Genomic DNA, 144,179 nt, shown 5'->3' on the forward strand with positions numbered 1-144,179 from the left:
TATCTCTTTTGAGAATCTGGGCCAGTGTGTCAACATGTGCTATCTGCCATCACAGGATATCTATATGTCTGTGCTTTGTGGGTGCAACCCCATTTTGAAATATTTTCTAGAATAGAAAACCACAAACATATAAACACTAGGTCAGATTTTACATCGAAAGAATCTAAGCACAATCTTTTGACCTTGAAACACAGTGTCTCCTGCTGCCACTAAAATGCTGCCCAGCTCTGCCCCATTGTTGTGTAAAATTATGATTTACCTGCAGACCCTGTGTTTACATTTCACTAAATAAGTGGCATAAAAACATGCAAAAGTAATGAGAGCATTTATCAAGGCACCATTCATGTGTATATATCATGCTCCTCAGCATTGATGAGATGATACACTGCTTAATTTCCTCTGTCCAACAATCACATTCGTTGCCTGATCTGATACACAGTAAAATAAAGAGGTTTTTCAGTCTCACATATATATATATTGGAGATGTCTCCGAGCAGATGGAGAGCAAAATTGCATGGGGGGCCCCAAGATTAAAAATTGCTCAAGGGTCCAATCAACATATACACCCCCCATCCCATGACTTCAGTCTATAGGCCTCTGCTAGGCCCATTTTTTTAGATTTACCCTCGTTTCTGCCGGTCGTCCCTTCTGCTCGTCCAGACTCTGCATAACCAATGTAGTCACGTCGTTCTCCTTATATACCCCGCACATGCATGAAACACTGCCCTCTTGGCCCGCCCATGACGGACCTTTTCCTCTATTCCACGCCCCCTAATCAGTGTGAAACAAAAATATGGCGGTGTCACAGATGCGTGGTATACCCTGTCCCGACGAGGAAAGCCCGGAGGCGGGAACATCACGATCCAGACGCTACAAAGCCACAAATATGTCACTTGAAGAGATGGTGGAGATGGTGGACATACTATGGAGGAAAGATTATGATGGAGATCATGGCCCATACCACACCCCTAATCGGAGGAAGGCCCAGATAATGGACAAAGTGTCGAGGAGACTTTATGAGTATTTTGGGGTCAGGAGGTCCAAGGAGCAGCTCCGAAAAAGGTGGTCTGACTTGAAATTGCGGGAGCCAGAGCAATATAAGAAGATCAAGAAAATTATTGACAAAAGTAGGTAATTTTCATGTGTTTGGTGCAATTGTCTTTATTATTTTTGGCTATGTTTTTCTCCATGTGCTTGTTTGGCCTGGTTGTACTTTTGAACATGGCAAATTTCTGTTTAGAAGTTGGCAAAGTGTAGTATTTTCCATTCGTAGTAAACATCGTTCCTCCAAAATCCGATGTTTTCCGCAGATCCAGGAAAAGCACACGTGGTCATGCCTATTTGGCATAAACCAACGTTTATAAACATTGTTGTCAAGATGATGTGTTTGTTCAACCTTACTAGAATGTGAAAGGCAAACCGGATTCATTCACACAGTGATAATAAACAGCTGTTTACACATCTGGACTCAGGAGCACCTGTGTGTCCCCCATAACTAGCATTTTTATTAGGGTATCCCACAAATGATACTTTGGGGGTGCATCCATGTGTGTCACTTTTCCAAAAAGCGTCAGTAGTCCAGCTTGGGGTAACGCAGAAAAACAAAGGTGATGTTTTTAGGAAGGATCCAAAACAGACAATTGTACCCCACTTCTAAGCAATGTTTGCTATTTCTGCCCTCCAATATCTGTGTGCTGAGTATACCTTTTGTTTAATTTTATTAGGGGAAAGAAGAGGACACCATTCTGAGGAGGCAAGGAGGCACAGACCAGAAAAAGCCCACCAACCTCAGCATGTGGAGGAGGTGGATGTGGAAGAAGGAGTTGTGGAAGAAAGAGAGGTAGAAGAAAGAGAGGTGGAAGAAAGAGAGGTGGAAGAAAGAGAGGTGAAAGAGAAGTGGAAGGAGGTGTGGAAGATGGAGAGGTGGAGATAATCAGCACAACAGGTCAGTGTCTGTCACCCCAGCTTCACAGGGAAAAAGAGATGTAGGTAGGCCTGCACATTTCTAATAAACCCTTTTGTATTTTTTTAGGGGATGAACATAGTGGTATCAGAGCATCTGCTAGGACACCTTTCTCCAGTGCTAGTGCTAAAATCGTGATCCAAGAAATCATGGAATGCAGTAGTGAAATGGACATTATGAGGAAGAGGATGAATGTCATAGAACAAAAATATAGAACATCATTGACATGATGGGCCGTATAGTAGACTGACCCCCCCCCAATAAAAAGTTTTGGAGGTTGTGTGTTGCGCCAAGTTTGGATTTGGGTAATCCACAAGCCAATTTGAAGATGCACACAGTGGCCCAGATTCACAGAGATCGGCGTATCTCTGTGCGGGCGTAACGTATCTCATTTACGTTACGCTGCCGCAAGTTTTTCAGGCAAGTGCTTTATTCACAAAGCACTTGCGTGTAAAGTTGCGGCGGCGTAACGTAAATCACCCAGCGGAATTCAAATTCGGCGGATAGGGGCCGAACGAACTGCACATGCGCCGTCCCTAAAATTTCCCGGCGTGCATTGCTCTAAATGACGTCGCAAGGACGTCATTGGTTTTGACGTGGACGTCCAGCACCATTCACGGACGACTAAGGCCTCGTACAGACGAGGGGATCTCCGCTGGAAACGGTCCGCCGGACCGTTTCCAGCGGAGATTCCTCCTCCGGATTTTGATCCGATGGCTTGTACACACCATCGGATCAAAATCCGCGTGGAATACATCCGCGGTGACGTGTCGCGCCTTCGCCGCGACGATGACGCGGCGACGTGCGCGACACTGGAAGGTAAGTACTTCCACGCATGCGTCGAATCATTACGACGCATGCGAGGGAGGGGAGCGGACGGATTGATCCGGTGAGTCTGTACAGACGACCGGATCAATCCGCTGGACACGATTCAAGCGGATAGATTTCTTAGCATGCTAAGAAATTTCTATCTGCTTGAAATCGATCGGCCGGACGAATCTCCACGGATAAATATCCGCTAGGCCATACAGACGACCGGATTTGTCCGCTGGAAGTGATCCGCGGATCAATCCCAGCGGATAGATCCGGTCGTGTGTACGAGGCCTAACGCAAAATTTTTTACAGTTTCGACGCGGGAACGACGGCCATACTTAACATTGGCTGCGCCTCATAGACCCAGGGGCAACTTTACGCCGGGAAAAGCCTAACGTATACGTCGTAACTTTACTACGTCGGCCGCGCGTACGTTCGAGAATTCGCGTATCTAGCTAATTTGCATAGTTAACAGGGAAAACGACGGAAGCGCCACCTAGCGGGCAAAAAAAATTGCAGTTAAGATCCAACGGCGTAAGAGACTTACGCCTGTCGGATCTATTGAATATCTATGCGTAACTGATTCTAAGAATCAGTCGCATAGATACGACGGTGCTAGGCAGAGATATGATGGCGTATCTGGAGATGCGCCGTCGTATCTCTTTTGAGAATCTGGGCCAGTGTGTCAACATGTGCTATCTGCCATCACAGGATATCTATATGTCTGTGCTTTGTGGGTGCAACCCCTTCCTCGCTACTCAAGTAGGTGAGAGGAAGGGTTTGCACCCCCAAAACACACCCATGATGGCAGATAGCACATGTTGACATTTGGCATGGGATCAGGATATAAATCCCCATTTTGCCGCTAAAAATGTGTGCATCCTCAAATTTTGGCTTGTTCTGGGGTGACATCACCCCATCACATGTGTTTCTAATAAGGTTGAACTTTGTAAGTTCCATTGTTTGTAGATATTTGTTCGTTTAAAAAAAGCCTGGTTTTCGTACTAACAAAATTTAACAGAAAAAAACAAAAACACACAAGTTGTGAAAAAAATAATAATTTGGAGGATACATGAAAATGAAAAAAAAAACACACAAGTTGTGCACAGAATAAAACCCCCCAAAAAAATTATTTGTGTGGCTTCTTCTTTCTATGCTCAATACCAGTTTGTACATTTAAAAAAGGGAGTGATTACTGTGCAATTGTGGTTATTTACTAAAACAGAGAAATACATTTGGCACTACAAGTATACTAGTTGGAGAACCAGGGAGACAGATAAAAGAAACCAAAGCAAGAATGACAAACAACTGTAATTCCAATGGTCAAATAATTTTTTAATAAATATTTCTTTCTTTTGTGGGCCGAATTAGAAACAAATATGGTCTGGCATAGCAATGGCCCCCCTACCCACGAAGTACTCAACATATTTGTTGCATGCATCACAAGAAGATTGGGGGGCCAAGCCAGTTCGCCCAGTGTCCAGGCCAACAAAGGTATCTAAGGGTAGTCCTGCCTCAGGACCAATGTTGGTTAGGTACATCTGGGAGTGCCTGAGTACAAATTTGTGCAAAATGCAACAGGCAAAACCAACAGTGTTCAGTTTATATTGCACCAGGTGAATGGCTGTCTGGAACAGGCGGAACCGGCTGGCGAGTATCCCAAAGGCATTCTCGACTACCCTCCTCTGGGCTCTGGCCAGCCGAAAAAATTGAAAACCCTTCACTCCTGGGTTAGGGCTCTCTGGGGAAACGGCCGCATGAGGTGAGGTCCAAGCCCGAAAGCTTCATCCGTGAGAAAAACAAACGGAAGTCCCTCCAAATTGTTTTCATCCTGTGGCAGTGCAAGACCACCAATCTGTAGGCGCTTGGCAAACTTCGTCTGCGCGAACACTCCCACATCAGACAGCCGGCCGTTCTTCCCCATGTCCACATACAAAAATTCGTACTGTGCCAACACCACCGCCATCAGCACGATACTATGAAAACCTTTGTAGTTGTAAAAGTACGACTCCGAACGGGGTGGCGGCACTATGCGGACGTGTTTCCCGTCTATTGTCCCTCCGCAGTTCGGGAAGTCACACCGCTGGGCAAATTGGGAAGCCACAGTCTGCCATTCCTGTGGCATGGAGGGAAACTGTGGGGACAAACAAAAACAAAAAAATTGTACTTTGGCACATAAACATTGCAATCACAATACAAAACACATCCTTGTCCAACATCAGTATAACATTTATTATTGGAGTGAGTATTTCATGGCAAAAAATATAGGCCCACTTATCAGACTCCTCACGCCTCTGATGGGCCATTAAACCTTTTTAGGGGGGGGGGGGTTCTAGCTGAGTTTAGGTAACAGGTAGCACTCTGCCTAAATTGAATGAGAAAAAATACTTTGGCACACATTTTAAGGGGGGGGGGGAACTACAATGGAGCAGACAAAAATCAGGTTGGAAACAGACTAGGCTAGGTGTGTTTGGGCCTAGGATAGCATGCTAAACAGGTTAGTGAAGGGAAAAAGATGCATGTAGGCCAAAAAAGGAGCATTCAAACCTTACAACATGCATTGGGACAAAGGGACAGCATATTACAATCATGGTAATTAGGGAATAATGCAAGAAATACAAGACATTAGCATACATTAAAAACATAGATTGTGATCTGAAAGGAGGAAACTTACCTTAATATACTCCTCCTGAATCACTTGTATGATGGCAGAACACGTCTCCGGTATGATGATCCCAAGCGCCTGGGGGGAGATGCCTGTCGAGAACTTGAGGTCCTGCAGGCTCCTCCCAGTCACCAGGTACCGCAATGTGGCAATAAGCCTTTGCTCGGCCGTGATGGCTTGGCACATCACTGTGTCCTGCCTTGTGATATAGGGGTACAGAAGATCCAATAGATGGTGGAAAACAGGGTCCGTCATACGGAGAAAGTTCCTGAAGTCCTCAGAATTATTCTCCTGGATTTCCATAAGCAGAGGCATGAGAGAGAATTGATCACACTGGCGCAACCAATTCTTGGTCCATGAACTCCTCCTCACCCTGTTCCTGGCCACAGATCGAGCAACATTATGAACTGCAGAAGACAGCCCATACGCAGCACGAACTCAAGCATGAGAACGCACCTCCAACATGGCTTCAAACTGGTCGGCTGGTCAGATTGCACATGAAACAGAAAGCACCCCAAACACAGAAAGACCTGTAAAGAATGCACTTGAAAAAACAGATACGAGCGGACAGGAAGGCTCTGCAAAACAGAAACGACCTGACCACAAGCACTGAATGCCAAATAGGAACCCACAAGAACAAACTGAACCCGAGAATACGATCTGCAAAGCACGGAGACTGAAAAGCGCGAATCAGCTTTAACCAAACTTTCACTAACACGCGGTAACACGGAATCAGCAAAAGCAGAGGCAAGGGTGGTGCCCAAGGCTTTGGCCTTCCTCTTTATAGTGACGTTGTACGTGGTTTACGTGTCCGCGTTCTGACACGATCAGTTATTTAACCTATGGTGTGTAGGCGCATGTGTACGCGACCTTATACTATTGCAAGCCAATCCAAACATCTGGCTTTTACCCTGCAAGTTACTAAAGAAATTTCCCAAACAAATTGGAATTATAGGCCAGATTCACAGAGGAAATACGCCGGAGTATCTACTGATACTCTGGAGTATTTTCAAATTTGCTGCGTCGTATCTTTATTTGTAATTCACAAAAAAGATACAGTGGATTTTGGCCAAGATCCGACAGGCGTACGGCTTCATACGCCTTCGGATCCTAGGTGTAATTTTCCGGCGGCCGCTGGGTGGAGTTTGCATCGTTTTCCAGCGTTGGGTATGCAAATTAGCTGATTACGGCGATCCACTAAGATACGCTCGTTCGTCGCAATCTCTTACGTCGTTGCTAGTCGTTTTTTCCCGTCGCAAACTTAGGCCTGCTTTTTCATGGCTTATCTTTAGAACAGCCATGTAAAAGTATGGCCGTCGTTCCCACGTCGAATACATTTTTTTTTTTTTGCGTAAGACGTCTGGGAATACGAAACGACATAACGCACGTCGCCGTTCAAAAAAAACGTTGAGGTGCTGTAATTTTGCGCAAAGCACATCGGGAAATTCCTAACGGAGAATGCGCAGAACGTTCGGCGCGGGAATGCGCCTAATTTAAATGGTACACGCCCCATTTGAATTAGGCGGTCTTGCGCCGGACGGCTTTACGTTACACCGCCGTAAGTTTACACGCAAGTGCTTGGTGAATCAGGCACTTGCGCTGAAAACTTGCGGCGGTGTAACGTAAAGGGGATACGTTACGCCGCCGCATTTGTACCTGAATCTGGCCCCATAGACCTACAGTATGTCCAACTTAGCATTTGCCCTCAAATCAGCTCTATGCGACTTAAAAAATAATGATGACATAATCATTAAGCCGGATGACAAAGGCGGCAACTTAGTAGTAATGGATAGGATGCAATATAGGGCCATGGTTATGGATAAACATCATTGGTACAGATGTACCTATAGTGGCTATTTGGATCAGGTAGTAATTAAATACAAAAGTCTCATTGGAAATGCATTCAATGACGGTGTGAAAGACCAGAATGAGTTTTTAACTGTAAAAACTCCTAAAACACCAACACTATATGCTTTATCCAAAATACACAACAGTATGGATCGCTTTTCAGGGCAGCCCATAGTTTCAGGAAATCGGTGCTTAACCAAACCAGTGAGTTAATTGGTGGATGACTATTTAGGCCATCATGTGAGGTCATTGAGTTCACACATTCAGGATATTATGAATTTGTTTACGGGCTCTTGATGGGATCAGTATCCCAAAGGAAGCCTGGCTAATGGCCATAGACATAGAGGCTCTCTACAACTCTATCCCCCATCATTTGGGTGTTTGAATCATCAAAACCTTTATTTCTGAGAGCGGTTTAGCAGCAGGTCGGTATACTCAATTTGTTTTGAATTTACTGAGATTCATCCTAAGCAACAATATTTTCATGTTTCATGTTTGGTCGCTCCAGGTATAGGGTTTTTAATGAAAACTCACTGTGTCCCTTCCTATGCAAACCTGTACCTGGGGGGGTGGGAGTGTGTCTTTTTTTTTTCTTATGATGACAAACAACAGTACACTAGTAAATGCTAGTATGGTGCTGATTTATAGACAATGTAATCACTATTTGGACTGGTTCTAGGGATAAGTTTGATTTTTTTTTAAGATTTTGGAGACTATTAGCTGGATTCACATAGGGGCTGATTTACCAAGCCTTTACTCCATGACTCATGGAGTAAAAGCAGGAGTAGCAGCTGTTTTGACATTTACTAAAGAAATACGCTGCTAGTGCAGTGTATTTCCCTAGTTACTAATGTGCTCCGTGCGCCCAGGAGAGGGTGCATTGTGCACCAGTACAGACCTGGCGCACGGCACATTGAAATGTAAATATCGGGGATTCGGGCGGGAGTTTATTAGGGGGGGAGGTGGGGGGATGCAGGGGAAGTGATGTGACATGTGTTTGAATGTGTTTGGCGGGCCGAATTGAAAGGGAAAGTGTTTTTTGAAAACAGATCCCCGTACGCTTGCACAGTGCGCCTGAACCTCGGGAGGTTCATTTGCATACTGGACATGTGCAGAGAGAAATTTTGGCGCTTCCCGTGCGCCTTGTCAGTACGCCGTGAAAATCTTGGTAAATACCAAGCGGCGTACCCGTGAAAGCGCTGCGTGACACGGCGCACGGGAATCTCCGAGCTGTTTTCAGCCATAAAGGGGAACTCCGCGCCAAATTTCAAACTTGAAATCGGCGCGGGTCCCCCTTCAGGGCTACATTAGGCTCTTAGGCTTGGTCCGGAACGTGAGGGGTTAAACCCGCGCAGATTCGGCGCGGGGGTCCCCCCCAGATCCAAACCAAGCCCTCATCCCAAGCACGCAGTCTGGCCCGGACAGGAATGGGGGTGGGGACGAGCGGGGTGGGGGAGGGGGGCACTGCCCCCCCCACCCCACAGCACTCTTGCCCCCATGTCGATAGGGACAAGAGCCTCTTCCCGACAACCCTTGCCATTGGTTGTCGGGGTATGCGGGTGGGGCTATTCGGAATCTGCGAGCTCCCTTTAATAAGGGGGCCCCCAGATGCCGGCCCCCCACCCTATGTGAATGAGTATGGGGTACATCGTACCTCTACCCATTCACCTGGGGGAAAGTGTAAAGTAAAATAAAACACCACACAATAAAATAATTTATTAATCTGCTCCGGAGCCCCCCCTTTCTTCTTTAGCTCTCTTACAAGGGGGGGTTTCCTCTCTCCCGATCTTCTGCCGGGACCCTGGGCTTCGGTGATTTCTGCCGGGGGAGGGCGCCATCCCTCGGTCCTCTCCGGAGCCTTCCGCCGGATGCCCCCACCCCATTTAAGCTCTTTTACATTAGGGGGGGCATCCGGACTTCGGGGTCTTCTGCCGGGGGATGGCGCCTATCCCCTGGTCTTTCCGGTGCCTTCCGCCAGGGTTCCGGTCTTCCTGGTCTTCTGCCGGGGGTGCGCCAACTCCCCGGTCTTTTCTCTTCTGTCTTCTCTGCTCCCTCTTCTGCCTGGCTCCCCCGCGGAGCCAGGGCTTTCTTCCGTCTTCTTTCTTCTCTCTTCCTTCTTCTGCCTGTCTCCTCCGGGAGCACAGGGCTTGTCTGCGCTGTCTTCTTCCTTCTCTTCCATAGGATGTTGACACGACGAGGTTCCGCGCTGACATGCCGTGTCAGCGGCGGGCATGGACTTATATAGGGCAATGCCACCATGTGACCTCAACCCATGTGACATCACATTCCCTGGGCATGATGGGAATGTGATGTCACATGGGTTGAGGTCACATGGTGGCATTGCCCTATATAAGTCCATGCCCGCTGCTCAGACGGCATTCCAGCGCCGGACCTCGTCGTGTCAACATCGAATGGAAGAGAAGGGAGAAGACAGCGGAGACAAGCCCTGTGCTCCGCGGAGGAGACAGGCAGAAGCGGAAGGCATCGCAGAAGCCCGCAGGTGTCGCCCCCCGGCGGAAAACACCGTAGAAGCCTGAAGACGGGGGTGGGGTGCAAGTGCACCCTCCCCGCAGAAACCTACGAAGCCCGGGACCCTCCCCCAAAGGCAGGAGCCTCACTGGTGAAGGGGGTCCTGGTGAATTACGGCGCTGAAGACGGGGGTGGGGTGCAAGTGCACCCTCCCCGCAGAAACCGACGAAGCCCGGGACCCTCCCCCAAAGGCAGGAGCCTCACTGGTGAAGGGGTCCCGGTGAATTACGGCGCTGAAGACGGGGGTGGGGTGCAAGTGCACCCCCTCCGCAGAAACCGACGAAGCCCGGGACCCTCCCCCAAAGGCAAGGACCCTCACTGGTGAAAGGGGTTCCGGCAGAAGATGGCGAAGCCCGGGGCCTAATGGGGTGGTGGTGGGGGGCCCCGGCAGAAGACCCCCGGCTGACTAATAAATCAATTTTTAAATGTGTGTGGTGTATTATTTTTTTCCATTTTTTTTCCCCCAGGTGAATGGGTAGGGGTACAATGTACACCATACTCATTCACATAGGGTGGGGGGCCGGAATCTGGGGGCCCCTTTATTAAAGGGGCCTCTCAGATTCTGATAAGCCCTCCGCCCGCATACCCCGACAACCAACGGCCAGGGTTGTTGGGAAGAGGCTCTTGTCCCTATCGACAAGGGGACAAGAGTGCTTTGGGGTGGGGGGGCAGTGCCCCCCTCCCCCACAGCACACACTCCCCCATGTTGAGGGCATGTGGTCTGGTACGGCTCAGGAGGGGGGGCGCTCGCTTGTCCCCACCCCCATTCCTGTCTGGCCAGACTGCGTGCCTGGGATAAGAGCTTGGTCTGGATCTTGGGGGGGACCCCACGCTGTTTTTTTTGCGCGGGTTTAACCCCTTATGTTCCAGACCAAGCCTAAGAGCCTGGTATGCACCTGGAGGGAACCCACGTTATTTTTTTGGGGGGTCTGGAGTTCCCCTTCATGAACAGCATCAGATCAATCAGATGTTATAAGATGCATCAAATCAATCACAGACACGAGTATCAAACTGGATGCTGCCACCTGCCTTATCCACGCCAACCACCTTTCGATCAGTAGTTACAAAAAGTCCCTTACAAGACACCTGTTGACGGCTGCGAAAACTTTAATCCCATTACACTGGAAATCCTCCAAATGCCCATCCATTAAAGATTGGTTAGACAGAGTGCAATATATGCACAAAATGGACGAATTAATAGCCATGAAGAGAGAAAACTCTACAAATTTCCACAAAATCTGGCAACCCTGGGTGTTATTTAGGTATACCAATGACTACCAACTGTTGTTAGCATGAATAAATAGAACGTTACTCTTATCACACAATGATATGACTATACTTGTACCTGTATCTAAATCCCGACAGATATAATATCTACCCTCCTGACAAACCAATGTACTGTTTAATATGTAAACCGCTTTCCAACCTGATAAAATGATATATTCCCCCCTTCTTCCCCCTCCCTCATCTTTTTTTTTTCCTTCTTTTTCTCCCACCCCTCCCTTCCTCCCCTCCCCAACCTCCAACCCCTCTACCCTTCTCCAACCTCATATTCTGAAATGCATATATACGAATAGAATAATTACTACTAAATTTTGTCCGAAATCCCATTGCTAATACAATGTTTTTTTTGTATAATGTTTTGTTATTCTGGACGTCTAACTCCAATACTTTGTAAGATGTAATTTGCAATTTTTTACATTAATAAACTTGATTGTGAAAAAAAAAAAAAAAAAAAAAAAAACGTGCATCGATCAGTCCTCAGCTGCCCTCATAGGGGCAGGCAGAAATGCTGTTGCGGAACACAAATGTGGTTTGTTCAATGGGTTTTTATTTTGCCAATGGTTTTTGTTTATTTTTAAATGATGTTCACTTTGATGTATTTGTCTCTGCTGCCTTATTTTATGAAAAAATTGTGAAGATGTTGCGACTTTAAATCTGTTTATTTTGAGTTTTGAAATGTATTTTTGTTTGTGTGTGTTTGTTTGTTTTTTTGCTTTCCTTGTTTTGTTGACCAATAAAAATTACTTTAAAATTTTGAAGTTTGTTTTTTGTTACTTTTTCATGCAACATATTTTGACAGCTGCAGCTGAAATAGGTTTGGGCCTAACAAATTAGGTGTGATTTTTGTCTAAGCTTCTTTCCTGGTGTGCAATCATGAAATGTTTGCCATGTTTATTCCCCATGACTTTAAAGACAAACTGGTAAGTATTTTCTTTTAACTGTAGTGGTCCTCAGCCCTCAAGTACCCCCGACAGGACATGTTTTGTGGATTTCTCTTATCAAGAATTGCTGTCCAGACTGTCTTTTAAAGCACATGTGCAAGATGAAGGAAAACCTGCAAACATGGCCTGTGGGGGTTGCTATTGGTGGACAGGCTTGAAGTGCTGATTTACAGCACTGTGCTTAAATCTAGGGCAAGGCAATCCTATTCTAATTGTGGGTGTTTGAGGGAAGCCAAGTGAGTGTTAGAACCCCTGCTTGTGTTTTTTTTTGGGGGGGTTGAGCTTTGTGTCCCTTTTCTTAAAATTGGCTTCACTTCCTGTCACACAGCTGAACAGGAAGTCAGGTTAAAACCCTACCAGTGTCTTTTCTTGGGGACACAGGTCAATCTAACTAGTGTCCCCATTAAGCAAATTGCACTCCAGCACTGCTGTGTACACCCCAAATCATGGGTCTTCAAACTACGGCCCTCCAGTTGTTCAGGAACTACAGGAATTACAAGGCCTCACGGGATGTGTAGTTCTACAACAGCTGGAGGGCCGTAGTTTGAGGATCCCTGCCCCAAATGATTATTTAGTTTGGGGTTTAGTAAAGGCAAAGCCACCCTGCAGTACAAGCATAGTTGCTGAAAATGAGAGAGGAAGCACTGATGGTTTTAACATCCAATCCTGTAGAAGCAAAGTTGTTTTGTTTTCTTCCTTGCTTTGCACTTGTAGTGCAAAGTGGATTTGCCTTTAGTAAATGGACCCCAAAGTCCAAGATCCCTAATAATTTGGGGGTGTACACAGCAAAATGCTAGAGTGCAATTTACATAATGGGAAACTATTTAGATTGATCTCTGTGTCCCCAAGAAAAGATATTAGTAAGGTTTTACCCTCACTTCCTGTTTGGCTATGTTACAGGAAGTGAATGAATTTGAATTAGAAAGGGTGAAGACACCTCACAAATGTTCTCACTATCAGGGGTGCAGACATCCCCAAAAAATGAGCAGATAATACTTATTTGCAAATTAATAATTTTTTAGTTAACATTGGGTGGGGTGCTCTAACACACACATTCATAAATATTAGCCACGCTGTATCCTGGCCTATTGGCATGGTTATATTTTCTTAGGCCTCTCAATAAAACTCTATGAAATTTGTGCTTAAACTAGAACCAGGGGCGGACTGACAACTCATGGGGCCCCCGGGCAATAGAAGATTATGGGGCCCCTCTGGCTTACAGATGGCCACCACGCCAGGAGGCAGTGCAGAGGCAGGGCAGCTAAAATCTTGGGATATTCACATTAAAAGCATGTCAGTTTCGGACATATCAGGGACAGATCTAAAAAAAACACAGATTTTTACATACTGTCCCTGGTTTTACTGAGCCTGGCAACCCGAATGGGGCCCCCTAGTGGCATGGGGCCCAAGGGCAGTGCCCGAGTGACTCAATGGTCAGTCCGCCCCTGACTAGAACTATAATCAACACGTTTTATTTTCTTTAATTTTGGATAGAGTGAGGGAGGGTTATAGGCCCTGTCAGTTTATTTTGTATTATCTGTGTCCAATTGGGGAGATTTGCCTTCACTTCGTGCCCCATAGCCAAACAGGAAGTGAGAGAAAAACTATGCAAATTAACCACTTCCCGCCCAGCCTATGGCCGATTTACGTCCGGGAAGTGGTTACACAATCCTGACAGGACGTCCTGCAGGATTTCATGCCGCGCGCGCCTGTGGGGGCACGCAGCGCGGCGATCGGTGATGCGGGGTGTCAGTCTGACACCCTGCATCTCCGATCTCGGTAAAGAGTTTCTCACGGAGACGGAGACTCTTTACCACGTGATCAGCCGTGTCCAATCACGGCTGATCACAATGTAAACAGGAAGAGCCATCGATGGCTCTTCCTCACTCGCGTCTGACAGACGCGAGTATAGGAGAGCCGATCGGCGGCTCTCCTGACAGGGGGCGTTCGCGCTGATTGTTTATCAGCGCAGCCCCCCCTCGGATCACCACACTGGACCACCAGGGATGCCCACCCTGGACCACCAGGGTGGGCAAAAAAAAAAAAATATGGAAAAAAAAAAAAAAGCATTAAAAAAAAGAAAAAAGATGCCAATCAGTGCCCACAAATGGGCACTGACTGGCAACCTGGGAAAATCAGTGCCACCCCACAGTGTCCATCAGTGCCACCCCACAGTGTCCATCACTGCCACCCCACAGTGCCCATCCATGCACAGTGCCCACCTATCAGTGCCCACCTGTGCCACCCATAAGTATCCATCAGTGCCACCCATAAGTGCCGCCCATGAGTGCCCATCTGTGCCGCCCATGAGTGCCCATCAGTGCCGCCTATGAGTGCCCATCAGTGCCGCATACCAGCGCCGCCAATCAATGCCACCTCATCTGTGCCCGTCAGTACTACCTCATCGATGTCCATCAGTGCCATCTCATCGGTGCCCATCAGTGCCGCCATATCAGTGCCCGTAATTGAAAGAGAAAAACGTATTTACAAAAAAATTAACAGAAAAAAATAAAAACGTTTTTTTTTTTTCAAAATTTGCAGTCTTTTTTTTAGTTGTTGCGCAAAAAAAAATCGCAGAGGTGATCAAATACCAACAAAAGAAAGCTCTATTTGTGGGGGAAAAAGGACGCCAATTTTGTTTGGGTACAGTGTTGTATGACCGCGCAATTGCCATTCAAAGTGCGACAGTGCTGAAAGCTGAAAATTGGCTTGGGCGGGAAGGTGCGTAAGTGCCTGGTATGGAAGTGGTTAAGGGAATCCAGTGCCCCCCTCCCCCCCAGAACTAGTGTGTGGGTCCCCTGAAAATTCCTGGGCGGGTCATACAAAAACAGGGTGTGACCTTGACAGGAAGGGGTGGGTCTTTTTTCTATTAGGAGGTGCAGAAATGTAGTCAGGCCTAGGGCAGCACAAAACCTAAATATACTACTGCATATTATGGCTTATTTAGACCGGATCCGATTTACAGCGTGTTTTTATACTGTGGGAGGAAACCCACGCAGGCACAGGGAGAACATGCAAACTCCATGCAGATGGTGTCACAGGCTATATTCGAACCAGCGGCCCTTTTGCTGCTAGGTCAAAGTGCTATACACTACACCACTGTGCTGAACGAACATGATTGCAGCTGAAAGCATGAGATCTTTTTTTTTTTTTCAATACCATGCTTTCCAGCCTTATTGACCCCGCCTCTCTCCATAAAGAGGACCTGTCACACACTAGTCCTATTACAAGGGATGTTTACATTCCTTGTAATAGGAAGAAAAGTGATCCAAAATCAAAAAAAGTGACAAAAAAATGCAAGAAGAAAAATATGAGGTAAAAAAAACAAACAAAAAAATAAAATAACGCCCCTGTCCCTAGAAGCTCGCACTCAGAAGCGAATATGCATGTAAGTCCCGCCCACATATGTAAACACCATTCAAACCACACATGTGAGGTATTGACGCGTGCGTTAGAGCGAGAGCAATAATTCTAGCCCTAGACCTCCTCTGTAACTCTGAACTGGTCACCTGTAAAAAAAACAAGCATCGCCTATGGATATTTTTATGTCCCGAAGTTTGGCGCCATTCCATGAGTGTGTGCAATATTAAAGCGTGACAAGTTAGGTATCTATTATCCATAAAAATTGGGCTAACTTTACTGTTTTTTTTTTTTAATTCATAAACCGTGTTTTTTTTTTGGGCCCAAAAAAAAAAGGCGTTAGAAAAATTATTGCGCAAATACCGTAGGAAATCAAATGAAAAATGACGGCCACTTAATTCCCTAGGGTGTCTGCTAAAAAATTATATATAATGTTTGGGGGTCCTGATTAATTTCCCAGGAACAAAATATAATTTTTACATGAAGGAGAGAAGTGCCAGAATAGGCGCGGTATGGAAGTGGTTAAAGTGAAATAATAAAAGTGAAATATTCCTTTAAATTTCATACAGGGGGGAGGGGGTTTACACGCATGTTTCCCGTGCTTAGAACTGTCCCTGTACAAGATGTCATTTCTGAAGTGAAACAAAAAAAAGGAAGTTTAAAGTACTCATGGCTATAAAGAATACAGTCATTGCTCATTAAAAATAATAACAAAAAATAACAAAAAAATGGGGGTCCCTCCAAATTAAATTACCAGGCCCAAATATCCATACCAGGCCCTTCAGGTCTGGTGTGGATTTTAAGGGGAACTCCACCCCAAATTGAAAAAAAATGGCGTGGAGTCCCCCTAAAAATCCACACCAGACCCTTATCCGAGCACGCTGACCTGGCCGGCCGCAGAAAAGAGGGGGAGACAGAGTGCGCCCCCCCCTCTCCTGAACCGCACCAGGCCACATGCCCTCAACATGGGGAGGATGTCCCCATGTTGATGGGGACAAGGGCCTCATCCCCACAACCCTTGCCCGGTGGTTGTGGGGGTCTGCGGGCGGGGGGCTTATCAGAATCTGGAAGACCCCTTTAACAAAGGGGTCCCCCAGATCCTGGCCCCCCCCTGTGTGAAATGGTAATGGGGTACATTGTACCTCTACCATTTCACCCCCAAAAAAATGTCAAAAGTGTTAAAAAGACAGTAGCCGGTTTTTGACAAATCTTTTAATAAAATCTTCTTTTCTTCTTTCCTTCGGGTTTCTTCCGCTGCTTCTTTCTTGGGTCTTCTCATCCACATCTTGCCCGACGTGTTCTTCTATCTTCTCCGTCCGTCCTTCAGCCTTCTGGTCCCGCATCTTGCCCGTTGTCTTCTCCTGTCTTCTTCTCCGTCCGTCCGCCAGCCTTCTCGTCCACCTCTTTTTCTTCCCCGGACCCAGCGCTTGAATTTGATTTGGCCGCCGTGTTCCCGCTCCTGGGACCCGCCCCCCTCTGACGCCACAGGTAAACTCATATGAAAGTCCGCGTGTGGCATATGTGCGTCAGAGGGGGGCGGGGTCACATGAGTGTGACACGGTGGAAACTTCAATTGGAAGCAGCGGCATCTTCTTCTCCGGGCGGCGCGCTTGAAATTGAATTCCCCCGCCGTGTGACGCTCTGTGACCCCGCCCCCCTCTGACGCACATGACCTTCTAAGGAGTTTACTTGTGGCGTCAGAGGGGGCGGGTCCCAGGAGCGGAACAGGGCGGCCAATTCAAATTCAAGCGCGCCGTCCGGGGAAGAAAAAGATGTGGAGGAGAAGGCTGGCGGACCGAGAAGAAGACCGGAGAAGACACAAGATGCGGACGAGGAGGCCGACGGAAGGAGAAGAAGATAGGAGAAGACACCGGGCAGACGAGGAGGCTGAAGGACGGAGAAGACAGGAGAAGACACCGGGCAGACGAGAAGGCTGAAGGACGGACGGAGAAGATAGAAGAAGACGTCGGGCAAGATGTGGACGAGAAGACCCAAGAAAGAAGCAACGGAAGAAACCCGAATGGAAGAAGAAAAGAAGATTTTATTAAAAGATTTGTCAAAAACCGGCTACTGTCATTTTTAACACTTTTGACATTTTTTGGGGGTGAAATGGTAGAGGTACAATGTACCCCATTACCATTTCACATAGGGGGGGGGCAGGATCTGGGGGTCCCCTTTGTTAAAGGGGTCTTCCAGATTCTGATAATCCCCCCACCCGCATACCCCCACAACCACCGGGCAAGGGTTGTGGGGATGAGGCCCTTGTCCCCATCAACATGGGGACATCCTCCCCATGTTGAGGGCATGTGGCCTGGTGCGGTTCAGGAGAGGGGGGGCCGCACTCTGTCCCCCCCTCTTTTCTGCGGCCGGCCAGGTTAACGTGCTCGGATAAGGGTCTGGTGTGGATTTTTAGGGGGACTCCACGCCATTTTTTTTTTAAATTTGGGGTGGAGTTCCCCTTAAAATCCACACCAGACCTGAAGGGCCTGGTATGGATATTTGCCGGGAACCGCACGTCTTTTTTTTTTATTTTTTTACGGCGGGGTTCCCCTTAATATCCATATCAGACCTGAAGGGCCTGGTAATTTAATTTGGGGGAACCCCTACACATTTTTTTTTTGTTTTATGAATTAATCCTGTCAGAATTGTCAGAGCCGACAATTCATTATAGCCGCGTGTGAATTTTAAATGGCTTTTTTTCCTTCTGAATGTCACTTTGTGCAGGGGCAGTTCTAAGTGCGGGAAAAATGCGCTATTTCACATGCTGACATTACACCCCCCCTAGGTACGAAATTTAAAGGAATATTTCACTTTTATTGTTTCACTTTAAGAATTATTAATTTCACTGCTCCCGAAAAAACAGCCGTTTAAAAAAAAAAAAAAATCATTGATACATGTCCCCTGGGGCAGGACTGAGGTCCCCAAACACTTTTTAGGACAAAACTTGCAGATTAGCCTTTAATATGAACACTTTTGATTTCTCCCATAGACTTCTATAGGGAGAACGGCGCGGCTTTACATATTACTTTTAATGCGCCGGCTGCTACGCTGGTTCATGCGCCTAATTAAGGCTTCACCCGGCGCACTAATTAAGGCATGAACCAGCGCAGCGCACAGAGCATAGTAAATCAGCCCCATAGTGTGGCATATGTTTCAGCCGGCGTAGCGTATCGTATTTAAGCTACACCGCTGTAAGTCAGAGAGGCAAGTGCTGTATTCACAAAGCACTTACCTCCTAAGTTATGGCGGCGTAGCGTAAATGGGCCGGCGTAAGCCTGCCTAATTCAAATTGTGAAGAGGTGGGCGTGTTTCTTGTAAATAAACCATGACCCCACGTAAATGACATTTTGAACAAACGGCGCATGCGCCGCCCGTGGACGTATCCCAGTGCGCATGCTCCAAATTACGCCGCAAGGACCTATTGGTTTCGACGTGAACGTAAATTACGTCCAGCCCCATTCACGGACAACTTACGCAAACAACGTGAAAATTTCAAAATTCAACGCGGGACCGACGTCCATACTTAACATTGGCTAGGCCAGCTTTTTGTTCGACTAACTTTACGCCTGAAAACGCCTTATGTAAACGGCGTATCTTTACTGCGACGGGCAAGCGTACGTTCGTGAATAGGCGTATCTCGCTGATTTACGCATTCTAGGCATAAATCAGCGTTCATGCCCCTAGCGGCCGGCCTAAGTAGAAAGCTAAGATACGACGGCACAGGCGAGAATACACTTAAAGATACGATGGCTTAGATTCAGAGTTACGACGGTGTATCTACTGATACGCCGGCTTAACTCTTTCTGAATCTGGCTCTAAATGATTTCAAGTTGAAATTTACCATGTCATGTCATGTCATGCTGCTAGTTTCCATCCAACTCCCCTAGTTACCAGTATACCTTATAGACCATACCTACAGCTAAAAAGAAACAGCAGACTCCAAGAGGACATTGAGACTGAAGCCAAAGCCCTCCAAAGTCAACTACTTATATTATAGGGTGTTATTGTTAGGGTTATAGTTGATCCTGTCTCAAAAAGGCCTATCATAGAGATTGTAATCAAGACAGACAGGTTACTGCACATTACCAGATCTTAAATTCCTGAACAAATATGTAAGATTAATCACTAGATACTCTGGTCATCACAAACAGGTATGTGACATTTGTGAAAAATATTGGCACCTTCTGGTGACTGATGAAACTGTCTCCAAATATGTTATAGTACAACCTCAAATCACTTTCAGAAGATCCTCTTCATTGAAGGACCAACTGGTTCAGAGCCACTACTCAAATAAACCTAGATCTCCATTGCCTAACTCACTGTAACTAAACCTAGAGATGTACAGAACTGTTCGCCGGCGAATAATTCGTGGCGATTTTCGCTTGTTCGCGTTCGCCGCCGCGGGCGAACATATGCAATGTTCGATCCGCCTCCTATTAATTAACATTGAGCAAACTTTGACCCTCAACCTCACAGTCAGCAGACACATTCCAGCCAATCAGCAGCATACCCTCCCTCCCTGACCCTCTCACCCCTCGGGCAGCATCTATTTTAGATTCATTCTGAACTTGCATTCTTAGTGAGAGGAGTTGCTGCTGCAGATTTCATAGGGAAAGCGCTAGATAGGGCATTGTACTCCAGTCCTGAAAGACTCATCTGATCTCTGCTGTTAGAACAGCACCCCAAACAGCCCTTGTTAGGGCTAATCAATCAGTCTGCTTTTTTTTTCTCTGTAATCTGTGCTGCGTGGTTTACAGGGAGAGACAGAGAGAGAGAGAGAGAGAGAGAGAGAGAGAGTGTCATTTTTTTGGAGTTAGATAGAGCAGGCAGGCTAGTCAGTTAATGTTACAGTGTGTAGAGGATATATACACATCAACAGGAGTTGTACATATATTTATACACTGTATAGTTTAGTTAGATTAGTGGTGCAGTGCTGTGTAATGTAAAGGGGTCCAGTGGTGCAGTGCTGTGTAATGTAAAGGGGTCCAGAGGTGCAAGGGGCTGTGTAATCTAAGGGGCCCAGTGGTGCAGGGGACTGTGTAATGTAAAGGGGTCCAGAGGTGCAGGGTGCTGTGTAATGTAAAGGGGTCCAGAGTTGAAGTGCTGTGTAATCTAAAGGGGTCCAGTGGTGCAGTGCTGTGTAATGTAAAGGGGTCCAGAGGTGCAAGGGGCTGTGTAATGTAAGGGGCCCAGTGGTGCAGGGGGCTGTGTAATGTAAAGGGGTCCAGAGGTGCAGGGTGCTGTGTAATGTAATGGGGTCCAGTGATGCAGGGTGCTATGTAAAGGGGTCCAGAGCTGTGGGGTGCTGTGTAATGTAATGGGCCCAGTGGTGCAAGCTGCTGTGTAATATAAAGGGGTCCAGTGGTGCAGTGCTGTGTAATATAAAGGGGTCCAGTGGTGCAGTGCTGTGTAATGTAAGGGGCCCAGTGGTGCAAGCTGCTGTGTAATATAAAGGGGTCCAGTGGTGCAGTGCTTTGTAATGTAAGGGGCCAGTGGTGCAAGATGCTGTGTAATATAAAGGGGTCCAGTGGTGCAGTGCTGTGTAATGTAAAGGGGTCCAGAGGTGCAAGGGGCTGTGTAATGTAAGGGGCCCAGTGGTGCAGGGGGCTGTGTAATGTAAAGGGGTCCAGAGGTGAAGGGTGCTGTGTAATGTAAAGGGGTCCAGTGGTGCAGGGTGCTGTGTAATATAAAGGGGCCAAGTGGTGCAAGCTGCTGTGTAATATAAAGGGGTCCAGTGGTGCAGGGTGCTATGTAAAGGGGTCCAGAGCTGTGGGGTGCTGTGTAATGTAAGGGGCCCAGGCTCACAGCGTAAACTGTGCCCACCTGTCCAGTGCCACATCTCATCTATATTGTGTTGGCACAGTTGATAAGATATAAAAACAAAATTCACTGCAATACATAATAGTAGTCATAAATAAACAGAAAAAAAGACGCGTCAAAAAACAGTCAATTGAAATACACAGTCTCTGAGCTTGTGATTTGGTTCCGTAATTGATTAAAAAACAGTTGTATGTTCACAAGGTAGGCAGATTGGACCCTGGCGAAAATACTTCATACGTTTTCACACCACCAAGTGACACATAAACAAAAGTGACCCTCCACCGGAAAGAAGAGCCGCTTACCAGAAGGCAAGCAGTTAAGGCAGATGGCTATAACCCAGCCGAGGCCTTTAATCCTTGGACGTTATCCACCAGGAAGCCCCCTGTCCTTTCAGTGTGATGGATGTCAGCTCCAACGTTTCAGATATAAACAAAAAAAGAGGCGCACATAGCGTAACTCTATAACCATACACTTTTATTTGAAAAAAAGAAGGTAAAACATACTCACAAACGAGCGTATAAAAAACAGCATATGTATAAATTGCCGGCCGGCATACAGGAGCCCTACTCCTTGGCGTGGTGACGTCACTGCGTGATCCTCCCAGACGCGTTTCGTCACTAGTTGGACGTTGTCAATGGGGGTGATTGACAACGTCCAACTAGTGACGAAACGCGTCTGGGAGGATCACGCAGTGATGTCACCACGCCAAGGAGTAGGGCTCCTGTATGCCGGCCGGCAATTTATACATATGCTGTTTTTTATATGCTCGTTTGTGAGTATGTTTTACCTTCTTTTTTAAAATAAAAGTGTATGGTTATAGAGTTACGCTATGTGCACCTCTTTTTTTGTTTATATCTGAAACGTTGGAGCTGACATCCATCACACTGAAAGGACAGGGGGCTCCCTGGTGGATAACGTCCAAGGATTAAAGGCCTCGGCTGGGTTATAGCCATCTGCCTTAACTGCTTGCCTTCTGGTAAGCGGCTCTTCTTTCCGGTGGAGGGTCACTTTTGTTTATGTGTCACTTGGTGGTGTGAAAACGTATGAAGTATTTTCGCCAGGGTCCAATCTGCCTACCTTGTGAACATACAACTGTTTTTTAATCAATTACGGAACCAAATCACAAGCTCAGAGACTGTGTATTTCAATTGACTGTTTTTTGGCGCTGCTTTTTTTCTGTTTATTTTTGCTTTTGTGTTATCGTATGCCAGCTGCTGCCTGGGGTTATAGGGTGGGAGGATACTAGCGCGGTTTCTTGTTTTTTCTACATAATAGTAGTCATTTGTCTGCCAGGGTGTCTTTGCCTCACAGGGTAAACTGTGCCCACCTGTCCAGTGTCACATCTCATATCTGGGGGCACAGTAGCTTGCACGCATAGTACAACTAAACGAATCTAAAAAAAAATGACAGGCAGAGGTAGGCCACCCCGCAGGGGCCGTCATGGTCATGGTGCTGTGATTACCTTTGGCCCTAGAATAATGCCCAGTGTTCAGAGGCCACGTACCTTGAACTTGAAAAGTTCTGAGGACATAGTCAGAGTTTGGTCTTTCACTGTGAACCCTAACCCTATTACAGACAGGGTTAGGGTTACAGATAGGGTTAAGGTTACAGATAGGGTTAGGGTTACAGACAGGGTTAGGGTTAGGGTTACAGATAGGGTTAGGGTTAGGGTTACAGACAGGGTTTGGGTTAGGGTTACAGATAGGGTTAGGGTTACAGATAGGGTTGGGGTTAGGGTTACAGACAGGGTTAGGGTTACAGATAGGGTTAGGGTTACAGACAGGGTTAGGGTTAGGGTTACAGACTGTAACCCTAACCCTATCTGTAACCCTAACCCTATCTGTAACCCTAACCCTATCTGTTACCCTAACCCTGTCTGTAACCTTAACCCTAACCCTATCTGTAACCCTAACCCTAACCCTACAGTAGGTGTTTGTGATATTGTGCTTTTAGCACGACAGCGTCGCGCTGATACTCGGCGACAGGGTGCCGAGATCTCGCCGACATCTCACACTCACTGGAATAGTGACAGCACATCCCAGCAAGCGCGTCATAGAAGCGACGGGAGATCCGACTTGGATTCCCGCCAATTCTACACGTGTGCGGCGTTTGTTATGAATCCTGAAGGGGAAGTCCCCGCCGGATTTTAAATAAAAATCCGGCATGGGTCCCCCCTCAGGAGCATACCGGGCCCTTAGGTCTGTTATGGGTTGTAAGGAGAGCCCCCCTACAATCCATACCAGACCCGTATCCAAAGCACGCTACCCGGCCAGCCAGGAAGGGAGTGGGGACGAGCGAGCGCCCCCCCCTCCTGAGCCGTACCAGGCTGCATGCCCTCAACATGGGGGGGTTGGGTGCTCTGGGGCAGGGGGGCGCACTGCGGCCCCCCCCCACCTCAGTGCACCCTGTCCCCATGTTGATGAGGACAGGGCCCCTTCCCGACAACCCTGGCCGTTGGTTGTCGGGGTATGCGGGCGGGAGGCTTATCGGAATCTGGGAGCCCCCTTTAATAAGGGGGCCCCCAGATACCGGCCCCCCACCCTAAGTGAATGAGTATGGGGTACATCGTACCCCTACCCATTCACCTGCAAGAAAAGTGGTAAAAACACAAATAAACCACACAGTGTATTAAAATATTTTATTTTTCTGCTCCGGAGGCCGCCCCCTGTCTTCTTTATTAGCTCTTTTACCAGGGGGGGCTTCTTCTTTGACGTCTTCGGGTGGGTGGGGGCCGCCGTCTGGTTCTCTTCCACCGCCGGGGGGGGTGGCTTTTAAAAAAGCCCCCACCCCCCCGGCGGGTTTCCTCCGGCGTCTTCGGCGGGGCTCTTCTTCTTCCGCTATCCCGACGGGTCTTCTCAACTCAACTCTCACGTGGGTAGGTATCACATGGGTAGGTACAGAGCATGATGGGACTGTGAGGCCTATATAGGTCCGATGCAAGGCGCGCATCCGTCATTTCAGCGAGGAGGACCGGCGTGGCAACATCGGGAGAAGGAGAGAAGTGAAGAACATGACGTCACAGCACGGAAGAAGAACTCATCACAGCACGGAAGGAGAAGACGTACATCACGGAAGAAGACACCGGACAGCAAGACGAAGAACCGGGGTGCGCCGAGTCAACAACGGAGAGCGGCGAAGACAGAAGGAGAACCCCGGAGAGTTGAGAAGACCCGTCGGGATAGCGGAAGAAGAAGAGCCCCGCCGAAGACGCCGGAGGAAACCCGCCGGGGGGTGGGGGCTTTTTTAAAAGCCACCCCCCCCGGCGGTGGAAGAGAACCAGACGGCGGCCCCCACCCACCCGAAGACGTCAAAGAAGAAGCCCCCCCTGGTAAAAGAGCTAATAAAGAAGACAGGGGGCGGCCTCCGGAGCAGAAAAATAAAATATTTTAATACACTGTGTGGTTTATTTGTGTTTTTACCACTTTTCTTGCAGGTGAATGGGTAGGGGTACGATGTACCCCATACTCATTCACTTAGGGTGGGGGGCCGGTATCTGGGGGCCCCCTTATTAAAGGGGGCTCCCAGATTCCGATAAGCCTCCCGCCCGCATACCCCGACAACCAACGGCCAGGGTTGTCGGGAAGGGGCCCTGTCCTCATCAACATGGGGACAGGGTGCTCTGAGGTGGGGGGGGCCGCAGTGCGCCCCCCTGCCCCAGAGCACCCAACCCCCCCATGTTGAGGGCATGCAGCCTGGTACGGCTCAGGAGGGGGGGGGCGCTCGCTCGTCCCCACTCCCTTCCTGGCTGGCCGGGTAGCGTGCTTTGGATACGGGTCTGGTATGGATTGTAGGGGGACCCCCTACGCCGTTTTTTCCGGCGTAGGGGGGCTCTCCTTACAACCCATAACAGACCTAAGGGCCCGGTATGCTCCTGAGGGGGGACCCATGCCGGATTTTTATTTAAAATCCGGCGGGGACTTCCCCTTCAGGATTCATAACAAACGCCGCACACGTGTAGAATTGGCGGGAATCCAAGTCGGATCTCCCGTCGCTTCTATGACGGCTCTGTATCCATCGCGGCAAGCCAGCTCGGCGCTGGCTCCCGCGATGGGGCTCGTAGGTGCTCAATCTCGCTGAGAAAGAGAGCGAGATTGACACAAAATCGGGTTCACCTACTGTATCTGTTACCCTAACCCTGTCTGTAACCCTAACCCTAACCCTATCTGTAACCCTAACCCTATCTGTTACCCTAACCCTATCTGTTACCCTAACCCTGTCAGTAACCCTAACCCCAACCCCAACCCTTACACTACCTGATGTTTTAATGCACGTTATTCCAAACAATTTATGAATGTTAGGTGATTTATGCCCTTTATGGATTAAAAACAGACTCTGCGACAACTACGTAATTTTCCATGGGAGTTTTGCCGTGGATCCCCTCCGGCATGCCACAGTCCAGGTGTTATGCCCCTTGAAACAACTTTTCTATCACTATTGTGGCCAGAAAGAGTCCCTGTGGGTTTTAAAATTTGCCTGCCCATTGAAGTCTATGGCGGTTCGCCCGGTTCGCAAACTTTTGCGGAAGTTCACGCTCGCCGTTCGCAAACCGAAAAAAATGTTAAGTTTGCGACATCACTAACTAAACCATGTACAAAATGTAACTTTTGCAGCCTTGTGATGAACGCCCTGAGAAGTGACCTTTTCCAATGGTCACATCTATAGGCCCAACTTTTGAGCCGATTGTCAAACCATCTGTGTTTTTTTTTTAAATGACATGCGAATGTTGAGTTTTCTACATTGGGAAAGCAAAAATACCTTTTTTTCACAGGATTAGAGACCATGGGGGTTATTTACTAAATGGAAATCCACTTTGTACTACAAGTGCAAACTACAAGTGCAAAATGCACTTGAAATTGCACTGAAAGTGCACTTGGAAGTCCAGTCACTTTAAATCTGAGGGGTAGCTTCAAATGAGGGGAAGCTCTGCTGATGTTATCATCCAATCATATGCAATCTTAAATGCTGTTTTTTATTTTCCTTGCATTTCCCCCTTGGATTATAGTGACTGCAATTCCAAGTGCACTTTCAGTGCAATTTCAAGTGCACTTTGCACTTGAAGTTTGCACTTGTAGTGCAAAGTGGATTTGCCTTTAGTAAATAACCCCCATGGTCTCTAATCCAAAAAAGAAAATGGAAACACCTATTAGTAGACACATTGGTCTCTATCATAACTTTGACTCATCTAAGGTGAGATTTATTTGCCCTTGAACATATACCCAAGCATGAAAGAGTGGGGGGGCGTAAATTCGAATGGATTTATATCTTAGCCGCCACATTTCAGGGACTCTATGGGGCTGATTTACTAATGTCAATGCGCTGCGCCGGTTCATGGCTTAATTAGTACACCGGAAGAATTCTTAATTAGGCGCATGAACCGGAGTAGCAGCCGGCACAATGCAATTAATATGTAAAGCCGCCGCCGAACTCCCTATAGAAGTCTATGGGAGAAATCAAAAGTGTTCATTTTAAAGGTTAATATACAAGTTTTGTCCTAAAAAGTGTTTGGGGACCTGAGTCCTGGCCCAGGGGACATGTATCAATGTTTTTTTTATTTTTTAAAACAGCCATTTTTTTAATAATGCTAAAAGTGAAACAATAAAAGTGAAATATTCCTTTAAATTTCGTACCTGGGGGGGGGGGGGGTGTTTAAAGTCAGCATGTGAAAAAGCGCATGTTTCCCGTACTTGGAAACTGTCCCTGCAAAAAATGACATTCTATAGGAAAAAAAGACATTTAAAATTCACTCGCGACTATAATGAATTGTCGGCTCCTGGAAATTCTGAGAGGATTCATTCATAAAATAAAAAAAAAAATGTGGGGGTCCCCCCAAATTCAATTACCAGGCCCTTCAGGTCTGGTATGGATATTAAGGTGAACCCCGCCGTAAAAAAAAAAATGACGTGGGGTTCCCCCTAAATATCCATACCAGGCCCTTCAGGTCTGGTGTGGATTTTAAGGGGAACTCCACCCCAAATAAAAAAATGGCGTGGAGTCCCCGAGTCTTCTTCCCGGACGGTGCGCTTGAAATTGAATTCCCGCTGTGTGCCGCTCCTGGGACCCCGCCCCCTCTGATGCCACAGGTAAACTCATAAGAAAGTCCCCATGTGGTGCATGTGTGTCAGAGTGGGGTGGGGTCACATGAGTGGCGCACTGTGGGGAATTCAATTTCAAGCCCAGCATCCGCATGAAGCCGTGCAAGATGCGGACGAGCTTCCATTTGAATTCCCCGCCGTGTGACGCTCATGTGACCCCGCCCCCCTCTGACGCACATATACCACACACGGACTTTCTTATGAGTTTACATGTGGCGTCAGAGGGGGGTGGGATCACAGGAGCGGCACACGGCTGGGACTTCAATTTCAAGCGCAGCGTCCGGAAGAAGATGCGGGACGAGACGGCCGACGGAAGGAGAAGAAGATGGGAGAAGACGCCGGTCAAAATGCGGATGAGAAGTCCCAAGAAAGAAGCAGAGGAAGATGGAGGAAGAAACCCAAATGAAAGAAGAAAATAAGAAGAAGAAGCACGGAAAGAAGATATTAATAAAAGAGTTGTCAAAAAACAGCTATTGTAATTTTTTACATTTTTTACACTTTTTTTAGGTGAAATGGTAGAGGTACAATGTACCCCCATTACCATTTCACACAGGGGGGGGGGCTGGGATCTGGGGGTCCCCTTTGTTAAAGGGGTCTTCCAGATTTCGATAACCCCCCCGCCCACAGACCCCCACAACCACCGGCCAGGGTTGTGGGGATGAGGCCCTTGTCCCCATCAACATGGGGACATCCTCCCCATGTTGAGGGCATGTGGCCTGGTACGGTTCAGGAGAGGGGGGGCGCACTCTGTCCCCCCTCTTTTCTGCAGGCGGCCAGGTTAATGTGCTCGGATAAGGGTCTGGTGTGGATTTTTGGGGGAACTCCACGCCATTTTTTTTTTAATTTGGGGTGGAGTTCCCCTTAAAATCCATACCAGACCTGAAGGGCCTGGTATGGATATTTAGGGGGAACCCCACGTAATGTTTTTTTTTTTACGGCGGGGTTCCCCTTAATATCCACACATTTTTTTTTTAATGAGCAATGACTGTATTCTTTATAGCCATGATTACTTTTAAATTACTTTTTTTTTCACTTCAGAAATGACATCTTGTACAGGGACAGTTCTAAGCATGGGAAACATGCGCTTCACAGGCATGTTATACCCCCCTCCCCCCTGTAGGAAATTTAAAGGAATATTTAACTTTTATTGTTTCACGTTACCCACTTCCATACTGCGCCTATTCTGGCACTTCTCTCCTTCATGTAAAAATTATGGGCCAGATTCACAAAGGAGATACGACAGAGTATCTCAGATACTCTGTCGTATCTCTCAAAGTATCTATGCGACTGATTCATAGAATCAGTTACGCATAGATAGCCAGAAGATCCGACAGGTGTAATGGACTTACACTGTCGGATCTTAGGATGCAATACCGCGGCCGCCGCTGGGGGGAGTTTGCGTCGTAAACCAGCGTCGGGTATGCAAATTAGGAGTTAGGGCGATCCACGAAGATTTTTCCCGTCGTTACGTCGTCGCAAGTGTTAGATTTTCGTTGCAAAAATAGGGCACCTTTAACATGGTGTAAAAGTACTCCACCATGTTAAAGTATGCCCGTCTTTCCCACGTCGCTTTTGAATTATTTAAAAAAATATATATTTTTCCCGGCGTAAGTCTTTTTTTCACGTCGCGATTCACAAAACGTGGGCGCGTCGTAATTTTGCGCAAAGCACGTCAGGAAATTTGCGACGGGAACATGCGCAGTACGTCTGGCGCGGGAGCGCGCCTAATTTAAATGGTACCCGCCCCATTTGAATTGGGCCGCCTTGCGCCGGACCTGTTTACGATACACCGCCGCAAATTTCCAGGTAAGTGCTTTGTGGATCGGGCACTAAATCGGAAAACTTGCGGTGGTGTAACGTAAACGGGTTACGTTACGCTGCGCCGCCTGTATGTGAATCTGGCCATTAATTTTGTTCCAGGGAAATTACTCAGGACCCCCAAACATTAAATATATTTTTTTAGCAGACACCCTAGGGAATAAAGTGGCGGTCATTTTTTATTTTATTTCCAACGGTATTTGCGCAATAATTTTTCAAACGCCTCAAAAAAATAACGGTTTCATGAATTTAAAAATAACAAAGCAGTAAAGTTAGCCCAATTTTTAGGGATAATGTGAAAGATGATGTTACACCGAGTAAATAGATACCTAACTTGTCGCGCTTTAATATTGCACACACTCATGGTATGGCGCCAAACTTCGGGACTTAACAATCTCCATAGGCGACGCTTGAATTTTTTTTACAGGTTACCAGTTCAGAGTTACAGAGGAGGTCTAGTGCTAAAATTATTGCTCTCGCTCTAACGCACGCGTCAATACCTCACATGTGTGGTTTGAACGGTGTTTACATATGTGGGCAGGACTTACATGCGTGTTTGCTTCTGAGTGCGAGCTACTAGGGACAGGGGCATTTTAATTTTTTTTTTTTTTTTACGTAATATTTTTCTTATTGCACTTTTTTGTCCCTTTTTTTATCACTTTTATTCTTATTACAAGGGATGTAAACATCCCTTGTAATAGGACTAGTGTGTCCTCATTAGGAGAGAGGCGGGGTCAATAAGACCCCACATCTATCTTCCAGGCTGGAAAGCATGAGATCGGAAAAAAAAACACTGATCTCATCCTTTCAGCCACGATCATGTTCGTTCAGCACAGTGGTGAAGTGGATAGTACTTTCACCTAGCAGCAAAAAGGGTCGCTGATTCGAATCCTGCCCGTGACACCATCTGCCTGGAGTTTGCATGTTCTCCCTGTGCCTACGTGGGTTTCCTCCCACAATATAAAAACATGCTGTAAATCGGATCCTGTCTAAATAAGCCCTAATATGCAGTAGTATATTTAGGTTTTGTGGTGCCCTAGGCCTGACTAAACTTCTGCACCTCCTAATAGAAAAATGACCCACCCCTTCCTGTCAAGGCCACACCCTGTTTTTTTATGACCCACCCAGAAATTTTCAGGGGGGGACATACACACACTAGTTCTGGGAGGGAGGTGGGCACTGGATTCCCTTAATTTGCATAGTTTTTCTCTCAATTCCTGTTTGGCTATGGGGCAGGAAGTGAAGGCAAATCTCCTCAATTGGACAGGGATGGTACAAAATAAACTGACAGGGGCTATAACCCTCCCTCCATCCAAAATGAAAGAAAAAAGGTGTTGATTATAGTTCTACTTTAAGCACAAATTTCTGATAATTTTATTGAGAGGACTAAGGAAATATAACCATGCCAATAGGCCGGGATACAGAATTGCTAATATGTATGAATGTGTGTTAGGGACCCCCACAAACACCACCCAATGTTAAATAAAAATGTTTCTTATTTTGCAAATAAGTATCATCTACTCATTTTTTTGGGGATGTCTGCACCCCTGATAGGGTGAAGACACCTCACAAATGTTTTCACTTTCTACTTCAAATTAATTCACTTTCTGTCACATAGCCAAACAGGAAGTGAGGGTAAAACCTTACTAATATCTTTTCTCGGGGACACAGAGATCAATCTAAATAGTTTCCCATTATGTAATTTGCACTCTAGCATTTTGCTGTTTACACCCCAAAGTATTAGGGATCTTGGACTTTGGGATTAATTTCCTAAAGGCAAATCCACTTTGCACTACAAGTGGACAAGCAAGGAAGAAAAAAAAAAAAACTTTGCTTCTACAGGATTAGATTAGTTAAAACCATCAGTGCTTCCCCTCTGATTTTCAGCGACTACGTTTATACTGCAGAGTGGCTTTGCCTTTACTAAACCCCAAACTAAATAATCATTTGGGGTGTACACAGCAGTGCTGGAGTGCAATTTGATTAATGGGGACACTAGTTAGATTGACCTGTGTCCCCAAGAGAAGACATTGGTAGGGTTTTAACCTCACATCCTGTTCAGCTGTGTGACAGGAAGTGAAGCCAATTTTAAGAAAAGGGACACAAAGCCCAACCCAAAAAACACAAGCAGGGGTTCTAACACTCACTTGGCTTGCCTCAAACACCCACAATTAGAATAGGATTGCCTTGTGCTAGATTTAAGCACAGTGCTGTAAATCAACACTTCAAGCCTGTCCACCAATACACCCCCCCAACAGGCCATGTTTGCAGGTTTTCCTTCATCTTGCACATGTGCTTTAAAAGACAGTCTGGACAGCAATTCTTGATAAGATAAATCCACAAAACATGTCCTGTCAGGGGTACTTGACTGAGGCTGAGGCCCACTGCAGTAAAAAGGAAATAATACTTACCGCACTGTATTTCCCTTTCCTGGTGACTAAACATGACAGCAAACATTTCATGCATACACACCAGGAAAAAAGCTTCCAGACAAAAATCACAACTGATTGTTGTAACCAATCAGCCCTAATTCAGCTGCAGCTGTCAAAATCTGTAGCATGAAAAAGTAACAAAAAACAAACTTCAAAATGTGAAAGTAATTTTATATTTGAGACATTAAACAGAATATGATTTATGCTTTGGAAAAAACACAATAGAGACACAGACACAGGATTGACATATTAGTCACAACATCTTGAGAAATATTTTGCAACATAATGCAGCACAAATATATCAAAGTGAGTGAACGCCGTAAAAAATTAAAACATACATTGACAAAAAAAAAACCTTGATCAAAAACATATCTTTTTGCAAAGACATTCTTGCCACTTCAGAAGAGAGAGACTATTCAGCTTGACGCTCATTCACTGTCTCCAACAAGTCTTACATCATCATGGCAGAGGCTTAATTACTAATCAACATCCTCCATTTTTTAAACTTCCAGATGCCTTCGGCATCCACACCCTTTTTTTTATCCAACATGAAAAAAAGCGTATAGCTTGCTTAGCCATAATCCTATTCATTGTTTACTGTCTAACGAAACCTGTTTATATACGTACAAGTTGCGTGCATTCCACAACACTTCCTTTAATGCACATAACACTAATAGTGTTGCTCACGAATATTCGCATTGTGAATATTCGACTCGAATATAGCATATTCGAGAAATCGCGCTATATTTCGAATTTCGCGGTGAATATTCGCAATTCCGAATATTCGATTTTTTACAATTTTTTTTTTAGAACAGATCACATCCTAGATATCTCCATCGACGTCTAAAAGCATTGCTGGTATGATTAGAGACCCTGGGCCGAGTAGCTGAAGCGTTCATTGAATTTTGCCGAAAAATCGCAATGCGATTATTCGGCAATCGCAATATCGCGCGATTATTTTCTTCGCCCCTATCTTCCGCATCAGAGCGATTTTTACAGTTTCATTTTTAAAACAGATCACATCCTAGTGATCTCCATAGACGTCTAAAAGCATTGCTGGTATGATTAGAGACCTTGGGCCGAGTAGCTGAAGCGATCATTTTATATTGCCGAATATTCGCAATGCGAATATTCGGCAATAGGAATATTGCGCGATTATTTTCTCCGCCCTTTTGCATCAGAGCCAATCAGAGTTCTCCTTCCACACTCGTCAGAGGTTAGCAACCAATAGGAACCTGCCTGCACGGACATTATATAAGGTCACTCCCAGCACCATTTCATTGCAGATTCAGAAGCTGGCTAGAGAGTGTGGAGGCTGTTTCTGTGTTCCTGATTGATTGATCTATCATCATCAGCATAGTGCTGCATTGCTATTTAGTGATTCCAGTGCATATATTCCAGTTTATCAACTGCTTTTTTCAAAGCAATAGACCCAAGAGCTTTTTTCAAAGCTACGTTTTGTGCTGTTTTGTGCTGTTTTGTTCATCTTGTGTTACTGTTTGATCTTGCAGCTTCGCTGTTCAGTGATATTTGCTAGTGATTTCAGTGCACATTTTGCTGAGCTTTCTAAAAGAGCTTTTTTCAAAGCTAAGTTTTGTTCATCTTGTGTTACTGTTTGATCTTGCAGCTTCGCTGTTCAGTGATATTTGCTAGTGATTTCAGTGCACATTTTGCTTAGTTTTTCTTAAAGAGCTTTTCTAAAAGCTAAGTTTTGTGTTGTTCAGTTTAGTTAGATTTCTGTGTAGTAAGTGTACACACTGTTAGTGTACATTTATTTCATCTAGCTTAGCTTAGTGTGTGTTTAGTGTCTGTGTTTTGTGTTAAAAAAAAAAAAAAAACTTTAGTTAGTGTTTGTTTAGTGCTTTTTTTTTTTTTACATTTTGTAGTCCTTGTCTTTGGTGTACTACTTTTATTATAGTTTAGTAGCTGTCTGTGTACGTCTTTGTCTGCGTGCCTGTCTTGTAAAAAAAACACATAAAAACACATTTTCCTCACATTTTCCCCCCCCAATAAAGTTTACCCCCCCCACACACATCAGCAATCATGAGCGGCATCCGTGGCCGTGGCAGCAGGGGTAGGGGAGTTACTCCCAGTGCTGGGTCGCTGCCAGCACGGGGTACCTCTCGTGCCCCTACTAGTGGTAGAGGATCGGGTGCAAGGGGAGTCCGCCTGATCCGGGAGTTCTTCCCATCGGGCAGCCGCCCGATATTGCCATCTCAGGCTGAAGTAGTGGTGGACTACATGGGGCACAGCAGTGCCACTAAGTCGTCGGTCCCGACTCACAGTAGTACCACCATTACACCGGTGCCTGTAGTACCCCCCCAGCCCCCAAGAGTCCAGCATCTTACTGTTCGACAGCGACAGTGAGAGGGATCTCTTGGGGGAGGCCATGCATCAGGCAGACCTCCAGCTCTGTCCTGATGGTCAGGACCTTTTTGAAGGGATGGATGAGGAGGATGGGATACCTGCTGGCAGTATCCCAGAGACATCCCTTCACACTGGTGCTGCTGTTTTGGTGCAGGAAACAGCAGCACCTAGTCAGACCCAGGCGTGGGTGAGGGGACAGCGGAGCCAGGCTAGAGGCTCCATGTCAGTTGGTTCCCTCAGACCAACACATCTCAGCCCTTGGTCTGACATCTCTGGGGGCGAAGAGGGTGACCCATCATGGTTGCCATCTGACGCGTCGGCTCACTGCGTCAGTGACGATGGGGAAGGTAGGCACCCTGGTGAAACGGTGCGCCAGGTCACCACCAGGGAGACCATCGTCAGGGTCTCCACTGGTGATGGCAGCAGGCGGTGTCAGGAGGAGCAGCAGCAGCAGCAGGCAGCTCCATCTGTGCGCACCGAGTCCCAGCAGGTGCAAGTAAGCGTCACCCCATCTGACAGGAGGGCGGTGCTGAAGTCACCTGTCTGGAACTACTTCACCCTGGTGGCAGACAACCCTACCGTGGCCATCTGCCGGATCTGTAAAGTGAGGGTGAAGAAAGGGAAGTGTTTGGCTCGGGTGGGTACCACAGCCCTGAACCAGCACCTGAGGATAAACCACTGGGGGGTGTTTGACGAGATGAAGCGTGGTGGTGGTAGCAGCGCCACCACCACAAGTGAGCAGGGTACAGCAGCCCCTGCCACATCTTCATCTCTTTCCAGCAGGTCATGCCCCCCCGCTCCCTCTAGTAGAGGTACTGGTACCGGCAGCCAGACCTCTACTTCCACAGCACCCTCCACGTCTGTGTCCCGCACTGCCGTCCGGCGCCAGGCATCGATTTCAGACGCCTTTGACCGCACCACTCCCTTCCCCCCTGGAGACCGACGTGTGCGTTCCCTCAATGGGCTCCTGGCAAGGGTTATTGCCCAACATCTGCTGCCCTTCAACATAGTTGACAGCAACCCCTTCAGGCAGATGTTGGAGCAGGCCCAACCCCAATGGCGTGTCCCCAGCCGCCATTTCTTTGCCAGGACTGGTGTCCCTGCCCTACACCAGCACATTGTGCAGAATGTAACCCTGTCGCTGGATCACGCTGTCAGCGACAGGGTTCATCTGACAATGGATGGCTGGACCAGCAGGCATGGGCAGGGGCGCTACATCAGCTTCACGGCCCATTGCGTTTCCCTCCGAGGCGTCGGTGAGGGATCGGCGGCAACCGATCTTGTGGTGCCGCCCCGGGGTGTCCAGGGGAGAACTGCTGGTCTCCCTCAAGCCACTGTCTCCGCAGCTGCTGAGCCTCCCAGCAAGCACCCCCGTAGCTACTCAAGTGTGGGGCACGTGCGCTGTCAGGCCGTGCTCCAGCTTGTTAGTTTAGGGGACCGGAGACACACTGGAGAAGAAGTGCTGAAAGCACTTCAGGCTCAGGTCTAGAAGTGGCTGACACCCCGAAGGCTCCAGGCAGGTATGGTTGTCTGCGATAACGGCAGCAACCTACTCGCCGCCCTCAGTGCTGGCAGTCTGACCCACTTGCCCTGTCTGGCACATGTCCTCAACCTGGTGGTGCAGAAGTTCCTGCGCACTTATCCCGGGTTGAGTGACATTGTGGCAAAGGCGCGTAGGATCGCCAGCCACTTCAGGCGCTCCCCAACCGCTACCGCGTCCCTGTCCGAGTTGCAGCAGAACTACAGTCTGCCCCTTCACAGGCTGATTGTGGACAGTGTGACGCGGTGGAACTCCACCCTCCACATGCTGAAGAGGTTGTGGGAGCAGCGAAGGGCGGTGAGGGAGTACCTGATTTACCTACGCACTGAGAGGGCTTCACCACAACTCCCTTTCATCGCCTGTGCGGAGTGGGGGCAGATACACCAGGTCTGCCAAGTGTTGTCCTCCTTCGAGCAGGCGACCAAGATGGTCAGCAGTGAGCATGTCGGCCTCAATAACGTGCTGCCAATAGTGTTCATGCTGGAGAGGACACTAGATCGCCTGCTAGAAGCTGGGGAGAGTGCCTTGGTGGAGCAGGAGGAGTCAGCAATGCTCCACCGAGACCAGGGCCAGGACGAGGAGGAGGAGGAGGAGGATGATGATGATGAGGAGGAGGAGGTGGTTGCTGGTGTCATCCCGGAGTCAGGGCCTGGTCAGGAGGGAGAGCCGGTGTTGGGGGCACCGATAGTCCGGGGGTTGGGCATCTCTGAGCGTGACCAGCAGCGCCTCAGGGATGAAGAGTCGGACCTCATTGACCTGGGCAGCAGTGAGGAGTCACAGCGGGCTGTGCTCTTCCCCATGGCTGCCCACATGCTGAGATGCCTCAGGAGGGACCCCCGGGTTAAGACCATCAAGGCGAGGGATGATTTCTGGATGGCCACCCTTTTGGATCCCAGGTGCAAGGGGAAACTGGAGCAGTTCATCCCAGCCAGCCGGAGGCAGCGCCGGATGGAGGAACTGCAGGCAGGCATTGTCAGCCGGTTGGAGCAGGCAACTCCCCGGCCTCCAGTTGTCCCCCCTCATCTCACCCAGCAGGTGGCTGCACCCAGCAGCAGCCGAGCAGGGGACCTAATGGATGAGATGAGGATGTTCTTCCAAACCGAGCGACCCAGAACCAGCACCAGCAGCAGCAGCAGTCACCACCAGCGGCTGGCCCACATGATGGCAGACTACATGGCGTCCGTCGGTGCTTCTGACAGTATGAGCACCGACGACCCCATGGAGTACTGGGTTGCCAGATTGGACACCTGCCGCGAGCTCGCTCAGTATGCGCTGGAGTTATTGTCTTGCCCCCCTCCAGCGTACTATCTGAGCGGACATTCAGCGCGGCAGGTGGGGTGGTCACGGACAAGAGGACCCGTCTGTCCACAGACTCCGTGGACAGACTCACATTCATAAAGATGAATGAGTCCTGGATCGGCGGTGACTTTCTGGCACCCGTCGTCGGTTCAGGGCGCTGAAGGGTCCCTTGTCATGCATTCCCTGATGGAGCCCCGGAACCTGATGTATTTACAGTGCTGAATATAACTATTTTAACACCTGAGAAAATCAATGTTAATATTTGGTACAGTAGGCTTTCTTTGCAATTACAGCGGTCAAACCTTTCTTGTAGTTTTACACCAGCTTTGCACACACTGGAGGAGGGATTTTGGCCCACTCCTCCACACAGATCTTCTCTACATCAGTCAGGTTTCTGGGCTCTCGCTGAGAAACACGGAGTTTGAGCTCCCTCCAAAGATTCTCTATTGGGTTTAGGTCTGGAGACTGGCTAGGCCACGCCAGAACCTTGATATGCTCCTTACAGAGCCACCCCTTGGTTATCCTGGCTGTGTGCTTTGGGTCATTGTCATGTTGGAAGAACCAGCCTCGACCCATCTTCAAAGCTCTAACTCAGGGAAGGAGGTTGTTGCCCAAAATCTCGCAATACATGGCCCCGATCATCCTCTCCTTAATACAGTGCAGTCACCCTGTCCCATGTGCAGAAAAACACCCCCAAAGCATGATGCTACCACCCCCATGCTTCACAGTAGGGATGGCGTTCTTGGCATGGTACTCATCATTATTCTTCCTCTGAACACGGTTAGTGAAATTATGACCAAAAAGTTATATTATGGTCTCATCTGACCACATGACTTTCTCCCATGACTCCTCTGGATCAGTCAAGACAACTATGTCAAAAGTAATTTCCCACTCTATATACTCCTATTACCACTGCTGTTCATCATGGCACCTCCTGCCCAAGTGATATGACTCTGTATCAACTACTACTGCTAATACTACTACTGCTGCTGCTCAGTCAAGACACCTATGTCAGCAGTTATTTCACACTCTATATACTCCTATTACCACTGCTGTTCATCATGGCACCTCCTGCCCAAGTGATATGACTCTGTATCAACTACTACTGCTAATACTACTACTGCTGCTTCTGCTGCTGCTGCTCAGTCAAGACACCTATGTCAGCAGTTATTTCACACTCTATATACTCTTATTACCACTGCTGTTCATCATGGCACCTCCTGCCCAAGTGATATGACTCTGTATCAACTACTACTGCTAATACTACTACTGCTGCTGCCCAGTCAAGACACCTATGTCAGCAGTTAATTCACACTCTATATACTCTTATTACCACTGCTGTTCATCATGGCACCTCCTGCCCAAGTGATATGACTCTGTATCAACTACTACTGCTAATACTACTACTGCTGCTGCTGCTGCTGCCCAGTCAAGACACCTATGTCAGCAGTTAATTCACACTCTATATACTCCTATTACCACTGCTGTTCATCATGGCACCTCCTGCCCAAGTGATATGACTCTGTATCAACTACTACTGCTAATACTACTACTGCTGCTTCTGCTGCTGCTGCTCAGTCAAGACACCTATGTCAGCAGTTATTTCACACTCTATATACTCTTATTACCACTGCTGTTCATCATGGCACCTCCTGCCCAAGTGATATGACTCTGTATCAACTACTACTGCTAATACTACAACTGCTGCTGCTGCTGCTGCTGCCCAGTCAAGACACCTATGTCAGCAGTTAATTCACACTCTATATACTCCTATTACCACTGCTGTTCATCATGGCACCTCCTGCCCAAGTGATATGACTCTGTATCTGTAAGGGCTTACCTTGAGTGGAGTCCATTTTGCAGGTTTGTATGCTCACCCTTACAAATACACACAGCCCACAGTAATAAGGTAAGACACTACCTGGGCTGTGAGTCTGTGCACGGGGGCTTGATAGGGATTTGCCAAGGATAGCCGAAGTATAGCCGTGGTCCAGGATTCCAGAGAGAGTCAGGTAACTACTGACGGAAGGTTCAGGGTTGCAGACAGGAACCAAAGACAAATCCGGGGCACAAGCCGTGGGTCAAGGGCTGGAGAAGGCAGGGAAAATCCGAAAGTACAGGCCGGGGTCAAAGGGCAGGAGACAGCAGCATTCCAGGGTACATAAGCCAAAAGGGTCAGAAGCCAGGGTCAGTCTTGTAGGCTGAAAACAACTACAGGATCACAGGAACCGTTGGCACAGACAGGACTATCAGAGAACAATGAACTGACACCTGCCGCATAGTGAGGCAGGGCTTTATACCCTGGTTGATTAGGAAACCTGCCTCAGCTGGACCAGGATAAACAGGTGCAGATTGCAGGGAGATTCAAAGACAGGCAATCAGCACATAGTTCAGAACCAGGCTTTGATGGACAGCAAGCAGAATATGAACTTGAGAAGTGGCTCAGAGGCAAAGACCTGGAGCAACAATGGAGAAGTCCTGGGTTCAATCCCACCCAGAGCCACTTGGGGCGTGACCACGCCTCGCTGTCTGTTTGGCACGATAGCGATCGTGACAGTCCCCCCCCTTAAAAACGCCCTCCGGGCGTTGGAAGGAGCTTCCTCATAGACACAGTCTGTAAAGTCCAAACCACCCTCTTCACTAGAGTAGTCAAACACATCGTCCGACAGGAGAGATATGTTGCCATAGGCATCCATGCCATACAAACAGTTCTCGTCCAAACCATGGGGAAACAAAGCACCAACGACAGAGTCCGAAGACTTTTTCTTTTTCTTTTTGGACTTCGTTGCTTTTGAAGTTCTGGTAGGGGGTGCACTCACTGCTTGTAAAGCTTGTTCAAACACTGCTAGATCCTGCTTACGGACCATAGTACCATTCGAGGCATATGTGCAGTCAGGTGGAAGAACTTCACTTGGGGACACCGGAGCTGGAACTTCAACCGGAGACACAGGAACTGGGGACACTGGAGACACAGGAACTGGGGACACTGGAGACACTGGAGACACAGGAACTGGGGACACTGGGGACACAGGAACTGGGGACACTGGAGACACAGGAACTGGGGGACACTGGAGACACAGGAACTGGGGGACACTGGAGACACAGGAACTGGGGGACACTGGAACTGGAGCCGGAATGTCAGACTGGGGCAAAGGAACTTCAAGCTGCATAGCAGGCAAAGATTCTGGGGTAGAGAAAAAACTCCCAATAGTACCCACCTGAAGAACCCTTGGCCGAGGTGGGCGAGTTGGGCAGAGAGATATAAGGTGCCCGCTAACACCACAATAAAAACAAAGTCCATAGCCTCTCCTCCGCTCTCTTTCTACCTTAGATAGGCTGGACCGGATGGCCCCGATCTGCATGGGTTCCTCATCCTCCAAGGTAGGCGTGTGTGCATCCACAGGAGCGTCAAGGCTATGTGGTGTTGGAGCTTCATGGCTGGGCACATACAGAGTTTCATAACTTGGCACATGCTGGGCTGGCTTGGTGTCATATCTGTACTGGGAATTCCTGTCCCTGGATACTCGTAGGCCATATGAACCGAGAGCAGACTTGGGAATACTGGTTCTCTTGGAGACAGGAATGTATGAGTCCAGAGCAAACATGAAAGTTTCCCAGCTGTCCAAGACTGGACTCTTTTCCTGCAACAACTGATGAGCCCATGATTTGATTTGCCCTGTGAGCAGGTTGATGGAAGCGCGAACTTTAACATAGTCTGTGGCATAGGTCTTAGGTTTAAGAGTAAACAACAACTCACAATCCATCTTAAAGCATGAGAAGGATGCACGGCTACCGTCAAACCTCTCTGGCATCACAACAAATGGCTCAGGATATGCTGGTTCCGGGGCTGGGCGTACTGTCCCTTTAAGCAATAGAACTTCTTGCTGTAGTTCAGAAATGGTATGGCCCAGGCTGGAGACTTGCAAAGCCAGGGAGGTGAGCATTTTATACAACTCTGCGGACTCCATGTTATTGGTCAGTTCATTATGTAAGGGCTTACCTTGAGTGGAGTCCATTTTGCAGGTTTGTATGCTCACCCTTACAAATACACACAGCCCACAGTAATAAGGTAAGACACTACCTGGGCTGTGAGTCTGTGCACGGGGGCTTGATAGGGATTTGCCAAGGATAGCCGAAGTATAGCCGTGGTCCAGGATTCCAGAGAGAGTCAGGTAACTACTGACGGAAGGTTCACGGTTGCAGACAGGAACCAAAGACAAATCCGGGGCACAAGCCGTGGGTCAAGGGCTGGAGAAGGCAGGGAAAATCCGAAAGTACAGGCCGGGGTCAAAGGGCAGGAGACAGCAGCATTCCAGGGTACATAAGCCAAAAGGGTCAGAAGCCAGGGTCAGTCTTGTAGGCTGAAGACAACTACAGGATCACAGGAACCGTTGGCACAGACAGGACTATCAGAGAACAATGAACTGACACCTGCCGCATAGTGAGGCAGGGCTTTATACCCTGGTTGATTAGGAAACCTGCCTCAGCTGGACCAGGATAAACAGGTGCAGATTGCAGGGAGATTCAAAGACAGGCAATCAGCACATAGTTCAGAACCAGGCTTTGATGGACAGCAAGCAGAATATGAACTTGAGAAGTGGCTCAGAGGCAAAGACCTGGAGCAACAATGGAGAAGTCCTGGGTTCAATCCCACCCAGAGCCACTTGGGGCGTGACCACGCCTCGCTGTCTGTTTGGCACGATAGCGATCGTGACAGTATCAACTACTACTGCTAATACTACTACTGCTGCTGCTCAGTCAAGACACCTATGTCAGCAGTTATTTCACACTCTATATACTCTTATTACCACTGCTGTTCATCATGGCACCTCCTGCCCAAGTGATATGACTCTGTATCAACTACTACTGCTAATACTACTACTGCTGCTGCTGCTCAGTCAAGACACCTATGTCAGCAGTTATTTCACACTCTATATACTCCTATTACCACTGCTGTTCATCATGGCACCTCCTGCCCAAGTGATATGACTCTGTATTGTCAATGTCTACTACTACTACTACTGCTCAATCAAGACACCTATGTCACTAGTTATTTGCCACTCTATACTACTATTACCACTACTGATGCTGCTGCTGCTGTTCATCATGGCACCTCTTGCCCGAGTGATTTGACACTGTATTGTCAATGTCTACTACTACTATTGCAGCTCAGTCAAGACACCTGTGTCCCAATTTTTTGATACACTATTGACTACTATGGCCACTACTGATGCTGTAAAGTCTTCCCCAAGTGTTTTGATGCTATCTAGTACTATTACCACTACTGCTTGTAAATCCTGCCTGTGTGATACTTAGTGGGAATGCTTTAATAAGCATTCTCAGTATGGATACCCGTAAATGTATTAATCTTAATTAGTGTGAATGCTTTAATAAACATTTCCAGTATTGATATCCGTAAATTTAGTATTCTTATTATTCCTTACGTTTTTTGGTTCTGCGTAACTTCGGCATACTTTCAGCTATTGAGACCATTCAACTGTAAAAATGTTCGTCTCGTTCAGCTAATGATGGGACTTCTTCAAGTTTTTTTGGACTATTTACACTTTTATAAATTTTAAGCTTTTAGACCCTTTTTTTTAACATTGAAGTCAATGAGAACATCCTTTTCCCCTTTGAAATCACATGCCCTGCCAAAAGTTTCAGCTACTTCATACTTTCACTTACAGACACTAAACAAACTTTAAAGCGGTCACAAAATATTTAGCTATCCGGCTATGACTTTTCAGATCGTTATCGTTTACAATTTTGGGTGAAAACGCAATTTACGTTTGGTGAATTTTTTACGAAAATGCAATCGGTTATAATGTAATCCTATGGAGGGGATTTAGAGTCTGTCATGTGACCTTAACATTGGAGATCTTTGTAATTAAAAATATCTTTAAAAAAAGGGGAAACAAATTGCTCTCACGCCCACAAGATCTACTTTTCATACACAATTTGTATATCAAAACGTAGCTATGCTTGTCTGGTTTCAGGCAATGTGATCAGTTCTGCGATACGCATTTTAGTTTTAGTTCTTGGAGCTTCTAAAGGACAACAGCCTGAAATTATGTCTCATAGACTCTCATGTTAAATTATCTAAAAAATGTTGCTGCAAAACACACAAAGACGCTCTTTTCTAAATCGCAGACATGGCCACATTTTTAAGTTTATCAACATAAATTTCATATCGATGCGTTCACAAGGGCCGTGTATTTCAAACGGTGTAGTCGTTGTATCGATCACATGTACGGTTGAGGATTTATTAAGCTTTGTTTGGAGGCTTAAATCATGTATTTGATCTGTGAATTAAAAGCGTTTGTAATGTTATTTCTTTCCATAAATAGCTTTCCTTACCTCAGTGCAATATTCCTCCTCACTGACCTGGGGGGGAGGGGAAACCTCTTGAGGGGGGAGGGGCGACCAGGAAGTCAGCATACTCTATACTTTGCAGATAGAGAAAGAAGCTTAAAGTTATGCACTTGGGGGCTAAGAATATGCATGCATCATACATACTAGGGGGAGTACAACTGGGGGGGTCTGTAGTGGAGAAGGATCTGGGGGTTTTAGTTGATCATAAGCTCAATAATGGCATGCAATGCCAAGCTGCGGTTTCCAAAGCGAGCAAAGTCCTTTCTTGTATTAAGAGAGGTATGGACTCCAGAGACAGAGATATAATTTTGCCCCTGTACAAATCATTAGTAAGACCTCATCTGGAATATGCAGTTCAGTTTTGGGCACCAGTTCTCAAAAAGGATATAGGAGAACTGGAGAAAGTGCAGAGAAGAGCAACCAAACTGATAAGAGGCATGGAGGAGCTCAGCTATGAGGAAAGATTAGAGGAACTAAATTTATTCACTCTTGAGAAGAGGAGAATAAGGGGGGATATGATCAACATGTACAAATATATAAGAGGTCCATACAGTGAACTTGGTGTTGAGTTATTCACTTTACGGTCATCACTGAGGAAAAGGGGGCACTCTTTACGTCTAGAGGAAAAGAGATTTCACCTCCAAATACGGAAAGGTTTTTTCACAGTAAGAGCTGTGAAAATGTGGAACAGACTCCCTCCAGAGGTGGTTCTGGCCAGCTCAGTAGATTGCTTTAAGAAAGGTCTGGATTCTTTCCTAAATGTACAGAATATAACTGAGTACTAAGATTTGTAGGTATAGTTGATCCAGGGTAAATCCGATTGCCTCTCGGGGGATCAGGAAGGAATTTTTTCCCCTGCTGTAGCAAATTGGATCATGCTCCGCTGGGGTTTTTTGCCTTCCTCTGGATCAACTGTGGGTATGGAGTTGGGTGTATGGGATTTTACTGTGTTTTTTTATTTTGTTTTTTGTGGTTGAACTGGATGGACTTGTGTCTTTTTTCAACCTGACTAACTATGTAACTATGTAACTATGTAACTATGTAAGCTGTGTGTCCTAAAGATAGTGTAGTGGTTATGGTGAATGTCTTTGGCAAGGGGCTCAGCAATTAAGCTATTCAGCATTCCCACTCGCATTTTCCTCAGGAAATGCATTGTCTAGTTACATTATATTTTAATACTACTGCTGCTGCCTCCATGCTGAGTAAAGCTTCATGACCTCTCTGGCACAGCGGATCCACCAACAGCCTCCGCTACAAGCTACCAGACCGGATCGAAACAGCAAGTGTAACTAAAACAATGAACCTTATGTTAAACCCTGGTTTGCGGCCTTTATACTGCAACCATTAGGCTGTCTGCAAGAGCAAATCTGCACTCTCTCTCTCTTTCTTGCTCTCTCTCTCTCTCTGTATATATATATATATATATATATATATATTGTTGCTTTTGTTATGTTCATTTTTCAACAGTTTATTTTGTGTTCGTCGTGTCTGTGTCCGTGTGCTTTAGTTTGTCCTAGGTTTGTGTTAAATAAAATAATAGTATAAAATGTTTTTGCTTATTATGAAGTTATATGTGTTGATGTTGATTTGTTCGATGTGAAGTTAGATGTGTTGAAAAACCTAAAAATCTATCTCAAAAAGAAATGAAACATTTCCAAAAAATAACATTTTTTAATAAAAAAATAAATTCAGACATAGCTGAGCATGAGCTTCTGAAGCCTTTCCAGCTCAGCAAGATATTCTAATTGCTGCTGCTCTAGCTGCGTATTTTGCTGGACCAGGTAGCGAATTTGTTGATGATTTCCCTTAATCCTCAGATGTGTCTTCTTTATCAGCGCGTGCTGCCGCATCATCTTTCTTGCTACTGTTAGGATTTAATAAAAAAACATTTGGATTTCAAAGAACGTTACCAAATAAATAAAATATTTTTTTTGCTTATTAATCAATCATTATCATGTGTATACACTTGTTATGTGTCTAACACATCCCGGGAGTGCAGAATTATTAGGCAAATGAGTATTTGGACCACATCATCCTCTTTATGTTGTCTTACTCCAAGCTGTATAGGCTCGAAAGCCTACTACCGATTAGGCATATTAGGTAATGTACATCTCTGTAATGAGAAGGTGTGTGGTCTAATGACATCAACACTCTATATCAGGTGTGCATAATTATTAGTCAATTTCCTTTCCTTTGGCAAAATGGGCCAAAAGAAGGACTTGACAGACTCTGAAAAGTCCAAAATAGAGAGATATCTAGCAGAGGGATGCAGCACTCTTAAAATTGCAAAGCTTCTGAAGCGTGATCATCGAACATAAGAAGCGTGTGGAAAAACAAAGGTGCAAAATAACTGCCCATGAACTGAGAAAAGTTAAGTGTGCAGCTGCCAAGATGCCACTTGCCACCAGATTGGCCATATTTCAGAGCTGCAACATCACTGGGGTGCCCAAAAGCACAAGGTGTGCAATACCCAGAGACATGGCCAAGGTAAGAAAGGCTGAAAGACGACGACCACTGAACAAGACACACAAGCTGCAACGTCAAGACTGTGCCAATAAATATCTCAAGAAAGATTTTTCTAAGGTTTTATGGACTGCTGAAATGAGAGTGAGTCTTGATGGGCCAGATGGAAGAGCCCGTGGCTGGATTGGTAAAGGGCAGAGAGCTCCAGTCCGACTCAGACGCCAGCAAGGTGGTGGTGGTGGAGTACTGGTTTGGGCTGGTATCATCAAAGATGAGCTTGTGGGGCCTTTTCGGATTGAGGATGGATTCAAGCTCAACTCCCAGTCCTACTGCCAGATTATGGAAGAGACCTTCTTCAAGCAGTGGTACAGGAAGAAGTCTGCATCCTTCAAGAAAAACATGATTTTCATGCAGGACAATGCTCCATCACACGTGTCAAAGTACTCCACAGCGTGGCTGGCAAGAAAGGGTATTAAATAAAAAAAACTAATGACATGGCCTCCTTGTTCACCTGATCTGAACCCCATTGAGAACCTGTGGTCCATCATCAAATGTGAGATTTACAAGGAGGGAAAACAGTACACCTCTCTGAACAGTGTCTGTGAGGCTGCGGTTGCTGCTGCACGCAATGTTGATGGTGAACAGATCAAAACACTGACAGAATCCATGGATGTCAGGCTTTTGAGTGTCCTTGCAAAGAAAGGTGGCAATATTGGTCACTGATTTGTTTTTTTTTTGTTTTTGATTGTCAGAAATGTATATTTGTAAATGTTGAGATGTTATATTGGTTTCACTGTTAAAAATAAATAATTGAAATGGGTATATATTTATTTTTTTGTTAAGTTGCCTAATAATTCTGCACAGTAATAGTAGTCACCTGCACACACAGATATCCCCCGAAAATAGCTAACACTAAAAACAAACTAAAAACTGCTTCCAAAAATATTCAGCTTTGATATTAATGAGTTTTTGGGGTTCATTGAGAACATGGTTGTTGTTCAATAATAACATGAATCCTCAAAAATACAACTTGCCTAATAATTCTGCACTACCTGTATACTTCTATCATAAATACCATATTATGGTTCTGCAATCTGACGGGTGCGCTTTATATGTTGTCCATTTTTAAATCTACATTTTATTGTTGAAATGTTATTAATCATTGTGCACATATTTACCTTCCTGAGCGAGGGTCATAGGAACGCTGTCTTCCTCCTGCTGGTCTCCTTGAGAAGTTGGGGTGGGGGGGGGTGAAGCTCCTCAGCTTGCTCCTCAACAGGAGCTGGGGTTGGCGAGTGGGAGGGCCCTGGCTGCTCCTCCTCATCCCTCTCCTCCTCTGCCGCATCCTCCTCTGCCGCATCCTCCTCTGCCGCATCCTCCTCCTCATCGGCCTGGCGCCTTCTGCGCTTGGCACGGACAACTGGTAGCGGAGCTCTTATAATAACACAATGTTCATATATTATAAAAATGTTTTCTAATGACGTATGCAAATTCTGTGTACTCTGCTGTATTGTATATGAATACAAATTAATTTATATAGACAGTTAACCAATGGGACAATGTTATATTAAAGGGTCTTGTGGGCACTACAGGGGACTGAGCGTGAGCTGGGCTGCCACCATGGTAAAATGAGCTGTTTTTGTCTCCTTTGTTTTGTTCAGACGATCTCATGTTAAAAAAAGGGCTTGATGGAGTACACGGGATTACTATAACAACCCCACGCCTAATGCAGGAATTTAGTGGGAATCTATATATATAAAACTCAACGTGTGTGTGCATGTATGTATGTATGTTCCACCATCACGTCCAAACGGCTAAAGATATTTACATGAAACTTGGCACACAGGTTACTTATATGTCAGCCACAAACATAGGATAGGTGGTTTAACCCTTACCCACCCCCATTTGCCTTGGTCAGGGTTTTTCTTTAAAGTCCCATTCAACTCTATGGGAAATACATGTTACTTCATAACAGCTGTAGATATTTCGATAACACTTGGTCACATGTTATCTATACGTCCACTTAAAGTATAGGATCGTTAATTTATCCCTTAACTACCCCCATTGGTGAGGGTCGGGCTTTTTGTTTAAAGTCCCATGCAAAGCAATGGGAAAAGTATGTTCCCACATAACTTCTGTGTTCCTGTCTGCTGTCCCATGTCTTTTTCCAACAGTACTATGAATACCTTGGCTGGTGGTGATATATGTTACAACAACATGGCGTCTTGGTTAACAACATCTGACCTTACATTAATTACATATGACCTTACATAACTGTCCCCAAGGGACCCGGGCTGGCTCAACGCGATTGCCACTGCGCTGACAAGCCATTCACCTCTGCAGCTAGGGGTTCGGATCCCGCTCTCGGCTACATGTGAATTGAGTTTGGTGGTCTCAGCCCGGCCCCCGGTGGGTGTGCTATGCGAGGTAAGCCTGCGCTTAGTACGCCCACCTCCCTCCCACAAAAACCACCACACTTACACACGCACTCGCAATTGGGTTAACATGCACGCACTCTGACCACGCGGTCTCTAAAAAGAGAGGCGAAGGACTAACGGGGCTGGTTGAGCGGGCAAATCCTCTCACTCCCTTACAGGGAGTCCCTCTGCCCCGTTGGGCTTCGAAGCGGAGCAGGTAGGACGGTCTGTGTGGGAGGACCCCCTCACACCCGCCATTGCCACCCGGGGCATGGAGAAAGGTGGCAGATTACCTCTGGGGGAGGCCTGCCTACTCCCAACTCCTGCAGTCCGGCTCCTCTCTCGAGTACACGCACAAAATACACTTTAGGAAAAAAAAACATAACTGTGACCAATAACTTACCAGGATGATATTTATTCCGGATACGCCTGACCCGGTTCATCTGGCGCCTCTTCAGGTCGGACCACTTTTTGAGGATGGTCATGCGACTGGGTGCTTCGCCGTTTTGGGCGCGTAGTTCCTCAATTAGGGAGCTGACAACAGCCTGTTTTTCTTGCTGCCTCTTCAGCTCATCGTACCCTGTTTCCAGGAACTTCTGCAAGATGAAGAACAAAGTATATTGTAATGCTTTTGTTGACAGCCTTATGGATATATGACGTAAATGTATGGTATTCAACAATTGGAAGCATTCTCGCCTTATTAATCAATGACAGGGGTAACATGACAGATTTTATATCTTGCCATTTCGGTCGCCACCTTTTTTGCATAAATATAGCAGCCATTATGATTTGCATAATTATGTATATATGATTAACAACACAGGATACACGTATAGGGGAGATATGCGTTGCTATTCATCTGACCGCTATAATTTTTTTTGGACACTGATAATGGGCCTGTACAATAGATTATATTTTTTCATCCCTATCTTTATATAGGAACAAGAATATGTTTGTTTCTTTTGACTTTTTGATTAATTAATTTAGAATAAATAATGGAGTTGATGTTATTTAACAACTACAACTACCAGCATGCTCTGATACACCATGTAGCTCACCCGTCACCAGCTGTACAACAATTATACTTTAACTCCCAGCATGCCTGGACAGTTAATGGCTGTCCGGTAATAACGGGGAGGCATGGGGTTCACAGTAGTTTCCCGCTGAGGGTTTGAGCTGCAGCGCCGAATTTGCTTCAGCTAGAAGCACACTGTAAGCCACAGCCCATGTGAATGTACCCTGTAAATTCACATTGGGGGAGAGGGGGGGGGGTAATTGCAGCCAGTTGCATGCAGGGAGTTGTAGTTTTGCAACAGCTGGAGGCAGAATTATTTCACATTGGTCACTTTCCTCACTCTCCCATCTTCCTTTTCCCCACTTTCTTTTATTATTTTTCCCGTGTTCTGTTTTGTTTGTCACTCTTTTTGTTTTGGTGCTTGCACTTTATGTGTGGCGAGTAGGGTGCTGGTCCTCGGGCCGGTCTCTGAAAGTCTTGGGAGTTGGTAGACTCGGCCTTCTGGTTAGGTTCACCGGCTCTCATGGGGTCTCCCTTAGGGGGAGCCTCACCGAGGAGGGTTCTGTTTCGGCAGTCCCTCTGAGGATGTTGGGTCCTTGTGGCTTCGGCTGCTTGGACCGAGATGGGTCCATATGGCTTCGGCTGTATGGACCACAGTAACTCGTTTCCCTGTCAGGAGCCTAACGCCCCTGGGGGTCAGAGACGGGACCTTTTCGGAGGACCACTGACGTATGCACCCGTCGCAGTTTTTTGTGATGTCACTCTTTAGGTGTGTGCACATTTTTCCCTGCACCGGGTGGAGTTTTTGGGTTGTGTTTTGCACGCCACAGGCTTTTCAACAGAAAAAAAACAGCTGGAGGCAGAATGGTTGCAAAACACTATGGGTTTGTTACCTAACTCAGGGTTTCAAGACCAGTCCACCTCCAGCTGTTGCAAAACTACTACTCCCATCAGCCACGGTCTGTCAGTGCATGCTAAGAATTTTACTTTTGCTGCATCTAGGGTGCCACAGTTTAGAGACCCGTGCATAAAGGCCTGAAAAATGTGGGCCTGCAGAACTTACAATACTAGAAGTGCCAGCATTCCCAGGCATGCTGGAAGTTGTAGTTCTGCAACATCTAAAGGGCAATATGTATTCGAACGTCCTTGGGCCTTGAGGACCCTGAAGTCAGGACGTTCGCATACGTCCTATGTCCAAAAAAATGTTAAATTCATTATGCTAAATAACAAGGAAAAGTGCCTAAATACACATTTACCAACCAGGGTGTCTGCAGCTGTCCAGGCATGCTGGGACTTGTAGTTTTGTAAAAGCAGGAGACACATTGTTTGTGAAATACTAATATCTGATCATATATACTAACTTTTAAACTAGACTAAAATGCAGTTGAAGATAATGAAATAACAGTGGTCAAAATACTTACACAAATCATCATCTTTTCCTCAGATACAGTGAAATTATTTCCAACCATCTTGCTCTTCGATTGCGATGCGATCATAAAGTTGGAAACTGGCAAGGGTCCAGGAAATGGTCGCGTGTTGGGCGCGTGTTGTTCGCGCGATTGCGCATGCTCTATCGAAAAATCGCAATATTTTTTGGCTACAATATCACAAATATTCTATTTCAGAGTGCTCCTACAGCAGTTTTCGAAATATCTGCAAACAATTTCGCATTCGCATTTTGTGAAATTGCGCTAAAATATCTCGAATATTCGATTTCAGAATGAGCCAATCAGAGCGCTCCTACAGCATTTGGGGAAATTCCGCAATAATCATCGCATTCGCAATATTGCGAAATTTCGATAAAATATAACGAATATTCTAAGCCAATCAGAGTGCTCCTACAGCATTTGTTGAAATTGCGCAATAAATATCGCATTCGCATTTTGCGAAATTTCGATAAAATATCACGAATATTCTGAGCCAATCAGAGCGCTCCTCCAGCATTTCTCGAAATTGCGCAATAAATATCGCATTCGCATTTTGCGAAATTTCGATAAAATATCACGAATATTCTGTGCCAATCAGAGCGCTCCTCCAGCATTTCTCGAAATTGCGCAATAAATATCGCATTCGCATTTTGCGAAATTTCGACAAAATATCAAGAATATTATGAGCCAATCAGAGTGCTCCTACCGCAGTTATTAAAAATTCGCAATTATTTTCGCATTCGCAATAGCGAAAAATCGCAATCATTTAATTTCGATAAAATATCACGAATATTCGAATTTAGCGAATATATCTCGAATATTCGAATATATATTCGAGATATATCGCGAAATCGAATATGGCATATTCTGCTCAACACTAAACACTAACCACAATACTCTCTGTTTATCTTTTTCCAGTTTCCCCAAACCATACATCATCATTTTCCACTCACTCACCTTCACTCCTGTTATTTCTTTCACCAGATCTTGGCTCTTATTGATCACATATTTCGCTACACCACACCCCCATAACACATGCTCACTGGCTTCTACACCCCCACAATTCATTCTTGGACAAATATCAGACACATGCGGATCCCTCCTTTTCCTAAATACTCTTGTAGCTAGACATTCATGTAAACTCATCCATACTCTCTGTCTCTGCACATTTGTCACCCCATATATACTAATTTTCTTCCATACTTCCCCAGCCACTGACGCATTAATTCCCTTAAGGTTACACACATACTCCTTCTCTATCAACCACTTTCTCACTTTCACTTTATCCCACTCCCCTTCTCCTAAATCTGCCAACTTAAACTCTACCCTAAACTTTTCTAACACCCAGTAGTCGCGTGACACCACGTAAGCCACCGGTATACTTGAATCCCTTCCCAACCACCCCCATCAACTAAACAACCACCCACCTGAAAAGGCAATCATCCTAACACACACTCCACCATTCCTCAAGACTTTCACCACGCAAAACCAATATCTCATTAACAAAAACACTCTCACATTCGGAAAAACCCAACCCACCATTACATTCACGTCTACACACATATTCTCTCTTGACTCTGTCCATTTTCGACTCCCATAAAAAGGTAAATAATAACTTATTAATTTTCCTCAACCCTACCTAAGATTTTGCTCACATACAAAATTAAAGGCAAAATTACTGCCTTGACTACTAAAACTTTCCCATAAATCGACAATTTTCTTGGACACCAATCCCTCAACTTCCTGGCTATTTTTTCTCCCACTTCATTCCAGCATGCCTCCCCTTTTCATTCCATGGTCAAACACAATACCCAAAATCCTCACTCCATCCTCAACCTTCCCAATCTGATCATTCACACATTCCACTTGTCTCCCATACACACCCAAACTACACTTATTCCAATTCACACTCATTCCCGCACACACACAAAAAAATGGACAAAAGCAACTTCACCCTTCTTACGCCTACCACCGACTGACACACTGCCACCACATCGTCCATATAACCTAGGCATTTCACAATTTTTCCCCCACTCCCAGGCACCAAAAAGCCCCTCACCACCTTATCTCTCTGTATCATCCTTAACAGTGGATCAATAAAACAAATAAAGAGAATGGGGGACAGGGGACACCCCTGCCTCACCCCAGATTTAACCAAAAAAGCCCGCCCCAAACTTCTATTAACCAGAACCCGACTACTGATCCCCCAATACAACCCTTTTATTACATTAATGAGCAACTGTGGTATACCCATCCGCTTCAAAACCTCCCACAAAAACCCATGATTCACTTTATCATATGCCTTCTCTAAGTCAAATGATGATAATGTAGCCAACCTGGCTTGTAACCGAGAATATCTTATTTTCTCACTGCTACTTTTATCCCTACTCTTTATTTGAAAAAATAATTTAATTTTCCATTTAACCCAATCCCACCACCCCAAAATATTGCCAAAATCTTTTTTCCTATTTACCCATCTACTATATACATTACTAAAATGGGCCTTGCCATGCTCGTCCTGCAACAATAAGCTATTTAACCTCCATACTCCTAAACCAAACTTAATACTATTACTATTACTATTCAAATCAACATACACTGCCACATGGTCTGAAAAAATTACCGGCCTGTGTTTAACTTTAGCACATTTGAACACATCAGAAAACAAACATAAGTCGATTCTGGAGCTGGTGCGCCCACACTCCGAAAAAAAAGTGAAATATGGATCCACCAAACCCAGAACAATATGAGCATCATTGATTCCTGAATTACCCCATTCAGCATAGCGCTACCTGCATCCAACTTAGTCTCTGCTGCTCCTTCACAAATCGGACTTGTATTAAAATCACCCATGATCACACTAGGTCTCCTTCCCACTGCGTGTAACTTTAAAACTTCAAAAAACTCAAGACGTTTCTGCTTATTCACAGGAGCATTTAAATTAAAAAGCCTAAACTTCTGGTTAAATAAAACTAAATCTGCCATAATTAATCTGCCTGGCACTAACACAACATGAGACATAATGCGAATATTCCTATTTGTAATGATAATGCCTACCCCAGCATTCCTATTATCCCCAACTGCTGACTATTTGTAATCCACCACCCACTCCGGAAGGCTTGGGCGCTCGATTAAAAAAACACTCCTGTAGACAGGTGATGTCTCCTCCATTGACCTTCAAGTCCTCAAAAACAGCACACTGTCTAGCAGGAGACCCAAAGCCCCTCACATTGAGGGACACCAGCTTGACGCTCATTCACATGCAGATGTGCATCATTCACCCCCAGATCTATCACTTAAGCCAGAAAACTGACATACATTCCTCAGGGCCACAACGCTTTCATCATCCAAAATTTCCTGACTTGGCGACAATATGGCTGGCTGAAAAATTTCTGGAGTCCCTGGACTTGGTGCTGATGATTCTATCTCCCCTCCAACATCCCCCAGGACCTCTAAGGGGTTGCTTGTTACAATTCCGGCAGTCTCTACCTTCAATTTCTTAGCCCTTCTGTTCTTAGGGCACCTTAGTCTTGGCACCCAGTGTCTCCATCTTTTCCATCTCCTCTTCTTGGGCTTCCTGCACCTCCAGCTCCCACTGTAAGGCTGCTGTCAATTCCTCCATAGCCTCCTCCACTGCCCTCTCAACCTCTTCTCCACTCTCCATTGCTAATGGCTCCACACTGGAGGGTGGCACTTCTACTCTTTCTCCTCCACACCCTGGTGTTCCTCCTCTTCCACCACCACCTCCTCCTCCACCTCTTCCACCACCACCTTCTCCTCCTTTTCCAGCCTTTCAGGAGAGTCAGACAGCACCTGAGTTGACACTGGACACTGGCCGCCCACCCTCAGCGGTGCGCCTGACAGCTTTAGCATAAGAGACATAGGCCCTTCTTACTTTTGGGCAATTTTTAACTGTGTGATCAGGCTGTCCACATATATCACAGGCCCGTTTAACCAAGAAAGCCCCAGCCTCATGTCCCTCCTCCCCACAGTTCCGACAGTGCATCTCCACATTACATTCCTCTCTGGTATGCCCAAACTTATGGCATCTCCTGCAGTATGTCGGTTGACCAGGGTAGTAGAGAAACCCTCTATTTCCTGCTATTAAAAAATTGGCTGGTGGATGCCGCACTCCACCAATCCCTTCAGAATCCACCTTCAGCTTGACAAAAAACTTTAATTTGCCATTAAAGATCCCCAGACGATTAGTCAGTCTGAAGCCTCCCTTCACTGAAGAGCAGTATCTCCTCAAAAAGGCCACTACCAAGGCAATGTCCGTGAAGGGGTTAAATAGATGAACAACCAATGGTTTCTCCTCCATGGCATACAAGGGTTCCACTATGAAAGGCCTTATGGACTCATGGTTAGCTTTCTCCAGTTCCTTACATTTCTCAATAACTTCAGTGCAAAAATTTCTATGCACAAAAGAAACATCATAGTACCTTGGTGCTGCATGATCCTGGATACAATAGATGTGACGTGGTTCCACTCCAACTGATTTCTACAGCAAATCCTGTACAAGGAACTCCAAACTTACTTTGTGCAAATGAACAGGCATAACCTGAAAGCGTAGGGTGTTCTGAATCCCTCTTCGCTCCATTGAGCTTTAACAAGGAAAAACTTCAGCCCCCACACACACAACCTGCCCTCTTTCAGGGCAGCTGACAAATGCTATAAACATGCTTTATATAACATAGGCTTGTGTGTCAATGACGCAATTGAAAACACATGGACAAAGTTCAGTCTTTACATTGGGTGCACTTGTTACACCTGTTAAGGATGTCCTTAAATTACTAAGCCAAAAAACACGCTCTATGAGACACAAAAAGCAACATCAAAAATTCTAAGTCCCTGGGCTTGCTCAGTTCACCAGAAATGCAGAGGCAGAAGCATGAACAAAGCTGCAATCGTGGCTGAAAGCATGAGATCTGTGTTTATTTTTTTCCCGATCGCATGCTTTCCAGCCTGAAGGACAAGATGTGAGGTCTTATTGAATTATTATGTAAAAAAAATAAAAAAAAATAATTCAAACACCCCTGTCCCTAGTAGCTCGTACTCAGAAGCAAACACGCATGTAAGTCCCGCCCACATATGTAAACGCCGTTCAAACGTGTGAGGTATTGATGCGTGCGTTAGAGCGAGAGCAATACTTTTAGCACTAGACCTCCTCTGTAACTCTAAACTGGTAATCTGTAAAAAAAAACAAGTGTCGCCTATGGAGATTTTAAAGTCCTGAAGTTTGGCGCCATTCCATGAGTGTGTGCAATATTAAAGCGTGACAAGTTAGGTATCTATTTACTCGGTGTAACATCATCTTTCACATTATCACCAAAAATTGGGCTAACTTTATTGCTTTGTTATTTTTTAACCACTTGCTGGTCAATGACCAGGCCACTTTTTGCGATTCGGCACTGCATTGTTTTAACTGACGATTGCGCAGTCGTGCAACGTGGCTCCCAAACAAAATTGATGTCCTTTTTTCCCCACAAATATAGCTTTCTTTTGGTGGTATTTTTTATTATTTTTTACTTTTTGGTATAATAAATATCCCCAAAAATCAATAAAAAAAAGTTTGCCTCAGTTTAGGCCGATACATATTCTTCTACATATTTTTGGTTCAAAAAAATGCAAAATGCGCAAAAGTTATAGCGTCCACAAAATAGGGGTTCGTTTTATGGCATTTTTCTTCTGTTTTTTTTTTTACTAGTAATGGCGGTGATCAGCGATTTTTATCGATACTGCGACATTATGGCGGACACATCGGACACATTTTTTGGACCATTGGCATTTTTATAGTGAGGAGTGCTCTAAAAATGCATTGATTACTATAAAAATGCCACTGGCAGGGAAGGGGTTAACACTAGGGGCAAGGAAGGGGTTAATTATGTTCCCTGTGTGTGTTCTAGCGGGGACGCTGATGAAGGGGAACCCCACACCAAATTAAAAAAAAAAGGGCGTGGGTTCCAATGCAGTGGCACATCAGGCCCTTCGGCTTGGTCTGGATCATAAGGGGTTAACCTGCATGAAAAAAACAGCGTGGGGTTCCCCCAAGATCCATACCAAACCCTTATCCAAGCACACAGCCTGGCCGGACAGGAATGGGGGGGGGGCAAGCGAGCACCCCCCCCTCCTGAGCCGTACCAGACCGCATGCCCTCAACATGGGGGAGTGTGTGCTTTGGGGCAGGAGGCATGCAGAGAGGGCATACCTAGCCCCAGGATCGCACACAGAGCACACCACCAAATGTTGTTTTTCTCTTAAGCCCATAGGAAGACTTAGTCCACATCATATTCACTGTTTGTGCACTGTCACACGCATAAATAGGGGACCTAATCCCAGTGGAGGTTTTCTTACATAAAACCTACCACACACAGGCACCCGACACCTGTAGCACACGTTTTTACACCAGAGTGATTGGATAAACTGGTAGGATCCCAGTTATATCACTACTAAGCAGCGCCACTACCCTGTATATTTACCTCATACTTTTTCCGGTCTCTCTTTGAGAAATCATCCAGGGGGCAGCAGCTCATTTACCCATTCCTAGCGCGGAAGTTTACCCCCTTTACTACTTTTTCACACTTCTGTATATTCTCTGCGCTGTTGTTGTATTTTAGGTGGATAGTCCGGGAAAAATAACAATTTAGCATTCTCATATTGCACCTCGGATCTTGACCTTGCCATTGTTAATATATGATCTCGGTCTTTATAATTTAATAATCTTAAAAGAAACGGACGCGGGGGGGATCCTGGCTTCGGCGTTCGAAAGGAGATCCTGTGGGCTCTTTCTACTACAAACGTTGCAGAAGTATTCGAAAGTTGTAAAACATTTAACAGTAAGTTCTCAATAAATTCTATCGGTTTATCTCCTTCCACTCTCTCCGGTAGCCCAATAATCCTGATGTTGTTCCTTCTCAGGCGTCCCTCTGTGTCTATTGCCCTATCCTGCAGGGTGTTGATTTGCTTTTTGAACGCATATAACTCTTTGTTATCCGTTCTTATTATGTCTTCTATTTTTGATATTCGAACTTCCATCTCTGACGTTTTTTGTTTAACTTTTTCAAATTCATGTCTCATGATGTTAATGTCTATAGCTAATGCGTCAATTTTTATTGTTAATGTTTCGCTGCATAGTTTAATGGCAGACATAATATCCTTTCCAGAGGGCATATGCTCTTGATCCATCTCCTTAGCTTTGGTTTTCTGTATTCCCATTGATGATTCAATCAGGGAGGATTCCATAATCTCCTTTCCTGCTGCCTTTGCTGCCTTAACTACGAGATGGGAGGGGGAGGTACTGGGGGGTAGGAATTTGAGGTTTTTTTAGCTTTACTTGGAGCCATCGGGATTTTTATCTTCTTATAACGGTATTTCTTCAGATATTTCACCTCTACCCCTCTCTACAGAAATACATGTATTTGTGTTTTCGCTGCAGTACTTTAGATCCAAGTTCAAAGGAATCAGCAGAATTGCCTGAGCTTCTATATCTCCTTTCTGAGTCAGTATATCCTGGGGTTCACAATAACCTTAGAGAGTCTTAAAGGGATTAAGGGGGGCCAAGGCTCCGTCACTCACTGCGTAAAACAACTTCATGCAATGTACTTGACTATGTATTTAACTGTCCGCCCTCCCCTCAACCTCCTGTGGTTAATGATCAATGATACCGTATTTCACACTGCACCTGCTTTAATCGGACCTGATTTCAGTCTCAGCTTCAAATTTACAGTCTTGACGCTTTATTTTTTTTTTTCTTCTTACCTCCCCCTGTACTCCTGTTGTTTTGTCATAGGACAAATATACATGCGGAGGAAAAACAAATTGTCCAACCTACTACTGTATTTGACGTCTTCAATGTGATTTCAACTAAACACCAACATGATAATATGATAATATGGGTGTAAAAAGTCCAAACACAAAATAAATTCAATAGTGCACATAGTGAATGTTCAAACAATGTATCAGAGTCCTCGGACAATGTATAAATTTCTTCAAATAGTGTACACCATCTTCAAATCCCTGCTGAATAGTAGGTATATTTGACTGGAATTTCTTCCACCACCATCACCTGTCACACATCCTACTCACTAGACTTCCATGACCCCTATTACAGGTAGTCATAAAATGCATATGGATATATCCAGCAGGAGTTGTACACAATCTCAATGATGATCCCAACGTTTAACCAACCTCCAGGACACTTGCACCAAAAAGGAATCCAGATCGTTTGAGCACGTTTCCAGGCAAAAAACGATTTAAGGAGAGTTGTCCAATGGTTAATGGGAAAGATCAAAAAGAAAAGGGCTTCCGTAGTGAAGTACAGTATGTCACGATTTTATTCCAAAAACAGATAAAAACAAGGTTAAACAGAAAATGCTTGCAGCTTAAAAATCCATGTGCATGGTGCATTCCAACAGTGTTTCAAAAAATAGCAAAAATGACGTATCACAATCAAGCACCCTACCGGTTTCTATGGTGCACACCAACGTCATCAGGGGTCATGTGTTCTTGAACGTCAGGTAATTTGGGGATGTCCAATCCGGATCAATCCTTCCATAATGCTCAATAAATTGTTGCAGAAACATACCAAAACTATAGAAGACCTTGAAATAAAAAAAAAAAAATTGCTAAATTATTATGAATTTCAGAAGCTAATCAATACTGTTGAGGTCCTGCAACCTCTTTGTTGCCACTTTGTGTCTGGATAATTGAAAAATTAAAAAAAAAATCGAAAATAATCTGGAAAGAACCTTATAAAATCCCGCCATCTTGTGGACAAACAACAAATAGCAGGGGACAGGAAATAGAGAGATATTTTTAGAAAAATATCACTACCATCTAGTGGCCAGAAAAATGGAAATGATAATCACATTTGTATACTGCCATTTTATTGAGAATAAGAAGTTATTTTAAAGATATACTGAAAAAATATGTAAAAAACATATCAACACTGCTGAGCTCCTGCAGTCTCTTTACAGCCACTTAATGTCTGAAAAGACAAAGTGAAAAAGTCTTATAAAATCCCGCTATCTTGTGGACAAACAACAAATAATGATGGCAGGATTTTATAATTTAACTTTTTCACTTTGTCAGCCTCGGACAAATTAGGGGGCAGGTCAAGCTTCCAATGTCTTGCAATGGGTAATTTGGCATCTAGCAGCATATTGGTGATAAGTTTCTAAAAGGCTGTAGGAAAGGAATATATTCCCCGGCCTAGAATAGCTAATGCAAGTTTTAAAGGGGATGAGAGGAAATGATCTGAAAAATTCTCCGCCAGAAGGTGCGAATAGTGTTGCATGACTACAAAATATGTAGCAGAGTACCTGTAGAGCAGCAACACAGTAGAGTGACATGGAAGTATGAAACATTTTTGCTAGCCTATATGGATTGAAATACCACCTGGAGAAGGAAGTTTGAAGCTCTGTTTCCCATTTGAGCATGATGTTAGTTTTTCAAACGTACATTTGTGGTGAAGGGTGTTATATATAAGTGTGATGGATCTGGATAAAATTTATATTTTGAATTCTTTTATTAGAACCACTAAAATGTTTTAATGTCTTTTATATTTTCATATTGTTTCTATATTGTTTTTTTTTTTATATTTCTTTTATATATGCATATGTATGTATGAGAATGATCAATACTGCTTATTTTCCTTGATAAGATTTGTCAGATATGTTTTTAAAGTATATTTCAACTTGGATGGATATACAAAAGGGATAAGGGAAAAAGTTCAGTCTCCATTTTCTCTTTCTGCTTCTCATCTTTCAAATGTGTGTTCTGCTCATCCCCCCACTGCATTTCTAGATTCCAAAACCCCCTTCTCGTTCCTTGCTCTGTATGGAAGAGGAAATTACCCCTCCCCTTGTCAGCCTTACTGAGAGAACTCTTCTATGCCTAAATGACACATGGATTTTTCAAGAAGAACATGGAATGGACTTGTGAGAAGAAACCACCCTTTTATGTGAACTGACCAATGAGAAGCTTCATGTCAAGGACAAGCCATACAGGGAGGGAGGAAGGTAGAGTGGGTGTGCATGTTTTGTGATTCTGTAGTTTTAATAAAAAGCCAGCAGGCTTTAGTAACTTCCTGTTGGGACTGAAGCTGAGAAAGGTGAGGATGTGAATCTTTGTCTGGTCCACATATTTCACCATAGTAATTTGAATCAGGCCGCAGGAATGGGTTAGTCCTGAGTAGTGTTGCTCACGAATATTCGCATTTCGAATATTCGTTACGAATATGGCATATTCGAATATTCGCGAATAAAACAGATCACATCCTATCGACGTCTAAAAGCATCGCTGGTATGATTAGAGACCCTGGGCCGAGTAGCTAAGCTGAGGCGATCCTTTTATGTTGCCGAATATTCGCAATCGCGAATATTCGATTTCCGAATATTCGCGAATACTTTCTCCGCCCTTCTTTTGCATCAGAGCCAATCAGAGTTCTCCTACCACAGTTGTCAAAATCTCGCCATCAATTTTGCATTCGCATTAGCGAAATTTCGATAAAATATCACCAATATTCTATTTCTGAATATTCGCGAATACTTTCTCCGCCCTTCTTTTGCATCAGAGCCAATCAGAGTTCTCCTACCACAGTTGTCAAAATTTCGCAATCAATTTCGTATTCGCATTAGCGAAATGTCGCAATTTTTTATTTATTTTTTTAAATATCACGAATATTCGATTTTAGCGAATATTTCACGAATATTCATCTATATATTCGTGATATATCGCGAAATCGAATATGGCGTATTCCGCTCAACACTAGTCCTGAGATTGTCAGGATATCAATTAAAGAGTCCATATCATAAAATGAAATGCCTATAGTGGCTTTCGCCAGACTGGAAAGGAATTGCCAGATCTTTGGGTGTAGGTTAATGGGGGGCATCAGAGATGCCAATAAAAAAATTCAAATTTGCAGTAGGGTGAAATAAAAGTGTTGTATTTACTCATAAGGAACTCCGGTGAACAGGGCACTCCCTGAAACAAAAGGTTGTTTATCCAGCATATGCCAAAATGGTCCCCATCTGTTAAAGATAAGTGTGGGATTAGTCGTGTCAGTACAGTTAGGGGAAATTTAATGTCAGATCCAACTATCAAGTCATCAGAAAGGTTGTTCATATTTCTCCATGCTAAAATTGAGACTTCAGTGGTAATCGGCAGTTAACGTAAGTATAGAGGACTCCACAGGTCAGTAAAAAGCAGGTCATACATGTTATCAGATTTTCTCAACCCCCTTTCAACGCCAACCCATAGGGGTCTAGATGGGCAGCCATGTTGTAGTCATGTAGGTCATACCCATACCACCAAAAGACAGATGTTTCATCAAGCTCTTTTCCCCTGCCAGATAAATTGATGAAGTAGATGTGTAAGGGCCTTTAAGTAATGATGTTGGGGAGGAATATGTAAAGACCTAAAGATGTCCAAAATCTGGGGAAGAATTTGCATCCTTTAGGCAGCAAGTCTTCCTACCCATGATAGTTCCACCCGGGACTAGGGATGAGCTTTGTGTTCGATGCGAACGTATGTTCGACTCGAACATCGTCTGTTCCTACGTTCGACGAATTTCGAACAAAACGGGCCGTTCGCGCCAATTTCGAGTGACGCGCATCGGCCCATAATTCACTGCGGCGTTGCGCGCTGATGATTGGTCAAGCATGCACCATGACCCTGCATGCTTGGCCATTCACAAGGCGCAAAAAACGAAGAACAATAATTGGCCAAAGCCAGGGTGGCTTTGGCCAATTATGGCTCAGGGGGTTTAGTACACGCCCCACACTATATAAGGCTGCCTGCAAGGCGGCCTCGTGTAGTGTGTTCCGGCTTTGTTAAAGACAAGTCAGACAGTCAGTTAGAGAGAGAGAGATAGATAGATAGATAGATAGATAGATAGATAGATAGATAGATAGATAGATAGATAGATAGATAGATAGAGCAGGAAGGCTAGTCAGTATGGTTAAATTTGCAGTGTGTAGAGGATATACAGTATATACATCCTAGCGTTGTACATATATTTATACACTGTATAGCTTAGCTAGATCAGCTATTCCTATTGTTAGGCAATTTCTTTGTGCTAGCTGCAGTGCTCTAACGTGTTGTATTGCCTGCATGCAGTTTAGATTAAACTTAAACATAGTGCTCAGTGTTAGTGAACGTGTGCTATTTAATTGCACACATACACGCAGTTGCTGTTTCTGCATCACATGTGTGCAATATAATTGCAGATACACGCATTAGCTGTTACTGCACGTGTGTTATTTATTTGCACATAAACGCAGTCGCTGTTAAAGCACATGTGCTGTGTTTTTGGCCATAAACTCAGTCGATCTCACTATACGTTTGCTGTTTTTGCCCATAAACGCAGTCGATCATACTGCACGTTTGCTGTGTTTTTGCCCATAAACTCAGTCGATCTTACTATACGTTTGCTGTGTTTTTGCCCATAAACTCAGTCGATCTTACTGCACGTTTGCTGTGTTTTTGCCCATAAAATCAGTCGATCTTACTATACGTTTGCTGTGTTTTTGCCGATAAACGCAGTCGATCATACTGCACGTTTGCTGTGTTTTTGCCCATAAACTCAGTCGATCTTACTATACGTTTGCTGTGTTTTTGCCCATAAACACAGTCCATCATACTGCACGTTTGCTGTGTTTTTGCCCATAAACGCAGTCGATCATACTGCACGTTTGCTGTGTTTTTGCCCATAAACTCAGTCGATCTTACTATAAGTTTGCTGTGTTTTTGCCCATAAACTCAGTCGATCTTACTATACGTTTGCTGTGTTTTTGCCCATAAACGCAGTCGATCATACTGCACGTTTGCTGTTTTTGCCCATAAACGCAGTCGATCATACTGCACGTTTGCTGTGTTTTTGCCCATAAACTCAGTCGATCTTACTATACATTTTCTGTGTTTTTGCCCATAAACGCAGTTGATCATACTGCACGTTTGCTGTGTTTTTGCCCATAAACTCAGTCGATCTTACTATACGTTTTCTGTGTTTTTGCCCATAAACGCAGTCGATCATACTGCACGTTTGCTGTGTTTTTGCCAATAAACTCAGTCGATCTTACTATAAGTTTGCTGTGTTTTTTGCCCATAAACGCAGTCGATCATACTGCACGATTGCTGTGTTTTTGCCCATAAACGCAGTCGATCTTACTATACGTTTGCTGTGTTTTTGCCCATAAACGCAGTCGATCATACTGCACATTTGCTGTGTTTTTGCCCATAAACTCAGTCGATCTTACTTATAGTTTGCTGTGTTTTTGCCCATAAACGCAGTCGATCATACTGCACGTTTGCTGTTTTTGCCCATAAACGCAGTCGATCATACTGCACGTTTGCTGTGTTTTTGCCCATAAACTCAGTCGATCTTACTATACATTTGCTGTGTTTTTGCCCATAAACGCAGTCGATCATACTGCACGTTTGCTGTGTTTTTGCCCATAAACTCAGTCGATCTTACTATACGTTTGCTGTGTTTTTGCCCATAAACACAGTCGATCATACTGCACGTTTGCTGTGTTTTTGCCCATAAACTCAGTCGATCTTACTATAAGTTTGCTGTGTTTTTGCCCATAAACTCAGCCGATCTTACTATACGTTTGCTGTGTTTTTGCCTATAAACGCAGTCGATCATACTGCACGTTTGCTGTGTTTTTGCCCATAAACGCAGTCGACCATACTGCACGTTTGCTGTGTTTTTGCTCATAAACTCAGTCGATCTTACTATACGTTTGCTGTGTTTTTGCCCATAAACGCAGTTGATCTTACTATACGTTTGCTGTGTTTTTGCCCATAAACGCAGTCGATCATACTGCACGTTTGCTGTGTTTATGCCCATAAACTCAGTCGATCATACTGCGCGTTTGCTGGGTTTTTGCCCATAAACGCAGTCGATCATACTGCGCGTTTGCTGGGTTTTTGCCCATAAACTCAGTCGATCTTACTATACGCTTGCTGTGTTTTTGCCTATAAACACAGTCGATCATACTGCACGTTTGCTGTGTTTTTGCCCATAAACTCAGTCGATCTTACTATACGTTTGCTGTGTTTTTGCCCATAAACTCAGTCGATCTTACTATACGTTTGCTGTGTTTTTGCCCATAAACGCAGTCGATCATACTGCACGTTTGCTGTGTTTTTGCCCAAAAACTCAGTCAATCTTACTATAAGTTTGCTGTGTTTTTGACCATAAACGCAGTCGATCATACTATACGTTTGCTGTTTTTGCCCATAAACGCAGTTGCTCTTACTGGACAGGTGCTGTTTATTTCTGATTTTGTCCTGTGCAGGCTATTAAAATGTCTGGAAGGACAACAAAGAAAGGCAGAGAGTCACGAGGGCAAGCAGGCTCTGCATCTAGAGGCAACGCTGGTGGTGGACACGGTGCATCCTCTTCAGGACGTGGCCGTCTGATACGCTCGTCATTGTTTTCGGGAGCTGACCGTGTTGAGCCTCAACATGCAGAGAAATTAGTAGAGTGGATGACCAAGCCGTCCTCATCCTCCTCATCCTCTCTCACCCAGGCTGAACTTAGTTTATCTGGCAAAGCAGCTGCCAAGGCGTCCTCTTCCTTGTGCACAATGGCATCACACAATCCTTCCCTAGTCCCACCATGTCCTCCTGAGTCCCCCGAACTGTTTCAACATAGTGTTGAGTACATGCTACATGAAGATGCGCAGCGTTTTGAAGGCTCCAATGACGGAACACAGATAGAGGAAGACATTGATGTGAGCCCAGAGAGAGCGAAGGCCCGAGAGGGACAGCAATCTGGCAGTCATGTTCCCCCAGCTGCAGCATACTGCCAGGTTTTCGACAGTGATAAGGAGTGAGGGGATGATGAGGTCACTGACTCTACCTGGGTGCCTGATAGGAGAGAGGAGGAGGAAGAGGAGGAGGAGGAGTCACAGTCACATCTCCAAAGAGGCAGGATGTCCTCCAGGGGACAGCTTAAGGGCAGCACACCATCTGCATTACATTGCAGAGCTACGCCTGTGCAGGGCGCTGCTGCATCTCAACGGTACTGCAAAAGTTCTTTGGTGTGGGCCTTTTTTGAGACATGTGCATCAGATCGCACCATTGCTATTTGCAACATATGTCTCAAGCGTATCTCGCGTGGCCAAAACATCACCCACTTGGGCACCACATGCTTGACCAGACATATGTCGACCTGCCATTCAGTTCATTGGCAAGCATACCAGAAAGACCCACACCAAAGAACAAAGCGGACCTCCCCTTGTCCCTCATCAGCTAGGAGCTCCAACCCCACAAGACCCTCAGTCCTCTCTGAAGCCTGCACTGATAAGACTGAAGGTGTAGAAATAGGTGTGTCACAACCTAGTAGTACATGCGGAAAATCTAGCAGACAAATTTCCCTGCCCCAGCTGCTGCAGCACCGAAAGAAGTACTCTCCCAGCCATCCACATGCCCAGCGGTTAAATGCTAGCTTAGCGAAATTCAGTTGGTAGATTCTGCCCCCTTCCGTGAGTTTGTGCAATGTGCGGTACCTCAGTGGCAAGTACCCAAACGCCACTTTTTCTCACGGAAGGCGATTCCCGCTCTCTACCGTCATGTGGAAGTCAATGTCCATGCCTCGCTGGACAGGGCGGTCAGTGGTAAGGTGCATCTTACCACTGACTCATGGTCCAGCAGGCATGGACAGGGACGTTACCTCTTTTTCACGGCGCATTGGGTGACTCTGCTGGCAGCTGGGAAGGACACAGGGCATGGTACAGTAGTGTTAGAGGTTGTTCCGCCACCACACCTCCAAAACACTACTACTGGTTGTGACACACCTCTCTCCTCCACCCCCTCCTCTTCTTCCTCTGTGGCCTCTTCCTGTGCTGATGTTTCCTCTGAACCAGCCGTGCTCCGTAGGCGTACAAGGGGCTACGCAGGAATGCAGGCCAAGAGATGCCATGCGGTGCTAGAGCTGGTGTGCTTGGGAGACAGGAGCCACACTGGGGCTGAGGTTTTGTCAGCTCTACAGGGGCAGGCTCAAAGGTGGTTGACGCCATGCCAGCTTAAGCCAGGAATGGTGGTTAGCGACAATGGCACCAACCTCCTCTCTGCCCTGCGACAGGGAAAACTGACCCATGTGCCCTGTTTTGCTCATGTTCTTAATTTGGTGGGGCAGCGGTTCTTGGGCAGGTACCCAGGCTTACAGGATGTCCTGAAGCAGGCCAGGAAAGTCTGTGTGCATTTCCGAAGGTCATACAATGCCACTGCTTGGCTGACAGACCTCCAAAGGGAATACAACCTGCCCAAGAACCGCCTAAGCTGTGACATGCCCACCAGATGGAACTCTACGTTGGCCATGCTGCAGCAGCTGCACACACAGCAGAGGGCCATCAATGAGTACCTGTGCCAATATGGCAGCAGAACTGGGTCAGGGGAGCTTGGTTTTTTTCCCTACGCCAGTGGGCCTTGATCAGGGATGCATGCACTGTCCTGTCACCATTTGAGGAGGCCACAAGGATGGTGAGCAGTGACAGCGCATGCATCAGTGAGACTGACCCTCTAATTCAACTGTTGGAGCACACTCTACGTGGAATAATGGTCAGGGCCCTTGAGGCAGAACAGAGGGAGAAAGAGGAGGACTTCCTTACCTCTCAAGGCCCCCTTTATCCAGACAGTGGTCCTGCATGCCCGCCTACCACACAGGAAGAGGATGAGTAGGACGAGGTGGAGGAGGAGGAGGATTGTATCAGCAGCATGGAGGTGGAGCCTAGCACTCAGCAGCAGCAGTCTTCAAGGGATCACTTACAGTCCCAAGGAACCCGTGGACTTTTACGTGGCTGGGATGAGGTGGCTGCGGATCCTGTCATCCTCAGTGACCCAGAGGACTGTGCCCCGAATGCCTCAGCAAACCTACGCTGCATGGCCTCCCTGATCCTGCAAAGCCTGCGTAAGGATCCTTGTGTTTGTGGTATCAAGATGAGGGATCATTACTGGCTGGCAACTCTCCTTGATCCACGTTACAAGAGTAAGGTTGCGGAGCTTATCTTGCCGTCGCAGAGGGAGATGAAGATGAAACATCTTCGGGTGGCCTTGCAGAAGGCTCTGTGCAACGCGTTCCCAGAACCTGGGGGATTACCAAATCCAGGTCCTGGACAACGTGTTGCTGAGGCTCCGGTGAGTCACAGAAGGAGTGGTGGAGAAGGTGGCCGTCTGACCGATGCGTTCAGACAATTTTTTAGTCCCCAGCCCCAAGGTATGACCAGTTCCAGCAACCATCGCCAGCATTTGATTTACATGGTGCGTGAATACCTAGGGGCAAGATCAGATTTGGACACCTTCCCCACCGAAAATCCTCTGGCATACTGGGTCTTGAGGATGGATCACTGGCCAGAGCATGCACAGTACGCTATTGAGCTACTGGCTTGCCCTGCATCCAGCGTACTTTCAGAACGCACATTCAGTGCTGCTGGAGGCTTTGTGACCGATCACAGGGTACGCCTCTCCACCAACTCCGTTGATTGACTGACCTTTATAAAAATGAATCAGGCTTGGATCAACACCAGCTAACAAGCACCTGATGCAGATGTAACTGAATAATTTTTTTTAAATGACAGATCCCTTGGAGACTGCCTATGCTGATGCTGAGTGACTGTCCTGTTATGCTGCTGACTGAATATCCTTTTCCTTCTCACTGATCTTGCTGATAGCTAGTAAGAACATTTTTGGTTTCTGGGCTCCGCCACCAGTGCCTAAGGCACAATTTTTCTGCCCCTGTTTACCAGGGGCGTCTAATAACAATTTTTAATGCAATACTTTGCATGTGGCTCTTTTCTGCGCTCCAATTACAGTATCTGAGGGGTTGCAGTGTTATGTTGTGCCTAAGGCCCAATGTGTCTGCCCCTGTTTAACAGGGGCGTATAATAACAATTTGTAATGCAATACTTTGCATGTGGCTTTTTTCTGTGCTCAAATTACAGTATCTGAGGGGTTGCAGTGTTGTGTTGTGCCTAAGGCCCAATGTTTCTGCCCCTGTTTAACAGGGGCGTCTAATAACAATTTTTAATGCAATACTTTGCATGTGGCTCTTTTCTGCGCTCCAATTACAGTATCTGAGGGGTTGCAGTGTTGTGTTGTGCCTAAGGCCCAATGTTTCTGCCCCTGTTTAACAGGGGCATCTAATAACAATTTTCAATGCAATGCTTTGCATGTGGCTCTTTTCTGTGCTCCAATTACAGTATCTGAGGGGTTGCAGTGTTGTGTTGTGCGCAAGGCCCAATGTTTCTGCCCCTGTTGAACAGGGGCGTCTAATAACAATTTTTAATGCAATACTTTGCATGTGGCTCTTTTCTGCACTCCAATTACAGTATCTGAGGGGTTGCAGTGTTGTGTTGTGCCTAAAGCCCAATGTTTCTGCCCCTGTTTAAAAGGGGCGTCTAATAACAATTTTTAATGCAATACTTTGCATGTGGCTCTTTGCTGAGCTCCAATTACAGTATCTGTGAGGGGTTGCATGCAGTATTGTGACACCGCCACCAGTGCCTAAGGCCCAATTTTTCTGCCCCTCTTCTAGTAATTTTCTTGGTTTGATTCTTTTCTAATTTGAGTTCATTCTAGCTTTCTCCTACGTTATCATAGTGTCATGTTTATTTTCATTTACTAAATACTCATCATTGTAAACACCACAAATCTAGATTTGTTCTTTTAGGCAGCATTGATATAATAAGAAGCCAGACATTGTTGAGTATCCAAAAATATTTATTGTATCACACTTAAAATGTGTCATTTTCATTTTTTTTAAAAAAAATATCTTAATAGAAATTGTTTATGGTTGTTACCCTCTGACCGAGAGAGATGTGGATCACATAAACACGCGACAAGACTTACAACATAAATAGACCTGAAGTGTGCCTTGGTGGTCTGGTCAGTATGCCAAGAAAAGGGGGCATACCCAAGGTAAGTAATGGGTAGTTAATTGAAGGATATGCTGAGAAGTGCCCTGAAAAAGGGAAGGGCGGGAGGATGTCGAATGCGATTGAATGCGCAGACTCACGGACATGAGGTGAGCTGGGAAGAGTCGGCCCAGTGACGTGTAGTACCACACACTGAACCGACAAAGAGCATGTGTGAGTGGGCTGCTTAAATACCCTCCGGGCTCCTCCCATAAACTCAGGCCACCATACTGGCCTTCTTATTTATGGTCGTTACCCTCTGACCGAGAGAGATGTGGATCACATAAACACGCGACAAGACTTACAACATAAATAGACCTGAAGTGTGCCTTGGTGGTCTGGTCAGTATACCAAGAAAAGGGGGCAAAAGACTCAGATAGGGAAATAGTTTATATTGATTTCTTGTATTTATTGAGCCAGCTTGGTAAAGGCTTGTGCCATTCCTTCATGAGGATTTGGGATGTATGTGGCAAAACAAGGAGACTTCCATCAGCCTGGTATCTTGATTATCTTGGGAGGCAACTGAGGCTGCTCTAATTCGGAAAGAATGTCCAGAGAACTGACTGGGGTTTGAAGCACAAGTTACTTAGGAGGATTCTGACATGCTTGACACACTGGCTGACACTCAGGGAGCTGGTTTAGAAAGGGTAGCAACGAGCTACCATCAGATTGGCTGGGTAGATGGAGCAGTAGTGGGTCGAGCACCGTCACTGGGCATTAGTGTTGCTCACGAATATTCGCATTGCGAATATTCGACTCGAATATAGCATATTCGAGAAATCGCGCTATATTTCGAAATTCGCGGTGAATATTCGCAATTCCGAATATTCGATTTTTTACAATTTTTTTTTTTAACCAGATCACATCCTAGATATCTCCATCGACGTCTAAAAGCATTGCTGGTATCATTAGAGACCCTGGGCCGAGTAGCTGAAGCGTTCATTGAATTTTCCAGAAAGATCGCAATGCGATTATTCGGCAAACGCAATATCGCGCGATTACTTTCCTCGCCCCGATCTTCCGCATCAGAGCGATTTTTACAGTTTCATGTTTAAAACAGATCACATCCTAGTGATCTCCATAGACGTCTAAAAGCATTGCTGGTATGATTAGAGCCATTGGGCCGAGTAGCTGAAGCGATCATTTTATATTGCCGAATATTCGCAATGCGAATATTCGGCAATAGGAATATTGCGCGATTATTTGCTCCGCCCTTTTGCATCAGAGCCAATCAGAGTTCTCCTTCCACACTCGTCAGAGGTTAGCAACCAATAGGAACCTGCCTGCATGGACATTATATAAGCTCACTCCCAGCACCATTTCATTGCAGATTCAGAAGCTGGCTATAGAGTGTGGAGGCTGTTTCTGTGTTCCTGGTTTCCTGTGTCTTTGTTCTTGATTGATTTAGATCATCACCAGCATTGCTATTTAGTGATTCCAGTGGATCTTTTCCAGTATATCAACTGCTTTTTTCAAAGCAATAGACCCAAGAGCTTTTTTCAAAGCTACGTTTTGTGCTGTTTTGTGCTGTTTTTTTCATTTGTGTTACTGTTTGATCCTGCAATCCTCGCTGTTCAGTGATATTTGCTAGAGATTTCAGAACACATTTTGCTGAGCTTTCTAAAAGAGCTTTTCTAAAAGCTAAGTTTTGTTCATCTTGTGTTACTGTTAGATCTTGCAGGTTCGCTGTTCAGTGATATTTGATAGGCATCTCAGTTCACATTTTGTTTAGTTTTTCCTAAAGAGCTTTTATAAAAGCTAAGTTTTGTGTTCAGTTTAGTTAAATTTTGTGTAGTAAGTGTACACACTGTTAGTGTACATTTATTTCATCTAGCTTAGCTTAGTGTGTGTTTAGTGTCTGTGTTTTGTGTTTAAAAAAAAAAAAAAAAAAAGTTAGTGTTTGTTTAGTGCTTTTTTTTTTTCTTTAATTTTGTAGTCCTTGTCTGGTGTACTACTTTTCTTATAGTTTAGTAGCTGTCTGTGTACGTCTTTGTCTGTGTGCCTGTCTTGTAAAAAATACACAAAAACACATTTTGTTCACATTTTCCCCCCCCAATAAAGTTTACCCCCCCCACACACATATCAGCAATAATGAGCGGCATCCGTGGCCGTGGCAGCAGGGGTAGGGGAGTTACTCCCAGTGCTGGATCGCTGCCAGCACGGGGTACCTCTCGTGCCCCTACTAGTGGTAGAGGATCGGGTGCAAGGGGAGTACGCCTGATCCGGGAGTTCTTCCCATCGGGCAGCCGCCCGATATTGCCATCTCAGGCTCAAGTAGTGGTGGACTATATGGGGCACAGCAGTGCCACTGAGTCGTCGGTCCCGACTCACAGTAGTACCACCATTACACCGGTGCCTGTACTACCCCCCCCCAGCCCCCAAGAGTCCAGCATCTTACTGTTCGACAGCGACAGTGAGAGGGATCTCTTGGGGGAGGCCATGCATCAGGCAGACCTCCAGCTCTGTCCTGATGGTCAGGACCTTTTTGAAGGGATGGATGAGGAGGATGGGATACCTGCTGGCAGTATCCCAGAGACATCCCTTCAAACTGGTGCTGCTGTTTTGGTGCAGGAAACAGCAGCACCTAGTCAGACCCAGGCGTGGGTGAGGGGACAGCGGAGCCAGGCTAGAGGCTCCATGTCAGGTGGTTCCCTCAGACCAACACATTTCAGCCCTTGGTCTGACATCTCTGGGGGCGAAGAGGGTGACCCATCATGGTTGCCATCTGACGCGTCGGCTCACTACGTCAGTGACGACGGGGAAGGTAGGCACCCTGGTGAAACGGTGCGCCAGGTCACCACCAGGGAGACCATCGTCAGGGTCTCCACTGGTGATGGCAGCAGGAGGTGTCAGGAGGAGGAGCAGCAGCAGCAGCAGCAGCAGCAGGCAGCTCCACCTGTGCGCACCGAGTCCCAGCAGGTGCAAGTAAGCGTCACCCCATCTGACAGGAGGGCGGTGCTGAAGTCACCTGTCTGGAATTACTTTACCCTGGTGGCAGACAACCCTACCGTGGCCATCTGCCGGATTTGTAAAGTGAGGGTGAAGAGAGGGAAGTGTTTGGCTCGGGTGGGTACCACAGCCCTGAACCAGCACCTGAGGATAAACCACTGGGCGGTGTATGACAAGATGAAGCGTGGTGGTGGTAGCAGCGCCACCACCACAAGTGAGCAGGGTACAGCAGCCCCTGCCACATCTTCATCTCTTTCCAGCAGGTCATGCCCCCCCGCTCCCTCTAGTAGAGGTACTGGTACCGGCAGCCAGACCTCTACTTCCACAGCACCCTCCACGTCTGTGTCCCGCACTGCCGTCCGGCGCCAGGCGTCGATTTCAGACGCCTTTGACCGCACCACTCCCTTCCCCCCTGGAGACCGACGTGTGCGTTCCCTCAATGGGCTCCTGGCAAGGGTTATTGCCCAACATCTGCTGCCCTTCAACATAGTTGACAGCAACCCCTTCAGGCAGATGTTGGAGCAGGCCCAACCCCATTTCTTTGCCAGGACTGGTGTCCCTGCCCTACACCAGCACATTGTGCAGAATGTAACCCTGTCGCTGGATCACGCTGTCAGCGACAGGGTTCATCTGACAAAGGATGGCTGGACCAGCAGGCATGGGCAGGGGCGCTACATCAGCTTCACGGCCCATTGGGTTTCCCTCCGAGGCGTCGGTGAGGGATCGGCGGCAACCGATCTTGTGGTGCCGCCCCGGGGTGTCCAGGGGAGAACTGCTGGTCTCCCTCAAGCCACTGTCTCCGCAGCTGCTGAGCCTCCCAGCAAGCACCCCCGTAGCTACTCAAGTGTGGGGCACGTGCGCTGTCAGGCCGTGCTCCAGCTTGTTAGTTTAGGGGACCGGAGACACACTGGAGAAGAAGTGCTGAAAGCACTTCAGGCTCAGGTCCAGAAGTGGCTGACACCCCGAAGGCTCCAGGCAGGTATGGTTGTCTGCGATAACGGCAGCAACCTACTCGCCGCCCTTAGTGCTGGCAGTCTGACCCACGTGCCCTGTCTGGCACATGTCCTCAACCTGGTGGTGCAGAAGTTCCTGCGCACTTATCCAGGGTTGAGTGACATTGTGGCAAAGGCGCGTAGGATTGCCAGCCACTTCAGGCGCTCCCCAACTGCTACCGCGTCCCTGTCCAAGTTGCAGCGGAAGTACAATCTGCCCCTTCACAGGCTGATTGTGGACAGTGTGACGCGGTGGAACTCCACCCTCCACATGCTGAAGAGGTTGTGGGAGCAGCAAAGGGCGGTGAGGGAGTACCTGATGGAACTAGGCACTGAGAGGGCTTCACCACAACTCCCTTTCATCGCCTGTGCGCAGTGGGGGCAGATAAACCAGGTCTGCCAAGTGTTGTCCTCCTTCGAGCAGGCGACCAAGATGGTCAGCAGTGAGCAAATCGGCCTCAATAGCGTGCTGCCAATAGTGTTCATGCTGGAGAGGACACTAGATCGCCTGCTCGAGGCTGGGGAGAGTGCCTTGGTGGAGCAGGAGGAGTCAGCAATGCTCCACCGAGACCAGGGCCAGGACGAGGAGGAGGAGGAGGAGGATGATGATGAAGAGGAGGAGGAGGTGGTTGCTGGTGTCGTCCCGGAGTCAGGGCCTGGTCAGGAGGGAGAGCCGGTGTTGGGGGCACCGATAGTCCGGGGGTTGGGCATGTCTGAGTTTGACCAGCAGCGCCTCAGGGATGAAGAGTCGCACCTCATTCACCTGGCCAGCATTGAGGAGTCACAGCGGGCTGTGCTCTTCCCCATGGCTGCCCACATGCTGAGATGCCTCAGGAGGGACCCCCGGGTTAAGACCATCAAGACGAGGGATGATTTCTGGATGGCCACCCTTTTGGATCCCAGGTGCAAGGGGAAACTGGAGCAGTTCATCCCAGCCAGCCGGAGGCAGCACCGGATGGAGGAACTGCAGGCAGCCATTGTCAGACGGTTGGAGCAGGCAACTCCCCGGCCTCCAGTTGTCCCCCCTCATCTCACCCAGCAGGTGGCTGCACCCAGCTGCAGCCGAGCAGGGGACCTAATGGAAGAGATGAGGATGTTCTTCCAAACCGAGCGACCCAGTACCAGCACCAGCAGCAGCAGCAGTCACCACCAGCGGCTGGCCCACATGGTGGCAGACTACATGGCGTCCGTCGGTGCTTCTGACAGTATGAGCACCGACGACCCCATGGAGTACTGGGTTGCCAGATTGGACACCTGCCGCGAGCTCGCTCAGTATGCGCTGGAGTTATTGTCTTGCCCCCCCTCCAGCGTACTATCTGAGCGGACATTCAGCGCGGCAGGTGGGGTGGTCACGGACAAGAGGACCCGTCTGTCCACAGACTCCGTGGACAGACTCACATTCATAAAGATGAATGAGTCCTGGATCGGCGGTGACTTTCTGGCACCCGTCGTCGGTTCAGGGCGCTGAAGGGTCCCTTGCCATGCATTCCCTGATGAAGCCCCGGACCTGATGTATTTACAGTGCTGAATATAACTATTTTAACATCAGAGAAAATCAATGTTAATATTTGGTACAGTAGGCTTTATTTGCAATTACAGCGGTCAAACCTTTCTTGTAGTTTTACACCAGCTTTGCACACACTGGAGGAGGGATTTTGGCCCACTCCTCCACACAGATCTTCTCTACATCAGTCATGTTTCTGGGCTCTCGCTGAGAAACACGGAGTTTGAGCTCCCTCCAAAGATTCTCTATTGGGTTTAGGTCTGGAGACTGGCTAGGCCACGCCAGAACCTTGATATGCTCCTTACAGAGCCAATCCTTGGTTATCCTGGCTGTGTGCTTTGGGTCATTGTCATGTTGGAAGACCCAGCCTCGACCCATCTTCAAAGCTCTAACTCAGGGAAGGAGGTTGTTGCCCAAAATCTTGCAATACATGGCCACGGTCATTCTCTCCTTAATACAGTGCAGTCACCCTGTCCCATGTGCAGAAAAACACCACCAAAGCATGATGCTACCACCCCCATGCTTCACATTAGGGATGGCGTTCTTGGCATGGTACTCATCATTATTCTTCCTCCGAACACGGTTAGTGAAATTATGATCAAAAAGTTATATTATAGTCTCATCTGACCACATGATTTTCTCCCATGACTCCTCTGGATCAGTCAAGACAATTATGTCAGCAGTTATTTCACACCCTATATACTCTTATTAATACTGCTGTTCATCATGGCACCTCCTGCCCATGTGATATGACTCTGTATCAACTACTACTGTTAATACTACTACTGCTGCTTCTGCTGCTGCTGCTGCCGCCCAGTCAATACACCTATGTCAGCAGTTATTTGACACTCTATATACTCCTATTCCTACTGCTGTTCATCATGGCACCTCCTGCCCATGTGATATGACTCTGTATCAACTACTACTGTTAATACTACTACTGCTGCTTCTGCTGCTGCTGCCGCCCAGTCAATACACCTATGTCAGCAGTTATTTGACACTCTATATACTCCTATTCCTACTGCTGTTCATCATGGCACCTCCTGCCCATGTGATATGACTCTGTATCAACTACTACTGTTAATACTACTACTGCTGCTTCTGCTGCTGCTGCCGCCCAGTCAATACACCTATGTCAGCAGTTATTTCACACTCTATATACTCTTATTAAGACTGCTGTACATCATGGCAACTCCTGCCCATGTGATATGACTCTGTATCAACTACTACTGTTAATACTACTACTGCTGCTTCTGCTGCTGCTGCTGCCGCCCAGTCAATACACCTATGTCAGCAGTTATTTGACACTCTATATACTCCTATTCCTACTGCTGTTCATCATGGCACCTCCTGCCCATGTGATATGACTCTGTATCAACTACTACTGTTAATACTACTACTGCTGCTTCTGCTGCTGCTGCCGCCCAGTCAATACACCTATGTCAGCAGTTATTTCACACTCTATATACTCTTATTAAGACTGCTGTACATCATGGCAACTCCTGCCCATGTGATATGACTCTGTATCAACTACTACTGTTAATACTACTACTGCTGCTTCTGCTGCTGCTGCCGCCCAGTCAATACACCTATGTCAGCAGTTGTTTCACACTCTATATACTCTTATTCCTACTGCTGTTCATCATGGCACCTCCTGCCCATGTGATATGACTCTGTATCAAGTACTACTGTTAATACTACTACTGCTGCTTCTGCTGCTGCTGCTGCCGCCCAGTCAATACACCTATGTCAGCAGTTATTTGACACTCTATATACTCCTATTCCTACTGCTGTTCATCATGGCACCTCCTGCCCATGTGATATGACTCTGTATCAACTACTACTGTTTATACTACTACTGCTGCTTCTGCTGCTGCTGCCGCCCAGTCAATACACCTATGTCAGCAGTTATTTGACACTCTATATACTCCTATTCCTACTGCTGTTCATCATGGCACCTCCTGCCCATGTGATATGACTCTGTATCAACTACTACTGTTAATACTACTACTGCTGCTTCTGCTGCTGCTGCCGCCCAGTCAATACACCTATGTCAGCAGTTATTTCACACTCTATATACTCTTATTAAGACTGCTGTACATCATGGCAACTCCTGCCCATGTGATATGACTCTGTATCAACTACTACTGTTAATACTACTACTGCTGCTTCTGCTGCTGCTGCTGCCGCCCAGTCAATACACCTATGTCAGCAGTTATTTGACACTCTATATACTCCTATTCCTACTGCTGTTCATCATGGCACCTCCTGCCCATGTGATATGACTCTGTATCAACTACTACTGTTAATACTACTACTGCTGCTTCTGCTGCTGCTGCCGCCCAGTCAATACACCTATGTCAGCAGTTATTTCACACTCTATATACTCTTATTAAGACTGCTGTACATCATGGCAACTCCTGCCCATGTGATATGACTCTGTATCAACTACTACTGTTAATACTACTACTGCTGCTTCTGCTGCTGTTGCTGCCCAGTCTAGACACCTATGTCAGCAGTTATTTGACACTCTATATACTCCTATTCCTACTGCTGTTCATCATGGCACCTCCTGCCCATGTGATATGACTCTGTATCAACTACTACTGTTAATACTACTACTGCTGCTTCTGCTGCCCAGTCAAGACACCTATGTCAGCAGTTATTTCACACCCTATATACTCTTATTAAGACTGCTGTTCATCATGGCACCTCTTGCCCGAGTGATTTGACACTGTATTGTCAATGTCTACTACTACTATTACAGCTCAGTCAAGACACCTGTGTCCCAATTTTTTGGTACACTATTGACTACTATGACCACTACTGATGCTGTAAAGTATTCCCCAAGTGTTTTTATGCTATGTATTACTATTACCACTACTGCTTGTAAATCATGCCTGTGTGATACTTAGTGGGAATGCTTTAATAAGCATTCCTAGTATGGATACCCGTAAATGTATTAATCTTAATTAGTGTGAATGCTTTAATAAACATTTCCAGTATTGATATCCGTAAATTTAGTAATCTTATTATTCCTTACGTTTTTTGGTTCTGCGTAACTTCGGCATACTTTCAGCTATTGAGACCATTCAACTGTAAAAATGTTCGTCTCTTTCAGCAAATGATGGGACTTCTTCAAGTTTTTTCCTACTTTTTACACTTTTATAAATTTTAAGCTTTTAGACCCTTTTTTAACATTGAAGTCAATGAGAACATCCTTTTCCCCTTTGAATTCACATGCCCTGCCAAAAGTTTCAGCTACTTCATACTTTCACTTACAGACACTGAAAAAACTGTAAAGCGGTCACAAAATATTTAGCTATCCGGCTATGACTTTTCAGATCGTTATCGTTTACAATTTTTTGGTGAAAACGCAATTTACGTTTTGCGAATTTTTCACAAAAATGCGATAGGTTATAATGTAATCCTATGGAGGGGATTTAGAGTCTGTCATGTGACCTTAACATTGGAGATCTTTGTAATTAAAAATATCTTTACAAAAAGGGGAAACAAATTGGTCTCACGCCCACAAGATCTACTTTTCATACACAATTTTTATATCAAAACGTAGCTATGCTTGTCTGGTTTATGGCAATGTGATCAATTCTGCGATACGTATTTTAGTTTTAGTTATTGGAGCAACAGCCAGAAATTATGTCTCATAGACTCTCATGTGAAATTATCTAAAAAATGTTGCTGCAGAACTCACAAAGACGCTCTTTTCTAAATCGCAGACATGGCCACATTTTTAAGTTTATCTACATAAATTTCATATCGATGCGTTTACAAGGGCCGTGTATTTCAAACGGTGTAGTCGTTGTATCAATTGCATGTACGTTTGAGGATTTATTAATCTTTCAAATGCTTTATTAAAACAAAAGTTGCAGTACAATTGTGTATACACGCAGATGAGACAAATTTTGAATGATAAAAGTACATACACTGCATTTGTCTAACAATAGTGGGAACAACAATAGCATTAACCGGTTACCGGCTGGGTAACATTTATCTAAGAACATGAAGGATTAACCGGTTACTTTGCGTGCAAATGATCAAAATTGTGATTCCTCAGCTGCCGTTTCAGCCAAGTTTCCTTTTGTTTATTGTTGTTAATGGGCTTGTTTTTCGGTCTAGAGCCGATAAAGAATTGAGAAACAGATGTAAAGAGTAGAAAAGTTGGAAAGGGTTCAAGAGGGGTGAGAGTAAGCTGTACCTGGGTTTAGCAATGCTGTGTGTTGTTCATAGGGCATTCATGGATATGAGACGACATCTATGCGAGACAAAGGGTGTTTCCCTTCTCGCTATGGCTGGTTGACAATGGACGGGAGATATTAGAGAGTTTTGGGTATGTTAACCCGACTATCAGCTTAGTCGGGTGGTTTATTCACGTAGTGGGTGTTGAGAGTGCCTGTTCATATTCTTCCGAGTATCGAAAGGTCACCCATGGGCGCCAAGTGTCCTGGAATTTTGCCGCTTCATCTGTGGCTTGTGCCGCTGTGTCCTCCATGTCATGGATCTCTGAGATTTTTTGTAGCCATTCTTTAATGGCTGGAGCTGAAGTAGATTTCCAGTATAACGGAATTAATGACTTAGCCGCGTTAAGCAGGTGTCTGGTTAGAGATTTTTTATACCTTCTATATGAGAAGTCGTTGACATGGAGCAAACAGCATGCTGCAGTTTGAGGATTTATTAAGCTTTGTTTGGAGGCTTAAATCATGTATTAGATCTGTGAATTAAAAGCGTTTGTAATGTTATTTCTTTCCATAAATCACTTTCCTGACCTCAGTGCAATATTCCTCCTCACTGACCTGGGGGGGAGGGGAAACCTATTGAGGGGGGAGGGGCGACCAGGAAGTCAGCATACTCTATACTTTGCAGATAGAGAAAGAAGCTGTGTGTCCTAAAGATAGTGTAGTGGTTATGGTGAATGTCTTTGGCAAGGGGCTCACCAATTAAGCTATTCAGCATTCCCACTCGCATTTTCCTCAGGAAATGCATTGTCTAGTTATATTATATTTTAATACTCCTGCTGCTGCCTCCATGCTGAGTAAAGCTTCATGACCTCTCTGGCACAGCGGATCCACCAACAGCCTCCGCTACAAGCTACCAGACCGGATCTAAACAGCAAGTGTAACTATAACAATGAACCTTATGTTAAACCCTGTTTTGCGGCATTTATACTGCAACCATTGGGCTGTCTGCAAGAGCTCATCTGCATTCTCTCTCTTTCTTGCTCTCCCTCTCTCTCTCTTTGTATATATATATATATTGTTGCTTTTGTTATGTTCATTTTTCAACAGTTTATTTTGTGTTCGTCGTGTCTGTGTCGTGTGCTTTAGTTTGTCCTAGGTTACTGTTAAATAAAATAATAGTATAAAATGTTTTTGCTTATTATGAAGTTAAATGTGTTGATGTTGATTTGTTTGATGTGAAGTTAGATGTGTTGAAAAACCTACAAATCTATCTCAAAAAGAAATGAAACATTTCCAAAAAATAATATTTATTAATAAAAAAATAATTTCAGATATAACTCTGATTGAGCTTCTGAAGGCGCTCCATCTTCGCTATATTTTTTGATTGCTGCTGCTCTAGCAGCACATTTTGTTGAATAAGGTAGCGGATCTGGCGCTGATTTGCCAGGATCCTCTGGTGGGTTGTCTTTATGAGCGCGTTCTGCCTCATCATCTTTCTTGATACTGTTAGGATATAATAAAAAAAAATTTGGATTTAAAATAACGTTACCAAATAAATAAAATTTTTTTTTTGCTTATTAATCAATCATTATCATGTGTATACACTTGTTATGTGTCTAACACATCCCGGGAGTGCAGAATTATTAGGCAAATGAGTATTTGGACCACATCATCCTCTTTATGCATGTTGTCTTACTCCAAGTTGTATAGGCTCGAAAGCCTACTACAGATTAGGCATATTAGGTAATGTACATCTCTGTAATGAGAAGGTGTGTGGTCTAATGACATCAACACTCTATATCAGGTGTGCATAATTATTAGTCAATTTCCTTTTCTTTGTCAAAATGGGCCAAAAGAAGGATTTGACAGACTCTGAAAAGTCCAAAATAGAGAGATATCTAGCAGAGGGATGCAGCACTCTTAAAGTTGCAAAGCTTCTGAAGCGTGATCATCAAACAAAAGAAGCGTGTGGAAAAACAAAGGTGCAAAATAACTGCCCATGAACTGAGAAAAGTTAAGCGTGCAGCTGCCAAGATGCCACTTGCCACAAGATTGGCCATATTTCAGAGCTGCAACATCACTGGGGTGCCCAAAAGCACAAGGTGTGCAATACCCAGAGACATGGCCAAGGTAAGAAAGGCTGAAAGACGATGACCACTGAACAAGACACACAAGCTGCAACGTCAAGACTGTGCCAATAAATATCTCAAGAAAGATTTTTCTAAGGTTTTATGGACTGCTGAAATGAGAGTGAGTCTTGATGGGCCAGATGGAAGAGCCCGTGGCTGGATTGGTAAAGGGCAGGGAGCTCCAGTCCGACTCAGACGCCAGCAAGGTGGTGGTGGAGTACTGGTTTGGGCTGGTATCATCAAAGATGAGCTTGTGGGGCCTTTTCGGATTGAGGATGGAGTCAAGCTCAACTCCCAGTCCTACTGCCAGATTATGGAAGAGACCTTCTTCAAGCAGTGGTACAGGAAAAAGTCACCATCCTTCAAGAAAAACATGATTTTCATGCAGGACAATGCTCCATCACACGTGTCAAAGTACTCCACAGCGTGGCTGGCAAGAAAGGGTATTAAATAAAAAAAAGTAATGACATGGCCTCCTTGTTCACCTGATCTGAACCCCATTGAGAACCTGTGGTCCATCATCAAATGTGGGATTTACAAGGAGGGAAAACAGTACACCTCTCTGAACAGTGTCTGGGAGGCTGTGGTTGCTGCTGCACGCAATGTTGATGGTGAACAGATCAAAACACTGACAGAATCCATGGATGTCAGGCTTTTGAGTGTCCTTGCAAAGAAAGGTGGCTATATTGGTCACTGATTTGTTTTTGTTTTGTTTTTAAATGTCAGAAATGTGTATTTGTGAATGTTGAGATGTTATATTGGTTTCACTGTTAAAAATAAATCATTGAAATGGGTATCTATTTATTTTTTGGTTAAGTTGCCTTATAATTCTGCACAGTAATAGTAGTCACCTGCACACACAGATATCCCCCGAAAATAACTAACACTAAAAACAAACTAAAAACTACTTCCAAAAAAATTCAGCTTTGATATTAATGAGTTTTTGGGGTTCATTGAGAACATGGTTGTTGTTCAATAATAAAATGAATCCTCAAAAATACAACTTGCCTAATAATTATGCACTACCTGTATACTTCTAGCATCAATACCATATTATGGTTCTACAATCTGACAGGTGCGCTTTATATGTTGTCCATTTTTATATCTACATTTTATTGTTGAAATGTTATTAATCATTGTGCACATATTTACCTTCCTGAACGAGGCTCACAGGACCGCTCTCTTCCTCCTGCTCTTCTGCTTGAGAAGTTGGGGTGGTGGGGGGGGGAGCTCCTCAGCTTGCTCCTCAGCAGGAGCTGGGGTTGGGGAGTGGGAGGGCCCTGGCTGCTCCTCTTCATCCATCTCCTCCTCTGCCGCATCCTCCTCTGCCGCATCCTCCTCCTCCTCCTCATCGGCCTGGCGCCTTCTGCGCTTGGCGCGGACAACTGGCATTGGAGCTCCTATAATAACACAATGTTCATATATTATAAAAATGTTTTCTAATGACGTATGCAAATTCTGTGTACTCTGCTGTATTGTATATGAATACAAATTGATTTATATAGACAGTTAACCAATGGGACAATGTTATATTAAAGGGTCTTGTGGGCACTACAGGGGACTGAGCGTGAGCTGGGATGCAACCATGTTAAAATGAGCTGTTTTTGTCTCCTTTGTTTTGTTCAGACCATCTCATGTTAAAAAAAGGGCCTGATGGAGCACACGGGATTACTATAACAACCCCACTCCTAACACAGGAATTTAGTGGTAATCTATATATATAAAACTCAACGTGTGTGTGTGCATAAATGTATGTATGTATGTATGTATGTATGTATGTATGTTCCAGCATCACGTACAAACGGCTAAAGATATTTATATGAAACTTGGCACACAGGTTACTTATATGTCAGCCACAAACATAGGATAGGTGGTTTAAACCTTACCCACCCCCACTTGCCATGGTCGGGGTTTTTCTTTAAAGTCCCATGCAAAGCAATGGGAAAATTATGTTCCCACATAACTTCTGTGTTCCTGTCTGCTGTCCCATGTCTTTTTTCAACAGTACTATGAATACCTTGGCTGGTGGTGATATATGTTAGCACAACATGGCATCTTGGTTAACAACATCTGACCTTACATGAATTACATATGACCTTACATAACTGTCACCAAAGGAGCTGCGGTGGCTCCACGCGATTGCCACTGCACTGACAAGTGATTCACCTCTGCAGCTAGGGGTTCGGATCCCGCTCTCGGCTACCTGTGAATTGAGTTTGGTGGTCTCAGCCCCGCCCCTGGTGGGTGTGCTATGCGAGGTTGGGTTGGGAGGACCCCCTCACACCCGCCATTGCCAACCGGGGCATGGAGAAAGGTGGCAGATTGCCTCTGGGGGAGGCCTCCCAACTCCTGCAGGCCGGCTCCTCTCTCTTTCGAGTTCACGCACAAAATAGACTTTTTAAAAAAAAAACATAACTGTCAACAATAACTTACCTGGATGATATTTAGCCCGAAGACGTCTGACCTGATCCATTTGGCGCCTCTTCAGGTCAGACCACTTCTTCACAATTGCATTGTGGTCGTGTTGGCCGCCAAAGTCAGCGATTAGGGCGCTGACCACAGCCCTTTTCTCTGGCTGCCTCCGCAGCTTATCGTATCCTGTTTCCAGGAACTTCTGCAAGATGAAGAACAAAGTATATTGTAATACTTCTGTTGACAGCCTTATGGATATATGACGTAAATGTATGCTATTCAACAATTGGAAGCATTCTCGCCTTATTAATCAATGACAGGGGTAACATGAAAGATTTTATATCCTGCCATTTCGGTCGCCACCTTTTTTGCATAAATATAGCAGCCATTATCATTTGCATAATTATGAATATATTATTAACAACACAGGATACACGTATAGGGGAGATATGCGTTGCTAACTCTTTTCCCTGTCAGGAGCCTAACGCCCCGGGGGTCAGAGACGGGACCTTTTCGGAGGGCCACTGACGTATGTACCCGTCGCAGTTTTTTGTGATGTCACTCTTTAGGTGTGTGCACATTTTTCACTGCATCCGGGTGGAGTTTTTGGGTTGTGTTTTGCACGCCACAGGCTTTTCAACAGGAAAAAAACAGCTGGAGGCAGAATGGTTGCAAAACACTACGGGTTTGTTACCTAACTCTGGGTTTCAAGACCAGTCCACCTCCAGCTGTTGCAAAACTACTACTCCCATCAGCCACGGTCTGTCAGTGCATGCTAAGAATTTTACTTTTGCTGCATCTAGGGTGCCACAGTTTAGAGACCCGTGCATAAAGGCCTGAAAAATGGGGGCCTGCAGAACTTACAATACTAGAAGTGCCAGCATTCCCAGGCATGCTGGAAGTTGTAGTTCTGCAACATCTAAAGGGCAATATGTATTCGAACGTCCTTGGGCCTTGAGGACACTGAAGTCAGGACGTTCGCATACGTCCTATGTCCAAAAAAATTTTAAATTCATTATGCTAAATAACAAGGAAAAGTGCCTAAATACACATTTGCCAACCAGGGTGTCTGCAGCTGTCCAGGCATGCTGGGACTTGTAGTTTTGTAAAAGCAGGAGACACATTTTTTGTGAAATACTAATATCTGATCATATATACTAACTTTTAAACTAGACTAAAATGCAGTTGAAGATAATGAAATAACAGTGGTCGAAATACTTACACAAATCAGCAAATTTTCCTCAGATACAGTGAAATTACTTCCAACCATCTTGCTCTGCGATTGCGTTGCGATCAAAAAGTTGGAAACTGGCAAGGGTCCAGGAAATGGTCGCGTGTTGTTCGCGTGTTGATTGCGCTGCTTGGACCGAGATGGGTCCATATGGCTTCGGCTGTATGGACCACAGTAACTCTTTTCCCTGTCAGGAGCCTAACGCCCCGGGGGGTCAGAGACGGGACCTTTTCGGAGGACCACTGACGTATGCAACTGCCGCAGTTTTTTGTGATGTCACTCTTTAGGTGTGTGCAAATTTTTCCTTGCACCGGGTGGAGTTTTTGGGTTGTGTTTTGCACGCCACAGGCTTTTCAACAGGAAAAAAACAGCTGGAGGCAGAATGGTTGCAAAACACTACGGGTTTGTTACCTAACTCTGGGTTTCAAGACCAGTCCACCTCCAGCTGTTGCAAAACTACTACTCCCATCAGCCACGGTCTGTCAGTGCATGCTAAGAATTTTACTTTTGCTGCATCTAGGGTGCCACAGTTTAGAGACCCGTGCATAAAGGCCTGAAAAACGGGGGCCTGCAGAACTTACAATACTAGAAGTGCCAGCATTCCCAGGCATGCTGGAAGTTGTAGTTCTGCAACATCTAAAGGGCAATATGTATTCGAACGTCCTTGGGCCTTGAGGACACTGAAGTCAGGACGTTCGCATACGTCCTATGTCCAAAAAAATGTTAAATTCATTATGCTAAATAACAAGGAAAAGTGCCTAAATACACATTTGCCAACCAGGGTGTCTGCAGCTGTCCAGGCATGCTGGGACTTGTAGTTTTGTAAAAGCAGGAGACACATTTTTTGTGAAATACTAATATCTGATCATATATACTAACTTTTAAACTAGACTAAAATGCAGTTGAAGATGATGAAATAACAGTGGTCAAAATACTTACACAAATCAGCAACTTTTCCTCAGACTTAGTGAAATTGCTTCCAACCATGTTGCTGTGTGATTGCGCTGCGATCATAAGTTGGAAACTGGCAAGGCTCCAGGAAATGGTCGCGTGTTGTTCGCGCAATTGCGCATGCGCGATCGAAAAATCGCAATCGCAATATGTATTTTGGTTAAAATATCATACATATTCGATTTCAGAGTGCTGCTACAGCAGTTTTCGAAATATCTGCAATCAATTTCGCATTCGCATGTTGCGATATTTCGATAAAATATCAGGAATATTCTGAGCCAATCAGAGCGCTCCTCCAGCATATCTCGAAATTGCGCAATAAATATCGCATTCGCATGTTGCGATATTTCGATAAAATATCACGAATATTCTGAGCCAATCAGAGCGCTCCTCCAGCAAATCTCGAAATTCCGCAATAAATATCGCATTCGCATGTTGCGATATTTCGATAAAATATCACGAATATTCTAAGCCAATCAGAGCGCTCCTCCAGCATATCTCGAAATTCCGCAATAAATATCGCATTCGCATGTTGCGATATTTCGATAAAATATCACGAATATTCTAAGCCAATCAGAGCGCTCCTACCGCAGTTATTAAAAAATCGCAATTATTTTCGCATTCGCAATAGCGAAAAATCGCAATCAATTAATTTCGATAAAATATCACGAATATTCGAATTTAGCGAATATATCTCGAATATTCGAATATATATTCGAGATATATCGCGAAATCGAATATGGCATATTCTGCTCAACACTACTGGGCATCAGGCGTTGTTAGTCTGAAACAGGTTGATGTCAACCCCAGGGGCTGGTTTGTTGCGTTTGCAGACTGTGAGAGTGTAGTGGTTCAAAAGCGAGTCGGGTGGCGTCGGAGCAGTGTCTGACTGCCGGAGCCGCTGACTAAATCCACTAGGTTGTAGGGAACCGTAGAAGGCCTGGTAGATGGCTGTTTGGGTGACTAGTCTGGGCAAAGCCCTAAACAGGGAACGAGTAAGGATTTCAGACATGTCCCTAAAGAGGGGACTCTTGAAAGGTATGCGCTTGCCACTGACTACAGGTTGGTGCTTCTGTATGCCCTGTAGGAGGGACTTGACTGCATGGGCTCGAGAATACTGATGGTTTACTGGGGTCCTGCAGGGACAGGAAATGCTGGATGCCATCTAGATATGGCGTGAAAGTATTGTGAGAAATGGTCAGCTGCATGTGGCAATATGATATGAAGGCTAGGATGTGTCCAACGTTGCCTATTGCTGCTCCGGGGCAAGGGGCCAAAAATTTGTGATTAGTTTTCTAAGCAGTGCGATAGGCCTTCAGTGTGTTGCGTGCCAAGGAGTGGTTAATAAGTTGGATTGTGTTGGTGAGATGCGACTTCAGTCCATCGTCAGCAATGTCCATGGTGGGACAGGGATAGTTGTTGGGTCGGCTCCAGGCTGTTGCTGGAAAAAACATCCATTCCAAGGTTGGAATAGGAAAGCGCAACAGCTGCTTTTTGCATTTGCCTGGAAAAGGTCTACATAAGATAATAACTGGTGACGGAGTGACAGCTGCGGGAGCCTGCGCAGGAAGTGATGGGGAGTGACTTAGATCTACCTTAATTGATGATGTCGGCTGTGGCCTGATTGTCTGTGGTGAAGAACAGTGTCTGTCCTGTTCAAGTGTGGTCCCAGACCTGGGCAGCTGCCACGATGGGGTGCAGCACGAGGCGTGATGAAGACTGGGTGAAGCAAAAATTTAAGAGAATTTCTGGGGGCCAAGGTTTGGAGAACCAGTGGCGGCCTAAAAATGGCTGCAAAAGCCTTTGGTGGCTCGGCTGACACTGCCGGGATGAAGATTGAAATGCTGTTCTATCAGGTGGGGAAGTTGTCCCACATAGCTAGGTCTGCTACTGATGCTTGGTCTAGTTTGAGAACTTGGACTGGATCTTGCATTGGTGTGAGAAAATCAAGACAATACACAGGTGCTCAACAAGACGATATACATGCACTCGCAGGCCAACGTGCACTCGCTGGTGCTGGATGAAAACCTGAATTAACCGCAGGGAAAAAACAGAGAAACGATGAGTGGCCCGCTTGCCACTGAAGATGAATGGCCAACTGGGTGCCACTGTGTGTTTGTGTGGCTGATTGTTTGTCACTGAGGTGTGTTTGCAAGTTTAGTTTGTATTTGGGTTTGCACGTAGGTGCGTGCCGCAAAGTGTTTTATACTACTGCAGACAATATTGTGCGGTTGAAAGGGTGTCAGTGAGTGTCAGGTTGCTGGGACGATATTGTGTGGTTGCAGGGGCCTTGAGTATGAAGGTTTGTTTTGAGACGGCATTGCGTGGTTGCAAGGGTCTCAGTCTGGTTTGCTGAGACGATATTGCGTGGTTGCAAAGGTCTCGATGATTATGAGGTTTGTTTTGAGATGGCATTGTGTGGTTGCACGGGTCTCAACAAGTGAGGGGTTGCTGAGACGATGTTGCGTTTTGCAATGGTCTCAAATGAGTGTCGGCTGCTGAGACAACTTTGTATGGCTGCAAGGGTTTGAATGGGTGTCAGGTTGCTGAGACGATATTGCATTTGCAATGGTCTCAAATGAGTGTCAGGTTGCTAAGACGACTTTGTATGGCTGCAAAGGTCTGAACGGGTGTGAGGTAGCTGAGATGATATTACATTTGGCAAGGGTCTCAAATGAGTGTCAAGTTGCTGAGACAATATTCCCCTTTATATTTTATGAAAACGACTGTGAATGAAACGCTGGTAAACATAAGTTACCGCATCTGGCAGTGTTTACAAGCTGTTACAGGCATTGGCGTTTTTGAATGCCTCTGAGCATCCGTCTGAACCCATTTTTTTTTTTTTTTTTCGGGAAGGTTTCTAAACTCAACTGCCTAGAAACAACTATGAATGATCCTGTGTACATGTACTGATAAGATAACATAGAGGAGAAATCAGGGGCGTCTGAAAAAACACCCAACTGTTCCTAAACGTCTGTTTACCAACAGCAGTGTACATGAGGCCAAAGATGATTTGTCTGGCTGCAAGGGTCTTAATGAATGCCAGGTTGCTGGGGCGAGACTGCATGGTCACAAAGGTCTTTGACGAGTGGGAGGTTGCTCAAGACGGTATTGCGTGGTTGCAAGAGTCTTGATGAGTGTGGAGCTGCTGAGATGGTATTGTGTTTGCAAGGGACTCAACAATGGTGTGAGACTGCTGAGATGGTATTGAGTGGTTGCAAGAGTCTTGATGAGTGTGGGGCTGCTGAGACGGTATTGCGTTTGCAAGGGTCTGAACTATGGTGTGAGGCTGCTGAGACGGTATTGAGTGGTTGCAAGGGTCTTGATGAGTGTAGGGCTGCTGAGACGGTATTGCATTTGTATGGGTCTCAACAATGGTGTGAGGCTGCTGAGACGGTATTGTGTGGTTGCAAGGGTCTTGATGAGTGTGGGACTGCTGAGACGGTATTGCGTCTGCAAGGGTCTCAACAACGGTGTCAGGCTGCTGAGACGATTTTGCATGGTTGCAATGGTCTCAACAGGTGTCAGGTTGCTGGGCCGAGATTGTGAGGTGGCAATTTTTTTTTTGCACTTTTATATTTCTTTTTTTTTTTCTATATCTTTATTTATTTATTTTTTGCGTTTTGTAAGAGTCATGTGTTGCAAGGGTCTTAACAAGGGTGTCAGGCTGCTGAGACGATTTTGTGTGCTTGCAAGAGTTTCGATGAGTGTGGGGCTGCTGAGACGGTATTGCGTTTGCAAGGGTCTCAACAAGGGTGTCAGGCTGCTGAGACAATTTTGCATGGTTGCAATGGTCTCAACAGGTGTCAGGTTGCTGGGCCGAGATTGTGAGGTGGCAATTTTTTTTTTTTTTTTTTTGCACTTTTATATATATATATATATTTTTTTTGCGTTTTTTTTTTCTTTTGCGTTTTTATATATATATATATATATTTTTCGTTTTGTAAGGGTCATGTGTTGCAAGGGTCTTGACAAGGGTGTCAGGCTGCTGAGACGATTTTGTGTGGTTGCAAGAGTCTCTATGGGTGTGGGGCTGCTGAGACGGTATTGCGTTTGCAAGGGTCTCAACAAGGGTGTCAGGCTGCTGAGACAATTTTGCATGGTTGCAATGGTCTCAACAGGTGTCAGGTTGCTGGGCCGAGATTGTGAGGTGGCAATTTTTTTTTATTTTTTTTGCACTTTTATATATATATATTTTTTTTTTTTGCGTTTTTTTTTTTTTTTTTGCGTTTTTATATATATATATTTTTTTTTGCGTTTTGTAAGGGTCATGTGTTGCAAGGGTCTTGACAAGGGTGTCAGGCTGCTGAGACGATTTTGTGTGGTTGCAAGAGTCTCGATGGGTGTGGGGCTGCTGAGACGGTATTGCGTTTGCAAGGGTCTCAACAAGGGTGTCAGGCTGCTGAGACAATTTTGCATGGTTGCAATGGTCTCAACAGGTGTCAGGTTGCTGGGCCGAGATTGTGAGGTGGCAATTTTTATTTTTGCACTTTTATATTTCTTTTTTTTTTTCATTTGCGTTTTATATATATATATATTTTTTTTTTTCGTTTTGTAAGGGTCATGTGTTGCAAGGGTCTTGACAAGGGTGTCAGGCTGCTGAGACGATTTTGTGTGCTTGCAAGAGTTTCGATGAGTGTGGGGCTGCTGAGACGGTATTGCGTTTGCAAGGGTCTCAACAAGGGTGTCAGGCTGCTGAGACAATTTTGCATGGTTGCAATGGTCTCAACAGGTGTCAGGTTGCTGGGCCGAGATTGTGAGGTGGCAATTTTATTTTATTTTTTTTTGCACTTTTATATATATATATTTTTTTTGCGTTTTTTTTTTTCTTTTGCGTTTTTATATATATATATATATATATATATATATATATTTCGTTTTGTAAGGGTCATGTGTTGCAAGGGTCTTGACAAGGGTGTCAGGCTGCTGAGACGATTTTGTGTGGTTGCAAGAGTCTCTATGGGTGTGGGGCTGCTGAGACGGTATTGCGTTTGCAAGGGTCTCAACAAGGGTGTCAGGCTGCTGAGACAATTTTGCATGGTTGCAATGGTCTCAACAGGTGTCAGGTTGCTGGGCCGAGATTGTGAGGTGGCAATTTTTATTTTTGCACTTTTATATTTCTTTTTTTTTTTTTTTCATTTGCGTTTTTATATATATATATATATATATATTTTTCGTTTTGTAAGGGTCATGTGTTGCAAGGGTCTTGACAAGGGTGTCAGGCTGCTGAGACGATTTTGTGTGGTTGCAAGAGTCTCTATGGGTGTGGGGCTGCTGAGACGGTATTGCGTTTGCAAGGGTCTCAACAAGGGTGTCAGGCTGCTGAGACAATTTTGCATGGTTGCAATGGTCTCAACAGGTGTCAGGTTGCTGGGCCGAGATTGTGAGGTGGCAATTTTTTTTTTTTTTTTTGCACTTTTATATATATATTTTTTTTTTTTGCGTTTTTTTTTTCTTTTGCGTTTTTATATATATATATATATATATTTTTTTGTTTTGTAAGGGTCATGTGTTGCAAGGGTCTTGACAAGGGTGTCAGGCTGCTGAGACGATTTTGTGTGGTTGCAAGAGTCTCGATGGGTGTGGGGCTGCTGAGACGGTATTGCGTTTGCAAGGGTCTCAACAAGGGTGTCAGGCTGCAGAGACAAATTTTGCATGGTTGCAATGGTCTCAACAGGTGTCAGGTTGCTGAGCTGAGATTACGTTGTGGCAATTTTTATATATATATTTTTTCTTCTTGCGTTTTTTTTTTCTTTTTGCATTTTGTAAGGGTCATGTGTTGCAAGGGTCTCAACAAGGGTATCAGACTGTTGAGATGATTTGCATGGTTGCAAGGTCTCAATCAATAAGAATTGGGTTACTGAGAAAGGATAGAAACACCTGGTTTGTTTGTACCTTAAGCAAGCAGTATAAGGTAGAAGGACAACGCCTGTTTGAATTGTAGGTTCCGTAGGGGCCACTAATGAACGATATGGGAGACAACGAATGGTAGCAAATTGATAGGACATAAAGAATGTAATAACAAATCTTTTTTTTTATCTTAATTTCTCTTTATTGTTTTCCAAAAAATAAATATAAATACAGATTTATATGTTTACATATCGGTGGTATAAATAGTGTAGTTCAATTCCATTGATATATATAAACAAGCATATATTGTTTAAATTCATTAATTTAACCCATCCCCTCTCTCTCTTCTCCCCCCTCCCACACCCCCTGCTAATATTATAGAAAAATAGAGGCAGGTATCTTCATCTAAGTTTGTCTTTTGATTTGTTAATAAAGAGGAAAAAAAAAAGGTCAAATCCAAGAGGCATAGAATAGGAATCAAGCCGATCAGAAGCCAACAAGAACAGAGGGAACTTGATTTCTCCTTGTCGTTAGAGAGCATTAACAATATCTGAGATGGGGGGATTTACGAACCCCATATAGAGGCTATCTCTCCAAGGGAACACCCATTTCTATCAACCAAGGCCCCCACACTTTCTTAAATCTATTATAGTTTCCTTGTTTAATAAAGGCCACCCTCTCGCACCAAATCAAGGCATTGATGGTTTCAACCCAGTTCTCAATTGATGGAGGAGCATGCGCTTGCCATCTCTGTGCTATTAGCTTCCGAGCTTGGAATAGGCACCTAAGCACACTTTCCAAAGCTCCTGCAGGGATTCTATGATCTTCCATATCTCCTAGCAGGCAAGTTCTGGCCTCCGGCTCTAAAGAGGTCTTAAAGATTTTATTAATCCTGTTTACCACTTCTGTCCAATATCTGAAAAGCTTGGGGCATCTCCAGAACATGTGAACAAGATCCCCTGTTGCCTTGCACCTGGGGCATTCGTCACTTAGATTCCAGCCTAGTTCAAACATTTTTTTAGGGGTATAGTAGACCCGGTGCAGTAGAAATAGATGGGACAATCTCTGTGCTGGGGCAATTGACACCAATGTCCCTCTATATAGAATTTCGTTCCACTGCTCCGAGGTTAATAACCCAATGGGGCTGATTTACCAAGCCTTTACTCCATGACTCATGGAGTAAAAGCAGGAGTAGCAGCCGTTTTGCCATTTACTAAAGAAATACGCTGCTAGTGCAGTGTATTTCCCTAGTTACTAATGTGCTCCGTGCGCCCAGGAGAGGGTGCATTGTGCACCAGTACAGACCTGGCGCACGGCACATTGAAATGTAAATATCGGGGATTCGGGCGGGAGTTTATTAGGGGGGGAGGTGGGGGGATGCAGGGGAAGTGAAGTGACATGTGTTTTGAAGTGTTTGGCGGGCCGAATTGAAAGGGAAAGTGTTTTTTGAAAACAGATCCCCGTACGCTTGCACAGTGCGCCTGAACCTCGGGAGGTTCATTTGCATACTGGGCATGCGCAGAGAGAAATTTCGGCGCTTCCCGTGCGCCTTGTCAGTACGCCGTGAAAATCTTGGTAAATACCAAGCGGCGTACCCGTGAATGCGCTGCGTGACGCGGCGCACGGGAATCTCCGAGCTGTTTTCAGCCATGAAGGGGAACTCCGCGCCAAATTTCAAACTTGAAATCGGCGCGGGTCCCCCTTCAGGGCTACATTAGGCTCTTAGGCTTGGTCCGGAACGTGAGGGGTTAAACCCATGCCGATTCGGCGCGGGGGTCCCCCCCAGATCCAAACCAAGCCCTCATCCCAAGCACGCAGTCTGGCCCGGACAGGAATGGGGGTGGGGACGAGCGAGCGCCCCCCCTCCTGAGCCGTACCAGACCGCATGCCCTCAACATGGGGGAGTGTGTGCTGTGGGGGAGGGGGCACTGCCCCCCCACCCCACAGCACTCTTGTCCCCATGTCGATAGGGAGAAGAGCCTCTTCCCGACAACCCTTGCCATTGGTTGTCGGGGTATGCGGGCGGGGCTAATCGGAATCTGCGAGCTCCCTTTAATAAGGGGGCCCCCAGATACCGGCCCCCCACCCTATGTGAATGAGTATGGGGTACATCGTACCTCTACCCATTCACATGGGGGAAAGTGTAAAGTAAAATAAAATACCACACAATAAAATATTTTATTAATCTGCTCCGGAGCCCCCCCTTTCTTCTTTAGCTCTCTTACAAGGGGGGGTTTCTTCTCTCCCGATCTTCCGCCGGGAAACTGGGCTTCGGTGATTTCTGCCGGGGGAGGGCGCCATCCCTCGGTCCTCTCCGGAGCCTTCCGCCGGATGCCCCCACCCCATTTAAGCTCTTTTACATTAGGGGGGGCATCCGGACTTCGGGGTCTTCTGCCGGGGGATGGCGCCTATCCCCCGGTCTTTCTGGTGCCTTCCGCCAGGGTTCCGGTCTTCCTGGTCTTCTGCCGGGGGTGCGCCAACTCCCTGGTCTTTTCTCTTCTGTCTTCTCTGCTCCCTCTTCTGCCTGGCTCCCCCGCGGAGCCAGGGCTTTCTTCCGTCTTCTTTCTTCTCTCTTCCTTCTTCTGCCTGTCTCCTCCGGGAGCACAGGGCTTGTCTGCGCTGTCCTCTCCTTTCTCTTCCATTGGATGTTGACACAACGAGGTTCCGCGCTGACATGCCGTGTCAGCGGCGGGCATGGACTTATATAGGGTAATGCCACCATGTGACCTCAACCCATGTGACATCACATTCCCTGGGCATGATGGGAATGTGATGTCACATGGGTTGAGGTCACATGGTGGCATTACCCTATATAAGTCCATGCCCACTGCTCAGACGGCATTCCAGCGCCGGACCTCGTCGTGTCAACATCCAATGGAAGAGAAGGGAGAAGACAGCGGAGACAAGCCCTGTGCTCCGCGGAGGAGACAGGCAGAAGCGGAAGGCATCGCAGAAGCCCGCGGGTGTCACCGTACAAGACACCGTACAAGCCCGGCACCCTCCCCCAAAGGCAGGAGCCTCACTGGTGAAGGGGGTCCCGGTGAATTACGGCGCTGAAGACGGGGGTGGGGTGCCAGTGCACCCCCCCCCCCGCAGAAACCGTCGTAGAAGCCCGAGACCCTCCCCCAAAGGCAGAAGCCTCACTGGTGAAGGGGGTCCCGGTGAATTACGGCGCTGAAGACGGGGTGGGGTGCCAGTGCACCCCCCCCCCCGCAGAAACCGTCGTAGAAGCCCGAGACCCTCCCCCAAAGGCAGGAGCCTCACTGGTGAAGGGGGTCCCGGTGAATTACGGCGCTGAAGACGGGGGTGGGGTGCCAGTGCACCCCCCTCCCGCAGAAACCGTCGTAGAAGCCCGAGACCCTCCCCCAAAGGCAGGAGCCTCACTGGTGAAGGGGGTCCCGGTGAATTACGGCACTGAAGATGGGGGCGGGGTGCCAGTGCACCCCCCCCGCAGAAACCGTCGTAGAAGCCCGGGACCTTCCCCCAAAGGCAGGAGCCTCACTTTTGAAGGGGCTTCCGGCAGAAGATGGCGAAGCCCGGGGCCTAATGGGGTGGTGGTGGGGGGCCCCGGCAGAAGACCCCCGGCTGACTAATAAATTAATTTTTAAATGTGTGTGGTGTATTATTTTTTTCCATTTTTTTCCCCAGGTGAATGGGTAGGGGTACAATGTACCCCATACTCATTCACATAGGGTGGGGGGCCGGAATCTAGGGGCCCCTTTATTAAAGGGGCCTCTCAGATTCTGATAAGCCCTCCGCCCGCATACCCCGACAACCAACGGCCAGGGCTGTCGGGAAGAGGCTCTTGTCCCTATCGACATGGGGACAAGAGTGCTTTGGGGTGGGGGGGCAGTGCCCCCCTCCCCCACAGCACACACTCCCCCATGTTGAGGGCATGTGGTCTGGTACGGCACAGGAGGGGGGGGCGCTCGCTCGTCCCCACCCCCATTCCTGTCTGACCAGACTGCGTGCCTGGGATAAGGGCTTGGTTTGGATCTTGGGGGGGGCCCCACGCTGGTTTTTTTTTGCGCGGGTTTAACCCCTTATGTTCCAGACCAAGCCTAAGAGCCTGGTATGCACCTGGAGGGAACCCACCTTATTTTTTTTTGGGGGGGTCTGGAGTTCCCCTCATGAACATCGATCTGTCATTTACACATGTCAGTCCCACCCCCCTACAGTTAGAACACACCCAGGGAACATATTTAACCCCTCCCTCGCACCTAGTGTTAACCCCTTCCCTGCCAGTGGCATTTTTATAGTAAGCAATGCATTTTTACAGCACTGATCGCTAGAAAAATGCCAATGGTTCCAAAAAAGTGTTCGATGTGTCCGCCATAATGTCGCAATACCGATAAAAATCGCTGATCGCCGCAATAACTAGTTTAAACAAAAAAAAGCCATATTTTGTAGACGCTATAACTTTTGCCAAAACCAAACACTAAACGCTATTTGCGATTTTTTGGAACCAAAAAGATGTAGAATACGTATCGGCCTAAACTGAGTTTTTTTTTATTTTTTAGAATATATATTTTTGGGGATATTTATTATAGCAAAAAGTATAAATAATTTTTACATATGTGGGCGGGACTTACGCAAGTCCCGCCCACATATATAAACATTGTTCAAACCACACATGTGAGGTATTGACGCGTGCGTTAGAGCGAGAGCAATACTTTTACCACTAGACCTTCTTTGTAACTATAAACTGGTAACCTGGAAAAAAAAGAAAAAGGTCGCCTATGGGGATATTCACGGAATTAATTTTGGCCCCATTGCAGGAGTGTTTCCAATAGTAAAGCGTGACATGTAAGGTATCTATTTACTCGGTGTAACATCATCTTTCACATTATCCCCCAAAATTGGGCTAACTTTTGTGTTTTGTTAATTTTTAACCACTTGAGCCCTGGACCATATTGTTGGTCAATGACCGGGCCAGGCTGGAAAGCATGAGATCAGGGGAAAAAAAAAAAAAAAACTCTCATGCTATTGCAGCTTGGTTCCTACATGTGTGATGAACTGAGTCTGCTCAAACACTTAGAAACAATCCTTTCTTTTTAAAAGGTGAAAATCTCTTGGATGGTCATAGAGCGTGGGTTGGGTTAATTAACCAGGTGTAAGCTCACCCACACTAGAGACTGCAATTTGTTCATGTGATTTCAATTGCTTCATTACTAGCACATGTTATAAAAACCGTGCATCGATCAGTCCACAGCTGCCCTCATAGGGGCAGGCAGAAATGCTGTTGTGGAACACAAATGTGGTTTGTTGCATGGGTTTTTATTTTGCCAATGGTTTTTGTTTATTTTTAAATGATGTTTACTTTGATGTATTTGTCTCTGTGGCCTTATTTTATGAAAAAATTGTGAAGATGTTGCGACTTTAAATCTGTTTATTTTGAGTTTTGAAATGTATTTTTGTTTGTGTGTGTTTTTTTTTTTTTTTTCTTTCCTTGTTTTGTTGACCAATAAAAATTACTTTAAAATTTTGAAGTTTGTTTTTTGTTACTTTTTCATGCAACATATTTTGACAGCTGCAGCTGAACTAGGTTAGGGCCTAACAAATTAGGTGTGATTTTTGTCTAAGCTTCTTTCCTGGTGTGTAATCATGAAATGTTTGCCATGTTTATTACCCATGACTTTAAAGACAAACTGGTAAGTATTTTCTTTTAACTGTAGTGGTCCTCAGCCCTCAAGTACCCCCGACAGGACATGTTTTGTGGATTTCTCTTATCAAGAATTGCTGTCCAGACTGTCTTTTAAAGCACATGTGCAAGATGAAGGAAAACCTGCAAATGTGGCCTGTGGGGGGGGGGGGGGGTCTTGCTATTGGTGGACAGGCTTGAAGTGCTGATTTACAGCACTGTGCTTAAATCTAGGGCAAGGCAATCCTATTCTAATTGTGGGTGTTTGAGGGAAGCCAAGTGAGTGTTAGAACCCCTGCTTGTGTTTTTTTTTTTTTTTTTTGTGTTGAGCTTTGTGTCCCTTTTCTTAAAATTGGCTTCACTTCCTGTCACACAGCTGAACAGGAAGTGAGGTTAAAACCCTACCAGTGTCTTTTCTTGGGGACACAGGTCAATCTAACTAGTGTCCCCATTAAGCAAATTGCACTCCAGCACTGCTGTGTACACCCCAAATCATGGGTCTTCAAACTACGGCCCTCCAGTTGTTCAGGAACTACAATTCCCATCATGCCTAGTCATGTCTGTGAATGTCAGTGCATTACAAGGCATCATGGGATGTGTAGTTCTACAACAGCTGGAGGGCCGTAGTTTGAGGATCCCTGCCCCAAATGATTATTTAGTTTGGGGTTTAGTAAAGGCAAAGCCACTCTGCAGTACAAGCATAGTTGCTGAAAATCAGAGAGGAAGCACTGATGGTTTTAACATCCAATCCTGTAGAAGCAAAGTTGTTTTGTTTTCTTCCTTGCTTTGCACTTGTAGGAGTGGATTTGCCTTTAGTAAATGGACCCCAAAGTCCAAGATCCCTAATAATTTGGGGTGTACACAGCAAAATACTAGAGTGCAATTTACATAATGGGAAACTATTTAGATTGATCTCTGTGTCCCCAAGAAAAGATATTAGTAAGGTTTTACCCTCACTTCCTGTTTGGCTATGTGACAGGAAGTGAATGAATTTCAATTAGAAAGGGTGAAGACACCTCACAAATGTTCTCACTATCAGGGGTGCAGACATCCCCAAAAAATGAGCAGATAATACTTATTTGCAAATTAATAATTTTTTAGTTAACATTGGGTGGGGTGCTCTAACACACGCATTCATACATATTAGCCACGCTGTATCCTGGCCTATTGGCATGGTTATATTTTCTTAGGCCTCTCAATAAAACTCTATGAAATTTGTGCTTAAACTAGAACCAGGGGCGGACTGACAACTCATGGGGCCCCCGGGCAATAGAAGATTATGGGGCCCCTCTGGCTTACAGATGGCCACCACGCCAGGAGGTAGTGCAGAGGCGGGCAGCTAAAATCTTGGGATATTCACATTAAAAGCATGTCATTTTCGGACATATCAGGGACAGATCTAAAAAAAAAAAGATTTTTACATACTGTCGCTGGTTTTACTGAGCCTGGCAACCCGGATGGGGCCTCTTAGTGGCATGGGGCCCTCGGGCAGTGCCCGAGTGACTCAATGGTCAGTCCGCCCCTGACTAGAACTATAATCAACACTTTTTATTTTCTTTAATTTTGGATAGAGTGAGGGAGGGTTATAGGCCCTGTCAGTTTATTTTGTATTATCTGTGTCCAATTGGGGAGATTTGCCTTCACTTCCTGCCCCATAGCCAAACAGGAAGTGAGAGAAAAACTATGCAAATTAACCACTTCCCGCCCAGCCTATGGTCGATTTACATCCAGGAAGTGGTTACACAATCCTGACAGGACGTCCTGCAGGATTTCATGCCGCGCGCGCATGTGGGGGCAGGCAGCGCGGCGATCGGTGATGCGGGGTGTCAGCCTGACACCCTGCATCTCCGATCTCGGTAAAGAGTCTCTCACGGAGACGGAGACTCTTTACCACGTGATCAGCCGTGTCCAATCACGGCTGATCACGATGTAAACAGGAAGAGCCATCGATGGCTCTTCCTCACTCGCGTCTGACAGACGCGAGTATAGGAGAGCCGATCGGCGGCTCTCCTGACAGGGGGCGTTCGCGCTGATTGTTTATCAGCGCAGCCCCCCCTCGGATGACCACACTGGACCACCAGGGATGCCCACCCTGGACCACCAGGGTGGGCAAAAAAAAAAAAAAATATGGAAAAAAAAAACAAAAAGCATTAAAAAAAAGAAAAAAGATGCCAATCAGTGCCCACAAATAGGCACTGACTGGCAACCTGGGAAAATCAGTGCCACCCCACAGTGTCCATCAGTGCCACCCCACAGTGTCCATCAGTGCCACCCCACAGTGCCCATCCATGCACAGTGCCCACCTATCAGTGCCCACCTGTGCCACCCATAAGTATCCATCAGTGCCACCCATAAGTGCCGCCCATGAGTGCCCATCTGTGCCGCCCATGAGTGCCCATCAGTGCCGCCTATGAGTGCCCATCAGTGCCACATACCAGCGCCACCAATCAATGCCACCTCATCTGTGCCCGTCAGTACTACCTCATCGATGTCCATCAGTGCCATCTCATTGGTGCCCATCAGAGCCGCCATATCAGTGCCCGTAATTGAAAGAGAAAAACGTATTTACAAAAAAATTAACAGACAAAAATAAAAACGTTTTTTTTTTCAAAATTTGCAGTCTTTTTTTAGTTGTTGCGCAAAAAAAAAAATCGCAGAGGTGATCAAATACCAACAAAAGAAAGCTCTATTTGTGGGGGAAAAAGGATGCCAATTTTGTTTGGATACAGTGTTGTATGACGGCGCAATTGCCATTCAAAGTGCGACAGTGCTGAAAGCTGAAAATTGGCTTGGGCGGGAAGGTGCGTAAGTGCCTGGTATGGAAGTGGTTAAGGGAATCCAGTGACCCCCTCCCCCCCAGAACTAGTGTGTGGGTCCCCTGAAAATTACTGGGCGGGTCATACAAAAACAGGGTGTGACCTTGACAGGAAGGGGTGGGTCATTTTTCTATTAGGAGGTGCAGATATGTAGTCAGGCCTAGGGCAGAACAAAACCTAAATATACTACTGCATATTAGGGCTTATTTAGACCGGATCCGATTTACAGCGTGTTTTTATATTGTGGGAGGAAACCCACGCAGGCACAGGGAGAACATGCAAACTCCATGCAGATGGTGTCACGGGCTGGATTCGAACCAGCGACCGCAAATACCGTTGGAAATCAAATAAAAAATTACCGCCACTTTATTCCCTAGGGTGTCTGCTAAAAAATTATATATAATGTTTGGGGGTCCTGATTAATTTCCCAGGAACAAAATATAATTTTTACATGAAGGAGAGAAGTGTCAGAATAGGCGCGGTATGGAAGTGGTTAAAGTGAAATAATAAAAGTGAAATATTCCTTTAAATTTCAGACAGGGGGGGGGAGGGGGTACACGCATGTTTCCCGTGGTTAGAACTGTCCCTGTACAAGATGTCATTTCTGAAGTGATACAAAAAAAAGGAAGTTTAAAGTACTCATGGCTATAAAGAATACAGTCATTGCTCATTAAAAATAAAAAAAAAATAAAAAAAAATGGGGGTCCCTCCAAATTAAATTACCAGGCCCTTCAGGTCTGGAATGGATATTAAGGGGAACCCCGCCGTAAAAACCCCCCAAAAAAATGGCGTGGGGTCCCCCCAAATATCCATACCAGACCCTTCAGGTCTGGTGTGGATTTTAAGGGGAACTCCACCCCAAATTGAAAAAAAATGGCGTGGAGTACCCCTAAAAATCCACACCAGACCCTTTTCTGAGCACATTGACCTGGCCGGCCGCAGAAAAGAGGGGGGGACAGAGTGCGGCCCCCCCCTCTCCTGAACCGCACCAGGCCACATGCCCTCAACATGGGGAGGATGTCCCCATGTTGATGGGGACAAGGGCCTCATCCCCACAACCCTTGCCCGGTGGTTGTGGGGGTCTGCGGGCGGGGGGCTTATCAGAATCTGGAAGACCCTTTTACCAAGGGGACCCCCAGATCCTGGCCCCCCCCTATGTGAAATGGTTATGGGGTACATTGTACCTCTACCATTTCACCCCCAAAAAAATGTCAAAAGTGTTAAAAATGACAGTAGCCGGTTTTTGACAAATCTTTTAATAAAATCTTCTTTTCTTCTTTCCTTCGGGTTTCTTCCGCTGCTTCTTTCTTGGGTCTTCTTGTCCACATCTTGCCCGACGTGTTCTTCTATCTTCTCCGTCCGTCCTTCAGCCTTCTGGTCCCGCATCTTTCCCGTTGTCTTCTCCTGTCTTCTTCTCCGTCCGTCCGCCAGCCTTCTCGTCCGCATCTTGTGTCTTCTCCGGTCTTCTTCTTGGTCCGCCAGCCTTCTCGTCCACATCTTTTTCTTCCCCGGACCCAGCGTTTGAATTTGATTTGGCTGCCGTGTTCCCGCTCCTGGGACCCGCCCCCCTCTGACGCCACAAGTAAACTCCTTAGAAGGTCATGTGCGTCAGAGGGGGGCGGGGTCACATGAGTGTGACACGGCGGGAACTTCAATTGGAAGCGGCGGCATCTTCTTCTCCGGGCGGCGCGATTGAAATTGAATTCCCCCGCTGTGTGACGCTCTGTGACCCCGCCCCCCTCTGACGCACATGACCTTCTAAGGAGTTTACTTGTGGCGTCAGAGGGGGGCGGGTCCCAGGACCGGGAACACGTCGGCCAAATCAAATTCAAACGCTGGGTCCGGGGAAGAAAAAGATGTGGACGAGAAGGCTGGCGGACCGAGAAGAAGACCGGAGAAGACACAAGATGCGGACGAGGAGGCTGGCGGACGGACGGAGAAGAAGACAGGAGAAGACAACGGGCAAGATGCGGGACCAGAATGCTGAAGGACGGACGGAGAAGATAGAAGAAGACGTCGGGCAAGATATGGACAAGAAGACCCAAGAAAGAAGCAGCGGAAGAAACCCGAAGGAAAGAAGAAAAGAAGATTTTATTAAAAGATTTGTCAAAAACCGGCTACTGTCATTTTTAACACTTTTGACATTTTTTTTGGGGTGAAATGGTAGAGGTACAATGTACCCCATTACCATTTCACATAGGGGGGGGCAGGATCTGGGGGTCCCCTTTGTTAAAGGGGTCTTCCAGATTCTGATAAGCCCCCGCCCGCAGACCCCCACAACCACCGGGCAAGGGTTGTGGGGATGAGGCCCTTGTCCCCATCAACATGGGGACATCCTCCCCATGTTGAGGGCATGTGGCCTGGTGCGGTTCAGGAGAGGGGGGGGGGCGCACTCTGTCCCCCCCTCTTTTCTGCGGCCGGCCAGGTCAACGTGCTCGGATAAGGGTCTGGTGTGGATTTTTAGGGGGACTCCACGCCATTTTTTTTTTAAATTTGGGGTGGAGTTCCCCTTAAAATCCACACCAGACCTGAAGGGCCTGGAATGGATATTTGCCGGGAACCGCACGTCTTTTTTTTTTTGTTTTTTACGGCGGGGTTCCCCTTAATATCCATTCCAGACCTGAAGGGCCTGGTAATTTAATTTGGGGGAACCCCTACACATTTTTTGTTTTTGTTTTATGAATGAATCCCTTTAGAATTGTCAGAGCCGACAATTCATTATAGCCGCGTGTGAATTTTTAAATGACTTTTTTCCTTCTGAATGTCACTTTGTGCAGGGGCAGTTCTAAGTGCGGGAAAAATGCGCTATTTCACATGCTGACATTACACCCCCTCTAGGTACGAAATTTAAAGGAATATTTCACTTTTATTGTTTCACTTTAAGAATTATTAATTTCACTGCTCCCGAAAAAACGGCCATTTAAAAAAATAAAAAAAGCATTGATACATGTCCCCTGGGGCAGGACTGAGGTCCCCAAACACTTTTTAGGACAAAACTTGCAGATTAGCCTTTAAAATGAACACTTTTGATTTCTCCCATAGACTTCTATAGGGAGTTCGGCGCGGCTTTACATATTACTTTCAATGCGCCGGATGCTACGCTGGTTCATGCGCCTAATTAAGCCTCCACCCGGCGCACTAATTAAGGCATGAACCAGCGCAGCGCACAGAGCATAGTAAATCAGGCCCATAGTCTCTTTCCCACCTTTCTCGGCTCTTGGAAACCCTGATTTGACTTATGGCTTTAGCCCCCAATTTATCATATAATGCAGAGATTTGACCTTTTGTGATATTAGTCTGAATCATTTTAAGAAGCGCAGGGGTATTAGTCTTGACCATCGGATGGATCTTAAACTGGGTCTGGAGGGCATGTCTAATCTGTAGATAGTTGAAAAATGTTTTATTTGGTATGTTAAATTCATCCCTCAGTTCCGAAAACTTTTTAATACAGTTTCCCTCATACATATGTAATAACCGTGTTATCCCTTGGTTCTCCCAGATTTTAGGGATTTCTATATCTTTAAGTTCTGTTAGGTTCTCATTATGCCAAAGGGGGGCAAACTCAGTTACACCAGTATTTACCAGCAGAGCTTTCGTAGTCTGCCAAACTTTATTAATTAGCTTTACAGTTGGGCACTGATGATAAAATGAGTTGGCCTCCAGGGCTTCTATTAGAATTTTATGTGGGGCCCTTGATAGCATTAATCTAAAGCCGTTATTGCCCAGATTTTGGGAACCACAACCCACTATATGCTGTAGCTGAGATGCCAAGAAATATGTTCTTGGGTGTGGGACCGCCATCCCCCCCTCCTTCACTGGGAGTTGCATGGTCTGCAATCTGATTCTGGCCTGGCCTCCCTTCCACATTAACTCCCTGAATAGTGTTTCCATTCGTTTAAACCATATTTGGTTCACCCAAATTGGAGAGTTATGAAGAACATATAATATCTGGGGGAGCCAGATCATTTTTATCAGATTGCATCTCCCAGCTACAGAAAGGGGGAGGCGGCTCCAGATATCTTTTTTAATTTCAATTTTAACAGTAGTGGAGCTATATTATCACTGGTATACTCCTTGACCTCACTAGTAATCCAGACCCCCAAGTATTTCAATTTTGTTGAAATTTTCAGCTGGGGCATTTCGGCTATTGTCTGGTCGCCTAGCAGATCTATTGGAAGTAGGGCCGACTTATCCCAGTTGACAATTAATCCCGAAAACCTTCCAAACTCCCTAACCATTTGGACCACTGTAGTCAGCGAGCTATCCACATTTCCTATAAAGAACAGGACATCGTCCTCAAAGAGCGATATCTTGTCTTCCTCTAAACCCCTTCTAAACCCCTGTATGTCTTTATTTAGTCTAGTTTTGATAGCAAGAGGTTCCATGGCAAGTGCGAACAGGAGCGGTGAAAGGGGGCAACCCTGTGTCGTCCCTCTCTAGAGCTTGAATGTATCTGAGACTTCACCATTTTTAATTTTTGCTTGTGGTTCGCTATATAGGAGTTTAACCCACTTGGTAAATGATGGGCCAAATCCGAAGCTTTCTAATACCTTCCAAAGGTATGGCCACTTGATGCTGTCGAAAGCCTTAGCAGCGTCTAAGGCCAACAGTGCTCTAGGACCCTCATTGTCAGTGGGAATCTGTATATTTAAGAAGGCCCTTCTGATGTTTATGCTAGTTGACCTGTTTGGAATGAACCCTGATTGATCAGAGTGGATAAGGCTCTCAATGCACCCTTTTAGGCGATTTGCAAGTACTTTGGCAAGAATTTTTGCATCTGTGCAGAGCAATGATATTGGGCGATAAGAGGTAGGGTCTAGTTTATCTTTTCCCTCTTTATGGATTACAACAATCGTTGCCTCCATCATAGAGGAAGGAAGCTGTCCCTCCAAAAAAGCACTTTTTAACATCTGAAGCAGTTCTGGTAGCAATATTTCACCAAAGCGCTTGTAGATCTCTATTGGAAGCCCGTCCGGGCCAGGTGATTTGTGGCTGGACATCCCCGCTACTGCCCTCTGTAATTCTTCCAGTGTAACTGGGGATTCCAATTTTTCCCTGTCTTTTTATGACAGAGTTTGAACTGTAATTCCCTGAAAGAAGATTTCCATTCCTTCATTTCCTCCCCTAGATTTATAGAGAGATTTGTAAAAGCCGTGAAATATTTGTCTTATCTCGCTACCGTCAGTGTAAATATCACCTGTTGGGGCCCTAATTACCGAAATATTTGAAGAGGGGGAGTTAGCCCGAGTCAGCAAAGACAGGACTCGACCCACTTTCTCCCCCTCCCCAAATTGAGTTTGTCTCTGGTATATTCGGTGGTTCTCTGCCTTTCTCATATTGGCCATTTTATAGACCTTCTGTTTGTCAAGCCACTCTCCTTGCCTGCTTAAGGACGGGGTCTCAATATATCTTTGTTCAGCTACCATCACTTCCCTTCTAAGGTCCTCTTCCCATGCCCTAGACTCCCTTTGTACTCTTGCCACTTTCTGAATCAGCAAACCCCTTAAATAGGCCTTCAGCGAGTCCCAGACCACTCCAGGCTTTGCCGAGCCTATATTTATTTGAACATATTCTTTCAAGCTGTTCAGCAGTTCCTGTGGTTCACCCAGTAACTCAAGCCAGTATGGACTGATTTTCCACTCTCTTAGAGGGGTTCTCTTGCTCCTCCTGATAACTAGATCCAATGGTGAGTGGTCTGAGACCCCCCTTGGCCCATATTCTATCTCCTCATCCATGCCCAGTGCCAACTCATTGCCCAAGGCCATGTCGATTCTGGACAGGGTAGCATAGGAGCTAGAAAGACAGGAATACTGTCGGATACAAGGATGGCGAGTGCGCCAAATATCTTTTAATCCCGTCTCATCCAGGAAATGAGCCAATCGGCTCCCTTGTTCTATATTTGGTTCGTATGTCGAGGGAAATCTATCGTAGGCTCTATCTAGGACTTCATTGTAGTCACCTACTGCTATCAAGGGAATGTCGGTTTTATCCAACATAAATTCCACTAGTTTCTGTAAAACGTCGAACTTGAATTGGGGGGGGATATAGATATTAGCAAGAATATACGGCCTATTTTCAATAGAGCAGGCCAAAAATACATACCGTCCCTGTTCGTCTATCCAGCTCTTCTCGCAAGCAAATGGCACACCTTTCCCTACCATTATACTCACTCCCCTCGAATATGAGGAGTGTACAGAGTGGTAGCGAAATGGGAATTTTCGTAGGCCCAACTGGGTCATTGCATCTTTGGTTAGATGTGTCTCCTGTAGGCAGAGTATCCCTGGCCCCCTTCCTTACATTGATGCTAGCACCAGTGCTTTCTTAGTGGGGTCCCCTAGCCCCCGTACATTCCATGATCTAATCCTCAAAGCTATGACATGTTTTTTTCTTTTTCCCCATCTTCCTGCCGCTTATCAAGACCAAGACCTCTCCTCTGTGATAATTAAGATACCTCTCTCCTCCAAAGTTCCCTCTCGCCTTCCCCCTCCCCCTCCCTCCCCCCTCCCTCCCAGATCCCTGCCCCTCCCCTCCCCCCCTGCCCACCTGGGCTCCCCCATGGGGCTTCACCTGTGACCTCACTACTCTCGCCTAACCACAACCATCCTCCCATTCTCACACTTGTTCACCTCTCTCCCTCTGTTGAGGAGCGAGAGCCTCTCTCATCTCCCCCCCCCACCCCCCAGTCAGAACCTGAATCCACATCTCCCAGAGCCGAGAAAGAAAATACCTGCCTTCCCCCCCCCCAAAAAAAAAAGGGGGGGAAACTGAAAAAAGGGAGGAAAAGAGGGACACCTCAGTTGGTGAGATTAATCAAGTTATCAATGAGTATACCAATCTAAGCAAATTGGAATCATTGGCATAGTAAAAGTGAACATAGTGCACCCCCAGTTAATAGGATTACTAAGATTAATAGGATTAATCAATCAATTATCAATGCATGTAGTACCTCAAACAAACTGGAACCACTGATAATGTAAAAGTAAACATAGTACAACTATAAAAGTGTCAATAAAGTGTCAATAAATACAGATTACTCCCTCTATAACCCAAACAGCCCCCACCCCCCCAAAAAACAAAAAAACCCTCCCCTTCCCCTTCCCCCTCTCCCCTTCTTTAAATAAAAAAAGGGGACACAAAATAGTGGAACATTTAGTGCCATTAATCTTATAGTGAAATTCTCCTTGTGTACACAATTAGACTAAAAAATAAAAGGGGGAGAGAGAAAAAAAAAAAAGGGGTGGGGAGGAAGGACCCCGCAGTTAATTAAATTAAACTAATTATCCATAAATATAAAGACTCAAGCAACTTAGAATATTTGGCAATATAAAAGTGGGCATTATGTGACTATATAAGTGACAATAAATACTTATTACTCCCTTCCTCAAAAGGAGAAAAAAAAATTCCTTGCCTTACCCCCCCCCCCCCCCCCCCCCTCCCCCTTCTCCCTCTCTTAAAAAAAAAAAAAAACACAAAATAGTGAAACATTTAGTGCTATTAATCTTGTAGTGCTATTCTTCTTGTGTAGTCAATCAAATTGTAAAAAAGTTATATAGAAAAAAAAAAAGGAATTATTTCAGTAGCACAGATACTACCTAAAAAAAAAGGTGTCCCTCCAAAAAAAAAAAAAAAAAGGGGAGGCATATAGTTATGTTATGATAATGTCTATAGATCCTTGCTGTTTGCTTCCAGCCATTGTACCCCCTCTGCCGGTGAGTTGAAGAAAAAAGTCCTGCCCAAGGCTGTAACCCGTAAGCGGGCTGGGTACTGTAAGGCATATACCACCTTGTGGTGCTGTAGGGTACGTTTTGTTTGCGTAAATTCAGCTCTGCGTTTTTGCAAATCAGGAGAAAAATCGGGGTAAAATGAAATTCTCACTCCCTTATACATAATATCTCCCATTTCCCTGGCTTTTTGAAGCAGAGTGACTTTGTCACCATAGTAGAAAAACTTCAAAAGTAATGATCTAGGGCGGCCTCCTTCCTGCGGGGGTTTGGAGGGAACCCGGTGAGCCCTCTCAATAGAAAAAAAGGATGAGAAAGTGGCCGGGCCAAAAATTTCCCTGAGCCAGCCCTCCATGAATGATATAGTGTTGGGCCCCTCACTCCGTTCCGGAAGACCGATCACTCGGATATTATTCCTTCGAAGTCTATTCTCAATTTCGTCTAACTTGGCTGCTTGTTGAATCGTTTTCTCCTGTAAACCCCTGAGTTCGTTCTCAAATGGATACAGGGTATCCTCCACCGTGCTCATTTGTTCTTCCAGGGTGGTAACTCTTTCAACAGTTTTGCGTATATCCTGATGTATTGAGACAAGTTCATCACTCAGGTTCTTTAGCTGGTTATCAAAACCCACCATGTATTCTTTACAGTCATTGACAGCTCGCAGGACATCCCTCAGTGTGGGCTCTTCTACTAGTTCAGGGCCGGGTAAGGTAGTAAGGTCAGGTATCGCAAGCGTAGCCAATGCAGACGCGGCTCCATGTACCTCCCCCCCAAGTCCTTTAGTAGTAGTCGGGGCTTTAGTCCCAGTTAAATTTGTGGGGTTAGTTGCTTTAGAGACCGCCGACCCCTGACTTTTCCTAACCCCCGATGAACCTACGGAACCCTTGGGCTGTATAGCTGGTGGTGATGTGCCTCCTTTAGTGGGCGTTTGAGATATGGACTGAGATGGGTGAAAGAAACGGTCCAGTTTAGCCGCTGCAGCCTGGCTACCCTTCTCCTTTCCCCTAGCGGACCGTGTGGTAGGGGCTCCCTCTGAGTTTTGCTGGTCCTCGGGCCCACGTTTATTAGTCATGGTAAACATGGAGGAAAAGAAAGACAGAGAAATACAAAACAAAATGACCCAGCTATAATAAGAAAGAAGGGGGGGGCAGATCTCCCAGGAGCTCCCAAAGACTATCAAGAACCCCCGTATCACAAAAGTTCACCCCTTTGGGGTTGAGTGGACTGCCAATTGTAATATGCACAGGTAATTTATGCACCATAGGCACCATATACTCTGTCTAGCAGTCTATGCAGCAGGCAGATTAAATGCAAAAAAAAAAATCCCCAATGGAGTCAGTTGTTTCTTTTGCTCTTTGCAGAAGATAGTCTATTATTAATAATAGGAAAGAGGCACACAGATTCAACAATGTTTCTAATGCAATGGGCAATAAGCGCAGAGAGCCACCAGAGAGCATTGAATACTTGTCCCTGCGTGCTTCAGAAGTTGTCTCCTTACCAATACCCTCGCATGTGATGTGGTTCTTTCCTCTTTGCCTCTATGCAGTCCTCTGGCAGTTCTAATGATAGCCCTGGTGGCGCCAATCGTTTCCTCCAGTTCGCCTTCCCAGCTCCCTGGGATCTTTCCCCCATGCATGACACGCAGACAATAACAGGTAAATAAATGAGAGAGAAGAACCGTGAACAAACAATTCGTAAGTTCCACAGCGGGAACTAAAACACATGGCATGGGGGAAACAATGAATGACAACGGTAGAAAGTATGCAATGTATCTGATAAGAAACGGTTGTAAAATGCATGAAATGAATCCGATACGAATTGATAGTAAGGAGTATTGAACGAATCTGATACAAATTGGTTGTAGAGTGTATGCTACTCCTTGCTTTGAAACCGAACACCTACCAACCACCCATCCCCCCAGGCTAATCAAGTGCAGACAAGGCACCATGTGAGTCCAATTACCACCTCAATCTGCCAAAGAACCCATACAAACACATGCTAATCTCCAAATGGATTTACAAATAAATCGTATGTTTGGCAAAAGGAAGTTACAAATGTACTACGCCTGAGCCGAATGATGTTAGAATATGAGCAACAGTAACTCAGAGGCAGATTTTTTTCCAAAAGGAATGCAGGATAGGAAGCATAACGAATTGCAAGATTGCACAAGATACGAAAAGGTTTGAATCCTACCTGCGACAGTAAGCGGGAACCGCCGGCGAAGACCATGAAGGGAGAAGCCGCAAAGCGATTGCGATGTCGAATGCGATTGAATGCGCAGACTCACGGACATGAGGTGAGCTGGGAAGAGTCGGCCCAGTGACGTGTAGTACCGCACACTGAAACGACAAAGAGCATGTGTGAGTGGGCTGCTTAAATACCCTCCGGGCTCCTCCCATAAACTCAGGCCACCATACTGGCCTTCTTATTTATTTTATTACTAGCTGAATATCCGGCGCTGCCCGGTCTTCCTATCTTAACCTTTTGGGGAGGAAAATCATAGTAATATAAATATACCCATATTTTATATAAGGGTGTAGGTAACGGTTAATTTAACTGTCATATATTTTTTTTTGGCATATAAGTAATATGTGTACCAGGTATTATTGAAATATCGCCAGGCGTACAGAAGTTATGTGGGAACATACATTTCCCATTGATTTGCATGGGACTTTAAACAAAAACCCCGACCCTCACAAATGGGGGTAGTTAAGGGATAAATTAACTATCCTATAGTTTAAGTGGACATATAAGTAACATGTGACCAAGTGTTATCGAAATATCTACAGCCGTTTGGAAGTTATGAAGTAACATGTATTTCCCATAGAGTTGAATGGGACTTTAAAGGAAAACCCCGAAGTAACATGTATTTCCCATAGAGTTGAATGGGACTTTAAAGAAAAACCCCGACCATGGCAAATGGGGGTGGGTAAGGGTTAAACCACCTATCCTATGTTTGTTGCTGACATATAAGTAACATGTGTGCCAAGTTTCATGTTAATATCTTTAGCCGTTTGGACGTGATGCTGGAACATACATACACACACACACGTTAAGTTTTATATATATAGATTTTTTTTAATAACTATATTTTTGCTTTTAAATACTTGTCTACATCTATTTTTTTGTTAAAACCCTCCCCAGAACATCAAAAAGATTCTTGAGGTTTTGGTCCACCTTTCTGTTGTTCTTTATGATCTTCTCGAGGGCGATGTTTGTGTCCTCTATTTGTGCCCTGCAGGACATTATCTCCCCAATTAGCACCTGGGCACTATAGGTGTCTAAGCCGCCACCAACAGCTCGTACACCTGAAATTTGGGAAAAAAACATGTATTAAAATTATGCAGGCCTACATGTATTACCTGAAGCTTTGCTGTATGACACTGACCTGATGTGGTGGCATTTTGCACTTCCTGCACATCCGGCGAGGGTGGGGCTTGGCACTGTGTGGGGTTGGTCGGCTCCACTTCTGCAGCTTGATTGCAGCCTATGAGATTATAAAAAAAGGGATAGATTAATTAAAAAGATTAGAGGCCTGAAAGAGGAATATCAATTATTCTTTTTAAAAAGTGTGGTACAATTGTCTGCTTTTACAATCCTTCTAAGCTTAACACAGGCTTTTATCCATTACCAAAGCTGCTGCATTTCTCTATCTTTGGACAAGTTTCCTACATGGAAAAACAACAAGTATACACTGGATCACCTCTGTGTGACACGCTAACTAGGTTGTTCTTGTGACCAACACATAGTGCGGATCCTGACCTCCCTGGGGCCCTAAGCAAAATGACATGGCACTTTAAAAATGTGAAGCGGGGGGCGCTGACGACAGTGACATGTCACATTAAAGAAAGTTGGGAAGTTGGGGGCGTGGCTACCACGCAAAGCTGCATGGATGTGTGAATCCACAGCTCCGCTCCAGGCTAGGGAACCGCCGGCACTAGAGGCATATCTGCCGCCCGTAAACACCCAGATCCTCTGCATATCAGTCCCGGGACACTAGCGGTATGACCCGCAAACAAAAGGATGCGACGGCGCCGTGGAAACTGGAGGAGTTCTACCCACCTAAGGGCCGCAGCCTTAGCCAAGATGGCGCCGGAGCAGGAGTCGTCTCCCCGTCCTCCTCACGCGACTCACACTCTGCGGCATCCAGCCCAGGAGATCAGTCAGGCTTGTCACAGTGATCTCCGGCTGCATCCACTCCTCTCTCCAGAAGCCCTGCTAAATCTAGGCCCCGCTTAGAGGAAGATGCCAGGAAACTAGGCCCTGGGCAGGAATCCATGGAGGACACGAGGGAGCTCATAGATCCGTTCACTGTTTCCCCACGTCAGGTAAGGCAGATTTGGATACTACTCTGAAGGATATGCTGGTCTCCCTGCGCAGCTCCATGCATACTGATATGATGCACTGCATGCGTAACTTCAAATCTGAAATAGGGGAGATGGGGGAACGGGTCACGCATGTTGAGGAGAAAATGGGTGAGTTCGCTAGCTCACATAATACCCTGATTGATGCTCACTCTGACCACTCAGAGGAACTGGCCTGGCTTAGGGCAAAGGTAGCTGACCTTGAGGACAGGTCAAGGAGGAACAATGTGAAGGTCAAGGGGGTCCCTGAGACGGTACTCCCAGCACAACTACACCAATACTAATTCAACAAATCCTCCCCTCTGTTCCGGAGTCCGAATTGCAGATAGACCACATTCATAGACTCCCTAAGCCAGCCCACCTATCTGATAATATACCCCGTGATGTTTTAATGCGTGTGCATTTTTATCATGTGAAGGATCAGCTCATGATGACATTCCGCAAGACGCAGCAACTCCCAGAGCAATTTGCGCGCATCCAACTCTTTGCGGACTTGTCTCAATTTATGATGCAAAAGCGTAAATCCATCATCCCAGTGACCAAAGCCTTGCAGAACCATAACATCCCATACCGCTGGGGTTTCCCGGTTAAACTCACTATCATGCATGACGGGAAAAACTCTGTAGTGACAAATATTGATGAGGGCCTTGCACTGCTCAGAGCTATGGATATACTCCCAGAACAAGCGCAAGCAGGCTCCTCACCTCCGGAGAAACTCAGGGCTCAATTTGAATGGCAAACGGTGGCTAAGAAGAAAAGTGGCAAAAAAAGCAGCTCATGGACTGCCTTTAAGAATAGCTCTTTTAGAATCTCAAGGTTCCCGCCTTGACCTGGTGTACTTCTACGCACGTTTTGTTTACCCCTTTAGTTATAGGTAGAAACCCTACCCTCTGGTTCTTGATTGGACAAGTCTTATTTTTATTGCATTGTCTATTTTTCTTCTCTTTTTTTCTGATTTTGTTTTTGTTCCCTACCCACCCTCCCTCCCCCTGGATTGGTCTGCTCTGCGATGATGTCGTCCTTTCTGCGCATCTCTGGACTGGGCCGTTCGATGCCTCCCTGCCTGCCTACGGTCCCGCAAGCCTGGAACTTTCTGCATCATTGAGAACAAGGTACTGTTATCACCCACACCCACACTGTGACCATGGCGCTTAAAATAGTGTCTTTCAATGTCAACGGCCTCAACCACCCGGCCAAACATGCCTCGGTCTGGAGGGAGGCGCTCAAACTCCAGGCTGACGTTCTTTGCATCCAGGAGACGCACTTTCTGGCTCTTGAGCCTCCACGCTTTCAACACAGAAACTTTCCACATATTTTCCTGGCTTCGGCCTCCACTAAACAAAAAGGGGTCCTGATCGCAGTTAAAGACACAGTTGCCTTCAAGTTGTAGAAACCCATGCTGATCCTGAAGGGCGGTATCTTATCTTGCTTGTGGAACTCAACAACAAACCCTTCACTTTGGTCAACCTGTATGCTCCGAACTCCCACCAATTTCGCTTTTTGAAGAGACTTTATGGTAGGGTGGCTGCCCTTAGACGGGGGTCTTTGGTGGTGTGTGGAGATCACAATCTGACAGTAGATCACACTTTGGACTCCTCATCTAAAGTAAGGCATCCTCCGCCCCAGCTCCAGAGTTTGATCCATGCCGAAGACATTTTTGATGGTTGGAGGTGCCAGCACGCTAATGAGCGTGATTATACTTTCCACTCTGCGAGGCACAATTCCTACTCTAGGATTGATCTCATTTTGGTAGATAAAATGCTCCTGCAGGCGGTGTCCTCCTCCACCATCCACGACATTTCATGGTCGGATCACGCCCCTGTCTCGATTACGGTGGTGGAGGGGCACACCCCTAGTCCTGCATATGTGTGGAGGGCTAACTCCCGTGTTTTCCAGTCACCATCCCATGTAAATCTGCTAACCAAGAGTTTATCTCACTTCTTTGTTGAGAATACAGGTTCAGTTTCGGATCCTGCGATGCTATGGTGTGCCCATAAGGCATTTGTTAGAGGAATTATTTTGCAAATCTGTGCGAGGGAGAAACGGCTGAGGACACAGAAAGTAGACAACCTTCTTAATGACATCAAAACCCTAGAAGCCCAAAACAAGCTCAGGGCTACTGATCAACTAGCGCAACAACTTTCCCAACGCCGCTCTGATCTCAGACTCCTGCTTATCCACCGATACGACAAGCATCTTCAGAACCTAAAATTGACCCATTATTCCTCGGGTAACCGAGCAGGTAAATTCCTGGCCCAGAGGCTTAAAGCCGCTAGGATTAAATCTAAAATCCCGTTTCTTCTCCATCCATCCAATAATTCTAAAATCGTTAATCCCAAAAAAAAATAGCAAATTCTTTTGCAGAGTATTACTCCTCTTTATATAACCTCAACACTGATCCCAATACACCCCATCCCTCAGAGGATGACATTCAGACCTTTTTTGCCAAGATCAATCTCCCCTCCCTTTCGGGAGACCAACTCAAGTCTTTAAATGCACCCATCGAGGAGTCTGAGATTAGGAAGGCCATTAAAACTCTTCCGCTGGGTAAATCCCCGGGACCGGACGGACTGCCAGGTGATTATTATAGAGCCCTTCAGGATAGTTTAACACCTACCCTACAGGCTGTGTTTACCAAAGCTGTGTCCTCGGCCTCGTTCCCCTCTGAAATGCTTAAGGCCTATGTGGTAACAATCCCTAAACCAGGGAAAGAGCCTACCGCCCCGGCCAACTTCAGTCCCATATCTTTGCTCAATACCGATGTTAAATTATATGCAAAGATCCTGGCCCATAGACTTCTGCCTGTCCTCCCGACTCTTATCAGCTCGGACCAGTCTGGTTTTAATCCGGGGAGGCAGGCGTCAGATGCAACTAGGAGGGTGCTTGGGGTTGTGCAGTGTGCTAGATCCTGTCGGACGCCTTCTCTGCTATTGTCCTTGGACGCGGAGAAGGTGTTCGACAGGATACATTGGGGATACATGAGGTATGCTTTGCAGAGATTTGGCTTTGCGGGGCCCATCCTTTCGGCAATACTTGCTTTGTATTCTTCCCCTTGTGCTCAGGTATATACATCCAATCTGTTGTCGGATCCTTTCACCATTTCTAATGGCACAAGACAGGGCTGCCCCTTGTCCCCCTCAATTTTTAATCTCCTGATAGAACCCCTGGCGGAGAGGATCAGGTCCCATCCGGATATCAAGGGTTTCCCTATCCAAGGCAGGTCTCATACTATTAATCTCTTTGCTGACGACATAATTATTTTTCTTTCTTCCCCCTTGATCTCCCTCGTGCATGCCCACGACACCCTTGCAGCATTTAGTGACATCTCCTATTACAAGGTGAACTTCTCAAAGTCAATTTTTCTTGACCTAGGCATTTCACCTTCTACAAAGGCCCATCTCCAGAAAACTTTCCCCATACACTTGGAGCAAATCCACCATCTCCTATTTGGGAATTAGGATACTGGCAGATCTGAGCAAGCTTGCGAACGCCAACTACCTGCCCCTAATCGATAAACTGACCAAAGACACTAACAGACTCGCTAACACAGAGTTATCATGAATTTGGTTGTGAGTGTCACTGGCGCAAAAGAAAATAAAATGAATATGAATATAAACTGTGATCTGCTGCTGTACTGTGTGCCCTTGGTAGGGGTTAATAGTGCATAGGAAAAATTTTTACTGCGCTGATCTAATTATCCAGAGGGTTTAATCTCTGAAAATGTGAGCTGTGACTTGATAGAATACACACTCAACCATAAGTGGAATATGTATATCAGGGCCACAATGTGCCCAATCTTAAATGTGAGTAACCTAAATACAAACAATCTGTGAAAATATATAAATTAAATTTAAATCATGCATATGTGACACAGTTTTTGAATCACAAATATAAATTGGTGTATCGGCATACACATCAATCAATATGCCACAGTGCTCCTGTGAAAGAGTGGCTATCGTTGCTGCTACTAGCCGGCTAAATAATGAAAACAATACAGGAAAAAGTATACTATATAAAACACACAATGTGCAATGTGCCAACTGCACCGTGAATTGTCCAATAACTGGTATTGGAAACAGGTAATCCCCAAAAAATTATATATAGCAAAAAAAAATATATATATATATATACATTATTTATATATATAGTTATCAAACAACCAATAAAAAGTGCAATGTGCTAGCTGCACTGAAAATAGTCCAATGACAAGCAATCTTGCTCCTATACAGTAAGTTCCAGCAAACAAAAGGTTCAATGTTGGTGGTGCTGTATACAGACAAGCGCCGCTATCTCTTCCACCCAATAAAAATGTGCCACCATCACCAATGGTTAAAATCAACACTCACCAGACCCCAGATATTAATAGGCTCCAAGGTGGTGTCTTTTCTTTATCCGTCAGTGGGTGTTACCTCCTTTTTCCTTTTACAAGGTATCCTTAAATCCTCAAAGACAAGGGGCTCATCATGGTGTAGTATGTTAAAAATATATTTATTTAAAAAAGGTAAAAAATAACACTTACAATATAAAGTGCCTCGGCACTGAGTGTCTTTGGCAGTGTCAACCGTTAAAAGCCGCTGACCAGCATTTAAATGGCGTCCTAGGAGGTGTGCATGCCCCGCTTTTCTCCGCATGTGTAGTGTCCACAGCTCTCCTGACGACGCAAATAGCGAAGCGCGTAGAGGCTGCCTGGACACACACATAGAGGGTGAAGCACATTAGCACGCAAGGACCCCTTGTAGCAGCAACGATAGCCACTCTTTCACAGGAGCACTGTGGTATATTGATTGATGTGTATGCCGATACACCAATTTATATTTGTGATTCAAAAACTGTGTCACATATGCATGATTTAAATTTCATTTATATATTTTCACAGATTGTTTGTATTTAGGTTACTCACATTTAAGATTGGGCACATTGTGGCCCTGATATACATATTCCACTTATGGTTGAGGGTGTATTCTATCAAGTCACAGCTCACATTTCCAGAGATTAAACCCTCTGGATAATTAGATCAGATCAGTAACATTTTCTTCTATGAGGTGAAAGACTGATGGTGGACATCGGCTGCAGGCGCCAACTCTGAGCTTTCAGCACAAGACTGGTTGGAAAACAATGTGAAGGAACTGGAGGCACTGTCAGCAACCCAATCTACTACCGCCTAATCTGCTCCTGGCCTCAACATTCGTAGAGCTGGATTAGGCCCGACCAAATACCGCTGCAGGCTCTGTCGGCTACTCGCACCTGAGAAAGGTGTTTCACTTGTTTTTTTAATTAATTTATTTTTATTTGATTTTAAGATGACTTATACATCAGACAATTATTTTAACAGGTAATCATCTAGCATTATACACACAGGGAAAAGAAAGGGAAAACAACATACTACAATCAGTACTAGGCATATTCTTAGCCTGTATAATCAGATGTACCTGATATCTTCTAAGTCTTCTAACCCTATATCCAATCTCCCCCCTCCCCCCCACCCTCCCCCCAACTACCTAAGGGAGCGTACTACCCCATTATTTAATCCACTGAGCGGACAGGCGAGAACAGAAGAGAGGGGGTGGCTGTCCTCTACCCTTGTCTCTTGTGTCGATGATTGTGGTCACATGCCCTATAACGCCGATCCCCATTAGAGCACCCATCAACCCCACTCCCGCCGCAATAGGTGACAGCCACTTCCAACGGGAGAGGGAGGGCGTGTTACCCTGGAGTCACTTCCTCAAGTGCCATCGTCATGTGTTCCACACCGCCCTCTGCCACGGCCCCCATATGCTAGTGAATTTCCCATAGTTCCCCTGTCTAGTAAAATATACTCTCTCATTTGAAATTGTTAGGTTCATAGTTGCTAACCAGTTATCTACCGAGGGGGGGGGTCTGCGCCTGCCATTTTTGGGCTATCGTTTTTCGTGCCTGGAAAAGGCACCTCAATATAGCTTCCATGCTGCCCTGAGGTGCCCTTATATCTTCTTTACATCCCAGAAGACAGATCCTGGCCACTGGATCGAGGGATGTTACAAATACCTCGTTTATCCTCTCTATTATTTCTACCCAATAGTCGTAAAGTTTGGGGCACTTCCAGACCATGTGAATTAGATCCCCTTTATCTTTGCATCTCGGGCATTCGTTGTTTTGTCTCCACCCCAGTTTAAACATTTTATGCGGGGTATGATATACCCTATGCAATAAAAACAAATGGGACAGTCTTTGCGCTGGGGCGATTGAAACACAGGCGCATTGATGCAGAATTCTCTCCCACTGTTCAGATGATATTGTTCCCAGATCGCTTTCCCACGCTGCTTTACTCTTAGCCGGGCCCGCTCTGCTTATCGCACTAGTACTCAAGCTGTTATATGTTGCTGTTATTAAGCCCTTGGTGGTACTTGCCCTGATTACTTTGAGAAGGATGGGGATCTGGGTCCATACAATTGTTTTAGAACTAAATTGTGCTTGAATAGCATGGCGGACCTGCAGATATTTGTAGAATGTTTTATTGGGAATATTAAATTCCCTTGTTAAATCTGAGAATGATTTTAAGGTATTCCCCTCAAACAGTAGGTGTTTCACTTCTGCTTGTAGCTGGCACAGATCGACCACGTCCTCTCCCTGTAACTCCCTTATTTGACATTTTCCTCATATTTCTCAAATTTAGGGTCTTGCCCTAATTTTGAGAAGTTTTAAATACAAAAATAGTGTAAGATGGTGAAATAGGCAGAGATTCACCTATATATTTCTCTACCTATAGCAATAAGCAGGAAGCCAGCACTAAACAATGTACTGCACAGACAGTATATCACAGGGGACAGGTGGAGTGCTGGTGAAATGGGCAGAGATTCACCTATATATTTCTCAAATTTAGGGTCTTGCCCTAATTTTGAGAAATGTTAAATACAAAAAAGTGTAAGCTGGTGAAATAGGCAGAGATTCACCTATATATTTCTCCACCTATAGCAAGAAGCAGGAACCCAGCCCTAAACAATGTACTGCACAGACAGTATATCACATGTGACAGGTGCAGTGCTGTTGAAATATACAGAGTCACCTATAGATTGCTGACTGCCCCTATAGGAAAAATATTTCAGGAACCTGTCCCTGACTATGTACTTGACAAAAATACAGTATATCACAGGTGCACAGGTGGTGTGGCAGGTGTAGTGCTGTTGAAATACTCAGTCACCTATAGAGTGCTGACTGCCCCTATAGGAAAAATATTTCAGGAACCTCTCCCTGACTATGTACTTGACAGAAACACAGTATATCACAGGTGCACAGGTGGTGTGGCAGGTGTACTGCTGTTGAAATACTCAGTCACCTATAGAGTGCTGACTGCCCCTATAGGAAACATATTTCAGGAACCTCTCCCTGACTATGTACTTGACAGAAACACAGTATATCACAGGTGCACAGGTGGTGTGGCAGGTGTACTGCTGTTGAAATACTCAGTCACCTATAGAGTGCTGACTGCCTCTATAGGAAAAATATTTCAGGAACCTCTTCCTGACTATGTACTTGACAGAAACACAGTATATCACAGGTGCACAGGTGGTGTGGCAGGTGTACTGCTGTTGAAATACTCAGTCACCTTTAGAGTGCTGACTGCCCCTATAGGAAAAATATTTCAGGAACCTCTCCCTGACTACTGTATGTACTTGACAGAAACACAGTATATCACAGGTGCACAGGTGGTGTGGCAGGTGTACTGATGTTTAAATACTCAGTCACCTATAGAGTGCTGACTGCCCCTATAGGAAAAATATTTCAGGAACCTCTCCCTGACTATGTACTTGACAGAAACACAGTATATCACAGGTGCACGGGTGGTGTGGCAGGTGTAGTGCTGTTGAAATACTCAGTCACCTATAGAGTGCTGACTGCCCCTATAGGAAAACTATTTCAGGAACCTCTCCCTGACTATGTACTTGACAGAAACACAGTATATCACAGGTGCACAGGTGGTGTGGCAGGTGTACTGCTGTTGAAATACTCAGTCACCTATAGAGTGCTGACTGCCATTATATGAAAAATATTTCAGGAACCTCTCCCTGACTATGTACTTGACAGAAACACAGTATATCATAGGTGCACAGGTGGTGTGGCAGGTGTAGTGCTGTTGAAATACTCAGTCACCTATAGAGTGCTGACTGCCCCTATAGGAAAAATATTTCAGGAACCTCTCCCTGACTATGTACTTGACAGAAACACAGTATATCACAGGTGCACAGGTGGTGTGGCAGGTGTACTGCTGTTGAAATACTCAGTCACCTATAGAGTGCTGACTGCCCCTATAGGAAAAATATTTCAGGAACCTGTCCCTGACTATGTACTTGACAGAAACACAGTGGGGCTGATTTACTATGCTCTGTGCGCTGCGCTGGTTCATGCCTTAATTAGTGCGCCGGGTGGAGGCTTAATTAGGCGCATGAACCAGCGTAGCAGCCGGCGCATTGAAAGTAATATGTAAAGCCGCGCCAAACTCCCTATAGAAGTCTATGGGAGAAATCAAAAGTGTTCATTTTAAAGGCTAATCTGCAAGTTTTGTCCTAAAAAGTGTTTGGGGACCTCAGTCCTGTCCCAGGGAACATGTATCAATGCTTTTTTTACTTTTTAAAACGGCCGTTTTTTCGGGAGCAGTGAAATTAATAATTCTTAAAGTGAAACAATAAAAGTGAAATATTCCTTTAAATTTCGTACCTAGGGGGGGTGTAATGTCAGCATGTGAAATAGCGCATTTTTCCCGCACTTAGAACTGCCCCTGCACAAAGTGACATTCAGAAGGAAAAAAGTCATTTAAAAATTCACACGCGGCTATAATGAATTGTCGGCTCTGACAATTCTAAAGGGATTCATTCATAAAACAAAAACAAAAAATGTGTAGGGGTTCCCCCAAATTAAATTACCAGGCCCTTCAGGTCTGGAATGGATATTAAGGGGAACCCCGCCGTAAAAAACAAAAAAAAAAGACGTGCGGTTCCCGGCAAATATCCATTCCAGGCCCTTCAGGTCTGGTGTGGATTTTAAGGGGAACTCCACCCCAAATTAAAAAATAAATGGCGTGGAGTCCCCCTAAAAATCCACACCAGACCCTTATCCGAGCACGTTGACCTGGCCGGCCGCAGAAAAGAGGGGGGGACAGAGTGCGGCCCCCCCTCTCCTGAACCGCACCAGGCCACATGCCCTCAACATGGGGAGGATGTCCCCATGTTGATGGGGACAAGGGCCTCATCCCCACAACCCTTGCCCGGTGGTTGTGGGGGTCTGCGGGCGGGGGGCTTATCAGAATTTGGAAGACCCCTTTAACAAAGGGGACCCCCAGATCCTGCCCCCCCCCCTATGTGAAATGGTAATGGGGTACATTGTACCTCTACCATTTCACCCCCAAAAAAATGTCAAAAGTGTTAAAAATGACAGTAGCCGGTTTTTGACAAATCTTTTAATAAAATCTTCTTTTCTTCTTTCCTTCGGGTTTCTTCCGCTGCTTCTTTCTTGGGTCTTCTCGTCCACATCTTGCCCGACGTGTTCTTCTATCTTCTCCGTCCGTCCTTCAGCCTTCTGGTCCCGCATCTTGCCCGTTGTCTTCTCCTGTCTTCTTCTCCGTCCGTCCGCCAGCCTCCTCGTCCGCATCTTGTGTCTTCTCCGGTCTTCTTCTCCGTCCGTCCGCCAGCCTTCTCGTCCACATCTTTTTCTTCCCCGGACCCAGCGTTTGAATTTGATTTGGCCGCCGTGTTGCGCTCCTGGGACCCGACCCCCTCTGACGCCACAAGTAAACTCCTTAGAAGGTCATGTGCGTCAGAGGGGGGCGGGGTCACAGAGCGTCACACAGCGGGGGAATTCAATTTCAATCGCGCCGCCCGGAGAAGAAGATGCAGCCGCTTCCAATTGAAGTTCCCGTCATGTCACACTCATGTGACCCCGCCCCCCTCTGACGCACATGACCTTCTAAGGAGTTTACTTGTGGCGTCAGAGGGGGCGGGTCCCAGGAGCGGGAACACGGCGGCCAAATCAAATTCAAACGCTGGGTCCGGGGAAGAAAAAGATGTGGACGAGAAGGCTGGCGGACGGACGGAGAAGAAGACAGGAGAAGACAACGGGCAAGATGCGGGACCAGAAGGCTGAAGGACGGACGGAGAAGATAGAAGAACACGTCGGGCAAGATGTGGACGAGAAGACCCAAGAAAGAAGCAGCGGAAGAAACCCGAAGGAAAGAAGAAAAGAAGATTTTATTAAAAGATTTGTCAAAAACCGACTACTGTCATTTTTAACACTTTTGACATTTTTTGGGGGTGAAATGGTAGAGGTACAATGTACCCCATTACCATTTCACATAGGGGGGGGCAGGATCTGGGGGTCCCCTTTGTTAAAGGGGTCTTCCAGATTCTGGTAAGCCCCCCGCCCGCAGACCCCCACAACCACCAGGCAAGGGTTGTGGGGATGAGGCCCTTGTCCCCATCAACATGGGGACATCCTCCCCATGTTGAGGGCATGTGGCCTGGTGCGGTTCAGGAGAGGGGGGGGCCGCACTCTGTCCCCCCCTCTTTTCTGCGGCCGGCCAGGTCAACGTGCTCGGATAAGGGTCTGGTGTGGATTTTTAGGGGGACTCCACGCCATTTTTTTTCAATTTGGGGTGGAGTTCCCCTTAAAATCCACACTAGACCTGAAGGGTCTGGTATGGATATTTGGGGGGACCCCACGCCATTTTTTTGGGGGGTTTTACGGCGGGGTTCCCCTTAATATCCATTCCAGACCTGAAGGGCCTGGTAATTTAATTTGGAGGGACCCCCATTTTTTTATTTTTTTTATTATTATTTTTAATGAGCAATGACTGTATTCTTTATAGCCATGAGTACTTTAAACTTCCTTTTTTTTGTTTCACTTCAGAAATGACATCTTGTACAGGGACAGTTCTAAGCACGGGAAACATGCGTGTAAACCCCCTCCCCCCCTGTATGAAATTTAAAGGAATATTTCACTTTTATTATTTCACTTTAACCACTTCCATACCGCGCCTATTCTGGCACTTCTCTCCTTCATGTAAAAATTATATTTTGTTCCTGGGAAATTAATCAGGACCCCCAAACATTATATATAATTTTTTAGCAGACACCCTAGGGAATAAAGTGGCAGTAATTTTTTATTTGATTTCCAACGGTATTTGCGGTCGCTGGTTCGAATCCAGCCCGTGACACCATCTGCATGGAGTTTGCATGTTCTCCCTGTGCCTGCGTGGGTTTCCTCCCACAATATAAAAACACGCTGTAAATCGGATCCGGTCTAAATAAGCCCTAATATGCAGTAGTATATTTAGGTTTTGTTCTGCCCTAGGCCTGACTATATATCTGCACCTCCTAATAGAAAAATGACCCACCCCTTCCTGTCAAGGTCACACCCTGTTTTTGTATGACCCGCCCAGTAATTTTCAGGGGACCCACACACTAGTTCTGGGGGGGAGGGGGGCACTGGATTCCCTTAACCACTTCCATACCAGCTACTTATGCACCTTCCCGCCCAAGCCAATTTTCAGCTTTCAGCACTGTCGCACTTTGAATGGCAATTGCGCGGTCATACAACACTGTACCCAAACAAAATTGGCGTCCTTTTTCCCCCACAAATAGAGCTTTCTTTTGTTGGTATTTGATCACCTCTGCGATTTTTTTTTGCGCAACAACTAAAAAAAGACTGCAAATTTTGAAAAAAAAAAACGTTTTTATTTTTGTCTGTTAATTTTTTTGTAAATACGTTTTTCTCTTTCAATTACGGGCACTGATATGGCGGCACTGATGGGCACCGATGAGATGGCACTGATGGACATCGATGAGGTAGTACTGACGGGCACAGATGAGGTGGCATTGATTGGCGGCGCTGGTATGCGGCACTGATGGGCACTCATAGGCGGCACTGATGGGCACTCATGGGCGGCACATATGGGCACTCATGGGCGGCACTTATGGGTGGCACTGATGGATACTTATGGGTGGCACAGGTGGGCACTGATAGGTGGGCACTGTGCATGGATGGGCACTGTGGGGTGGCACTGATGGACACTGTGGGGTGGCACTGATGGACACTGTGGGGTGGCACTGATTTTCCCAGGTTGCCAGTCAGTGCCCATTTGTGGGCACTGATTGGCATCGTTTTTCTTTTTTTTTAATGCTTTTTGTTTTTTTTTTCCATATTTTTATTTTTTTTTGCCCACCCTGGTGGTCCAGGGTGGGCATCCCTGGTGGTCCAGTGTGGTCATCCGAGGGGGGGCTGCGCTGATAAACAATCAGCGCGAACGCCCCCTGTCAGGAGAGCCGCCGATCGGCTCTCCTATACTCGCGTCTGTCAGACGCGAGTGAGGAAGAGCCATCGATGGCTCTTCCTGTTTACATCGTGATCAGCCGTGATTGGACACGGCTGATCACGTGGTAAAGAGTCTCCGTCTCCGTGAGAGACTCTTTACCGAGATCGGAGATGCAGGGTGTCAGACTGACGTAAATCGGCCATAGGCTGGGCGGGAAGTGGTTAATTTGCATAGTTTTTCTCTCACTTCCTGTTTGGCTATGGGGCAGGAAGTGAAGGCAAATCTCCCCAATTGGACACAGATAATACAAAATAAACTGACAGGGCCTATAACCCTCCCTCACTCTATCCAAAATTAAAGAAAATAAAAAGTGTTGATTATAGTTCTAGTTTAAGCACAAATTTCATAAAGTTTTATTGAGAGGCCTAAGAAAATATAACCATGCCAATAGGCCAGGATACAGCGTGGCTAATATGTATGAATGTGTGTGTTAGAGCACCCCACCCAATGTTAACTAAAAAATTATTAATTTGCAAATAAGTATTATCTGCTCATTTTTGGGGATGTCTGCACCCCTGATAGTGACAACATTTGTGAGGTGTCTTCACCCTTTCTAATTCAAATTCATTCACTTCCTATCACATAGCCAAACAGGAAGTGAGGGTAAAACCTTACTAATCTTTTCTTGGGGACACAGAGATCAATCTAAATAGTTTCACATTATGTAAATTGCACTCTAGTATTTTGCTGTGTACACCCCAAATTATTAGGGATCTTGGACTTTGGGGTCCATTTACTAAAGGCAAATCCACTCCTACAAGTGCAAAGCAAGGAAGAAAACAAAACAACTTTGCTTCTACAGGATTGGATGTTAAAACCATCAGTGCTTCCTCTCTGATTTTCAGCAACTATGCTTGTACTGCAGAGTGGCTTTGCCTTTACTAAACCCCAAACTAAATAATCATTTGGGGCAGGGATCCTCAAACTACGGCCCTCCAGCTGTTGTAGAACTACACATCCCATGATGCCTTGTAATGCACTGACATTCACAGACATGACTAGGCATGATGGGAATTGTAGTTCCTGAACAACTGGAGGGCCGTAGTTTGAAGACCCATGATTTGGGGTGTACACAGCAGTGCTGGAGTGCAATTTGCTTAATGGGGACACTAGTTAGATTGACCTGTGTCCCCAAGAAAAGACACTGGTAGGGTTTTAACCTCACTTCCTGTTCAGCTGTGTGACAGGAAGTGAAGCCAATTTTAAGAAAAGGGACACAAAGCTCAACACAAAAAAAAAAAAAAAAACACAAGCAGGGGTTCTAACACTCACTTGGCTTCCCTCAAACACCCACAATTAGAATAGGATTGCCTTGCCCTAGATTTAAGCACAGTGCTGTAAATCAGCACTTCAAGCCTGTCCACCAATAGCAACCCCCCCCCCCCCCCCAGGCCATGTTTGCAGGTTTTCCTTCATCTTGCACATGTGCTTTAAAAGACAGTCTGGACAGCAATTCTTGATAAGAGAAATCCACAAAACATGTCCTGTCGGGGGTACTTGAGGGCTGAGGACCACTACAGTTAAAAGAAAATGCTTACCAGTTTTTGTCTTTAAAGTCATGGGGAATAAACATGGCAAACATTTCATGATTACACACCAGGAAAGAAGCTTAGACAAAAATCACACCTAATTTGTTAGGCCCTAACCTAGTTCAGCTGCAGCTGTCAAAATATGTTGCATGAAAAAGTAACAAAAAACAAACTTCAAAATTTTAAAGTAATTTTTATTGGTCAACAAAACAAGGAAAGAAAAAAAAACAAACACACACAAACAAAAATACATTTCAAAACTCAAAATTAACAGATTTAAAGTCGCAACATCTTCACAATTTTTTCATAAAATAAGGCAGCAGAGACAAATACATCAAAGTGAACATCATTTAAAAATAAACAAAAACCATTGGCAAAATAAAAACCCATGCAACAAACCACATTTGTGTTCCACAACAGCATTTCTGCCTGCCCCTATGAGGGCAGCTGAGGACTGATCGATGCACGGTTTTTATAACATGTGCTAGTAATGAAGCAATTGAAATCACATGAACAAATTGCAGTCTCTAGTGTGGGTGAGCTTACACCTGGTTAATTAACCCAACCCACGCTCTATGACCATCCAAGAGATTTTCACCTTTTAAAAAGAAAGGATTTTTTCTAAGTGTTTGAGCAGACTCAGTTCATCACACATGTAGGAACCAAGCTGCAATGGCATGAGAGTTTTTTTTTTTTTCCCCCTGATCTCATGCTTTCCAGCCTGGCCCGGTCATTGACCAGCAATATGGTCCAGGGCTCAAGTGGTTAAAAATTAACAAAACACAAAAGTTAGCCCAATTTTTGGGAATAATGTGAAAGATGATGTTACACCGAGTAAATAGATACCTTACATGTCACGCTTTACTATTGGAAACACTCCTGCAATGGGGCCAAAATTAATTCCGTGAATATCCCCATAGGCGACCTTTTTCTTTTTTTTCCAGGTTACCAGTTTATAGTTACAAAGAAGGTCTAGTTGTAAAAGTATTGCTCTCGCTCTAACGCACGCGTCAATACCTCACATGTGTGGTTTGAACAATGTTTATATATGTGGGCGGGACTTGCGTAAGTCCCGCCCACATATGTAAAAATTATTTTTACTTTTTGCTATAATAAATATCCCCAAAAATATATATTCTAAAAAATAAAAAAAACCTCAGTTTAGGCCGATACGTATTCTACATCTTTTTGGTTCCAAAAAATCGCAAATAGCGTTTAGTGTTTGGTTTTGGCAAAAGTTATGGGGCCAGATTCACAGAAGAAATACGATGGAGTATCTCAGATACACCATCGTATCTCGGATTTTTACTGGTCCTATCTATGCACCTGATTCATAGAATCAGATACGCATAGATAGGGCTGAGATCCGACAGTGTCACACTGTGTTACACTGTCGGATCTTTTTTTTTATTTACAAATGGCGCCGGGGGCGTTCCCGCTGATTTACACTGAATAATATGTAAATCAGCGAGATACGCGAAATTCACGAACGTACGCGGACCCGACGCTGTGTTCTTACGTCGTTTCCGTAGCGCGGTACCCGTCGTATACTTACCCCTGCTAAAAGCAGGGGTAAGTATTGTTAAGTATGGCCGTCGTTCCCGCGTCGATTTTGAAATTTCCTACGTCGTTTGCGTACGCCGATTCACGAACACGCGCGTCGCAAGTCCCGCTCACGTCGCAACCACTGACGTCCTATTGACGTCAGTGGGAGCAATGCACGCCGGGAAATTCCCCGGACGACGCATGCGTATTTAAATCGGCGCGGGAGCGCGCCTGATTTAAATATGACACTCCCCTAGCCGCGGAATTTGAATTCCGCTGGGGGAGTTAGGATCCGCCGTCGCAAGTTTGGAGGTAAGTGTGTTGTGAATTTGACACTTTCCTCACAAACTTGCGAGGGCGGATCTTAAAACACATAGGTTACACGGATCTAAAGATCCGCTAACCTTTGTGAATCTGGCCCATAGCGTCTACAAAATATGGCTTTTTTTTGTTTTAACTAGTTATTGCGGCGATCAGCGATTTTTATCGCTACTGCGACATTATGGCGGACACATCGAACACTTTTTTGGAACCATTGGCATTTTTCTAGCGATCAGTGCTGTAAAAATGCATTGCTTACTATAAAAATGCCACTGGCAGGGAAGGGGTTAACACTAGGTGCGAGTGAGGGGTTAAATATGTTCCCTCGGTGTGTTCTAACTGTAGGGGGGGGTGGGACTGACATGTGTAAATGACAGATCGCTGTTCATGAAGGGGAACTCCAGACCCCCCCAAAAAAAAAATAAGGTGGGTTCCCTCCAGGTGCATACCAGGCTCTTAGGCTTGGTCTGGAACATAAGGGGTTAAACCCACGCAAAAAAAACAGCGTGGGGTCCCCCCCAAAATCCAAACCAAGCCCTTATCCCAGGCACGCAGTCTGGCCAGACAGGAATGGGGGTGGGGACGAGCGAGCGCCCCCCCCCCTCCTGAGCCGTACCAGACCACATGCCCTCAACATGGGGGCGTGTGTGCTGTGGGGGAGGGGGGCACTGCCCCCCCACCCCAAAGCACTCTTGTCCCCATGTCGATAGGGACAAGAGCCTCTTCCCGACAGCCCTGGCCGTTGGTTGTCGGGGTATGCGGGCGGAGGGCTTATCAGAATCTGAGAGGCCCCTTTAATAAAGGGGCCCCCAGATTCCGGCCCCCCACCCTATGTGAATGAGTATGGGGTACATTGTACCCCTACCCATTCACCTGGGGAAAAAAATGGAAAAAAATAATACACCACACACATTTAAAAATTAATTTATTAGTCAGCCGGGGGTCTTCTGCCGGGGCCCCCCACCACCACCCCATTAGGCCCCGGGCTTCGCCATCTTCTGCCGGAACCCCCTTCACCAGTGAGGCTCCTGCCTTTGGGGGAGGGTCCCGGGCTTCTACGACGGTTTCTGCGGGGGGGGTGCACTGGCACCCCACCCCCGTCTTCAGCGCCGTAATTCACCGGGACCCCCTTCACCAGTGAGGCTCCTGCCTTTGGGGGAGGGTCCCGGGCTTGTATGGTGTCTTCCGCCGGGGGGCGACACCCGCTGGCTTCTGCGATCCCTTCCGCTTCTGCCTGTCTCCTCCACGGAGCACAGGGCTTGTCTGCGCTGTCCTCTCTCTTCTCTTCCATTCGATGTTGACACGACAAGGTCCGGCGCTGGAATGCCGTCTGAGCAGCGGGCATGGACTTATATAGGGCAATGCCACCATGTGACCTCAACCCATGTGACATCACATTCCCATCATGCCCAGGGAATGTGATGTCACATGGGTTGAGGTCACATGGTGGCATTACCCTATATAAGTCCATGCCCGCCGCTGACACGGCATGTCAGCGCGGAACCTCGTCGTGTCAACATCCAATGGAAGAGAAGGAAGAAGACAGCGCAGACAAGTCCTGTGCTCCCGGAGGAGACAGGCAGAAGAAGGAAGAGAGAAGAAAGAAGACTGAAGAAAGCCCTGGCTCCGCGGGGGAGCCAGGCAGAAGAGGGAGCAGAGAAGACAGAAGAGAAAAGACCTGGGAGTTGGCGCACCCCCGGCAGAAGACCAGGAAGACCGGAACCCTGGCGGAAGGCACCGCAAAGACCGGGGGGTAGGCGCCATCCCCCGGCAGAAGACCCCGAAGTCTGGATGCCCCTCCCTAATGTAAAAGAGCTTAAATGGGGTGGGGGCATCCGGCGGAAGGCTCCGGAGAGCGCCCTCCCCCGTCAGAAATCACCGAAGCCCAGGGTCCCGGCAGAAGATCGGGAGAGAAGAAACCCCCCCTTGTAAGAGAGCTAAAGTAGAAAGGGGGGGCTCCGGAGCTGATTAATAAAATATTTTATTGTGTGGTGTTTTATTTTACTTTACACTTTCCCCCATGTGAATGGGTAGAGGTACGATGTACCCCATACTCATTCACATAGGGTGGGGGGCCGGTATCTGGGGGCCCCCTTATTAAAGGGAGCTCGCAGATTCCGATTAGCCCCGCCCGCATACCCCGACAACCAATGGCAAGGGTTGTCGGGAAGAGGCTCTTGTCCCTATCGACATGGGGGCAAGAGTGCTGTGGGGTGGGGGGGCAGTGCCCCCCTCCCCCACAGCACACACTCCCCCATGTTGAGGGCATGTGGTCTGGTACGGCTCAGGAGGGGGGGGCGCTCGCTCGTCCCCACCCCCATTCCTGTCCGTGCCAGACTGCGTGATTGGGATGAGGGCTTGGTTTGGATCTGGGGGGGGACCCCCACGCCGAATCGGTGCGGGTTTAACCCCTCACGTTCCGGACCAAGCCTAAGAGCCTAATGTAGCCCTGAAGGGGGACCCGCGCCGATTTCAAGTTTGAAATTTGGCGCGGAGTTCCCCTTCATGGCTGAAAACAGCTCGGAGATTCCCGTGCGCCGCGTCACGCAGCGCATTCACGGGTACGCCGCTTGGTATTTACCAAGATGTTCACGGCGTACTGACAAGGCGCACGGGAAGTGCCAAAATTTCTCTCTGCGCATTCCCAGTATGCAAATGAACCTCCCGAGGTTCAGGCGCACTGTGCAAGCGTACGGGGATCTGTTTTCAAAAAACACTTTCCCTTTCAATTCGGCCCGCCAAACACTTTCAAACACATGTCACTTCACTTCCCCTGCATCCCCCCACCTCCCCCCCTAATAAACTCCTGCCCAAACCCCCGCAATTTACAGTTCAATGTGCCGTGCGCCAGGTCTGTACTGGTGCACAATGCACCCTCTCCTGGGCGCACGGAGCACATTAGTAACTAGGGAAATACACTGCACTAGCAGCGTATTTCTTTAGTAAATGACCAAACGGCTGCTACTCCTGCTTTTACTCCATGAGTCATGGAGTAAAGGCTTGGTAAATCAGCCCCAGTATATCACAGGTGCACAGGTGGTGTGGCAGGTGGAGTGCTGTTGAAATACTCAGTCACCTATAGAGTGCTGACTGCCCCTATAGGAAAAATATTTCAGGAACCTTTCCCTGACTATGTTCTTGACAGAAACACAGTATATCACAGGTGCACAGGTGGTGTGGCAGGTGTACTGCTGTTGAAATACTCAGTCACATATAGAGTGCTGACTGCCCCTATAGGAAAAATATTTCAGGAACCTCTTCCTGACTATGTACTTGACAGAAACACAGTATATCACAGGTGCACAGGTGGTGTGGCAGGTGTACTGCTGTTGAAATACTCAGTCACCTATAGAGTGCTGACTGCTCCTATAGGAAAAATATTTCAGGAACCTGTCCCTGACTATGTACTTGACAAAAACACAGTATATCACAGGTGCACAGGTGGTGTGGCAGGTGCAGTGCTGTTGAAATATTCAGAGTCACCTATAGATTTCAAACTGCCCCTATAGCTGAACAAAATTCCTAAACTATATGAAGCACAACAGATGTCACAGGAATAGAGTGCTTGTTGATATTTCTGGAGCAGCATACACCTAAAACTGTCCCTAAGCAGATTCAGCAGCCTTTCCCTCACATAAGTGAAGCAGTGACAACGAGCCAGATGCCATAAGATGATGCAGATATCAAAGAAATAAAGTGTTCTTCTTGATATTTCTGGAGCAGCATAGCAGCATAGACCTAACACTGTCCCTGAGCAGATTCAGCAGCCTTTCCCTCACATAAGTGAAGCAGTGACAACGAGCCAGATGCCATAAGATGATGCAGATATCAAAGAAATAATGTGTGCTTCTTGATATTTCTGGAGCAGCATAGACCTAACACTGTCCCTGAGCAGATTCAGCAGCCTTTCCCTCACATAAGTGAAGCACAGTGACAACGAGCCAGATACACCTAAGACTTTCCCTAAGCAGCAGATTCCAGCAGCCTTTCCCTATCATGAGTAAAGCAGAGTGACGATCTGTGCTTTGTGCCTCTATCTAATATAGAGACTGGTCACATGATGGGTCACATGCTGCATTGGCCAATCACAGCCATGCCATAAGTAGGCATGGCTGTGATCAGTTCCCAGTCACAGTAGTAACACGAATGGCGATTGGCTGCCGTGCAGCGCGCCAAAACATACCCGAACCCGGACTTTTTCCAATTATTCGGGTTCGGGTCCGGGTTCAGGAAAAACCCAAAGTCCGTACCAAACCCGAACTTTACAGTTCGGGTTCGCTCAACCCTACTGTTGTTCTCATATTAATACCACAGGCAGGGATCTGCACATATTTTCACGTGTTGTACTGTGTCCTCTGCACAGTGTGCACCTAAAACTGTGTGAATACAATTGCTGGTGTTCTCAGATTAATACCACAGGCAGTGATCAGCAGGTATTCTCAGTATTTGTGCAGCTACATCTCCCTGCAGGCCATTAGTATGTCTGGAAGGACAACAAGGAGAGGCAAGCAGGCTCTGCGTCTAGAGGTAACAGTTCTGGTCATGGACACGGTGCATCCTCACCAGCAGGTGGCCATGGGACACGCTCATCCTTTTTTTCGGGAGCTGGCCGTGTTGATCCGCAACATTTCCCGAAGACTTAATAGAGTGGATGACCAAGCCGTCCTCATCCTCTCTCACCCAGGCTCAGGGTACTTTGTCTGGCAAAGCAGCTGCCAATGCAGCCTCTTACCTCTGCTCAATGGCATCAGTCACTCCTTCCCTAGCCCCACCATGTCCTCCTGAGGAGTCCCCCGAACTGTTTGACCACAGTGTTGGATACATGCTTCAGGAGGATGCGCAGCATTTTAAAGGCTCCGATGATGGTACACAGCTAGAGGAAGGCAGTAACGTTAGCCCAGAGAGAAGGGATGCCCAAGAAGGTCTGCAATCTGGCAGTCATGTTCCCCCAGCTGCAGCATACTGCCAGGTTTTCTACAGTGATGAGGAGGGAGGGGATGACGAGGTCACTGACTCCACGTGGGTGCCTGATAGGAGAGAGGAGGAGGAGGAGGAGGCACATCTCCAACGAAAGAAACAAAAAAACTGTGCTACAACACAATGATATCAAGGCAGCAGCTATCGTGCGAAGTACACAATCAACATAAATAAACAAAAAGCCGCGCCCAGTAAGTGGAAATGAAAAAAACTTCTCCTTCAGGAGAAAGGTTAACAGAAAGTCCAAGAAAAGAGTCCTTATATTGATAAGCAAAGCTCCCAGTATGACAATCAATAAGTGTAATTCTTTAAAGGTTGCTCGTGTTGTAATACTGGATCTTTCAATCACCCGGTGACATATCATACAAATCGTGAGATCCCTCCACCGAGAATAATGAGCCTCTTACCAGATGGCAAGTAATCAGAGCAGTTGGCTATAGACCAGCCACGGCCTTTGGATATCCCAGAAGTCCCAGGACAGGACCAATAGTGACACGACCTTGGCTAAATCATTCGCTCCAATAGCGGGAGTATAAAAAAGAAAAGACGCATATAGTGTAATACCGCTGGGTAACAAATATTTATTAAAAAGTAATGTACTTACAGCAATCAATATTAAAAACAGCGTGTGTTTTAAAATGCCGGCCGGCATGCAGGAGCCCTCCTCCCGAGCGTGGTGACGTCACTGGCGTAGCCTCCCAAACGCGTTTCGTCACAAGGGGACGTTCTCAATGGGGGTGGGGCTTTCGGCAGTGAGACACCTTTATATACCTGCCACTCAATATGAAAAGCAGCTCAGTGGATGCAGAAAACGCCATTTGCAATATGGGTGTTTGCCCAAACCAGGAAGCGCGGCGCAACGCCTCCTGAAAAATTTATTAATAACAATAAAAAAAGAAGAAAAAAAGGAAAGAAGGGGGCCAATGGTATTAAAAACTAAGCAGTTTCAATCCGTTAGTTATCCAATTTTCCGCCGATCAGAATCTACAGATTCGATCAAGGCAGAAAAAACATAAATTATAAAAGGGGAGGGAATGTCTCTGGCACTAGACATCTCCTCACCCTGCTTAGGACGTGCAATCAGCTATATTCGATAGACAATCGCGGTAAGCTGATATTTCCCCATGGGTAATAGCCAGTCCTGCAAGGATGTATCAAGGTACAATGGAACAATAAATTAACCAATATAGTTAGTTACCTATCAAAATTGGCAATCCTCTCAGAGAACAATAAATTAATATGTGCAGTGAAAAAATAAGTGGATAATATGACCCAATGTGTAACTATAATAATAGTCACGCCATTCTAAGGTCTCCCTAATCTGAGTGTGGTGCATAGAGAATCAGTGAGACCCTACTCAAGAGCCACTGTGCTTTTGATATAAAAAATAAATAATAAAATTTATGTTTTTTATTTTACATAAAAAACAATACTAAGTGACAAGAGAAAAAAAACTTCTCTTATTTTATAAAAAAATATAAATATAATAATTAACCCCATAATGGGTGTGAACACACCAATGAATTTACTCTTAGTGTAAAAAAGTGTGAATAAGTGAAATGACCATTTAGGTCTTTTATAAAGGAACCCTAAACAGTGATAAAGGGGAATTCATAAAAATTCAAATATGCTGGCCATTTCCCCTTAGAATCAAAAAATTTGAAGAAAATAATTTATATTATTTTTAAAATAATTAGGTAATTTATTTACCCCATATGTGAATTATGCCTATGTGTTTATTCTTAAGTGGACAAATTAAAAATAAAAAAACAAAACAAAAAGGGAGGATAAACCTCTACCTCCAGTGGTGCCTTTCACAGAGAGTTCACATTTATGCATTATTAATAAAAGCGTTAACATCCGTGTCAATATTTAAACCAAAGGGGGTATATGTCTTCAACCGATGTATCCATCCCATCTCCATCTGGGATATATCCCTCACTAGGTTACTTCCCCTCCAGTGGGGTTTGAATTTATCAATTCCCAGAAATAGAGTATTGGCAGGATCTCGGTTGTGTTTAAGTCTATAGTGGTTCGACACCGAATGGTCTCTGAACCCAGCCAGTATGTTTGTAATATGCTCATTTACCCTAATCTGAAAAGACCTTTTAGTCCGGCCCACATATTGTAGGCCGCACGGGCATTGAACTAAATAGACCACTCCTGTTGACGCACAAGTTATACATGGAACAATTTTATATTCCTTATTCGTGACAGTAGAGGTAAATGTAGTAACACACCTCTTCTTGTTAGTGCTCAAAGAGCAGACTCTACATCTCTTGCATTTGTAGTACCCCTTCAGTTGGTCAAAAAAACCTCTAGCCCCCATAGGGGGATCAATCACATTGAGAGAGATTTTATTCCTCAAGGACTGAACACCCCTAAAAATTACTTTTGGCCTAACGGGCAAGATGTCCTTTAGTACAGGGTCATTGGTTGCTATGTGCCAATGTTTATGGATTAATTGGGAGATAGACCTGTGCTGAACAGAGTATGATGTGATGAAGGGTGCGCAATTTAAAAATTCCCCACCCCCATCTTTCTTTTTATCAACTAACAAGTCCTTCCTGTCCATGGCAAGGACCTGACTCAGGCATTGCTCCAATTCTTCCTGACCATAGCCCTTCTCCAGAAATCGATCAGTAAGTGTCCCTGCTTGGATTGAAAAATCCTCAAGGTTGGTACAGTTTCTTCTCAACCTCAAGTATTGGCTCTTAGGAACTCCCTTGATCCAAGGTGTATGATGGCAACTATCGGTTGGAATAAAAGCATTACGGTCTGTGTCTTTAAAATATGTGGACGTAACAAAACTCCCAGCTTTGATCATAATGTTCAAATCCAAATAATGGACGCTGGTTTGGCTAGCCTCAAATTTTAACTCTATTCCCCTCTGATTGGAATTGAGCCTAGAGACGAAGTTTGAGAGGTTGTCGTATTCACCAGCCCATAGGAGGAGGATGTCATCAATGTACCTCGCCCATAGAGCGATCTGGGGGGTATCCCCTACATCGATGACATCCTCCTCCCACTTGGCCATAAACAAATTGGCCAAGCTGGGGGCATATTTAGCCCCCATGGCTACTCCCGTAACCTGTTTATAAAAGTTGTTTTCAAACCAAAAATAATTAGATTCGGCTGCGAATTTTAACAATCCCATAATAAACTCCACCTGTTTTGTTATAAGCCTTGAATCCCTCGAAAGATAATGGCAGACTGCCTCCAACCCCAACTCATGGGGAATGATGGTATAGAGGGACTTGACGTCAATGGTGGGTGGGACACCAGATAAAATATTCATGATGTGTTTAGAATCCCTAACATAAGAAGGGATTTTCTTTACTAAGGGCTGTAAATAGAAGTCAATATATCTGCCCACCCGGGACGTGATGGAATCTATACCACTCACTATAGGACGTCCCAGGGGGCAGATAGGGTCTTTATGAAGTTTAGGGAGGTAATATATCGTGGGGGTACGTGGGGCTTTGGGTATAAGAAAAAGTTTCTCCTTGATGGTAAGTATACCCTCAAACACACCCCTTTCCACCAAAATCTCCAAATCCCTCTTGAATTTATTTTTGGGGTCACTAGGTAGAATGCAATAAGTGTCGGTGTCATCGACAATATTATGCATTTCCTTCAGATAGTCAGCCTTGTCTAAAACGACTATACCCCCCCCCTTATCCGCAGGTCTTATAACCAAATCTTTATTAGTACATAAGGAATCTAATCCTTCCTGTAAGGTTTTATTAAGTTTGGCTTTCTTAACTTCCAATGCCTCTAGATCTCTCAGTAGAACATCCCTAAAAACTTTCAGGGATGGTGCCAGTCCCCCAGGAGGATTGAAAAAAAGGATTGACAGACTCTGAGAAATCCATATTGGATAAAGGCTTAAAATACGCACCTCCTCAGAGCCTTAATAAATTTGGAACATACATGGATGTTCACAAATTTGTGAGAAAAATTAATATCAAAAGATATATGGCGGGCATCCCTTCTATTGGCCAACATCCTGGAAATGGGTACGTTCATTCGGGCCTATCCAATGCCTCCCTTTTCAATCCTCCTGGGGGACTGGCACCATCCCTGAAAGTTTTTAGGGATGTTCTACTGAGAGATCTAGAGGCATTGGAAGTTAAGAAAGCCAAACTTAATAAAACCTTACAGGAAGGATTAGATTCCTTATGTACTAATAAAGATTTGGTTATAAGACCTGCGGATAAGGGGGGGGGGGGGTATAGTCGCTTTAGACAAGGCTGACTATCTGAAGGAAATGCATAATATTGTCGATGACACCGACACTTATTGCATTCTACCTAGTGACCCCAAAAATAAATTCAAGAGGGATTTGGAGATTTTGGTGGAAAGGGGTGTGTTTGAGGGTATACTTACCATCAAGGAGAAACTTTTTCTTATACCCAAAGCCCCACGTACCCCCACGATATATTACCTCCCTAAACTTCATAAAGACCCTATCTGCCCCCCGGGACGTCCTATAGTGAGTGGTATAGATTCCATCACGTCCCGGGTGGGCAGATATATTGACTTCTATTTACAGCCCTTAGTAAAGAAAATCCCTTCTTATGTTAGGGATTCTAAACACATCATGAATATTTTATCTGGTGTCCCACCCACTTTGGGCATGTGGATGTTCAGCATTGACGTCAAGTCCCTCTATACCATCATTCCCCATGAGTTGGGGTTGGAGGCAGTCCGCCATTATCTTTCGAGGGATTCAGGGCTTATAACAAAACAGGTGGAGTTTATTATGGGATTGTTAAAATTCGCAGCCGAATCTAATTATTTTTGGTTTGAAAACAACTTTTATAAACAGGTTACGGGAGTAGCCATGGGGGCTAAATATGCCCCCAGCTTGGCCAATTTGTTTATGGCCAAGTGGGAGGAGGATGTCATCGATGTAGGGGATACCCCCCAGATCGCTCTATGGGCGAGGTACATTGATGACATCCTCCTCCTATGGGCTGGTGAATACGACGACCTCTCTAACTTCGTCTCTAGGCTCAATTCCAATCAGAGGGGAATAGAGTTAAAATTTGAGGCTAGCCAAACCAGCGTCCATTATTTGGATTTGAACATTATGATCAAAGCTGGGAGTTTTGTTACGTCCACATATTTTAAAGACACGTACTGCTTTTATTCCAACCGATAGTTGCCATCATACACCTTGGATCAAGGGAGTTCCTAAGAGCCAATACTTGAGGTTGAGAAGAAACTGTACCAACCTTGAGGATTTTTCAATCCAAGCAGGGACACTTACTGATCGATTTCTGGAGAAGGGCTATGGTCAGGAAGAATTGGAGCAATGCCTGAGTCAGGTCCTTGCCATGGACAGGAAGGACTTGTTAGTTGATAAAAAGAAAGATGGGGGTGGGGAATTTTTAAATTGCGCACCCTTCATCACATCATACTCATCATACTCATCATACTCACATCATACTCTGTTCAGCACAGGTCTATCTCCCAATTAATCCATAAACATTGGCACATAGCAACCAATGACCCTGTACTAAAGGACATCTTGCCCGTTAGGCCAAAAGTAATTTTTAGGGGTGTTCAGTCCTTGAGGAATAAAATCTCTCTCAATGTGATTGATCCCCCTATGGGGGCTAGAGGTTTTTTTGACCAACTGAAGGGGTACTACAAATGCAAGAGATGTAGAGTCTGCTCTTTGAGCACTAACAAGAAGAGGTGTGTTACTACATTTATCTCTACTGTCACGAATAAGGAATATAAAATTGTTCCATGTATAACTTGTGCGTCAACAGGAGTGGTCTATTTAGTTCAATGCCCGTGCGGCCTACAATATGTGGGCCGGACTAAAAGGTCTTTTCAGATTAGGGTAAATGAGCATATTACAAACATACTGGCTGGGTTCAGAGACCATTCGGTGTCGAACCACTATAGACTTAAACACAACCGAGATCCTACCAATACTCTATTTCTGGGAATTGATAAATTCAAACCCCACTGGAGGGGAAGTAACCTAGTGAGGGATATATCCCAGATGGAGATGGGATGGATACATCGGTTGAAGACATATACCCCCTTTGGTTTAAATATTGACACGGATGTTAACGCTTTTATTAATAATGCATAAATGTGAACTCTCTGTGAAAGGCACCACTGGAGGTAGAGGTTTATCCTCCCTTTTTGTTTTGTTTTTTTATTTTTAATTTTTCCACTTAAGAATAAACACATAGGCATAATTCACATATGGGGTAAATAAATTACCTAATTATTTTAAAAATAATATAAATTATTTTCTTCAAATTTTTTGATTCTAAGGGGAAATGGCCAGCATATTTGAATTTTTATGAATTCCCCTTTATCACTGTTTAGGGTTCCTTTATAAAAGACCTAAATGGTCATTTCACTTATTCACACTTTTTTACACTAAGAGTAAATTCATTGGTGTGTTCACACCCATTATGGGGTTAATTATTATATTTATATTTTTTTATAAAATAAGAGAAGTTTTTTTCTCTTGTCACTTAGTATTGTTTTTTATGTAAAATAAAAAACATAAATTTTATTATTTATTTTTTATATCAAAAGCACAGTGGCTCTTGAGTAGGGTCTCACTGATTCTCTATGCACCACACTCAGATTAGGGAGACCTTAGAATGGCGTGACTATTATTATAGTTACACATTGGGTCATATTATCCACTTATTTTTTCACTGCACATATTAATTTATTGTTCTCTGAGAGGATTGCCAATTTTGATAGGTAACTAACTATATTGGTTAATTTATTGTTCCATTGTACCTTGATACATCCTTGCAGGACTGGCTATTACCCATGGGGAAATATCAGCTTACCGCGATTGTCTATCGAATATAGCTGATTGCACGTCCTAAGCAGGGTGAGGAGATGTCTAGTGCCAGAGACATTCCCTCCCCTTTTATAATTTATGTTGTTTCTGCCTTGATCGAATCTGTAGATTCTGATCGGCGGAAAATTGGATAACTAACGGATTGAAACTGCTTAGTTTTTAATACCATTGGCCCCCTTCTTTCCTTTTTTTCTTCTTTTTTGATTGTTATTAATAAATTTTTCCGGAGGCGTTGCGCCACGCTTCCTGGTTTGGGCAAACACCCATATTGCAAATGGCGTTTTCTGCATCCACTGAGCTGCTTTTCATATTGAGTGGCAGGTATATAAAGGTGTCTCACTGCCGAAAGCCCCACCCCCATTGAGAACGTCCCCTTGTGACGAAACGCGTTTGGGAGGCTACGCCAGTGACGTCACCACGCTCGGGAGGAGGGCTCCTGCATGCCGGCCGGCATTTTAAAACACACGCTGTTTTTAATATTGATTGCTGTAAGTACATTACTTTTTAATAAATATTTGTTACCCAGCGGTATTACGCTATATGCGTCTTTTCTTTTTTATACTCCCGCTATTGGAGCGAATGATTTAGCCAAGGCCGTGTCACTATTGGTCCTGTCCTGGGACTTCTGGGATATCCAAAGGCCGTGGCTGGTCTATAGCCAACTGCTCTGACTACTTGCCATCTGGTAAGAGGCTCATTATTCTCGGTGGAGGGATCTCACGATTTGTATGATATGTCACCGGGTGATTGAAAGATCCAGTATTACAACACGAGCAACCTTTAAAGAATTACACTTATTGATTGTCATACTGGGAGCTTTGCTTATCAATATAAGGACTCTTTTCTTGGACTTTCTGTTAACCTTTCTCCTGAAGGAGAAGTTTTTTCATTTCCACTTACTGGGCGCGGCTTTTTGTTTATTTACATCTCCAACGAGGCAGGGTGCCCTCCAGGGGCCATCTTAAGGGCAGCACACCGACTGCTCACAACGCAGAGCTCCACATGTGCAGGGCGCTGCTGTCTCTCAGCGTTATTCCAAAATTTCTTTGGTATGGGCTTTTTTGAGACGAGTGCATCAGATCGCACTGCTGCTATTTGCAACATATGTCGCAAGCGTATCTCGCGTGGCCAAAACATCACCCGCTTGGGCACCACATGCTTGACCAGACATATGTCGACCTGCCATGCAGTTTGTTGGCAAGCGTACCTCAAAGACCCACACCAAAGAACAAATCGGACCTCTCCTTGCTCCTCATCAGCTGGGATCTCCAACCCCACTATACCCTCAGTCCTCTCTGAAGCCTGCACTGATAGGACTGAAGGTGTAGAATTAGGTGTGTCACAGCCAAGTACTTGCGGGCAATCTACATTGCTAGCACTTCAACTGCTTTCTTTTCAGTTGGTAGATTCTGCCCCCTTCTGTGAGTTTGTGGAATGTCCGGTACCTCAGTGGCAAGTTCCCAAATGACACTTTTTCTCACGAAAGGCGATTCCGGCTCTCTACCGGCATGTGGAAGGCAATGTCCATGCCTCGCTGGACAGGGCGGTCAGTGGTAAGGTGCATATTACCGCTGACTCATGGTCCAGCAGACATAGACAGGGACGTTACCTATCTTTCACGGCGCATTGGGTGACTCTGCTGGCAGCTGGGATGGATGCAGGACAACGTACAGTAGTGTTGGAGGTTGTTCCAACACCACGCCTCCAAATTGCTACTACTGGTTGTGACACACCTCTCTTCTCCACCCCCTCCTCTTCTTCTTCCTCTGTGGCCTCTTCCTGTGCTGATGTGTCCTCGGAACCAGCGGTGCTTCGTAGGCGTTCAAGGGGCTATGCAGGTATGCAGGCAAAGAGATGCCATGCGTTGCTTTAGCTGGTGTGCTTGGGGACAGGAGCCACACTGGGGCAAAGGTTCTGTCAGCTCTGCAGGGACAGGTTTAGAGGTGGTTGACACCATGCCAGCTTAAGCCAGGAATGGTGGTTTGCAACAATGGCACCAACCTCCTCTCTGCCCTGCGACAGGGACAACTGACCCATGTGCCCCGTTTTGCTCATGTCCTTAACTTGGTGGTGCAGCGGTTCTTGGGCAGGTACCCAGGCTTACAGGATGTTCTGAAGCAGGCCAGGAAACTATGTGTGCATTTCCAATGGTCATATAATGCCAGTGATCGCTGACAGACCTCCAAAAGAAATACAGCCTGCCCAAGAACCGCCTAATCTGTGACATGCCCACCAGGTGGAACTCTACGTTGGTCATGCTGCAGTGGCTGCACATGCAGCAGAGGGCCATCAATGAGTATCTGTGCCAATATGGCAGCAGGACAGGGTCAGGGGAGCTTCCTTACCTCTCAAGGCCCCCTTTATCCAGACAGTGTTCCTGCTTGCCCGCCAATCACACAGGAAGAGGAAGAGGACTAGGAGGAGGAGGATTGTGTCAGCATGCAGGTGGAGCCTAGCAATCAGCATCAGCAGCAGTCTTCAAGGGATCAATTACAGTCCCAAGAAAACCATGGACTTGTACGTGGCTGGAACGAGGTGGCTGCGGATCCTGTCATCCTCAGTGACCCAGAGGACTCCGCACCGAATTCCTCAGCAAACCTACGCTGTATGGCCTCCCTGATCCTGCAAAGCCTGCGGAAGGATCCTCGTATTCGTGCGATCAAGGAGAGGGATCATTACTGGCTGGCAACCCTCCTTGATCCACTTTACAAGGGTAAGGTTGTGGACCTTATTTTGCCGGCGCAGAGGGAGCAGAAGATGAAACATCTTTGGGAGGCCTTGCAGCAAGGTCTGTGCAACGCGTTCCCAGAGACTGGAAGGTTACAAAATCCTGGTCCTGGACAACGTGTTGCTGAGGCTTCGGTCTGTCACAGAACACCAACACCTAGGACCCAAATTTCTGCAGAGTATATACGGCAGACCCTTACTTTCAATCATCCAACTTACAAACGACTCCTACTTGCAAACGGAAGGAAACAACAGGAAGTGAAAGGAAATCTACTTCTAGGGAGGGAAATTTTCTTCTCTGAGGCCTTGTACTCACGAGCAGACATGTCCGATGAAACCGGTCCGCGGACCGTTTTCATCGGACATGTCTGCCCGGGGACTTCTGTTCGATGGCTGTACACACCATCGAACAGAGGACCGCGCGTAAACAACACGCGGGGCGTGTCCGCGGTGTCGCCGCGTCGATGACGCGGTGTCGCCGCGACAATGACGCGGTGACGTGGGCGGCCTGCCTTTAAAATGCTTCCACGCATGCGTCGAAATCATTCGACGCATGCGAGGGATGGCGGGCGGCCGGACATGTACGGTAGGTCTGTACAGATGACCGTACATGTCGGGGGGACAGGTTTCCAGCAGACTGTTTTAAAGCAAGTCCAGGAAACAGTTGTCCGCTGGAAACCTGTCCGATCCGCCCGAAAATGGTCCGCTCGGGCCTACACACGGCCAAACATGTCTGCTGAAACTGGTCCGCGGACCAGTTTCAGCAGACATGTTTGGTCGTGAGTACGGGGCCTAAGAGGTGTCTCCTGTCCACAGATGCTTTATCACCAATCCTTGTTTTACTAAAAAAAAATCATTTGTCATTGGGACAGAAAGTGAGGTGCAATCGTCTGAACAGATGCGCACAGACAGCAAAACAAATGTTACAGGGGTGATAACCATTATCTATGTTTTCCAAAAAGCTTAAAAATAGATGTTTTGGCTGGAGCTACACTTTAAAAAAGTTCAAAATTAAAAACAGATTCTACTTAACAACAAACCTACAGTCCCTGTCTTGTTTGCACCGCCTGCATACTGCTGTTCAAAGTATATAGGGCTAAAGGGGTTGGTAATGACCTGGGGGGAGGGGGGGAAACCCATGCTATTTTTCCCAATGATTTTCATCCATATTGCAGGGACCAGACATTACATTAAAGCCGCAAGCAGTTTTAAATGACTTTTTTCTTATAGTAATGTCATTTTATGCAAGGACAGCTCTAAACACGGGAAACACTTCACAGGCATACTAAAGACACCCAGCGGGTATGATTTTTTCACTTTAAGCATCATTAAAATCACTGCTCCCAAAAAAACTTCAGTTTTTTAAACTTTTTTTTGCATTGATACATGTTCACTGGGGCAAGACCCGGGTCCCCAACCCCATTTTAGGACACTAACTTGCATATTAGCCTTTAAAATTAGCACTTTTGATTTCAAACATTCGAGTCCCACAGACTTCAATGGGGTTCTAAAATGTGCGTCAACGTTCGGTCCGTTCGAAGGTTCTGGTGCGAACCGAACGGGTGGGGTTGTTCGGTTCATCCCTACTCCTCACGTTACGCTATAACGTGTTTGTCAGACAACCTACAAAGCACTATGAAATCCTCTACTATTCAAAACAATATTATGGCTTCTACCTGCATCTAGATGTTACAAAAATAATCACCCCCCCCCCCCGTTTGCTCTCTACCCAAAACTGTATTTCAG

This window comes from Rana temporaria, chromosome 5, assembly GCF_905171775.1.
Source record: "Rana temporaria chromosome 5, aRanTem1.1, whole genome shotgun sequence".
Lineage (NCBI taxonomy): Eukaryota > Metazoa > Chordata > Amphibia > Anura > Ranidae > Rana > Rana temporaria.